The following is a 144,179-nucleotide window of genomic DNA, read 5'->3' on the forward strand; positions in this document are numbered from 1 at the left end:
GAAAGGTTCCGAGTGATTCAGGTATTTTCGGGGGTACCGGGGAGTTACGGGAATACGAGGAAGAAGTAATGGGCCTCATGGGCCTAGTGGTAGAAGTGAGGAGGCAGGGCGCGCGCCCCCCCTAGCCCAAACCGAATTGGACTAGGGGGCCGGCCCCCCTTTCCTCCTTTTCCTCCTTCTCCTTCCTTCTCCTTCTCCTCCTTCCTATCCTCCTCCAAGTAGGAGTAGGAAAGGGGAGTCCTACTCCTACTAGGAGGAGGACTCCTCCTCCTGGCGCGCCCATAGAGGGCCGGCCGGCCTCCCCCCTTGCTCCTTTATATACAAGGGCAGGGGGCACCTCTAGACACACAAGTTGATCAAGTTGATCGTCCCTTGGCCGTGTGCGGTGCCCCCTCCACCATAGTCCACCTCGATAATACTGTAGCGGTGCTTAGGCGAAGCCCTGCGTCGGTAGAACATCAACATCGTCACCACGCCGTCGTGCTGACGAAACTCTCCCTCAACACTCGGCTGGATCGGAGTTCGAGGCACGTCATCGGGTTGAACGTGTGCTGAACTCGGAGGTGCTGTGCGTTCGGTACTTGATCGGTCAGATCGTGAAGACGTACGACTACATCAACCGCGTTGTGCTAACGCTTCCGCTTTCGGTCTATGAGGGTACATGGATGATACGTCTGCAACGTATCTATAATTTTTGATTGCTCCATGCTATATTATCTACTGTTTTAGGCAATAATGGGCTTTATTATCCACTTTTATATTATTTTTGGGACTAACCTATTAACCAGAGGCCCAGCCCAGATTTGCTGTTTTATGCCTATTTCAGTGTTTTGAAGAAAAGGAATATCAGACGGAGTCGAAACGGAACGAAATCAACTGGAGAAGTTGTTTTTGGAAGGAAACACACCTGATGGACTTGGACCCCACGTCAGAAGATATGGGAGCTGCCCACGAGGGTGGGGGCGCGCCCACCCCCCTAGGGGGCGCCCCCCTATCTCGTGGGGCCCCCGTGGCTCCCCTGACGTACCTCCTGCACCCATATATACCTACGTGACCTAAAACTTCCGAAACGCAACATAGATCGGGAGTTCCGCCGCTAGAAGCCTCCGTAGCCACCAAAAACCAATCTAGACCCGTTCCAGCACCCTGCCGGAGGGGGAAATCCTTCTCCGGTGGCCATCTTCATCATACCGGTGCTCTCCATGACGAGGAGGGAGTAGTTCTCCCTCGGGGCTGAGGGTATGTACCAGTAGCTATGTGTTTGATCTCTCTCTCGTGTTCTTGAGATGATACGATCTTGATGTATCGCGAGCTTTTCTATTATATTTGGATCCTATGATGTTTTCTCCCCCTCTACTCTCTTGTAATGAATTGAGTTTCCCCTTTGAAGTTATCTTATCGGATTGAGTCTTTAAAGATTTGAGAACACTTGATGTATGTCTTGCCGTAGATATCTGTGGTGACAATGGGATATCACGTGATTCACTTGATGTATATTTTGGTGACCAACTTGCGAGTTTCGCCCATGAACCTATGCATAGGGGTTGGCACACGTTTTCGTCGTGATTCTCCAGTAGAACTTTGGGGCACTCTTTGAGGTCCTTTGTGTTGGTTGAATAGATGAATCTGAGATTGTGTGATGCATATCGTATAATCATGCCCACGGATACTTGAGGTGACATTGGAGTATCTAGGTGACATCAGGGTTTTGGTTGATTTGTATCTTAAGGTGTTATTCTAGTACGAACTCTAGGGCTGTTTGTGACACTTATAGGAATAGCCCAACAGATTGATTGGAAAGAATAACTTAGAGGTGGTTTTGTACCCTACCATAATCTCTTCGTTCGTTCTCCGCTATTAGTGACTTTGGAGTGACTCTTTGTTGCATGTTGAGGGATAGTTTTATGATCCAATTATGTTAGTATTGTTGAGAGGACTTACACTAGTGAAAGTATGAACCCTAGGCCTTATTTCCTATCATTGCAATACCGTTTATGCTCACTTTTATCATTCGTTACCTTGCTGTTTTTATAATTTCAGATTACAAATACCTTTATCTACTATCCATATACCACTTGTATCACCATCTCTTCGCCGAACTAGTGCACCTATACAATTTACCATTGTATTGGGTGTGTTGGGGACACAAGAGACTCTTTGTTATTTGGTTGCAGGGTTTCTTGAGAGAGACCATCTTCATCCTACGCCTCCTACGGATTGATAAACCTTAGGTCATCCATTTGAGGGAAATTTGCTACTGTCCTACAAACCTCTGCACTTGGAGGCCCAACAACGTCTACAAGAAGAAGGTTGTGTAGTAGACATCAGTGGACAACACTCTCCCCTCTCGTTGCTATGCATCACCATGATCTTGCGTGTGCGTAGGAATTTTTTTGAAATTACTATATTCCCCAACAGAAGACTGCATTCCTGAATGGATTTCTGGAAGAAGAGTTGTATATGATGCAACCTGAAGGTTTTATCGATCCAAAGGGTACTAACAAAGTGTGCAAGCTCTAGCGATGCATTTATGGACTGGTGCAAGTATCTCGGAGTTGGAATAAACGTTTTGATAGTGTGATCAAAGCATATGGTTTTATACAGACTTTTGGAGAAGCCTGTATTTACAAGAAAGTGAGTGGGAGCTCTGTAGCATTTCTAATATTATATGTGGATGACATATTATTGATTGGAAATGATATAGAATTTCTGGATAGCATAAAAGGATACTTGAATAAGAGTTTTTCAATGAAAGACCTCGGTGAAGCTTCTTACATATTGGGCATCAAGATCTATAGAGATAGATTAAGACGCTTAATTGGACTTTCACAAAGCACATACCTTGACAAAGTTTTGAAGAAGTTCAAAATGGACCAGGCAAAGAAAGGGTTCTTGCCTGTGTTACAAGGTGTGAAGTTGAGTAAGACTCAATGCCCGACCACTGTAGAAGATAGAGAGAAAGTGAAAGATGTTCCCTATGCTTCAGCCATAGGCTCTATCATGTATGCAATGCTGTGTACCAGACCTGATGTGTGCCTTGCTATTAGTTTAGTAGGGAGGTACCAAAGTAATCCAGGAGTGGATCACTGGACAGCGGTCAAGAACATCCTGAAATACCTGAAAAGGACTAAGGATATGTTTCTCGTTTATGGAGGTGACAAAGAGCTCGTTGTAAATGGTTACGTCGATGCAATCTTTGACACTGATCCGGACGATTCTAAATCGCAAACCGGATACGTGTTTATATTGAAGGGAGGAGCTGTCAGTTGGAGCAGTTCTAAACAGAGCGTCGTGGCGGGATCTACATGTGAAGCGGAGTACATTGCTGTTTCGGAAGCAGCGAATGAATGGGTCTGGATGAAGGAGTTCATATCCGATCTAGGTGTCATACCTAGTGCATCGGGTTCAATGAAAATCTTTTGTGACAATACTGGTGCAATTTCCTTGGCAAAGGAATCCAGATTTCACAAGAGAACGAAGCACATCAAGAGACGCTTCAACTCAATCCGGGATCAAGTCCAGGTGGGAGACATAGAAATTTGCAAGATACATACGGATCTGAATGTTGCAGGCCCGTTGACTAAGCCTCTTCCACGAGCAAAACATGATCAACACCAAGGCTCCATGTGTGTTAGAATCATTATTGTGTAATCTAGATTATTGACTCTAGTGCAAGTGGGAGACTGAAGGAAATATGCCCTAGAGGCAATACTAAAGTTACTATTTATTTCCTTATATCATGATAAATGTTTATTATTCATGCTAGAATTGTAGTAACCGGAAACATGATACATGTGTGAATACATAGACAAACAGAGTGTCACTAGTATGCCTCTACTTGACTAGCTCGTTAATCAAAGATGGTTAAGTTTCCTAACCATTAACATGGGTTGTCATTTGATTAACGGGATCACACCATTGGGAGAATGATGTGATTGACTTGACCCATTCCGTTAGCTTAGCACCCGATCGTTTAGTATGTTGCTATTGCTTTCTTCATGACTTATACATGTTCCTATGACTATGAGATTATGCAACTACCGTTTACCGGAGGAACACTTTGTGTGCTACCAAACGTCACAACGTAACCGGGTGATTATAAAGGTGCTCTTCAGGTGTCTCTGAAGGTACTTGTTGAGTTGGCGTATTTCGAGATTAGGATTTGTCACTCCGATTGTCGGAGAGGTATCTCTGGGCCCACTCGGTAATGCACATCACTATAAGCCTTGCAAGCATTATAACTAATGAGTTAGTTGCGGGATGATGTATTACAGAACAAGTAAAGAGACTTGCCGGTAACGAGATTGAACTAGGTATTGAGATACCGATGACCGAATCTCGGGCAAGTAACATACCGATAACAAAGGGAACAAAGCATAGTGTTATGCGGTTCGACCGATAAAAAGATATTCGTAGAATATGTAGGAGCCAATATGGGCATCCAGGTGCCGCTATTGGTTATTGACCAGAGAAGTGTCTCGGTCATGTCTACATAGTTCTCGAACCCGTAGGGTCCGCACGCTTAACGTTCGTTGACGATATAGTATTTATGAGTTATGTATGTTGGTAACCGAATGTTGTTCGGAGTTCTGGATAAGATCATGGACATGACGAGGAACTCCAGAATGGTCCGGAGATAAAGTTTGATATATGGGATAATAGTGTTTGGTCTCCGGAAGGGTTCCGGAATTCACTGGGAGGGGTTCCGGATGTTTCCCGAAATGTTTGGGTACGAGAACACTTTATTTGGACCAAAGGGGAAAGCCCACAAGGTTTTTGGAAAGCGCAAAAGAAAGTTTTGCGGAGTCCAGGGGCCAGACGCCAGGGTCCCTGGCGTCTTGGTCCAGATGCCGGGAACCCTGGCGTCTGGCCCTGGAGTCCGAGAAGGACTCTTACCTTTCGGGTGAAACCGACTTTGTGGAGGCTTTTACTCCAAGTTTTGATCCCAAGGCTCAACATATAAATAGAGGGGTAGGGCTAGCACCCAAAAGAGATTAAGAAACACCAAGTCGTGTGCCGGCTACCCCGTCCCTTCTAGATTATCCTACGTCATTCGGAGATTGTTCTACACCAACACCGTCACCACGCCGTCGTGCTGCCGGACTCATCTACTACTTCGCCCCTCTTGCTGCATCGAGAAGGCGAGGACGTCATCGAGCTGAACGTGTGCTGAACGCGGAGGTGCCGTACGTTCGGTACTTGATCGGGACGGATCGTGAAGGTGTACAACTACATAAACCGCGTTGATAAACGCTTCCGCTTACGGTCTACGAGGGTACGTAGACAACACTCTCCCCTCTCGTTGCTATGCATCACCATGATTATGCGTGTGCGTAGGAATTTTTTTGAAATTACTACGTTCCCTAACAGATGCTTTCCAAAGAAACCCTATAAGACGCACATTGCGTCAAGTTGTCGAGGATTCGCACAAGCTTCACGACCTAGCGACGAGATCTGGGCCGACCCGTTAATCATTTTTGTTGCTGTTTCTTTTTTGATTTTTTCCTTTCTGTTTCTTTTTTTGTTTTTCTCTCCTTTTGTTTCTTCCTTTTTTGTTTACTTCTTTTCCTTTTCATTTTTCTAAATATTTGTATTTTTTCATAAATTGTTTGCAAATTAATTATTTTTCATGTTTCCAATTTTTTTTCAAATTTTCAAATTTGTTTTGGAGTTTCAAACAATGTTCACGTGTGCGAAAAATGTTTCTGTTTCCAAAAAAATGTTCGCAAATTTCCAAAAATGTTCGTGTTTTCAATTTTATTTGGGATGTTTGAAAGCAAATAATGTGTTAAAAAAATGTGCGCTTTTCCAAAAGTTGTTCACGTTCTCAAATTTTGTTATTAGTTTCAGAAAATTTTCACGTTTTATAAAAATATTCATAAAAAGGTTAGAATATTTTCAAAATATGTTCACACAAATTATTTTTTCGCATTTTCATATGATATTCATATATTTTCTATTTTTTTTAAACATGAACAAAAACAGTTCAAGTTAAAAAAATAGTTCAAATTTCGGAAAATGTTTGTGTTTCCAAAAGATTGTTCACATGTTTAAATTTGTTCGCGAGATTTAAAAACTGTTCACTTTTGCCAAAAAAATCTATTTTGTTAAATTTGTTCACAAATTCAAATAATATTTGGAATTGTAAAAACTGTTCCTTTGAAAATATGTGCACAAATACAAAAAAATGTTCATATTTTCAAAATTTGTTCACAAATTCAAAAGATTGTTAGCTTTCTCAAATTTTTTTAATGAGTTTGAAAAATGTTCCTCTTTTAAAAAATCTTGTTTATTATTTGAAAAACCTGTTCACATTTTCAAATCTTTTTGAGAATTTCAAACCTTGTTTACAGAATCAATAAAATTCCTTTTTTTCAGAAAAAATGAGTTTTCAAAATTTTGTTCATGGATTTGAAAACTGCTGGTGTGTCTAAAACTATTCGTTTTTTGAAAAATGTTCATGTTCGAAATTTAAAAAATTTCTTATTTGCCGCTGCCTTTAGTTCTGATAGTCTCGCGATAGTACAGAGTCAAGATCCGGCATTAGCTCCCCTGGCTTTTTTTTGAGCAACTACTCCCCTGACTAGAAACGCTCGCAGAGGTTTTACTGTGCCTGCTCGCCGCAGCCTTCATCGTGCTCACCCTGTGCGTCGCGTCTCTGCTTGACGCAGAACGCGTCAAATAGGATGTCCCACTTTCCAATGCCGAATGCCTTTCTTAAAGAGGGTTTTTATCATTTATGCCACTGGTTGTGTCCTATTATTCAGTTTTGTTATTAGAAGTTACAACTACTAAAAATGCCATCAATTCGTGAGATACTTGCTCAAATATGCCATTAGATATCTCAAAAATGCCATCATTTTCGTTAAATGTTTGTTGAAAATGCCATTAGACATTGTGATTTTCACATCAAACCCGTTGACCATATTATATGACAAAAATAAACCTAGACCCACATGTCAGTTCTCTCTATTTCACAATGATAAGTGTGTCCCCATTTGTCAGGAGTAAGCAAGCGAATAATTTTATAGAAAAAAAAACGCTGTTGGGAACAAGTGGGCCTCATACTTAATTGTAGTGAGATAGCGAGAGAGCTGGCATGTTGGTTCATAGGTATTTGTGTTGTCATTATAACATGGCAAAAGAGATTTGAGATCACAATAATGGTGTCCGGTGGCATTTTTGAGCATGTCTTTAAGGAAGCAATGGCATTTTTAAGCGGTTGGAATTTCTAGTGGCACAACTGAATAGTGAGACACAACCGGTGGCATAAATAAATAATAAAAACCCTGTTAACAATGTATGAAGCCCATGAAACCGAAAAGCCAGCCAGAGGTGATGAAGGGTTGGGCTGGCTAGCTTATCCTTGATTCTTGCGTCGCCGGCTCTAGCAGGCTGCAACCCCATGTCGCGCCATTAGCCCATTCGGTTGTTTATAGATTAGATTTGAGGCCTGGATATCTATATCTATATTATTATATAGTGTATGAGTTTTGAATAGGAGTTGACCATCAATCCTAACCATTTATGTCCTAAATCCAACGGCTGAAAATAGTGGAATTCGCAGTGAACAGTGCATGGTTGTTGCATCCATCATGTTCTAGAATGAACCGCCTGATGCTTCTCAAAAAATGTGGCCCAAACTGATTCCTCTTGGGCCAGACATGTTGTAGCTTGAGGTTGGCAACGAGTTGAGCCCAAAAAAGTGGTTTCGAGGGAGAAACATAAAGTAAAGTTAAATTCATTTTTAATTATTTTCTTTATTAACAATTTTTGCGGGATTCTTTATTAACAAATTGTGGGGATTGCATATATTAATTCTGACTTTCTTTATAATAATTTATTTCAGTATCTATAAATCATGATTCTTTTTTTTCTTTGAATCAATCAGCAAGTCTATGTTTTCCCTACCAAAACTCACCCCATAAAGTTCAAACGTGCATGCTCATAAGGGTAGGGTGTGCGTGTGTGCGTTCATAGGGGGTGAGTGTATGCGTGTTTATATGAACGCTTGTGTCTGTACTGTGTTAAAAAAAAAGTTCAAACGTGCATTTACACATGCATACATACTAGTATACTAGTAGCTAGAGTTTCCTCCCCATCTCTCCCACCAACTGATGCGCCGCCTCCCAACCCTTGACCTGAGAGAGAGAGAGAGAGAGAGAGAGAGAGAGAGAGAGAGAATGAGAGAGAGATCCAAAGAAATTGCCAACGACACCAACGACAGCACCAACGACAGCACGGCCCAGGAGTTTACTAATACAGGCAGTCAGATGGTGGTTTCCTTATGGCCTGCTCACCCGCCGATCCCCTCCCGTCTGTCCGTGCACTGCAAGTGGATGCGTCCCGGCCATGTCTTCTTCCAGGAACCCAAGATCCTTTGCGCGGCGGACTGCTTCTTTGTCCTCCGCATCGCCATCGGCCGCAGCCCCCCACCCATAAACATCACACAGAAGGTGAGCGACTACTTCATCTACCAGTCAGCCAGCTCCACAGGTCCGTCGCTCAAGCTCCTCCCGCACCCTCACCCTCACTTGTTCACAGACAATGAGGTTGGCGTCCTCCCCCGCGGCAACGAATTTACGATCGCCGTGCTGTCTCAAACCTCATATTACAATTTCGTGCTCTACCTCTTCAAGTCCGAGGACTGGTATTGGACCTCCAAGAAGGTGCTAGTGGACTCGCCGCAGATACCCTTCCCCATGCCGCTCCCCCCTGACCATGTCCATGGCCACTTTCAGCATCTTACCAACTCGGTCATCACCATCGGGAGCAGGGGACTCGTTGGCTGGGTTGATCTCTGGCACGGAATACTGCTCTACGACGTGCTCCGTGACGACAACGACAAAGTCCGTCTTGTGCCGCTGCCGGTGAGGCTGGGAAGCCATGGCGGCAAGGCGCTTGCTTGCTGTCCAAAGCCTTACCGAAGCGTTGCTGTCCTGGGGGATTGCCTCCGGTGACCGTCTTCCTGGTAAAGACCCTGAAACCAGGGGCCCCAATATCAGAATTGATGACTGGACACTCACCACATATACCAACTGCGACATCACCGCCAATCCCAAGGATTGGAAAATCAACTTCACTGTCAAGGCATCTGCCATCCAAATTGACACAGCAATGAGGTCTGGATTGGTTCGCTGTGGAATGCTGCGTAAGACTGAGGCTGCAGAGAGAAACTTGCAAAATCTCTGGACATGTCAGCCTGTTCTCAGCCTGAATGATCAAGGTACCGTTGTTTACCTCATCACCAGGGTCAAATTCCGGCACCCTAAGGCATGGCTTCTTGCTGTTGACATGGCCAACGAGCAAGTACGAGCAATGGCTAAGATTGAAGCTGAAAGGAGCACCGCCTTGTCGCTCAACTATTTTCCTTGTAGGATCTCATCTCCAGCTACCTGCCTGGATGGGACGACTATGCCAGGTAATTATACTATAGCGTCAAATGCCATGTCCTGTGATTACTTGTATAAGCTGCAACCGCTAAGATATTTGTTTCTTTGCCAAATCTGCAAGACTTGCAATTGTTAACTACTGAGCCCAATGTGACAATGAATTTCCTTAGAATGCTAACCGAGGAGAATTAACATTGTAGTGATATTCTGTTGTGAAATCAACTATGTAGTGTTTTTGTCGGTCATGTCCTAAGTTCTGCCTCGCTTGAAGATTGTTGTAGTGCCTCAAGTGTATCATTATTCCAAGAAACCAATCAAACACTTGAGTTTATTTACCTACTGAACTTCACTCTCAATTACAAGTGGAGTACATGACAATTGTCCAGTGCCATGTCAGAACTGGTCAGAAACGATACTGCAGTAGTGAACATATGGTTGGGGTCCACCAGAGAACAAACCATTGGAATGAGATGCCACAAGAAGGTCATTCCCATGAAATTTCTGGCTTTGCGTTGCCATAATTTAGGGAACATTGGATCTCTTGATTTAACAGGGACGTGAATGGAGTGATGGTTAATTCTTTTTGCAGCGAGTCGAGTTAAATTTACTCTTTTTATTTGCATTGAAAGGAGTAAACGTTAATATTTAACAGTGAATAAAATGAAAATTAACTTGTGTTGATTCCTCCCCTAATTTGTATCTTGTTTTATTCTTAGCGTGTGATAATTAACATGAAGATTTTTCCCTGTTGCTGTTTGAAATGGTAGAAGATGCAACTACATTCTGTAGCATTTCTAATTTGATCTATTTATACTATTTGTCTTATCAAAGAGCTGATTTATTTACTCTTTGTTTCCATGAATGAAGTAACTCCTGGTACACTGATGCTTGGGGAACAAACTGCGGCTGATGGCGGGGAATGAACTGCGTCTACCAAATTTGGTGAAGGTTCAGGTTTATACTCCCTCCGTAAACTAATATAAGAGCGTTTAGATCACTATAGTAGTGATCTAAACACTCTTATATTAGTTTACAGAGGGAGTAATAGTTAATCTGAGTGTTTTACCGGGACACTTTGTATGCTCGCTCGTATGGGGTTGTAATAATGTCGAGGACATTCTTCTTTGCATGTGGTTATATCTTATTTTCCTGTACTCCTAATTTGAATCTGGTGGTATTGCATTTCCAATGTTATTTACATTATTGCATCATAAAATGTGCGTATACTTCATATAATATTTGATGAATACATTGCATTGCCAGTATTTGTTACTAGGAAGGATCGCGTAGTTGCTGCTTGCAGGCCTGGGCGATGTTGCCCACGTAAGCAAACCACATGAAAACTGGTGCCCCCACCTTATCCCCTCACATTGTATTGCTATCTTGTCCTCACATTTCTCTACTTTCCCAAGGCCAATGAGCCATGGGTCTCTTGATCTCCCCACCGCCACCACCATCTACCAAGCGGGCGTCGGCGATGTCGCGACGACAGGTTAGGGGCTAAAATTCTGTTGTTTGTTTCGTGGACATGCGAGTTTATGGGGGCAAAGGGAAACGGAATTAAGGACCTCAACTCTGGCTGATCTATTACCAGGGATGGGAGGGGCCAGGTAATTCAGCCGGTGATAGGGAATTGGTGCGTCCTCGACGTCTACATGCAGGGTCTTCGTTGTGAGATTGGCCTGCAGTGTGGCGAACGTTGTTGGGGCATGGATGAAGCTTTCCCACCCTACATGTCTTTCTCGTCTTACTAGTTTTTACTACTAGTCTTTTTGTTAAAAATTATACCTTCCGTTTGCTCGTCGTTCTAAACTGATGTCGTCAACACAAGCAGTCTAGTCGTGTGTACCGATGCAGTTTCAAAGGCAAGTCATTTACAAAAGGAATGGAAAAAGTCGAGTCGTACTCAACAGATTCCTCGAGCTCCAGCACGGGAAGGAAGGTACTCCCACCGCCCCGGTGCTCCAAACTCGGTAGCACATTTTAAAATGTTTGAAAATTCTAAAAAAAATCCAGCACATTGGCACAACATCAATGTCAAATTCAAATCAAAATTCAAAACATTGCTTGAGATACAAAAATGACAAAATGTAGATCAATGTGATAATGGCCCTAATCTAAAGCCCAACTTATGTTGTGTATTATTTACTGTCGAATTTGTTATTTTTGTATCTCAAGCAATGTTTTGAATTTTGATTTCATATTTTTTGACAACATACATTGATGTTGTGTCAATGTGTTTGATTTTTTTTCAGAATTTTTCGAGCATTTTAAAAGTGTGCTACCGAGTTTTGGAGCACCGGAAGTACCCTAAGGATGGAAGTACCAGATATTTCCCCGAAGATGGAGGCCTCGGTATTGAGGAGGGGAGGGAGGAGATCAAAGGGGAGAGAGCATGGCGTGCTTTGCCTCTCATGTGTGCGAGAGATGAGAAGATGTGGCTCCGTGTGTTTTGCTGCTGCCGCTGATTACTAAGCTACCCCTACACGCGTGTTTTTTTTTTGATGCTGATTGCACGTGCGCTTTTTCGCCCTGCTGCTGCTGAAATTGCTATAGCCGCAGCTTGCTAGCAGGTAGCAATATAACATTGTTATTTGAGTTGTTAATTGTTTTTGAGATAGCTATCCACTTATTCCAAGTGGTAGCAGTATAAAATTGTTAAGTGTAAACTGATGCTTTGTTGCTATTGCTTGCTGCTCTGAATTTTTGTTATGAACCGTATCAAACATTTTGAGCTTGAGATAGGTATTTGATAGGTATGGAACAAATTATAAAATGAGTGGGATATAGAGAGTGAGCATAAATAAAGAAAGGCGTACATGTCAAAACTAAAAAAAATGAGTCTAAAATAGTACGTAGATTTAATAAAAAAAATTCAAAATTAAAGGTTCAAATTAATAGTAGACCAAATTAAAACATAATTGAATTACATTTGTGAAGTTCTATTGAATTATTATATTTTGAACTAAGGCCAAAGACGTTTAGCTATCGAAGTGAACCAATTTAAATGGTTGAGTGATGTCACGAGATCGAAAACTATATTTGAGAATTATTCAATCAACCCGTAGCAACGCACGGGCGCATTTACTAATAGCAAATAAAGCAGAAAAAGTTGTAGGGGAAGAATGAGAAAACCTTTTGAGGAAGGCAAAAAAAGTGAAATTACCAAGAAAGGAAAACAAACGAAAATATGTACTGGGGACTCACGGTTTAACACACACGTTCTTAACATCAAACCTTTATCAAGACATGGCCTCACAAAGGCTATTTCTTGATAAGAATTTGACATTAAGCGTGGGGCAAAGGTGGTAGAGCCAAGGTTAGCAATCATGCTCTGCCCCTCGTCATGGCTCTCAGTACCGACCGAAGAACCGTAGAAGGAGGGGCATACGTATGGAGCTCTTTTGAGAGCATATATAGGGAAAGAAGACGGAACACATACTTCTTTCGTTTTTTTAGTCCGTATATAAGGTTTGGTCAAAGTCAAACTTTGTAGAGTTTGACTAACTTTATATTAAAAAAATAATAAAATATAAGCATTCATAATATGAATTCAATATTATCAGATGCACCATGAAAAATATGTTCATACTATATAGTTTTAGTATTGTAGATGTTCATATTTTTTTATATAAATTTGGTCAAACTTTGTGTAGTTTGAGTTTGACCAAATCTTATATGCGGAGTAAAAAGAAACGGAGGGAGTACTAGCCAGGCCTAAAACCGTCGTCTTGCCCCGCTCAGGTCTCTCGGAGCAACCGGACAGGCTAGGGAGGGTAGGTTGGAGGCATCAGAATGCATACCACCCAAGATGAACAAAGGCGTCCCGCTCCGCTCGGGTCTCTCAGAGTGATCAAAGAGGCCATCAAGGGGCAGGATGACGGTGTTTCGGCCGCGGGACAAGAAGCAAGAGGTGGGAAGCGAGACGATAAGGCAGACCTAGGTTTCGATGCGCGAGGGAGGGATGGGGAGGTAGAATATATAGGCCGACCATGTATGGGTTTGCGCTTGTCAGGGTTTCGATTCCTCCCCTTAATTTGTAGTATCTTGTTTTATTCTAGCACCATATCTTAGTGTGTGATAATTAACATGAAGATTTTTCCCTATTGCTGGTTGAAATGGTAGAAGATGCAACTACATTCCGTAACATTTCTAATTTGATTTATTTACTATTTGTCTTATCAAAGAGCTGATTTGTTTACTCTCTGTTTCCATGAATGAAGTAACTCACATTACACTGATGCTTGGGGAAGAAACCACGGTTGATGGTGGGGAATGAAGTGTGCGTACATAATTTGGTGAAGGTCAAGGTTTATAATAGTTGAGTGTTTTACCGGGACACTTTGTGATGTAGGGTGGAACCCTAATGGTCGATTTTTCATGATTTGGAGGGGATCCGCGAAGAACACGCGAGAGGAAACACTCAAATAGACAAGATCCAATCACACATATGATAAATTCACATACACAAGAAGAGGTGCAATGATCCAAATCCAACACAAGTAGGTGACAAAGGTAGCTAGTTTATACCAATCCTTGGAGGAGAGAGGTCTTGAATACTTGGAGGATCTTCCCTAGGAGGGGTCTTGAATCCACTTGGGGGATCTTCTCACATGGAGGTCTTGATCTCCATGGGAGTAGTGGGATAAGTGGATGAGCAAAGCTCTATCTCTAACTTGAGCTATCACAATGCTAACCTTAAAACGTAGGTGGAGGAGGAGTATATATAGTCCAGGGGGAGATACAGTTACATGGGCTTCGGCCCAAGTCACACATGTAGGCATGCTCTGGATGATCCAGGCTTCGGGGGTCCGGATGATTCGGGCGACCGTCCGAATCGTCCGAATGTGTCTTAGCAACTTCAGGTGGTCTGGATGTCCTGGTCATCGTCCGGACGTCTTGGTGGGTCCGGATGATCCGGGAGCAGGTCTGTAGACCTGGGATCCGGGCAAGGGTCCGGATGATCCGCCTTCGTCCAGAGGGCTACTGTAGTCTTCGTGCGCGGAGTCCGGATCATCCAGGAGAGGATCCGAATCGTATGACTGGGGGTCCGGATGATCCGGGCAAGTCCGACCTTGCTCCATGATACATCCATTTTGCATCATGCTTTTATATCGATATTTATTGCATTATTGGCTGTTATTACATATTATATCACAATACTTATGCCTTTTCTCTCTTATTTTATAAGGTTTACATGAAGAGGGGGAATGCATTCAGTTGGATTCTGGACTGGGAAAGGAGCAAATATTAGAGACCTATTCTGCACAACTCCATAAGTCCTGAAACTTCACGGAGAATATTTTTGGAATATATAAAAATATTGGGCGAAGAAAGTACCAGAGGGGGGCCACCAGCCAGCCACAAGGGTGGAGGGCGCGCCCTACCCCCTGGGCGCCCCCATCCTTGTGGGCCCCCTGGCAGGCCCCCGATGCCCATCTTCTGCTACATGGTGTGTTTTGACCTGAAAAAATCAGAAGGAAACTTTCGGGACGAAGCGCCGCTGTCTCGAGGCGGAACCTGGGCAGAACCAATCTAGGGCTCCGGCGGAGCTGTTCTGCCGGGGAAACTTCCCTCCCTGAGGGGGAAATCATCGCCATCATCATCACCAACGATCCTCTCATCGAGAGGGGGTCAATCTCCATCAACATCTTCACCAACACCATCTCCTCTCAAACCCTAGTTCATCTCTTGTATCCGATCTTTGTCTCAAAACCTCAGATTGGTACCTGTGGGTTGCTAGTAGTGTTGATTACTCCTTGTAGTTGATGCTAGTTGGTTTATTTGGTGGAAGATCATATGCTCAGATCCTTAATGATAATTATACTCCTTTGATCTTGATCATGAATATGCTTTGTGAGTAGTTACGTTTGTTCCTGAGGACATGGGAGAAGTCTTGTTATAAGTAATCATTTGAATTTGGTATTCGTTCGATATTTTGATGAGATGTATGTTGTCTTTCGTCTAGTGGTGTTATGTGAACGTCGACTACATGACACTTCACCATTGTTTGGGCCTAGGGGTAGGCATTGCAAAGTAATAAGTAGATGATGGGTTGCTAGAGTGACAGAAGCTTAAACCCTAGTTTATGTGTTGCTTCGTAAGGGGCTGATTTGGATCCATATGTTTCATGCTATGGTTAGATTTATCTTAATTCTTCTTTCATAGTTGTGGATGCTTGTGAGAGGGGTTAATCATAAGTGGGAGGCTTGTACAAGGAAGGGCAGCACCCAAGCACCGGTCCACCCACATATCAAATTATCAGAGTAACGAACGCGAATCATATGAGCATGATGAAAACTAACTTGACAACAATTCCCATGTGTCCTCGGGAGCGCTTTGCTTATATAAGAGTTCGTCTAGGCTTGTCCTTTTCTACAAAAAAGGATTGGGCCACCTTGCTGGACCTTTTTTACTTTTGTTACTTGTTACCCTTTACGAATTATCTTATCACACAACTATTTGTTACCGATAATTTCAGTGCTTGCAGAGAATACCTTGCTGAAAACCGCTTGTCATTTCCTTCTGCTCCTCATTGGGTTCGACACTCCTACTTATCGAAAGGACTACGATAGATCCCCTATACTTGTGGGTCATCACTCCATTTCTTATCTATCTTCGTGTTTGCTTTCCCTCCATCGACCGGACTTGCTCCTTAGCTTCTCCATGGCTAGTTCCTTGGTACTTATGGAAAGTGTCTTCTCTTGAGGTAGTATCCATGTCTCATGTGATTCGAAAGGGAGTTGAGAGAGGAGAGATTTCACCTCAGTCTCGAGAGCTCTTGCACGTGCAAGTGGTTGGGGAACATAGTAATAATTCAAAAATTTCCTACGTGTCACCAAGATCAATCTAGGAGATGCTAGCAACGAGAGAGAGGGAGTGCATCTTCATACCCTTGAAGATCGCTAAGTGGAAGCGTTACAAGAATGCGGTTGATGGAGTCGTACTCATGGCGATTCAAATTACGGAAGATTTCGCTAAGCGGAAGCGTTATAAGAACGCGGTTGATGGAGTCGTACTCGCAGCGATTCAAATCATGGAAGAACCGATCCAAGCGCCAAACGGACGGCACCTCCGCGTTCAACACACGTACAGCCCAGGGACGTCTCCTCATTCTTGATCTAGCAAGGGGAGAGGAGAAGTTGAGGGAGAGCTCCGGCAGCACGACGGCGTGGTGGTGGAGCTTGCGGTTCTCCGGCAGACCTTTGCTAAGCACTACGGAGGGGGAGGAGGAGTTGGAGGGGGAGGGCTGCGCCAGGTGAAGGGTCATGGCTTCCCTCTCTCTCCCTCACTATATATAGGGGGAAGGGGGAAGGGGGGAGGAGGAGGCGCCCTAGGGTTTCTCCTAGGGGGCGGCGGCCAAGGTAGATTGGATCTCCCTAGGGAAACCGTAGGGAGATTTGCCCCCCCCCCCCAAGCCAAGCCAGGTGGAGGCTTGCCTCCCAAGCCAGGTGGAGACGCCCCACCTCTCCAAGCAACGCGGGAAAGGGTGTGGGGGCGCACAACCCCTTAGTGGGCTGGTTTGCCCACTCCCCTTGTCCCATGAGGCCCTGCAACACTTGCCCCCCCCCCGAAACACCTTTTGGTCATGCTGGCCATAGCCCGGTACCCCCGGAACACTTCTGGACTCCAATACCCTTCGTACAATATATCGATCTTCACCTCCGGACCATTCCAGAGTTCCTCGTCACGTCCGAGATCTCATTCGGGACTCCGAACAACCATCGGTAACCACATACTATTCCCATTACAACTCTAGCGTCACCAAACCTTAAGTGTATAGACCCTACGGGTTTGGGAACCATGCAGACATGACCAAGACACCTCTCCGGCCAATAACCAATAGCGGGATATGGATACCCATATTGGCTCCCACATGTTCCACGATGATCTCATCGGATGAACCATGATGTTGGGGATTCAATCAATCCCGTATACAATTCCCTTTGTCCATCGGTATGTTACTTGCCCGAGATTCGATCGTCGATATCCCTATACCTTGTTCAATCTCGTTACGACAAGTCTCTTTACTCGTTCTGTAACACATGATACCATGGCTAACTCCTTAATCACATTGAGCTCATTATGGTGATGCATTACCGAGTGGGCCCAGAGATACCCACTACTAGGGAAAAGCCTAGAAGTAGCACGAGTTTTTAGCCTATCATTAGCGTGGGTAGCCGCACTACTGCTATGGCGCTACAAGTAAAGGTTAGCAGTAGCGTGTGCTGACACGCGCTACTGCTATATCTACTTAGTAGTAGCGCGTTAGAAACATGCGCTACTGGTAATTACTAGTAGCGCTTCCCACTGCCCACGCTACTGCTATTTACATTGACTCGCAGGTCATACAATAAATTAAGACACCTCCTATGGCTCTTGCCGGTTGTCATACTCATCGACATGCAAGTCGTGATTCCTATTACAAGAACATGATCAATCTCATACATCACATATATAATTCATCACATCCTTTTGGCCATATCACATCACATAGCATACCCTGCAAAAACATGTTAGACGTCCTCTAATTGTTGTTGCATGTTTTAGGTGGCTGCTATGGGTTTCTAGAAAGAACGTTTCTTACCTACGCAAAAGCCACAACGGTGATATGCCAACTGCTATTTACCCTTCATAAGGACATTCTTCATCGAATCCGATCCAACTAAAGTGGGAGAGACAGACACTCGCTAGCCACCTTATGAAACAAGTGCATGTCAGTCGGTGGAACCTGTCTCACATAAGCTTATGTGTAAGGTCGTTCCAGGCCGCTTCATCCCACAATGCTGCCGAATCAAGATAGGACGAGTAACGGTAAGAAAATTGAACAAATCATCGCCCACAACTACTTGTGTTCTACTCATGCATTGAATCTACGCATAGACCTAGCTCTGATGCCACTGTAGGGGAACACAGTAATAATTCAAAAATTTCCTATGTGTCACCAAGATCAATCTAGGAGATGCTAGCAATGAGAGAGAGGGAGAGCTCCGGCAGCCCGACGGCGTGGTGGTGGAGCTTTCGGTTCTCCGGCAGAGCTTCGTTAAGCACTACGGAGGAGGAGGAGGAGTTGGAGGGTGGAGGGCTGCGCCAGGTGAAGGATCACGACTGCCCTCTCTCTCCCTCACTATATATAGGTGGAAGGGGGAGGAGGAGGTGCCCTAGGGTTTCTGTTGGAAATATGCCCTAGAGGCAATAATAAAAGCATTATTATTATATTTCCTTGTTCATGATAATTGTCTTTATTCATGCTATAATTGTGTTATCCGGAAATCGTAATACATGTGTGAATAATAGACACCAACATGTCCCTAGTAAGCCTCTAGTTGACTAGCTCGTTAATCAACAGATAGTCATGGTTTCCTGACTATGGACATTGGATGTCATTGATAACGAGATCACATCATTAGGAGAATGATGTGATGGACAAGACCCAATCCTAAACATAGCACAAGATCGTATAGTTCGTTTGCTAGAGGGTTTTTCCAATGTCAAGTATCTTTTCCTTAGACCATGAGATCGTGTAACTCCCGGATACCGTAGGAGTGCTTTGGGTGTACCAAACGTCACAACGTAACTGGGTGACTATAAAGGTATACTACGGGTATCTCCGAAAGTGTCTGTTGGGTTGACACGGATCAAGACTGGGATTTGTCACTCCGTATGACGGAGAGGTATCACTGGGCCCACTCGGTAATGCATCATCATAATGAGCTCAAAGTGACCAAGTGTCTGGTCACGGGATCATGCATTACGGTACGAGTAAAGTGACTTGCCGGTAACGAGATTGAACGAGGTATTGGGATACCGACGATCGAATCTCGAGCAAGTAACATACCGATTGACAAAGGGAATTGTATACGGGGTTTGCTTGAATCCTCGACATCGTGGTTCATCCGATGAGATCATCGAGGAGCATGTGGGAGCCAACATGGGTATCCAGATCCCGCTGTTGGTTATTGACCGGAGAGTCGTCTCGGTCATGTCTACATGTCTCCCGAACCCGTAGGGTCTACACACTTAAGGTTCGGTGACGCTAGGGTTGTAGGGATATGTATATGCAGTAACCCGAATGTTGTTCGGAGTCCCGGATGAGATCCCGGACGTCACGAGGAGTTCCGGAATGGTCCGGAGGTAAAGAATTATATATAGGAAGTGCTATTTCGGCCATCGGGACAAGTTTCGGGGTCACCGGTATTGTACCGGGACCACCGGAAGGGTCCCGGGGGTCCACCGGGTGGGCCACCTGCCCGGGGGCCACATGGGCTGTAGGGGGTGCGCCTTGGCCTACATGGGCCAAGGCACCAGCCCCAAGAGGCCCATGCGCCTAGGGTTCAAAGAGGAAGAGTCCCAGAGGGGAAGGCACCTCCTAGGTGCCTTGGGGGAGAGATTCCTCCCTTGGCCGCCGCCCCCTAGGAGATTGGATCTCCTAGGGCGGCGCCCCCCTAGGCTCCCTATATATAGTGGGGAAGGAGGGCTCTCACCCACGCCTTTGGTGCCTCCTCTCCCTCTAACCACATCCTCCTCCTCCATAGCGCTTGGCGAAGCCCTGCCGGAGTACTGCAGCTCCATCACCACCACGCCGTCGTGCTGCTGCTGGAGCCATCTTCCTCAACCTCTCCTTCCCCCTTGCTGGATCAAGAAGAAGGAGACGTTACGCTGACCGTACGTGTGTTGAACACGGAGGTGCCGTCCGTTCGGCGCTAGGATCTCCGGTGATTTGGATCACGTCGAGTACGCCTTCCTCATCCCCGTTCTTTGAACGCTTCCGCGCGTGATCTACAAAGGTATGTAGATGCAATCCGATCACTCGTTGCTAGATGAACTCCTAGATGGATCTTGGTGGAACCGTAGGAAATTTTTTGTTTTCTGCAACGTTCCCCAACAGTGGCATCATGAGCTAGGTCTATGCGTAGTTCTCTTGCACGAGTAGAACACAAATTTGTTGTGGGTGTTGATGTTGTCAACTTTCTTGCCGCTACTAGTCTTATCTTGTTTCAACGATATTGTGGGATGAAGCGGCCTGGACCAACCTTACACGTACGGTTACGTGAGACCGGTTCCACCGACTAACATGCACAAGTTGCATAAGGTGGCTGGCGGGTGTCTGTCTCTCCCACTTTAGTTGGAGCGGATTCGATGAAAAGGGTCCTTATGAAGGGTAAATAGAAGTTGATAAATCACGTTGTGGCTTTCACGTAGGTAAGAAAACGTTCTTGCTAGAACCCTAATGCAGCCACGTAAAACATGCAAACAACAATTAGAGGACGTCTAACTTGTTTTTGCAGCTAGTGCTTTGTGATATGATATGGCCAAAGTTGTGATGAATGATGAATGATATATATGTGATGTATGAGATGTTCATGCTATTGTAATAGGAATCACGACTTGCATGTCGATGAGTATGACAACCGGCAGGAGCCATAGGAGTTGTCTTTATTTTTTGTATGGCCTGCGTGTCATTGAGAAACGCCATGTAAATTACTTTACTTTATTGCTAAACGCGTTAACCGTAGTAGTAGAAGTAATAGCTGGTGAGCAACTTCATGGAGACACGATGATGGAGATCATGATGATGGAGATCATGGTGTCATGCCGGTGACAAGATGATCATGGAGCCCCAAGATGGAGATCAAAGGAGCTATGTGATATTGGCCATATCATGTCACTATTATTATTTGATTGCATGTGATGTTTATCATGTTTTTGCATCTTGTTTTCTTAGAACGACAGTAGTAAATAAGATGATCCCTCATAATAATTTCAAGAAAGTGTCCCCCCTAACTATGCACCGTTGCGACAGTTCATTGTTTCGAAGCACCACGTGATGATCGGGTGTGATAGATTCTAACGTTCACATACAACGGGTGTAAGACAGATTTACACATGCAAACACTTAGGTTGACTTGACGAGCCTAGCATGTACAGACATGGCCTCGGAACACAGAAGACCGAAAGGTCGAGCATGAGTCGTATAGAAGATACGATCAACATGAAGATGTTCACCGATGTTGACTAGTCCGTCTCACGTGATGATCGGACACGGCCTAGTTAACTCGGATCATGTTATGCTTAGATTACAGGAGGGATGTCTATCTAAGTGGGAGTTCATTGATTAGATGAACTTAATTATCATGAACTTAGTCTAAAATACTTACAATATGTCTTGTAGATCAAATGGCGAATGTAGTCCTCAACTTCAACGCGTTCCTAGAGAAAACCAAGCTGAAAGACGATGGCAGCAACTACACGGACTGGGTCCGGAACCTGAGGATCATCCTCATAGCTGCCAAGAAAGATTATGTCCTACAAGCACCGCTAGGTGACGCACCTATTCTCCCTGCAGAACAAGACGTTATGAACGCTTGGCAGGCACGTACCGATGACTACTCCCTCGTTCAGTGCGGCATGCTTTACAGCTTAGAGCCGGGGCTCCAAAAGCGTTTTGAGAGACACGGAGCATATGAGATGTTCGAAGAGATGAAAATGGTTTTCCAAGCTCATGCCCGGGTCGAGAGATATCAAGTCTCTGACAAGTTCTTCAGCTATAAGATGGAGAAAAATAGTTCTGTCAGTGAGCACATACTCACTATGTCTGGGTTGCATAACCGCTTGACTCAGCTGGGAGTTAATCTTCCGGATGACGCGGTCATTGACAGAATCCTTCAGTCGCTTCCACCGAGCTACAAGAGCTTTGTGATGAACTTCAATATGCAGGGGATGGAAAAGACCATTCCTGAAGTATTTGCAATGCTGAAATCAACAGAGGTAGAAGTCAAGAAGGAACATCAAGTGTTGATGGTGAATAAAACCACTAAGTTTAAGAAAGGCAAGGGTAAGAAAACCTTCAAGAAAGACGGCAAGGGAGTTGCCGCGCCCGGCAAGCAAGCTACCGGGAAAAAGCCAAAGAATGGACCCAAGCCCGAGACTGAGTGCTTTTATTGCAAGGAAAGTGGTCACTGGAGGCGGAACTTCCCCAAATACTTAGCAGACAAGAAGGCCGGCAAAACGAAAGGTATATGTGATATACATGTAATTGATGTGTACCTTACCAGTACTCATAGTAGCTCCTGGGTATTTGATACCGGTGCAGTTGCTCACATTTGTAACTCAAAGCAGGAGCTGCGGAATAAGCGGAGACTGGCGAAGGACAAGGTGACGATGCGCGTCGGGAATGGTTCCAAGGTCGATGTGATCGCCGTCGGCACGCTACCTCTACATTTACCTACGGGATTAGTTTTGAACCTCAATAATTGTTATTTAGTACCAAGTTTGAGCATGAACATTGTATCAGGATCTCGTTTAATTCGAGATGGCTACTCATTTAAATCCGAGAATAATGGTTGTTCTATTTATATGAGAGATATGTTTTATGGTCATGCTCCGATGGTGAATGGTTTATTCTTAATGAATCTCGAGCGTAATGCTACACATGTTCATAGTGTGAGTACCAAAAGATGTAAGATTGATAATGATAGTCCCACATACTTGTGGCACTACCGTCTTGGTCACATAGGTGTCAAACGCATGAAGAAGCTCCATGCTGATGGACTTTTAGAGTCTCTTGATTACGAATCATTTGACACATGCGAACCATGCCTCATGGGTAAAATGACCAAGACTCTGTTCTCAGGAACAATGGAGCGAGCAACCAACTTATTGGAAATCATACATACTGATGTGTGCGGTCCAATGAGTGTTGAGGCTCGCGGTGGCTATCGTTATGTTCTCACCCTCACTGATGACTTGAGTAGATACGGGTATGTCTACTTAATGAAACACAAGTCTGAGACCTTTGAAAAGTTCAAGGAATTTCAGAGTGAGGTTGAGAATCAACGTGACAGGAAAATCAAGTTCCTGCGATCAGATCATGGAGGAGAATACTTGAGTCACGAGTTTGGCACACACTTAAGAAAATGTGGAATAGTTTCACAACTCATGCCGCCTAGAACACCTCAGCGTAATGGTGTGTCCGAACATCGTAATCGCACTCTATTAGATATGGTGCGATCTATGATGTCTCTTGCCAATTTACCGCTGTCTTTTTGGGGGTATGCTTTAGAGACTGCCGCATTCACTTTAAATAGGGCTCCGTCGAAATCCGTTGAGACGACACCGTATGAATTATGGTTTGGGAAGAAACCTAAGCTGTCGTTTCTGTAAGTTTGGGGATGCGATGCTTATGTCAAGAAACTTCAACCTGAAAAGCTCGAACCCAAGTCGGAAAAATGCGTCTTCATAGGATACCCTAAAGAAACTATTGGGTATACCTTCTACCTCAGATCCAAAGGCAAGATCTTTGTTGCCAAGAATGGATCCTTTCTAGAGAAGGAGTTTCTCTCGAAAGAAGTAAGTGGGAGGAAAGTAGAACTTGATGAAGTATTACCTCTTGAACCGGAAAATGGCGCAACTCAAGAAAATGTTCCTGAGGTGCCTGCACCGACTAGAGAGGAAGTTAATGATGATGATCATGAAACTTCAGATCAAGTTGCTACTGAACTTCGTAGGTCCACAAGGACACGTTCCGCACCAGAGTGGTACGGCAACCCTGTCTTGGAAATCATGTTGTTAGATAACGGTGAACCTTCGAACTATGAAGAAGCGATGGCGGGCCCGGATTCCGACAAATGGCTAGAAGCCATGAAATCCGAGATAGGATCCATGTATGAAAACGAAGTATGGACTTTGACTGACTTGCCCGTTGAGCGGCGAGCCATAGAAAATAAATGGATCTTTAAGAAGAAGACAGACGCGGATGGTAATGTGACCATCTATAAAGCTCGGCTTGTCGCTAAGGGTTATCGACAAGTTCAAGGGGTTGACTACGATGAGACTTTCTCACCGGTAGCGAAGCTAAAGTCCGTCCGAATCATGTTAGCAATTGCCGCATTCTATGATTATGAGATATGGAAAATGGACGTCAAAACGGCATTCCTTAATGGTTTCCTTAAGGAAGAATTGTATATGATGCAGCCGGAAGGTTTTGTCGATCCTAAGAATGCTAACAAGGTGTGCAAGCTCCAACGCTCGATTTATGGGCTGGTGCAAGCATCTCGGAGTTGGAACATTCGCTTTGATGAGATGATCAAAGCGTTTGGGTTTACGCAGACTTATGGAGAAGCCTGCGTTTACAAGAAAGTGAGTGGAAGCTCTGTAGCATTTCTCATATTGTATGTAGATGACATACTTTTGATGGGAAATGATATAGAACTTTTGGATAGCATTAAGGCCTACTTGAATAAGAGTTTTTCAATGAAGGACCTTGGAGAAGCTGCTTATATATTAGGCATCAAGATCTACAGAGATAGATCAAGACGCCTCATAGGTCTTTCACAAAGCACATACCTTGATAAGATATTGAAGAAGTTCAATATGGATCAGTCTAAGAAGGGGTTCTTGCCTGTGTTGCAAGGTGTGAAATTGAGCTCAGCTCGATGTCCGACCACGTCAGAAGATATAGAAGAGATGAGTGTCATCCCCTATGCCTCAGCCATAGGTTCTATTATGTATGCCATGCTGTGTACCAGACCTGATGTAAACCTTGCCGTAAGTTTGGTAGGAAGGTACCAAAGTAATCCCGGCAAGGAACACTGGACAGCGGTCAAGAATATCCTGAAGTACCTGAAAAGGACTAAGGAAATGTTTCTCGTCTATGGAGGTGACGAAGAGCTCGTCGTAAAGGGTTACGTCGACGCTAGCTTCGACACAGATCTGGATGACTCAAAGTCACAAACCGGATACGTGTATATTTTGAATGGTGGGGTAGTAAGCTGGTGCAGTTGCAAGCAGAGCGTCGTGGCGGGATCTACATGTGAAGCGGAGTACATGGCAGCCTCGGAGGCAGCACATGAAGCAATTTGGGTGAAGGAGTTCATCACCGACCTAGGAGTCATACCCAATACGTCGAGACCAATCAAACTCTTCTGTGACAACACTGGAGCTATTGCACTTGCAAAGGAGCCCAGGTTTCACAAGAAGACCAGGCACATCAAGCGTCGCTTCAACTCCATTCGTGAAAATGTTCAAAATGGAGACATAGATATTTGTAAAGTACATACGGACCTGAATGTAGCAGATCCGTTGACTAAACCTCTCCCTAGAGCAAAACATGAGCAACACCAGAATTCCATGGGTGTTCGATTCATCACAATGTAACTAGATTATTGACTCTAGTGCAAGTGGGAGACTGTTGGAAATATGCCCTAGAGGCAATAATAAAAGCATTATTATTATATTTCCTTGTTCATGATAATTGTCTTTATTCATGCTATAATTGTGTTATCCGGAAATCGTAATACATATGTGAATAATAGACACCAACATATCCCTAGTAAGCCTCTAGTTGACTAGCTTGTTAATCAACAGATAGTCATGGTTTCCTGACTATGGAAATTGGATGTCATTGATAACGAGATCACATCATTAGGAGAATGATGTGATGGACAAGACCCAATCCTAAACATAGCACAAGATCGTATAGTTCGTTTGCTAGAGTTTTCCAATGTCAAGTATCTTTTCCTTAGACCATGAGATCGTGTAACTCCCGGATACCGTAGGAGTGCTTTGGGTGTACCAAACGTCACAACGTAACTGGGTGACTATAAAGGTATACTACGGGTATCTCCGAAAGTGTCTGTTGGGTTGACATGGGTCAAGACTGGGATTTGTCACTCCGTATGACGGAGAGGTATCACTGGGCCCACTCGGTAATGCATCATCATAATGAGCTCAAAGTGACCAAGTGTCTGGTCACGGGATCATGCACTACGGTACGAGTAAAGTGACTTGCCGGTAACGAGACTGAACGAGGTATTGGGATACCGACGGTCGAATCTCGGGCAAGTAACATACCGATTGACAAAGGGAATTGTATACGGGGTTGCTTGAATCCTCGACATCGTGGTTCATCCGATGAGATCATCGAGGAGCATGTGGGAGCCAACATGGGTATCCAGATCCCGCTGTTGGTTATTGACCGGAGAGTCGTCTCGGTCATGTCTACATGTCTCCCGAACCCGTAGGGTCTACACACTTAAGGTTCGGTGACGCTAGGGTTGTAGGGATATGTATATGCAGTAACCCGAAAGTTGTTCGGAGTCCCGGATGAGATCCCGGACGTCACGAGGAGTTCCCAAATGGTTCGAAGGTAAAGAATTATATATAGGAAGTGCTATTTCGGCCATCGGGACAAGTTTCGGGGTCACCGGTATTGTACCGGGACCACCGGAATGGTCCCGGGGGTCCACCGGGTGGGGCCACCTGCCCCGGGGGGCCACATGGGCTGTAGGGGGTGCGCCTTGGCCTACATGGGCCAAGGGCACCAGCCCCAAGAGGCCCATGCGCCAAGAGAAAAAAAAGAGGAAGAATCCTCAAAGGGGAAGGCACCCCCTAGGTGCCTTGGGGATGAGGGATTCCTCCCTTGGCCGCCGCCCCCCTAGGAGATTGCATCTCCTAGGGCCGGCGCCCCCCTAGGCTCCCTATATATAGTGGGGGAAGGAGGGCCTCTCACCCCACGCCTTTGGTGCCTTCCTCTCCCTCTCCAACACATCCTCCTCCTCCATAGTGCTTGGCGAAGCCCTGCCGGAGTACTGCAGCTCCATCACCACCACGCCGTCGTGCTGCTGCTGGAGCCATCTTCCTCAACCTCTCCTTCCCCCTTGCTGGATCAAGAAGAAGGAGACGTTACGCTGACCGTACGTGTGTTGAACACGGAGGTGCCGTCCGTTCGGCGCTAGGATCTCCGGTGATTTGGATCACGTCGAGTACGCCTTCCTCATCCCCGTTCTTTGAACGCTTCCGCGCGTGATCTACAAAGGTATGTAGATGCAATCCGATCACTCGTTGCTAGATGAACTCCTAGATGGATCTTGGTGGAACCGTAGGAAATTTTTTGTTTTCTGCAACGTTCCCCAACAGTTTCCCCTAGGGGGCAGCGGCCAAGGAAGATTGGATCTCATCCGGGACTCCGAACAACCTTCGGTAACCACATACTATTCCCATTACAACTCTAGTATCACCGAACCTTAAGTGTGTAGACCCTACGGGTTCGGGAACCATGCACACATGACCAAGACACCTCTCCGGCCAATAACCAATAGCGGGATATGGATACCCATATTGGCTCCCACAAGTTCCACGATGATCTCATCGCATGAACCACGATGTTGGGGATTCAATCAATCCCGTATACAATTCCCTTTGTTCATCAGTATGTTACTTTCCCAAGATTTGATCGTCGGTATCCCTATACCTTGTTCAATCTCGTTATCGGCAAGTCTCTTTACTCGTTCCGTAACACATGATCCCGTGGCTAACTCCTTAGTCACATTGAGCTCATTATGATGATTGAGGGAGTCCTGGATATGGGGGTCTCCGGACAGCCGGACTATCTCCATTGGCCGGATTGTTAGACTATGAAGATACAAGATTGAAGACTTCGTCTCGTGTCCGGATGGGACTCTACTTGGAGTGGAAGGCAAGCTAGGCAATACGTATATGGATATCTCCTCCTTTGTAACCGACCTTGTGTAACCCTAACCCTCTCCGGTGTCTATATAATCCGAAGGGTTTTAGTCCGTAGGACAACAACCATAACATACAATCATACCATAGGCTAGCTTCTAGGGTTTAGCCTCTCTGATATCATGGTAGATCTACTCTTGTACTACCCATATCATCAATATTAATCAAGCAGGACGTAGGGTTTTACCTCCATCAAGAGGGCCCGAAGCTGGGTAAAACATCGTGTCCCCTGCCTCCTGTTACCATCCGGCCTAGACGCACAGATCGGGACCCCCTACCCGAGATCCGCCGGTTTTGACACCGACATTGGTGCTTTCATTGAGAGTTCCTCTGTGTCGTCGCCGTTAGGCTTGATGGCTCCTACTATCATCGATAGCGATGCAGTCCAGGGTGAGACTTTTCTCCCGGGACAGATCTTCATATTCGGCGGCTTTGCACTGCGGGTAATTCGCTTGGCCATCTGGAGCAGACTGAAAGCTATGCCCCTGGCCGTCAGGTCAGATTTGGAAGTTTGAACTACACGGCCGACATCCGCGGAGACTTGATCTTCGATGGATTCGAGCCATAGCCGGGCGCGCCGCACTGTCGCGATGGGTATAACCTAGCTCTGCCGCCGAACAATACCCCAGAGGCCACGCCTGCATCAGCTCTGACCCTTAGTTCGGAGCCAACTGCGCCAATCGAGGACGGGTGGTTAGACACCGCCTCAGGGGCTGCAGTCTCAATGGCGATCGAGCCGAACAACTGCCTAACCCTCTGCGCAGCCCGTGACTCCAAGGTGCCGGACTCTTTTCCGGACTCCGAACCATCCGTGCCCCTGCCAATCGAATCCGATTGAGCGCCGATCATGGAATTCACCGCCGTGGATATCTTTTAGCACTCGCCCTTCAGCGACATTCTGAATTCACTAAGGTCTCTCTCTTTGTCAGGAGAGCCCTGGCCGGATTATGGCCAACAGGATTGGGATGCGGACGACGAAGAAATGCGACACCCACCCACCACTCACTTAATAGCAACTGTCGATGACTCAACAGACATGCTCGACTTCGACTCCGAAGACATCGGCGGTATGGACGACGGTGCAGGAGGCGAAGAGGAACCACCGCCCACAGGGCGCTGGACGTCCACCTCATCATATGACGTATACATGGTGGACACACCAAAAGAAGATGACGACGAGGAACGGAAGGACGCACCGAAGGCTTGTTCCCTTGAGAAGCAGTCAAAGCGGCGGCGCAAGCGCCGCCCCAAATCCTGCCTCAGCCGAAATAACGATCATAAAGACCCAGCGTTGGAGCAGGGCGAACCACTGCCGGACTACGGCAATAAGGAGAATCAAACCGAACAAACTAATTCTGTCAAAGATATTAGTCCGGACGACATAACGCCGGATAGGCACCCGGAGCAGCATAATGCCCGTCAAAGGCTTGTTGCCACCGCGAGGAGTCTGAAAAAGCAGAAGCAAAGGCTCAAGGCTGCGCAGGACACACTCCAAATCAGATGGAGTAAAGTACTCAACACAGCAGCGAAGTACGGCGACAATCGCCCCACCAAGAGCTACCCAAAGCGGAAGTTGCTACCTGAATTCGATGAGGCCTCAGACCCCCCACAACCAAAAATCAAAACTGCCACCTGGTCGGATAGACGACCTCACGACCAACATCGAGCGGCAAACAATGCCACTCACAAGCCAATACGCGATACACGCGAGGGCTCGCACCAAAAGGACGGCGCAACCAGATCCATCTATGGACCACACAAGCGCGCCCCAGCATACGATGTAACACAACAAACATCCGAGCAACGCGGTACACCCAGATACAGGGGTGCCGCACACCCCCTATGTTTCACCGACGAGGTGCTGGACCATGAATTTCCGGAGGGATTCAAACTCGTAAACATAGAGGCATACGACGGAACAACAGACCCTGGGGTCTGGACTGAGGACTATATCCTCCATATCCATATGGCTCGAGGAGATGATCTCCACGCCATCAAGTACTTACCCCTCAAGCTCAAAGGGCCAGCTCGCCACTGGCTTAAAAGCCTCCCCGAAAACTCCATTGGAAGCTGGGAAGAGCTCGAAGACGCTTTTCGGGCAAATTTTCAAGGGACTTATGTCCGACCTCCAGACGCGGACGATTTGAGTCATATAACTCAACAGCCCGGAGAGTCAGCCCGAAAACTTTGGAACATGTTTCTTACTAAAAAGAACCAAATTGTCGACTGTCCGGACGCCAAAGCCTTGGAAGCTTTTAAGCATAGCGTCCGTGACGAATGGCTTGCCAGACACCTCGGCCAAGAAAAGCCGAGAACAATGGCAGCATTAACAAGCCTCATGACCCGCTTTTGCGCGGGTGAGGACAGCTGGCTAGCCAGATGCAGCACCAGCGACCCCAGTACATCTAAAGTTAGAGATGGAAACGGGAAATCACGGCGCAACAGCAATAACAAACGCCGGAATAAAGAAGACAGCACGAAGAGCACGACAGTAAACGCCAGATTCAAAAGCTCTCGGCCAGGTCAGCAAAAGCCGCCCTCTAAAGACACCGGAGACGAACTGTCCAGCCTAAACAAAATTCTGGACCAAATATGTCAGATCCATAGCACCCCTGGTAAACCCGCTAATCATACCCACAGAGAATGTTGGGTCTTCAAGCAGTCCGGCAAGCTCAACGCCGTACACAAGGGGTAGGATACACCAAGCGAAGACGAGGATGAGCCTCTCAAGCAAGACACTGGGGAACAAAAGAAATTTCCACCAGAAGTAAAAACAGTAAACGTGTTACACGTGATCAAAGGAAGAAACAAAATGGCACTCCCAGAAAAATATGCCCAAGGGCCTATCACCGCGGAGTCCTGCCACTGGTCGTCTCAACCGATCACTTTCGACCATCGTGATTACTCAGCAAGTATCCGGCGTGCAGGATGGGCTACCCTGGTATTAGACCCAATAATTGACGGATACCACTTCACACGAGTCCTGATGGACGGTGGCAGCAGTCTAAACCTGATATACCAGGACACAATCCGCGAAATGGGGATAGACCCAACAAAAATTTTCCAAAGCAATACTACCTTTAAAGGAGTAACGCCAGGCCCAGGGGCTCATCGCACGGGCTCCCTGCTACTAAAGGTTATATTCGGCTTCCCTGATAACTTCCGTAGCGAACATTTAACCTTCCACATTGCTCCGTTCCAAAGTGGCTATCAAGCACTACTCGGACGCGCAACTTTCGTTCGCTTTAGTGCAATACCGCACTACGCTTCCCTCACACTCAAGATGCCCGGCTCATGTGGCATCATTACAGTGAACGGAAGTACTAAGCGATCTTTGCGCGCCGAAGAGAGTGCGGCTGCCTTGGCAGCCGCACACAAAAAATGGTCTGACCAACTAAAGCATTTATCAGGTCGTCAAGACATCGGACACGGTTAGACAAGTTCGGCGCAGCTATATGTTATTCATACCGGATCAATGGTCGCACCCCTATTACAAATACAAGGGACTCAACGCGCGCAGACAAGTGGCAATTTTTACTCATCTTGAATTATACATGGTTTCTTTAAAAACTATCCTTTTGCATGACAACTTTTTCACCTAAGTTCCTCTATTTTACAGATGATCATCGTGCTACACCCGTCCAGGATACGGCACAACGGAGACACAGGCGCAGACGTGCATCAGGGACCCGCTCCAAGGATTCTTTTTAGATTAAGACCCTGCGTAAACCTTCTTTACTGTCTCTTGTTGATACATATCCACCGAATTCTCAGCACAGTTGAGAAGGATGCTGACGTCTTGGCATGTGGCCACGTCAGAATACTGCACGTACCTGGACACAAGGGGCTTCTTACAAAGGGCACTATTTAGGCCCGGTTTATACCATAAAGACTGAATACCTTAGGGAGTGTTTGTTGGGTTTCGTAGTAATTTCAATAATTTTCCTACACACACGCAAGATTATGTGATGCATAGCAACGAGAGGGGAGAGTGTTGTCTACGTACCTACGCAGACCGACCGCGGAAGCGTTGACACAATGTAGAGGAAGTAGTCGTACGTCTTCACGATCCGACTGATCAAGCACCGAAACTACGGCACCTCCGAGTTCGAGCACACGTTCAGCTCGATGACGATCCCCGGACTCCGATCCAGCAAAGTGTCGGGGAAGAGTTCCGTCAGCACGACGGTGTGGTGACGATCTTGATGTACTACAGCAGCAGGGCTTCGCCTAAACTCCGCTACAGTATTATCGAGGATTATGGTGGCTGGGTGCACCGCACACGGCTAAGGAATAGATCACGTGGATCAACTTGTTGTGTCTTTGGTGCTAGCCCTGCCCCTCTATTTATATGTTGAGCCCCGGGGTCGAAACTTGGAGCAAAAGCCTCCTCAAAGTCGGTTTTGCCCGAAAGGCAAGAGTCCCACTCGGACTCGAGGACCAAATGCCACAATCCTTGGCGTCTGGCCCAGACGCCATGGGCCTCGGCATCTGGCCTAGACGCCATGGGCCTCGGCATCTGGCCCAGGGCCAGACGCCAGGGTCTCCGGCGTTTGGCCCCCTGGCCTCCGCAAAACTCCTTTTGCACCGACCTAAAGCCTCATGGGCTTGACCCCTTGGCCTAACCATATCATCCAATATATGAATCTTTACGTCTCGACCATTTCGAGACTCCTCGTCATGTCCCCGATCTCATCCGGGACTCCGAACTCCTTTGGTACATCAAAACATGTAAACTCATAATATAACTGTCATCGTAACCTTAAGCGTGCGGACCCTACGGGTTCGAGAACAATGTAGACATGACCGAGACACGTCTCCGGTCAATAACCAATAGCGGAACCTGGATGTTTATATTGGCTCCCACATATTCTACGAAGATCTTTATCGGTCAAACCGCATAACAACATACGTTGTTCCCTTTGTTATCGGTATGTTACTTGCTCGAGATTCGATCATCGGTATCTCAATACCTAGTTCAGTCTTGTTGCCGGCAAGTCTCTTTACTCATTCTGTAATACATCATCCCGCAACTAACTCATTTAGTTGCAATGCTTGCAAGGCTTAAGTGATGTGCATTACCGAGAGGGCCCAGAGATACCTCTCCGACAATCGGAGTGACAAATCCTAATCTTGAAATACGCCAACCCAACATCTACCTTTGGAGACACCTGTAATGCTCCTTTATAATCACCCAGTTACGTTGTGATGTTTGGTAGCACCCAAAGTGTTCCTCCGGCAAACGGGAGTTGCATAATCTCATAGTCATAGGAACATGTATAAGTCATGAAGAAAGCAATAGCAACATACTAAATGATCGGGTGCTAAGCTAATGGAATGGGTCATGTCAATCAGATCATTCAACTAATGATGTGACCCCGTTAATCAAATAACAACTCATTGTTCATGGTTAGGAAACATAACCATCTTTAATTAACGAGCTAGTCCAGTAGTGGCATACTAGTGACACTTTGTTTGTCTATGTATTCACACATGTATTATGTTTCCGGTTAATACAATTCTAGCATGAATAATAAACATTTATCATGATTATAAGGAAATAAATAATAACTTTATTATTGCCTCTAGGGCATATTTCCTTGAGTCTCCCACTTGCACTAGAGTCAATAATCTAGTTCACATCGCCATGTGATTTATTAGCAATAGTTCACATCACCATGTGATTAACACCCATAGTCCACATCGATATGTGACCAACACCCAAAGGGTTTACTAGAGTCAGTAATCTAGTTCACATCGCTACGTGATTAACACCCAAAGAGCACTAAGGTGTGATCATGTTTTGCTTGTGAGATAATTTTAGTCACCGGGTCTGTTATATTCAGATCCGTAAGTATTTTGCAAATCTTTATGTCAACAATGCTCTGCACGGAGCTACTCTAGCTAATTGCTCCCACTTTCAATATGTATCTAGATTGAGACTTAGATTCATCTAGATTAGTGTCAAAACTTGCATCGGCATAACCCTTTACGACGAACCTTTTTTCACTTCCATAATCGAGAAATGTATCGTTATTCCACTAAGGATAATTTTGACCGCTGTCCAGTGATCTACTCCTAGATCACTATTGTACTCCCTTGCCAAACTCAGTGGTAGGGTATACAATAGATCTGGTACATAGCATGGCATACTTTACAGAACCTATGACCAAGGCATAGGGAATGACGTTCATTCTCTTTCTATCTTCTGCCGTGGTCGGGCTTTGAGTCTTACTCAACTTCACACCTTGTAACACAGGCAAGAAACTTTTTCTTTGGCTGTTCCATTTTGAACTACTTCAAAATCTTGTCAAGGTATGTACTCATTGAAAAACTTATCAAGCGTCTTGATCTATCTCTATAGATCTTGATACTCAATATGTAAGCAGCTTTACCGAGGTCTTTCTTTGAAAATCTCCTTTCAAACACTCCTTTATGCTTTGCAGAATAATTCTACATTATTTCCGATTAACAATATGTCATACACATATACTTATCAGAAATGCTGTAGTGCTCCCACTCACTTTCTTGTAAATACAGGCTTCACCGCAAGTCCGTATAAAACTATATGCTTTGATCAACTTATCAAAGCATATATTCCAACTCCGAGATGCTTGCACCAGTCCATAGATGGATCGCTAGAGCTTGCATATTTTGTTAGCACCTTTAGGATTGACAAAACCTTCTAGTTGCATCGTATACAACTCTTCTTTAGTAAATCCATTAAGGAATGCAGTTTTGTTTATCCATTTGCCAGATTTCATAAAATACAACAATTGCTAACATGATTCGGACAGACTTAAGCATAGATACGAGTGAGAAAATCTCATCGTAGTCAACACCTTGAACTTGTCGAAAACCTTTTGCGACAATTCTAGCTTTGTAGATAGTAACACTACTATCAGCGTCCGTCTTCCTCTTGAAGATCCATTTATTTTCTATGGCTTGCCGATCATCGGGCAAATCCATCAAAGTCCATACTTTGTTCTCATACATGGATCATATCTCAGATTTCATGGCCTCAAACCATTTCGCGGAATCTGGGCTCATCATCGCTTCCTCATAGTTCGCAAGTTCGTCATGGTAAAGTAACATGACCTCCAGAATAGGATAACCGTACCACTCTGGTGCGGATCTCACTCTGGTTTACCTACGAGATTCGATAGTAACTTGATCTGAAGTTACATGATCATCATCATTAGCTTCCTCACTAATTGGTGTAGTAGTCACAGGAACAGATTTCTGTGATGAACTACTTTCCAATAAGGGAGCAGGTACAATTACCTCATCAAGTTCTCTACTTTCCTCCCACTCACTTCTTTCGAGAGAAACTCCTTCTCCAGAAAGTTTCCGAACTCAGCAACAAAAGTCTTGCCTTCGGATCTGTGATAGAAGGTGTATCCAATAGTTTCCTTTGGATATCCTATGAAGATTTACTTCTCCGATTTGGGTTCGAGCTTATCATGTTGAAACTTTTTCACATAAGCATCGCAGTCCCAAACTTTAAGAAACGATAGCTTAGGTTTCTTGCCAAACCATAGTTCACACGGTGTTGTCTCAACGGATTTAGATGGTGCCCTATTTAACGTGAATGCAGTTGTCTCTAATGCATAACCCCAAAACGATAGTGGTAGATCGGCAAGAGACATCATAGATCGCACTATATCTAATAAAGTACGGTTATGACGTTCGGACACACCATTACACTATGATGTTCCAGGTGGCGTGAGTAGTGAAACTATTTCACATTGTTTTAATTGAAGGCCAAACTCGTATCTCAAATATTTTACCTCTGCGATCATATCGTAGAAACTTTTATTTTCTTGTCACGATGATTTTCCACTTCACTCTGAAAATTCTTTGAACTGTTCAAATGTTTCAGACTTATGTTTCATCAAGTAGATAACCCCATATCTGCTCAAATAATCTGTGAAGGTCAGAAAATAATGATACCTGCTGCAAGCCTTAATATTCATCGGACCACATACATCAGTATGTATGATTTCCAACAAATCTATTGCTTGCTTCATTGTTCCGGAGAACGGCGTTTTAGTCATCTTGCCCATAAGGCATGGTTCGCAAGCATCAAGTGATTCATAATCAAGTGATTCCAAAAGCCCATCAGCATGGAGTTTCTTCATGCGCTTTACACCAATATGACCTAAACGGCAGTGCCACAAATAAGTTGCACTATCATTATTAACTTTGCATCTTTTGGTTTCAATATTATGATTATGTGTATCACTACGATCGAGATCCAACGAACTATTTTCATTGGGTGTGTAACCATATAAGGTTTTATTCATGTAAACAGAACAACAATTTATTCTCTTACTTAAATGAATAACCGTATTACAATAAACATGATCAAATCATATTCATGCTCAACGTAAACACCAAATAACACTTATTCAGGTTCAACACTAATCCCGAAAGTATAGGGAGTGTGCGATGATGATCATATCAATCTTGAAACCACTTCCAACACACATCGTCACTTCACCCTTAACTAGTCTCTATTTATTCTGCAACTCCCGTTTCGAGTTACTAATCTTAGCAACTGAACTAGTATCAAATACTGAGGGGTTGCTATAAATACTAGTAAAGTACACATCAATAACATGTATATCAAATATACTTATGTTCACTTTGCCATCCTTATCCGCCAATCACTTGGGGTAGTTCTGCTTCCAGTGACCAGTCCCTTTGCAGTAGAAGCAGTTAGTCTCAGGCTTAGGACCAGACTTGGGCTTCTTCACTTGAGCAGCAACTTGCTTGCCGTTCTTCTTGAAGTTCCCCTTCTTCCCTCTGCCCTTTTCTTGAAACTAGTGGTCTTGTCTACCATCAACACTTGATGTTTTTCTCGATTTCTACCTTCATCAATTTCAGCATTACGAAGAGCTTGGGAATCGTTTCCGTTATCCCTTGCATATCATAGTTCATCACGAAGTTCTACTAACTTGGTGATGGTGACTAGAGAATTCTGTCAATCATTATCTTATCTGGAAGATTAACTCCCACTTGATTCAAGCGATTGTAGTACTCAGACAATCTGGGCACATGCTCACTAGTTGAGCGATTCTCCTCCATCTTTTAGCTATAGAACTTGTTGGAGACTTCATATCTCTCAACTCAGGTATTTGCTTGAAATATTAACTTCAACTCCTGGAACATCTCATATGCTCCATGACGTTCAAAACATCTTTGAAGTCCCGATTCTAAGCCATTAAGCATGGTGCACTAAACTATCAAGTAGTCATCATATTGAGCTAGCCAAACGTTCATAACGTCTGCATCTGCTCCTGCAATAGGTCCGTCACCTAGCGGTGCATCAAGGACATAATTCTTCTGTGCAGTAATGAGGATAAACCTCAGATCATGGATCCAATCCGCATCATTGCTACTAACATCTTTCAACACAATTTTTCTCTAGGAACATATCAAAATAAACACAGGGAAGCAATAACGCGAGCTATTGATCTACAACATAATTTGCAAAATACTACTAGGACTAAGTTCATGATAAATTTAAGTTCAATTAATCATATTACTTAAGAACTCCCACTTAGATAGACATCCCTCTAATCCTCTAAGTGATCACGTGATCCAAATCAACTAAACCATGTCCGATCATCACGTGAGATGGAGTAGTTTCATTGGTGAACATCACTATGTTGATCATATCTACTATATGATTCTCGCTCGACCTTTCGGTCTTCGTGTTCCGAGGCCATATCTGTATATGCTTGGCTTGTCAAGTATAACCTGAGTATTCCGCGTGTGCAACTATTTTGCACCCATTGTATTTGAACGTAGAACCTATCACACCCGATCATCACGTGGTGTCTCAGCACGAAGAACTTTCGCAACGGTGCATACTCAGGGAGAACACTTCTTGATAATTTAGTGAGAGATCATCTTATAATGCTACCGTCAATCAAAGCAAGATAAGATGCATAAAAGGATAAACATCACATGCAATCAATATAAGTGATATGATATGGCCATCATCATCTTGTGCTTGTGATCTCCATCTCCGAAGCACCGTCGTGATCACCATCATCACCGGCGTGACACCTTGATCTCCATCGTAGCATCGTTGTCGTCTCGCCAAGTTTGTGCTTCTACGACTATCGCTACCGCTTAGTGATAAAAGTAAAGCATTACATCGCGATTGCATTGCATACGATAAAATGACAACCATAAGGCTCCTGCCAGTTGCCGATAACTCGGTTAAAAAACATGATCATCTCATACAATAAAATTCAGCATCATGCCTTGACCATATCACATCACAATATGCCCTGCAAAAACAAGTTAGACGTCCTCTACTTTGTTGTTGCAAGTTTTACGTGGCTGCTACGGGCTTAAGCAAGAACCAATCTCACCTACGCATCAAAACCACAACGATAGTTTGTCAAATAGACTCCGTTTTAACCTTCGCAAGGACCGGGCGTAGCCACACTTGGTTCAACTAAAGTTGGAGAGACTGTCGCCCGCAAGCCACCTATGTGCAAAGCACGTCGGGGGAACCGGTCTCGCGTAAGCGTACGCGTAATGTTGGTCCGGGTCGTCTCGTCCAACAATGCCGCCGAACCAAAGTATGACATGCTGGTAGGCAGTATGACTTATATCGCCCACAATTCACTTGTGTTCTACTCGTGCATATAACATCAACATAAATAACCTAGGCTCTGATACCACTGTTGGGTTTCGTAGTAATTTCAAAAAATTTCCTACGCACACGCAAGATCATGTGATGCATAGCAACAAGAGGGGAGAGTGTTGTCTACGTACCCATGCAGACCGACTGCGGAAGCGTTGACACAACGTAGAGGAAGTAGTTGTACGTCTTCACAATCCAACCGATCAAGCACCGAAACTACGGCACCTCCGAGTTCGAGCACACGTTCAGCTTGATGACGATCCCCGGACTCCGATCTAGCAAAGTGTCGGGGAAGAGTTCCGTCAGCACGACGGCGTGGTGACGATCTTGATGTACTACAGCAGCAGGGCTTCGCCTAAACTCCGCTACAGTATTATCGAGGATTATGGTGGCTGGGGGCACCGCACACGGCTAAGGAATAGATCACGTGGATCAACTTGTTGTGCCTTTTGTGCTAGCCCTGCCCCTCTATTTATATGTTGAGCCCCGGGGTCGAAACTTGGAGCAAAAGCCTCCTCAAAGTCGGTTTTGCCCGAAAGGCAAGAGTCCCACTCGGACTCCAGGACCAAATGCCACAATCCTTGGCGTCTGGCCCAGACGCCATGGGCCTCGGCATCTGGCCCAGACGCCATGGGCCTCGGCGTCTGGCCCAGGGCCAGACGCCAGGGTCTCCGGCGTTTGGCCCCCTGGCCTCCGCAAAACTCCTTTTGCACCGACCTAAAGCCTCATGGACTTGACCCCTTGGCCTAACCATATCATCCAATATATGAATCTTTACGTCTCGACCATTTCGAGACTCCTCGTCATGTCCCCAATCTCATCCGGGACTCCGAACTCCTTCGGTACATCAAAACATGTAAACTCATAATATAACTGTCATCGTAACCTTAAGCGTGCGGACCCTACGGGTTCGAGAACAATGTAGACATGACCGAGACACGTCTCTGGTCTATAACCAATAGCGGGACCTGGATGCCCATATTGGCTCCTACATATTCTACGAAGATCTTTATCGGTCAGACTGCATAACAACATACGCTGTTCCCTTTGTCATCGGTATGTTACTTGCCCGAGATTTGATCGTCGGTATCCAATACCTAGTTCAATCTCGTTACCGGCAAGTCTCTTTACTCGTTCTGTAATACATCATCCCGCAACTAACTCATTTAGTTGCAATGCTTGCAAGGCTTAAGTGATGTGCATTACCGAGAGGGCCCAGAGATACCTCTCCGACAATCAGAGTGACAAATCCTAATCTCGAAATACGCCAACCCAACATCTACCTTTGGAGACACCTGTAATGCTCCTTTATAATCACCCAGTTAAGTTGTGACGTTTGGTAGCACCCAAAGTGTTCCTCCGGCAAACGGGAGTTGCATAATCTCATAGTCATAGGAACATGTATAAGTCATGAAGAAAGCAATAGCAACATACTAAACGATCGGGTGCTAAGCTAATGGAATGGGTCATGTCAATCAGATCATTCAACTAATGATGTGACCCCGTTAATCAAATAACAACTCACTGTTCATGGTTAGGAAACATAACCATCTTTGATTAACGAGCTAGTCCAGTAGAGGCATACTAGTGACACTTTGTTTGTCTATGTATTCACACATGTATTATGTTTCTGGTTAATACAAGTCTAGCATGAATAATAAACATTTATCATGATTATAAGGAAATAAATAACAACTTTATTATTGCCTCTAGGGCATATTTCCTTCAGTGTTCGGCGTCGCGAGTTTGGTCTTATATGCATCAGCTCCGAATCATTGTCTTTGGTCAAATGTTGGGTTTGCCCGGCTCCTGTGTTTTGGTGCCTTATGTTCCGCTTTACCGGCTAAGGTAGCACCAGGAGAACTACTGCGATTGTGCCCTTGTTCATCCAGACGAGCACCTCAGTAGAGAAAGCCAAAAACTGACTGTCATGATATAGCGTGAGACTGGTCAACCACTCGATGACCTATCGGAATGTTAGAATTCCTCCGCCTTAACGAAGGGCCGTTTTCCGGCCAGGCATGTACGCACCCCGCGATCGGGAGAGTATGGAGCCACCAGGGGCTATCTAGTAGCCCCACTGTCAAACTCCTATGGCTAAGTGAAAGTGTTAAAGCATTATAGTCCAGTTGCCTCGTTCGCTACGCTATCACCTCCTTAATAGGACCAAGACGTTGGGTTAAGTGTGAACACGCGTTTTTTGCGAGCACCTCCACATTATATGCATGGGGGTTGAAGCCAACGGCTACAATCTTTCAAGTTATACACATGTATACATAAATGGCCGCACAGGAGGCATCATACTACTTTCAGGCAAAAGTATAAACATAGCCTTATAAAAACTTCATAAAAGCATTGTGTTTACAATGAGAATACATATCACTCAAACATAATATTTTCGAGCACTGGGCCTCTATCAAACGAGCACCCTCGAGAACCGCCTCAAAATAATGCTCGGCAGCCACTCGACCTATGGCCGAACCCGCGCCGCAACAGTGGTAGCGTCCATCTCCACCCAGTATGCTTTAACACGGGCAAGGGCCACCCGCGAGCCTTCTATGCACGCCGACCTCTTCATCGCATTAATGCGCGGCACCGCACCAAGGAACTGCTACACTAAGCTAAAATAGCTGTTCGGCTTTGGCTTTTCCGGCCATAGCTGATCCACAACGGACCTCATGGCGAGTCCGGACAACCTATTCAGTTCGGCCCATTCGGCTAGCTGGTCAGTCAATGAAAGCGGACGCTCTGGAACGTGGAATTGCGACCAGAACAGCTTGTCCACTTCACGATCTATCTGACCTTGGAAGTACTTGGCCGCATCGGCAGCGCTCGCCGCCAAATCCATATACGCATCTGCCGAACTCCACAGCTGATCCAGAGGGGCATACCATGGATCAGCGAACTTCCTCCGTAACATGAAGGGTTTCCCAGCCGCAATATCCCCGGCTTCTCGCAGCTCCTCCTTCTTCGCTGTCATAGCAGAACGGGTGTCTTTGTCCGCCGCCGTGGCCTTCTCAAGGTCCGTTGCCTTCGCTCGGTTTTCTTTTTCAAGGACCCGACAATGGTCGGTAGTGTCTTTTAATTCTACGGCCATCTTGGCCATCTTCTCTTGGCTCTCGCAATGTGCGGCCTTCTCGGCTTTCAACTCTTCGGCCGCCTTCAAAGCAGCCGCATTACTAATCCTCACTTGTTCCTTGGCTCGGGCAAGTTCTGCCCGCAAGGTTTCCATGGTGGCAGCTCCATTTGCAGTCACAACATATTAAAGATACTGGCATCATGCTGCTCTTACTCTGTGGCGTTCACCAGATAATAACACTTACCCTGTGCCTCGTCAAGCCTCTTGTTAACAAGCTCGATGTCGGCGTCTGCCGCATCTAGTTGCCGTTTTAATTTGGCAAACTCACTAGTCCGGCTAGACACCGGAGCTTCCACCACCTGCACATAGGGGCAGTCTGGTTATTGCCTGGGATTATGATCCTCTGTTTGCCGCCGTTCTCGACGACAACCAGAGTCTCAGGGGCTACTATCTACACAGGGCACACCTAACATGTGCAGTACTATCACATATTATCTCACGTACCTCAAAGCCTGTTAGTAGACTCATAAAAGCTTCATGTAATCCGCTTTCGGCAAACGAGATTCTCTCCATCACCGTACTCATCAGCATATGGTGTTCTTCTGAGATGGCCACTCGCCCCACCAACTCCCTCAGAACGTCCGACCGCACAACAGACGGTGCCGGACTCTTTTGTCTGCTCTCTTCGGGAGCCGGACGCTGGGGACTTCGGGGGTCTATGGGATTATCTTCTGGCCTCACTGGATCCGGAGAGGCCCTCTGTGATGACACTTCGGGGTCACCCACTTCTTGAGCGGAGGAGTCTGGGGGAGGCGTTTCGCTCTCCATCATCTTTGGAAGAAGATCCCCCGAGGACGAGCTCAGCTGAGAGGGGCTAAGGCCCGAACTGCAAGATATATGCGGTGGTTATTTTCTCAGAAAAAAGATAGCATACCTTTACTTTAAAGTATTTTGGATCACTTACGACTCGTTGGAGGGCTTATCCCCCCACGGACTTTGAGCGGCAAAAGCACCCCCCGAGGTAGGACCCTCTATGGGAGACTTCTTCTCCCGTTTGGAGGCTTCGTCTTCCGGATCCTCGGAAGCAGTCCTTTTCCTCCCCTAGTTGTCCTCCTTCATGGAGACGCTCATTCCCTCGGTTGGAACGGGCAGTGATGGAGGCCCGCGTCCGCCCATATTATCCCCCCGGTATCTTCCTTCAAGGGCTCCGGGCACGGTGCGACCTCGAGCATCTTTTCCAATACCGGATTTTCCAAACCCTCGGGTAGGGGGGCCAAACACCGAATCATCTTCACCTTTGTTAGTCAGTCTTGGTCAAAAAGCAAACTCTCAGAGATAACTTCGTGACGAATAAAAGACAGTGTGTTCGGCCAGAGGATTTCTTACTTGTTCGGCGGCGCGGTTACTGCTCAGGCCCACGTCCTCGGTAATATCCGGACACTCTACTTGAGGTCCGAAGAATGACTTGTACATCTCCTCGTGTGTCAGGCCGAGGAAACTTTGAATGGCACGTGGTCCCTCTGGGTTAAACTCCCACAAGCGAAGGGGCCGGCGTTTGCAAGGCTGGACTTGACGAACCAGCATAACTTGTATTACCGCAACCAAATTAAAATCTCCCTCGAAGAGATCTCGGATGCGGCTTTGTAGTATAGGCACGTCCTTGGCTGGACCCCAACTCAGACCTCTGCTAATCCATGACATCAGTTGTGGTGGGGGGCCCGAGCGGAAAGCGGGGGCAGCCGCCCACTTGGCACTTCTGGGAGCTGTGACGTAAAACCACTCCCGCTGCCATAATTCGGGCACCTCTGGGAAGGAACCTTTCGGCCATGGAGCTCCTGCCATCTTGCCTATTGATGCACCTCCGCACGCTGCATGTTGCCCCTCGATCATCTTCGGCTTCACTTCAAAGGTCTTGAGCCACAAGCCGAAGTGAGGGGTAATGCGGAGGAAGGCCTCGCACACGACAATAAATGTCGAGATGTGGAGAAAGGAGTCCAGAGCTAGATCATGGAAATCTAGCCCGTAATAGAACATCAAACCCCTGACGAAGGGATCCAGAGTGAGGCCTAGACCTCGGAGGAAGTGGGAGACGAACACGATGTTCTCGTTGGGTTCAAGAGTAGGGATGATCTGCCCTCGAGTAGGCAGCCAATGCGAAACCTCGGCGGTCAGGTAGCTGGCCTCCCTCAACTTCTTAATGTCCTCTTCCGTAACGGAGGAGGGCATCCATCGGCCTTGAAGGCTAGATCTGGACATGATTGAAGATCCGGAGCACCTAAGCTGGGCTTTGGGTGTTAGAACTCGAGGCGGGGGAAGGGTTCGATTGAGCACGAGAGGGAAAAAGCGAAAACCTTGTCCCTTTATAAAGAGGGTGAATATCAAGCATCCTCTCCGTAGCCGTTTAGGACTTCCTATAATCTAGGAGTCCTAGACACGGTTGGGTTACCCACGACCGCATTAATGAGAATCCCGTAATTGGGGGAACACGATCTCCGCTTCGGCAAGACGTGTCAAGAAACCGCCTCGCGTTATGTGTGGAGCTGGTTGAAGAAAAACGGTTCGAATAATCGCCGAGCCATGACACAACGTCATGCTGCCAAAACGAGTCAGCAAATTGGATTTGCGAAAATATTATTCTCTCTACGGCGGTATGTGGAACTTATTTTGCAGGGTCAGACACTATCCTCGTATTCAAATTCTTCTGTGATGTATTCGGAGAAGGAACCCGCCTTGCAATGCTGAAGACAATACTGCGCGCCGGACTCATCGTCATTGAAGCCTGGTTCAGGGGCTACTGAGGGAGTCCTGGATAAGGGGGTCTCCGGACAGCCGGACTATCTCCATTGGCCGGACTGTTAGACTATGAAGATACAAGATTGAAGACTTCGTCTCGTGTCCGGATGGGACTCTACTTGGCGCGGAAGGCAAGCTAGGCAATACGTATATGGATATCTCCTCCTTTGTAACCGACCTTGTGTAACCCTAACCCTCTCCGGTGTCTATATAAACTGAAGGGTTTAGTCCATAGGACAACAACCATAACATACAATCATACCATAGGCTAGCTTCTAGGGTTTAGCCTCTCTGATCTCGTGGTAGATCTACTCTTGTACTACCCATATCATCAATATTAATCAAGCAGGACATAGGGTTTTACCTCCATCAAGAGGGCCCGAACCTGGGTAAAATATCGTGTCACCTGCCTCTTGTTACCATCCGGCCTAGACGCACAGTTCGGGACACTACTAGAAAAAGGGCTATAGATGGGATTGACACTAATGGCGCACCAGACAAGCGGTGCGCCATTAGTATATACTAATGGCGCACCACCTTCTGATACGCCATTAGAGCTCAAACTACTAATGGCGCACCTGGCCCAGGGTGCGCCATTAGTATCAAATTTTTTTTTGAACTAGTGCGCCTGTCCAAACATACTAATGGCGCATCCAGACACAGTGCGCCATTACTAGTTGTAACTAGTAATGGCGCACCTGTCGGAAAGTGCGCCACTAATGTTGTTTTTTTATTATATTTTTTATTCCTTTTTTTGCAAAACTAGTAATGGCGCACTGTTCGACCGTGCGCCATTAGTAGTTTAAACTAGTAATGGCGCACTGTGGAACAGTGTGCCATTAGTATGTTTTTTTTTGAAAAACTACTAATGGCGCACCACCAGAAGGTGCGCCATTAGTAACCTGGATTACTAATGGCGCATTTAGAGTTGGTGCGCCATTAGTAAGTGGGCAGCAACAAGATATTTTGGACAGCCTCTCCTACCCACACTCACTTTCTCCCCACATCATTCTCTCCACCTCCTCGTTGTCTCGGGTGCCTCCTCTTTTTCACCTCATTTCCACCATAGATTCATTCAATTTAAGTGGTTAAATTACCTTGTTTTGATAGGTAAGTAAGGGGGGAAGCTATATTTATGTTGTTCTCCCTACAACAATGTGCACATGCACTTTTTATGGCCTAGCTAGATCTATGTATGTTCGTGGTGTTGCATATGTTTGTGGTGTTGTATATGTGTTTGTGTTTGGAGGTGTACCGGTATTTGAAATGCGATAGTTGCCAATATTTTGCCGGAATGTTGATTCATTTCCGTTTCGGCAAGAATTTTGGCATTAAGCATTCTTTTTGGTCCTATTTTTAGGGAAAGTCATGCCAAATTTTTTCTTGGTTCTAAAATATCGTTTTGCTCTACCCCGCAGGCGACCATGGTCCGCACGATGACCGAAGGCATCGTGAATAGGTTTTTGAGGTCCGCGAAGGCCGAGATGCTTCAAAAGAACGAGACGGAGATAAGATGTTCGTGTCGAAGATGCAAGCTGAAGAGCCTTATTCCGGACCCGGAATCCGGCAGGTGAGGGACCACCTGCTCTTGCGTGGTTTCATGGATGGCTATCGGTGGCAAGGTGATGAAGATGACTACGAAGTCGTCCATGGGGGCCGGGCAAGAAATGAGGAAGGGCAGCAAGACAACCACCGCGGCTCGGGCGGGCGAGAAGACGAAGAATCCCCAGGAGATGATCACGACGGTGATGCTGTACACAGTCATCATGTAGAAGATGCAGGACATGATGATGAGGAAGATGCCGGAGCAGACGACGGGCATGATCATGAAGATGATGATGCCGGCGGAGCAGACGACGCTGGACCATCGATGGGCTGGGTGCAGGACCCTCATATTCAAGAGCTGCTTCTCAAGCAGACGGATAACGCAAGAGCTGCCGCCCGAGAGAAAGCCAAGATGGATCAACTTGAGTTAGACGCGGTTACTCCATTGTATGAAGGATGCAGGCCCGAGGATACCCGCCTGAAAGTAACGCTCATGGCTCTGGAGATGAAGGTAAAACACAAAATGACCGACGCATGCTTCGACGAGAACATGTCATTCTGGCACGAACGTCTTCCCAAGGGGAACAAGTGCCCGACCAGTTTGGAGGAGGCGAAGAAAATCGTGTGTCCTCTGGATTTACCGCACGTGAAATACCATGTGTGCATGAACAATTGCATCATTTATCGGGACGAGCACGCGGAGTCTACCATATGTCCGGTGTGCGGCGTCACTCGATACAAGAAGAGGAAGAAAGCTCCTCAAAAAGTGGTGTGGTACTTTCCGATCACTCCCCGTCTGCAGCGGTATTTCGCGGACCCTAAGGTAGCAAAGCTCCTGCGTTGGCACGCGGATAGGGAGGAGAAGAAGCGAGAAGATGACGCAAATGATCCGGAGATAGATAAAAAAGACAAGATGCTGAGTCACCCTAAGGATGTGAGCCAGTGGCAAGCGTTGAACTTCGAAGACCCAGAATTTGGGAACGATCCAAGGAACATCGTGCTGGGCGCGAGCACCGATGGAGTGAATCCGTTTGGCAGCCAAAGAAGCACACATAGCACCTGGCCTGTGTTTGTGTGGATGTACAACCTTCCCCCCTGGTTGTGCATGAAGAGGAAGTACATTCACATGAGTATGCTAATTGAAGGACCGAAACAACCAGGGAATGACATCAATCTGTATCTGGGGCTGCTGAAAGAGGAGCTTGACACGCTGTGGAAAACGCCAGCCAATACGTGGGACGCCGGAGAGAAAGAATATTTCCCTATGAGAGCCGCGCTGCTCACGACGGTGCACGACTATCTCGGTTATGGATATGTCGCGGGGCAGGTGGTCCACGGATTTTCTGGATGCGTCAGGTGCATGGATGACACAACGTATCGCCAGCTAGATAGAGATCCCGGGTCTTCGAAAACCGTGTTCATGGGACATCGAAGGTGGCTTCGCGACGATGACCCGTGGAGAAAACGCAAGGATCTGTTCGATGGTGAAACCGAACCCCGAGGACGCTCGCGTACGAGGAGCGGCGAGGAAATAGACGAGCTGTTGAAAAATTGGAAAGACTGCCCACTGCCGGGAAAGAAGCAAAAGGCGCCAGAGCCGGGAAAGAAGCAAAAGGTGCCAGAGCCGCTGCTGAAGGTATGGAAAACGAGGTCTGTTTTCTGGGACTTGCCGTACTGGAAGATCCACCGTGTGCCTCACAGCCTTGATGTCATGCATATCACGAAGAACGTGTGCGAGAGTCTGCTTGGTACCCTGCTCAACATGCTAGAGAGGACCAAAGATGGGCCGAAAGCAAGGGCAGACTTGAAATCAATGGGCATCAGGCAGGAGCTTCACGCTATATATGATGATGATGATGATGATGATGATGATGAGGCGAAGCAGGACACGGAAAGTCGTCGCAAAGGCAAAAAGGCCAAGAAGATCAGAAATGACTACCCTCCCGCGTGCTTCACTCTAAGTCAGGAGGAGATCGAGCAGTTTTTCACCTACCTCGTAGGAGTAAAACTTCCTTACGGTTACGCGGGGAAGATAAGCAGATACGTAGACCCAGCGAAGCTGAAGTTCAGTGGGATGAAGTCTCACAACTGTCACGTGCTGATGACGCAGATACTTCCAGTTGCAATCCGTGGGATCATGGACGCGCACGTCCGTGAAACCCTATTTGGACTATGCAAATTTTTCGACATCATCTCTCGGAAGTCTGTTGGCGTGAGGCAACTCAGAAGGCTACCGGAAGAGATCGTGGTGATACTATGCGAGCTTGAGATGTACTTCCCGACCGCATTCTTCGACGTTATGGTGCATCTGCTGGTCCATATCATGGACGATATCATCCAACTCAGGCCGACGTTCCTGCACAGCATGATGTCATTCGAAAGGATGAATGGTGTCATCAAAGGATACGTTCGCAACATGTCATGTCCAGAGGGAAGCATAGCCAGGGGCTTTCTGACCGAAGAGTGCATCTCCTACTGCACGAATTATTTAGGCATCGAGAACCCCGTTGGTCTGCCCGTCAACAGGCACCTCGGCAGGCTCGCTGGATGGGGTCACCGTGAGGGTCGCCGCGAAATACATGTCGACTTGGAGGGTCGACTCGCCGACTTTGAAAGAGCAAACCTAGTCGCGCTACAACACATAGACGTGGTCGATCCTTGGGTGGTAGAGCACAAAACCTTTATTAAGAAGACATACAATGACCGAGGCCAACAGAGGACGGACGGAGATATACTCAAAGAGCACAACTCATGTTTCACGCGTTGGTTCAAGCAGAAGCTTCTGTCGTACCCTTTACATGAGGATTCTTCCGCGGAAGAACAACTCATATTCGCCTTGTCACAGGGCGCCGAGCACAACCTGATGACCTATGAGGCATACGATATCAAAGGCTACACATTCTACACCGAGGCCAAGGACATGAAGAGCGATGGTTATCAGAACTCCGGGGTAACGATGGAATCCTACACCGGTAACGACAAGGACAGATACTATGGAAGGATCAAGGAGATTTGGGAGCTGAGCTACGCTGGAGAGAAGGTCCCGATGTTCCGTGTCAGATGGGCCAAGAGCGTCCTAAAAGAAGACCGGTATTTTACCACCATGGTTATACCTGAAGCCAAATCCAAGACCGCGGGCGCAAACGTCACCGCGAAAAATGAGCCATGGGTACTGGCTTCCCAAGTGGACCAATGCTTCTTCATTACCGACCCGTCAAAGCCCAGTCGTGTTGTCGTGAGGAGAGGCAAAAGGAATATCATCGGAATGGATGGAGTAGCCAATGAGCAAGACTTCGACAAGTACGGCGACCCGAGGATCGAACATGACGACGATGATGAAGTAGCAGCATACACCACAAGAAGAAGCAGGACCACCCTACCTAAAGGACGTCCGTTCCACAGAAGAACTCCATTTGCGAAAAAGAAGGGCAAGAAGATTGTGAACAGATAGCTAGCTAAGATCGATTGTATTTAAATCGTAGCCTTCATTTCTCGATTGTATTTCATGGGCACTTTTTGGACTATCATGAATATTTTTAAATTTCATGGACACTCGATCTTGATCCCCCTCCATCTCGATCTCTATCCCACCTCGCCAGATCCGGTCCCCCTCGCCGCCGAGCACCCCCCGGTCCACCGGCCGCCGCCGCCGACCCCCCGCACCCTCGATTCCCCTACTCAACCGCCGCCGCCGACCCCCCGCACCCCTCCCCTACTCAACCGCCGCCGTCGACCCCCCGCACCCCGAGGGGTGGTGCGCCATTAGTATTGTGCCGCCCCCATCCATATTTCCACCCCGGCCCAAACCTATCCCCTCTCTCTCCCTCGCCCTCGCCCTCGATCCCCTTCCCCTCTCCTCTCCCAACGCCGCTGCCCCGCCGCCTCGACGCCGCCCCGACGCCGCCTCGACCCCGACGCGACGTCTCCAACCACCGCCGCCTGAGGCCCCGACGTCGGCGCCGCTCTCCCCGTCGCCCCACCTCGTTGGACGCCATCGCCCCGCCGCCCTCGTCGCCGGCAGCCCGGACGCCGCCCCGTCCACACCACCGTCGCCGGAGCACCACCACCACGCGGACCTCGTCGCCTCCTCCCCTGCGTCGTCGTCGTCCCCGACATCCTCCCCGCGCCCCACTGCCCTATCCCTACGGCCCCAGTGAGCTCCCCCTCCTCCTCTCCCCCTCTCCCCCTCGCGCGCACATGAATGTATTGTATGGATGTGCTGTGCTGTGCATGCATGCAAGGCAGAACTGAATGGATCTTTTGTGGTCTTGTTCATACAGCAAATGTGAATTATCTAGGGATAGCATTACCATACAGTAATGAGTTTCTTGATGGCTGTTATTTCCAAAAAAAAAGAGATCCATGGGCACTAGCACCCTGGACATATTTTTATAGAAGAAGCCCACCCGAGTGAGGCATCAGAAATTCGTTCCAGACGGGATTCGGACTCTGGACGCAGGGTGCACCACTGTGAACCTTGGCACTAGGCTACTGCCTAGTTGTCAATTCGCTGTTATTTCTCAAAGTGATGATTTGGATCATGTCAATGTGTTCTGCTTTGCTTAAATTGGGCTGAAGATTCAGATAGATTTACTATGTCTAGTAGGGTTAATTATACGTGTGAGTTCTTCAGATATATTATATAGATGAGTTGACGATGCACCTTTTCACAAGCTATCGAGAGTTGTCACATGTCAGTCATGCTTCTACTGAATGCTACTAAAGAAGTAAACAACCTATAAATAGAAATTAAGAATGTACAGTTTGACCTGTTAGTTTCTCAAGTAATAACGGTTTAGAGTTTCATTGCCATGGGGTGCATGCCTATTTTGAATGGTACTGTAGTTGTATAGCAGAATTGGTTGCGCACAGCTTCTAGAATCTACATTAGTTTATATCATGATATGAACAATAGTAATCAACATATCCTAAAGGCGCCTATCTACCACATGGCTAGTGGCACATGTTCATATCTGGAAAGAGAACTAGAGTGGAAAACAGCACCACACATGCAAGGTAAAATTAGTAACATTAGCATACTGGACAGGCACACAATGCCATACATGGGAATTGAACTCATATCCTTAGGAAATGGTGTGAAACAGAATATTGCCATTTTAGTCATATCCTTAGGAAATGGTGTAGGTTGTTTCCTAAGTTATGCCTATCGACACAATAGTTGTTCTAATGGCGTAATGGGTGATTTGGGGATCTTTGCAAACCTGCCTCTGAACTGATTTTATTTGTTCATCATGCTTTTGTACTATTGGAGCTTCAGTTGGGTGGCTGCTGTGATATGGGGTTTTAGTTTTCTTGGAATTGGGGATTGATATTTGGATATACAGATAGGATTGCAAATGCTGTCAGTAGGACTGACTACAGATAGGCACTGTGATATGTGATTATTTTCCAGCTTCTTACCTAGGTGCTTCTGTATTGTGATTATTTTGTTTCGAGGGACTATAAAAATGCTTCCATTTATCAACAGAATTCCGGTTCTGTTTTGAAAGTTGGCGACACAGAAGATGCATCAGCGTCTTGCTGCCATGCTTAGTTTGATGTTGTGATGGAGGCCTTTTTTGCCTTGTCCACCCGAGAGGCCCTTGAGTTTGCTGGAATGTCGATTAACTTCCGTTCCGGCAAATTCGGGTACTCCATATGTCCTATTTTCAGCAAAGGTCATGCTGCAATTTTCCGTGAATTTTAGAATGACTTTGCTAAAAATAGGACATATGGGGTACTTGTGACTAATGCATGGGCCGGGTTATCTTAGTAGTTAATTAAGTAGGATCAAGTGCCCCGGCGTACTTGTGACTAATGCATGGCTTTTAGGGTGCCTCGGTGTCGATAAAAACTGAAATGATGAAAGCTTAGGCTTTTAGGGTGCCTCGGCGTCGAAAAACCCTCAATGATAAAAGCTTAGCTTTTAGGATGCCTCGGTGTCGACAAACCCTAAATGATGAGACCATGATCTTGTTCCTTGACAATAACCAACTTTTTGACCAAACTTTGTTCCTATTTAGAGAGAAACATGGCCAACAACGATGAGGACGGGGGTTCGGGCGTCAAGGCATTCTGGGAGCTGTCCCAGGAGATGGAGGAACAACCTCACTTGTATGAGGACGCCGCCTTCCCCACCGATCCTGAGACTACTGATGGTACCGCCGAGGATGACCCCACTGATGCTACCACTGATGGTGCCGCCGAGGATGCCACCACTGATGATGGCGGCGCACGCACAGATGGCAGCCAACCGAAGAGGCAACAGAAGGACCGGCGCCCGACCGTGCTCCACACCCTCAAGGAGGAAGTTACTGAAGTGGACTCCGACGGGAATCCAACGGCGCCTGAACGAATAGTCAAGGGGTACTCGCTTCAGCTCGGGTGCATTCTCCGGAGCACCGTCTCGATCAACACCGAGAACCTGAGGCATCCTGACCGAGGGAATCTACGCAACCTCCTCTTCACGAAGCTGCACGAACGATACAAGTTCCCCGCTGAATTTGAAAACAAAAGCCTCAAAGGGAGTAAAGTGAACAATGCTGCCCTCACGAAGATGAGCAAGGCCCTGTCTACTTGGAAAAGCAATGTGAAGAGAATGATCTAGAAAGGTGAGAGTTATGAGAAGATCAAGGAGAAAAATCCTTCGATCACCGAAGATGACTACAACGACTTCAAGATCAATTGCTCGAGCACCGCAAACTCCGAATCAAGTAAGTGGGGGAAAGAAATGCGGGAGCTGAACTTAGGGGAACACACACTCGGTCCCGGCGGTTACAGAGTGGCGGAGCCTATATGGGACAAGGAGGAGGCGGACCGTGCCGAGCAAGGCCTACCGCCCCTCTTCGATAAATACGGTGACAAGCAGACCAGGAACTTTGTCAGGGCCCGGTACAAGAAGGACCCGAAAACAAAGGAGCTTACCACGGATCCGAAGACCAGGGCGCTTGAGCTTGTTCTGGTAAGGAATACACCCCTGTGTAATTAGCTCCATATGGTTGCATTCTAATTAATGAAGCCAAATTTCTAAATGGTTCACATTCCTTCCGCAGGCGACTGAAAGCAGTAGCGCGGGGTCGACTAAGAGCAACCCTTGGGACACCACTCTAAATAGGGCGTTGAATGTAATGAAGAACAAGGATAAGCTCAGTAAGCCGACGTCAGCTGGTCGTGTGGCCAGCAAAGGCTTGTCGACAAAATGGTCGTCATACTATAACATTGGTGGGCGAAAGGAGAAAAAGACCAGCTCAGAAAGCTAGGCGCGCGAGGTTCAAGAACTCAGGGCACAGGTGGCGCGGATTCCGGAGATTGTCCAAGAGCAAGTGGAACAACAACTTGGAAGGACGATCACCGCCATTGTGCCTACCTTGATCCAGGGGATTAGTGCGTGGATTGCGGGCGGCCAACAGGGGCCGCCCCCGATTCCTAGCTTCACGGCCAGCAACTCGCAGAACGCGATGGCGGGGCCATTGGTGTCTCCGACGCCGGCACGGGAGCTTAATGCACCCGGGTGTACACCGGCCGGCACCTCTGCAGCAAGCGGCCCCTCCGTCAACTGCACGCCCGCCGTTGGCGGTGCCTCGACATTAGCCGAGCTCGACGCCATCATCACGGTAACTAATTAAGCCTCTCTCGGCCGAGGAATTCATCTCCTTGCCTTTGACTGGGCATCCCTGACGCCCTACATGTTTTCGCAGGGCGCCGCCGACGTTCCGTGCACTCTCCTGCACTTCGTGAACAATGAGTTGGTCGATGTCGCCAAGGGCAAAATCGTTCAACCGGGCAACCCCTTGTTCCACGGTACCCAGATGCCACCCAACTTGTTTAGGGTTCAACTGGTTCGGGTGCTGCCAGGCTGCGACGAGTTGTTACCTCCGATTCGACCCGTCGGGGCCGACGATGATGACGTGATGACCCTCAGCGCCTGCCTGAGCTGGCCCCTGCTTTGGCCGAAGAGCCAGATTCGTTTGGGGGCGGGGGACACCACCCCAAAGACAACACCGCCAGTCGTACTGGCGCCAAGTCGGCCCCATGGCAAGACCGCCGCAATGGTGCCGAACATCCCTATGCCACTGGATCCAAACATGCATATGGCACAGGATCAGAACGACGACGATGACGATACATTTGCCAACGTCGATCAGTACTTTGCCGATCATGGGTACGGTGGCGACTTCATGGGGCCTCCTTCTCAAGAACCCAACCCAACAAAAGATGTGCGCGATCTAGCTAGTACCGCGGAGAAGCCAAGTTGCAACAGGCGTCGTCTTTCGTTTAGCTCTCAGGAGACGCCTCCAGCTGCCGACTTCACCGAGCCTCAGATAGGCGAGGTGCGAAATATTATCAGCCCCAACACACTCAAGAAGGCGGTCTGTGAGCAGAACTCGGTCCCATTACAGGAGAAGAAGAAGGCACGCAAAAGAAAGACTAACAAGGGTGCGGGCCAGCCGGCACCGAGTACGATCCGGGCTCAGGACGGGCCACCTTCACCTGAGGATATCTCGAGGAGGGTGCATGTGGCGGGTAGGCCGATGCTACCGAGAAATATGCTCGATGCTGCAACCGGTGCTATGCGGAGTCTGCATGACAGTGTTCTTTCTTTGGAGAAGCGGCGTCTCGGAGAGAAGGATGTGGCATACCCGGTTTTCACGGCCAAGGTGCCAGAGGGCAAGGGCTTTGTGGATAACTCCATCGGGGGTACGATCGTCCTGCGGTTTGATGACATCCACGCTATGTTGAACCTTCATCCGCTGCACTACACCTTCGTTCGGCTATTTTCGCTGAGTATGGAGATGCGGATCATTCGCGACAAGACCCCGGATATCATGATAGTCGACCCCTTCTACATGCGTGCCAAGATCTTGGGCGGCGCTGGGGACCGGCAAGTCGCGACTTCTTACCTCGAAGGCGTCATTCTGGCAAACCAAGATAAGGATAACTTCCTCGTGCCTTACTTTCCCGAGTAAGTCCTCCCCTCAACCGCCCCGTAACATATGAATTCTTAGATTTCGATCATTTTTCTTTTAACATTCCGTGTTTTCTGCAGTGACACACATTGCACGCTCATCCTCCTAAGCCCCAAATATTCCATGGCCACGTATTTCGACCCGGACCGTCAGTCGAACGTAGACTACACAAATGTCAAGAAGGTTCTTGATGATGTTCTCCCCGGCTACGTCAAATCTGGAGGCACCTTCACCAGGCCTATTCGTAAGTACGGCAAGCACGTGTTCTCCCACAATACGATGTTCTGCTGCGTCAAGCAGCCGCCTGGCGGTCAGAAGGGTGCCTACTACGCCATCCATCACATGCGGGCGATCGTACGGGACCATCATCAACTTCTGCTACCGAGTAAACTCAAAGATTGGGCCGCGAGCGTGTCGGCAATCCAGGACGCGGACATCAGACAAGAATTCTTTCGCATCCAGTCGGAGTTTGCGGAAATCATCTATCAAGATGTCCTTCGTACCTCGGGGCAGTTCTACCTCAGAAATCAACCGTCCAACAGTGACATCGACACAATGCTACAAATGCAGGCTGACGACGACCGTTATTTCATGACTCCCACGATAGACGGCGGCTTCATCCACGCTCCGGTCCCTTGAGTCGAGTCGAAAGCAGTGATGCTGTGTCTAGTTCTGAAACATCGATTGGCTCATGTTGTAATTAAACTTTAATGAACTTGTAGTATGTCTCTTTGGTTTCGAGAGTCGTTCAACTTAGATGTAATCGATGCTATTAATGTCTTGCTTTTCTCTTCCGATCGTTCTGTTGCATACTTATATATTGCTTATGTATTGTCCGTGAATTGGTACTAACGTTTCATTTGGCTACTGCATAGCGATGCCGTCGTATGTCATGTACAAGGGTAAGGTTCCCGGAGTCTACGACGACTGGGAGGAGTGTCGGAGACAGGTTCACCGATTCAGCGGTAACAGTTACAAAGGGTACACCACTAGGGCCGAGGCCGAATCTAGATACGCCCGCTATCTAGCGGGAGAGGGGAGGGAGCGCTGGAGGAACCGGATGAAGACGAGTTTCATCGTGATGATGCTCATCGTGATGACCGCAACTCTCTTCTATGTGATGGTAGTTTAGATGATCGATATCGACTTGTAATGTGAAGACAAACTCCCTACTCGTGGTCTCGAGACTTGTAATATAATGTTCTATCTTTGTTCGGTCTTTTCAATTCGGAGACTAATATGATGAATTGTATTCGGAGACTAATATGATGAATTGTATTCAGAGACTAATCTTCTATTGTATTCGATGAATCTGTTGTTGATGTGTGCTGTCTATATTTTGTCCAATTATACATTTTGTAACCTGTGCAAAAAACAGAAAATAAAAAAATAAAAAAACCTAATATTCATACTAATGGCGCATCACATCACAGTGCGCCATTAGTATGCCAAAGGATACTAATGGCGCATCATTAAACAGTGCGCCATTAGTATGCCGAAGTTACTAATGGCGCATCTTGTTGTTGTGCGCCATTAGTATGCCAAAGCACCTGGGTATACATGGCCTCCTGGGAGGCATACTAATGGCGCATTGTTGTATATACTAATGGCGCATCTGAGGTGCGCCATTAGTAAAATATACTAATGGCGTGGCACTAATGGCGCACCACTAATGCGCCATTAATGGCCAAATTAGGTGCGCCATTAGTAGGCCTTTTCCTAGTAGTGGGACCCCCTACCCGAGATCCGCCGGTTTTGACACCGACAATGATGCATTACCGAGTGTGACCAGAGATACCTCTCCGTCATACGGAGTGACAAATACCAGTCTCGATTGGTGCCAACCCAACAGACACTTTCGGAGATACATGTAGTGCACCTTTATGGTCACCCAGTTACGTTGTGACATTTGATACACCCAAATCACTCCTACGGTATCCGGGAGTTGCACAATCTCATGGTCTAAGGAAAAGATACTTGACACTAGAAAAGTTCTAGCAAATGAACTACATGATCTTGTGCTGTGCTTAGGATTGGGTCTTGTCCACCACATCATTCTCCTAATGATGTGATCCCGTTATCAACGACATCCAATGTCCATGGTCAGGAAACCACAACCATCTATTGATCAATGAGCTAGTCAACTAGAGGCTCACTAGGGACATGTTGTGGTCTATGTATTCACACATGTATTACGGTTTCCGGTTAATACAATCATAGCATGAACAATAGACAATTATCATGAACAAGGAAATATAATAATAACCATTTTATTATTGCCTCTAGGGCATATATATTTCCAACACATGTGTCGTCGGTCCACTTGAAACTTGGGGAGACAAATGTAGGTCCATGGGGATGACCTTGGGATGCTCCGTATCATCTCTCCCCCGGGAAAGATCTGACTTTGGATCGAAATCCTCATCAGCATGGAAAGGAGATAGGTCCATGACGGTGAAGATGTCACTCACATTGCACTTGTCGCGTGGGATGTCAATCTTGTATGCGTTGTCGTTGTAGCGTGCTATCACCTTGAAGGGTCCATAAGCTCGTGGTAGTAGTTTGGACATGCGCTCATTGGGGAAGCGATCCTTGTGAAGGTGTATCCACACAAGATCTCCGGGGTTGAATACCATGGGTTGCCTGTTGATGTTGATCTTGGTCGTGAGACGGTGTACTTGGCACTCGATGGCGTGCCTTGTATCCTCATGCACCTTCTTGAGGTAGCTTGCTCTTGCGCTCGCGTCCATGCAGCTGGGCTCTTGGAGAGGTAGTGGTAGAATGTCTAATGGGAGATGACCTCGAAGGGGGACTTGCCGGTAGTAGAGTGTCATGTTCGATTGTCGGCGTACTCGGTGATGGGTAAACATTCCTCTGATTTCTACTATACAACTTGTTCTTGTAGACTCGTGTTGGGCCTCCAAGCACAGAGTTTTATAGGACAGTAGCAAATTTCCCTCAAGTGGATGACCTAAGGTTTATCAACCTGTGGGAGGCGTAGGATGAAGATGGTCTCTCTCAAATAACCCCACAACCAAATAACAAAGAGTCTCTAGTGTCTCCAACACACCAAATATAATGGTAATTTGTATAGGTCTGAGATGGTGATACAAGTGTAGTAATGATAGTAGATATTGATTTTTGTAATAGTAACAATAAAAAACAGCAAGGTAGCAAGTAACAAAAGTGAGCACAAATGGTATTACAATGCTTGAAAATGAGACCTAGGGTTCGTACTTTCGCTAGTGCAATCTCTCAACAATGCTAATACAATTGGATCATATAACCATCCCTCAACGTGCGATGAAGAATCACTCCAAAGTTTTTATCTAGCAGAGAGCATAAGATGACATTGTTTGTAGGGTACGAAACCACCTCAAAGTTATTCTTTTGCGATCGATCTATCCAAGAGTTCGTAGTAAAATAACACCAAGTTATCCTTTCCGACTGATCCATCTAAGAGTCCGTACTAAAATAACACCATATGATACACATCAACCAACTCTAATGTCACCTAGATACTCCAATTTCACCGCGAGTATCCGTGAGTTGATTATATGATATGCATCAAACAATTTCAGATTCAAAATACTCAATCCAACGCAAACAACCTCCAAGAGTGCCCCAAGATTTCTACCCGAGAAATAAGGACGAAAACGTGCATCAACCCCTATGCATAGATTACCCCAATGTCACCTCACAAATCCACGAGTTGAGTGCCAAAACACATATCAAGTGAAATAATATGATACCCCATTGTCACCATGAGTATTCATAGCAAGATATACATCAAGTGCTCTCAAATCCATAAAAGTATTTGATACGTCTCCAACGTATCTATAATTTTTTATTGTTCCATGCTGTTATATTATCATTCTTGGATGTTTTATAATCATTTTATTGTCATTTTATATCAATTTTTGGTACTAACCTATTGACATAGTGCCAAGTGCCACTTGTTGTTTTCTGCATGTTTTTTCAGATCACAGGAAATCAATACCAAACGGAGTCCAAACGCAACGAAACTTTTTGTGGATTTTTTTGGACCAGAAGACATCCAGTGGGCCGGAGAAGCGCCTGGGGAGGGGGGGGGTGCTCTGAGGGGAGCACAACCCACAAAGGAGCTCCTGGAGGCCCAGGCGCGCCCGGGTGGGTTGTGCCCACCTCGGGTGCCCCCGGAACCGACTCTTTGCTCTATAAATACCCCAATATTCCATAAACCCTAGGGGATTCGGCAAAAATCAATTCCAGCCACCGCAGAGTCCAGAACCACCAGATCCAATCTAGACACCATCACGGAGGGGTGCATCATGTCCATTGGTGCCTCCCCGATGATGCGTGAGTAGTTCTTTGTAGACCTTCGGGTCTGAAGTTAGTAGCTAGATGGCTTCCTATCTCTCGTTTGATTCTCAATACAATGGTCTCTTGGAGATCCATATGATGTAACTCTTTTTGCGGTGTGTTTGTTGGGATCGGATGAACTTTGAGTTTATGATCAGATCTATCTTTTTATCCATGAAAGTTATTTGAGTCTCCTTTTGATCTCTTATATGCATGATTGCTTATAGCCTCGTATTTCTTCTCCGATATTTGGGTTTTTTGGCCAACTTGATCTATTTATCTTGCAAAGGGAAGAGGTGCTTTGTAGTGTGTTCGATCTTACGATGCTTGATCCCAGTGATAGAAGGGGAACCAACACGTATGTATCATTGCTACTAAGGATAAAATGATGGGGTCTATTTCTACATAAATAGATCTTGTCTACATCATGTCATCGTTCTTATTGCATTACTCCATTTCTCCATGAACTTAATACACTAGATGCATGCTGGATAGCGGTCGACGTGTGGAGTAATAGTAGTAGATGCAGGCAGGAGTCGGTCTACTAATCTTGGATGTGATGCCTATATAATGATCATTGCCTGGATATCGTCATGATTATTTTAAGTTCTATCAATTGCCCAATAGTAATTTGTTTACCCACCGTTTGCTATTTTTCTCGAGAGAAGCCACTAGTGAAATCTACAGCCCCTGAGTCTCTTTCTCATATTATTTGCCTTTGCGATCTATTTTATTTGCTTCTATTTTCAAATCTATTAAACTAAAAATACAAAAATAACTTTCTGCACTTTATTTTATTTGGCGTTCGATCTATCAAATATCTACAACTCTCTCACGTTCGTTTGCCAATTTCTAGCACCGTTACCCGAAAGGGATTGACAACCCCTTTAACATGTGGGTTACGAGTATTTCTTATTTGTGCAGGTGCTGTTTACGTAGTGTTGCTTGGTTCTCCTAGTTGTTCGATAACCTTGGTCTCATCACTGAGGGAAATACCTACCGTTGCTATGCTGCATCATCCCTTCCTCTTTGGGGAAATACCGACATAGTTCTAGTAGAAATCAATATTCAATCCGATAACAACGAACTCTCAAAGGGAAAACTCAATTCATCACAACAAGATAGAGAGGGAGAAACACCATATGACCCGACTATATTAACAAAGCTCGTGATACATCAAGATCGTGCCAAATCAAGAACACAAGAGAGAGCGATTAAACACATAGATACTGGTACAAACCCTCAGCCCGAGGGTGGACTACTCCCTCCTCATCATGGTGGCTGCCGGGATGATGAAGATGGGCTCCGGTGATGACTTCCCCCTCCGACAGGGTACCGGAACAGGGTCTAGATTGTTTTTTCGTGGCTACATAGGCCTACGGCAGCGTAACTTCTGATCTAGGGTTATTTCTGGGGGTTTCTGTATTTATAGAATTTTTTGGCGTCGGTCTCACGCTAAGATGGGCCTCGAGGTGACCAGAACCCAGCAGGACGAGCCATGCCCCGCTGGCTCACCCAGGTGCCTCGTGGGGCCCTCGTGGCTCTTCTGGTCCTCCCACGAATCTTCTGCCCCTTTTCTTCCAAAAAAATTGTCAAAAAGTTTCGCTGCATTAGGAGAACTTTGATTTCTGCACAAAAAACACCACCACGGTAGTTCTATTGAAAACTTCATTAGTCCGGGTTAGTTCCATTCAAATCATACCAAAACCATACAAAATTGTTTTAAAGATGGCATGAATACTTCATAAATTATAGATACATTGGAGACGTATTAGCCTCCAATTCCTTGATGTTCTTCTTGATCAACACGCGGAGTAGAGTAGATAGCGTCTGGTTGATGACCTCCGTTTGGCCGTCGGTTTGTGGATGGTATGCCGATGAGAAGAGTAGGTTGATTCCGAGCTTGGCACATAGTGTCTTCGAGAAGTAGCTAAGGAACTTGACATCGCAGTCCGAAACAATAGTCTTTGGCACTCCATGTAGACGCAAGATTTCCCTGCAAAAGAGATTTGCAACATGTGAAGCATCGTCTATCTTGTTGCATGGAATAAAATGTACCATCTTAGAGAAATGGTCCACAACAACAAATACCGAATATTTTCCATTTTGTGTCCCAGGAAAACCGAGCACAAAGTCCATACTAATATCTTCCCATGGGCGATACAAAATAGGAAGTGGCATATAGAGACCATGGGATTGAGCTTTCGACTTAGAGGGTGCTTGGATCCAAGGGACTATTTTTAGTCTGACTAAAAATAGTCTCTTTTAGAGGCTAAAGTTCCAAGCACCCCTGACTAAAGAGAGGCTAGGACTAGTCTTGAGGCTAAAATTTTTTAGTCATAGGAAACCTACTAAAATATGTATTAGCCCTCTCTCTCCTCATTTAATTCCTCTCCTTTAACACATGCGAGTTCTCGATTGGAGGGTTTGGAGGATAATAAATGCTCAATAACTTGATTTTAGTCTCTTTAGTATTTGGATCCAAGCATGGGTGACGCTAGCAAGTTTTAGTCCCACTACTTTTAGTCATGGGACTAAAACGTATCCAAGCACCCTCTTAACTTTGCAGCATGTAGAGCACCAGTTGGTGTAGCGTGAGACGTCGCGAAACATCTTGGGCCAAAAGTAGTTCTTGGAGAGCGTAGCGAATGTCTTGTCGTGTCCAAAGTGTCCCATAAGTCTTCCACTGTGGTCCTCTTGCAAAAGCAACAAACGAAGAGAAGACACAGGGATACAAAGCTTGTTAGCTCGCATTAGATAACCATCCTTAATATAATATCGCTCCCAAGATGTATGTGTTAAGCATTTGGCATAAGGAATAAAAAATGAAGTATCATTCTCATACAAGTTTTTAATGTGCTCAAATCCATTGACATTCAATTCTAGTTGAGTTACGAGCATGCATTTGCGGGATAGAGCTTCCGCCACAACATTTTCCTTACCCTTGATGTACTTGATCACATAAGTAAATGACTCAATGAACTCACTCCATTTGGCATGTCATTTATTCAACTTAGTTTGACCCTTAAGATACTTAAGTGTGTCATGATCCATGCGAAGAAAAAATTCATGAGGTTGAAGATAATGCTCCCAAACATGCAAAACTCTCACCAAAGCATACAACTCTTTGTCATAAATGGGGTCGTTAAGTTGTGCGCCGGATTTTTTTTCGCTAAAATATGCAATGGGTCGCTTCTCTTGCATCATCACACCACCTATGCCATTACCACTAGCGCCTCAATGTACCTTAAAAGTTTTATCAAAATTGGATAATGCAAGCAAATGAGCACGTGTAAGCAAATTCTTAAGCTCATAAAATGTGGTAGCTTAGAGGGTCCCCAAACAAAGGACACATTCTTCTTACTCAAAGCATGTAATGGTGATGCAATAGTGCTAAAGTCCTTAACAAATCGATTATAGAAGCCGGCTAGGCCAAGGAAATGACACACCTATTACAAGTTGGTTGGTTGTGGCCAAGTTTTAATTGCATCAATTTTAGACTCATCAACATGAACACCCTTTAGAAGACATAACAAAGCCCAATAAAACAAGCTTATCACCACCAATTATGCATTTTCCATGTTAGCATAAAGTCGGTCGCTTCTAAGAACTTGCAAGACGTCCCTAAGATGGATGACATGATCTTTAAGAGATTTGCTAAACACAAGTATGTCATCAAAGTAGACCACAACACACATGCAAATGTATTTGGAAGAACTTAATGCATCACACGCATGAAAGTGCTAGGTGCTTCAGATAAGCCCATAGGCATGACTAACCATTCATACAAGCCAAATTTGGTCTTTGAAGCCATACTAACAGTGAGTTGATGGGAATGCGATATTGGGACATAGAGTTCCATATCCTAGTGCCATTGGACCCACCACACATAATTGGTTGGGGCTCAATATTATCTTTCGATATCTCCAAGGGGTAGTCAGAGTCGGGATTCGAAGTCAGATCAGTTTTCCTCAGACAGAATCGAGTTGTAAGATCGAGTCGTGGAATCGAGGATTCTACTAGATTTACTCAAATAAGATATTTTGTATGCACACAAGAAATTTATATGGGTTCTATAGAGTTTTGACACTAAATATGGAGCAAAGAAGGTACATATCAATGCTAGTTGTATTCCACTTCTTTTTATGGCTAACCTACCATCTAGCTCGCATGTATGGAACATATATGAGAGGGAAATATATAGAACATTTAAACCTTCAATGCACGAAATTTACTTATGTTCTTTTTAGAGTGCGTGAATAGTCGATCACTTGTCTATCTGACCTATAGTGCTAAACCTTGAAGGGTCTTGCTCTCCTTCTCCGATCAATCTTGAAGCATCCTCCTTTTCATGCCAACTAGCAGTGTGACCCGCGCATTTGCGCGGCTAGAATTAATCTATGTACATTTTTACATGTATTGGCAAAAATCTTGAAAAGAAAATTAGCTTTTATAAACATTAATTCTCCCTCACTTAATTCATCATATATTCAGTTTATCCGCTAATGCCAATGTCGTTTCCATAAACCTATGATATTTAGCATGACACAAATAATTAGTTATGTACTCAACATGATTTGCTGTTTCTACATTTATTGCTATTGTAAGGACATAGTCCTTATTGCCCTGTGATACTCTTATACATAACATGTTCTTCTTACCCATGTTGTATTTGAATTTGTACATGCATATACTATTTAGTTCTTCTCAGAGTAGCTCCTCTCGGCCTCACCAAGTCCTTTGAGCTCCAGGTATGACAATAATCCATCTGCGAAAAAAAGTATGACAATAATTCATGAATGCTCATGCTCGTCTATAATCTACTCACGTCCCCTCTTTGATCTGTTATCAAAACATTTTTATGTTGACACACATCAAGTATGGGTTATATGATTTATTTTGTGTGGATAGAAGCAACAAATGCTTTAGCATACCTTTTAGGGCGTTGATGTTTTTGCATCCGTCGCTATGTATTTGTTGTTAAGGAACAAAAATCACGATTTCCGCATAAAAGTATTCAAGATTTTAGAAATTTATGGATTTGCTATAGAAATCTATGAAAAAGCATATAGATAAATTTCATGTATTTCTCATTTGAAATTTCATGCATATAATATTAATTATTTAATCTCAAGACATACATATACAAATAATACGCTGACATCTGCTGCTTAGTCATTTCACACGGTGGAGTACACATGAAATAGCTTACTGATTGTAGTTCTTACTAAAAATTCATAACTATAAAGAGTCATATTTTTTGTACTCATAATGTGATATTAAAAAGATGTATTTTATTCATGACTTAGCTGTTAAGGATTTCAAATGGAGTTTGTTGGACAACAAAATATAATTTTAGATATTCATATACTTAAGGCATGTTCGTCCGAGATAAAAAATGCCTTTTTAATAATTTATTATTAAGAAAATATAAACATGTGTTCATTGTCCGAAATATATTCCGCTTAGATTACATACTCGTGGGGTAACGATTTTAGGTTTACTATCGGCCAATTTTAGTTACAACACTTATGTCGAAGTTACCGGGGATAAGTTTCGAGAGAAAATACAACACTTGATATGTTTCGATTATATATGAACATTTTAACTTAGCAATTTATTAACGTTTCGAGAGAAAACTTTTTATTAACATCATTTTAACTTAGTAACTTTGTAACTTAGTAACGTTTCGAGAGAAAACTTAGTAACTTAGTAACATTTCGAGAGGAAACTTTCTATTAACATCTCTCTCTCTCCCTCCTCATGCTAGTTCTTCTTTTGACAATAGAAAGGTGCTACTTTCCCGTACATGTACACGTGATTGATGAATCCTTATGGTGTACGTCTCATCTTTTTTTTTAACTTGCGGCACACATTGAATCTAAATTTGGCACAAATTTTCCTTTTTGTAATATAATAATGGGCCATGTTAGCAACGAAACTTTACGTGTTGTATGTTCCTTTTTTTGTAAAGGAGGATTACCCTGGCCTCTGCATCAAGCGATGCACACAGTGTGGAATATGTGTACATGTTAATTTTCTTCATAAGTTTTAGATTTTATTTAATCTCGTCCAGCAAAATCAAAATCGATGGACCATACATTTTGACCTATGTGGATAAACCGCAGTGACTTTTTTGTCTCTTGTTTTTTCGTTCCTAAATATAATTATTTTTAGATACTTCAATATGGACCACATACGGAACAAAATGAGTGAATCTACACTTCAAAATATGTCTATATGCATCCGTATGTAGTCTATATTGGAATCTCTAAAAAGACTTAAATTTAGGAACAGAGTGAGTAAAATTTATTTATCTGGTTTTTAATAAAATTCATCTTGTAAGAGCCATATACGAATTGGAGGGGCATGCAATTAAAAAATCAAAATGTACGTACAAATGTTTAGTGCTAAAAAATGATGATTGAGGAATATGATTGTTTAATCTCGCCTGAAGGTCTTTCCGTTTTAGTGAATTGGATAGTAGCCAGAGATCTCTCTAATAGTATCTCCAATAGCATGTGTATATTTGGATGTCTATATATTCATATAGATAATGGTCTAAAAAAATTCCCTCATATACACATTCAGTTTTGCATCAGAACGTCTATATACAGGGATCATGACAGGTGGGCCGTCTCTGGGGAGAGGAAGAAATCATGACTGCAGCTGAGTTTAGACAACGCCTTCACATTGTCCAGGCATGGACATTGTCGAGACCGATTTAGAGGATGTGTATATTTGGATGATCATATAGACAAGCTGTTGGACGCCTGTTTTGGGCTCACGTCGTGAAAAACGAGTATAGACATTCATATAGACAAGCTATTGGAGATGCTCTAACTAAAGAAAAATATAAATGGTACTCATATGTGTGTGTTTGTCTCTATATACATATGTATATGTGTCTGCCATGTAAAACCATAGACTTCTACATGTCTCTCTCCCTTCCACTCCACATTCATGGGGTGTGCCTTTCCGTCAATAAATTTCAAGGCACTTTACCTCAATGGTTCGTACTTAAACATCTATCATCTTCTCTGCTCGTCACATGTCCTATTTGCACTTTTTTTAGCTCTCGTAAATCAAGTTTTTTTATATGCTTCCACGCATATAGGTACTAATCTAATTTCCTATGTTGCTTCCCTTCGAAGGCAATGCAATTCCACTATACATTTATTGGAAACAACAAAAACTATCTCCTCTTACTCAATCTCGTGGGGTGGGCATATAACCCGAAAACCGAACAACCGAACTGATTTAACCTGAACCAAAGCCGAAGTGACCGAAACCGATCAGTTCGGTACTACGCTCGGTTAGCTATTATGAGAAACCGAATTTAGTTCGGTGATTTCGGTCTGCACAGTCAGGCAACCGAATTGACCGAAGCACCGAGGCCCACCACTAACTGGCTCGTGCGTCTTCCATAAACAGAAATGCTAGACATACATGCTTTTACAGGTTTCTACAGGCTCCTTCCAAACTTTCTAAACACATCCCCTGATTTCAACGGGAATGGGCCCGTGCCTCTACTAATGACCAATTAAAAACCGCCACAACACCCTGTAAACCCCTCATCCCGGTAACATCCTGTACGTGTAGCAAAGCTCTTCCATAAATTAGTTCCCTCTGTGTTGCCAGCCAACAAACAAAAAATCAATTGCATTGATGGGATGGCGCGTTAATGTGACTAGATGATACCCCGCGCGTTGCAGCGGGAACCGGTTGCAATATATTTAGATCATATTCGGTTAACTTGATCTTTACCACTCCGTATATCAAGAACTAACCTCACCAACGTGAAAGTTACATGTTATCTACAGAAGTTATATATAAAAGGGAGCTATTTCTGTTAGAAACTTGGAACCAATACAAATAACCACCACAATTAATTTGGAGTTACACTAACGATAAAATGACTATCTTTAAATCGCAACTATATATGACAGAAAATGTGGAATGTACCTAATAACCACAATCATATACTCCATCCGTCCCAAAATAAGTGCCGCTGATTTAGTAGTTCAACTAACTCTATATTAAATCATTTTGAGACTGAGGGAGTATATCCTATGGAGATATTATGACAAAACTAAGTGTAACATTTAAGTAAAACTTGTATTGATTGTGAAACATAAGGTATCCTAAAGCAACCAAAAAGCTGCACTCACTAAATAATCACTCTGAAAAAATAATTACCACCTTAGTTATGCTGTCTCACAAACAAATGATGGATGAGAGCTTCGTCACATTAGGCATGATGACTATCCATGGCCATCAGTATAAATTGCATCCGAAGTGCTTGGGCAAATCAGAAGTATTCCCTATGCATGGATAGGGGATAATCTTAAGTTAGTTGTGAAACCAACAGGAGATCAAGAAATTATAAGATGTGAACATTAAACAATATAAAGTGCTGACAGAATACAATCAATAAAATTCAAAGATGACCTCAGCTTCATCAACCAGTTCTTCTTGGATGAGCAACAACCCAGTGTATATTTTGGTCTCTTTTGACACATTCTGCAAGGAGTAAACGAGTGTAAGAAATTTGCCTAAGGGAGAATAGGGTTCATATTGCTAATAGATGAACCGAATGAAGAAAATAAAATCACATAGATAATAATTTATTATACCTTTTCCCAAAGGGCAGGATGTAACATGCATATTTTTTTATACAAATGCCTAATCAAGATCTCTTAGGGCAGCGAAAAAGAAGCAGATATACTACATGCAATAACTTACTTGGTCACATCAGCAAATCATTTTACGAATCAGTTAATAGGAATCTACTTATATCTGCGTCGCAAAGAAAATAGCAGGTAAAGTACTAACATATTTAAGATATGTAGATATTGAATTATGGTGCGTCTATTCTATATCAGTCATAAACTTTGCAAAGGCATATCAATTGATGGATAGAAGTTGCGGCGCTTACATACTAATAACCTGTTGGGAAGAACACTTGTATACTATCCTGTTCGATGGAGCAATTTAAAAACTTGTATGCTGTTAGAAACATCACTGTTCTAAATCAGAGAAAAGGACTCCTGTAGGGCGTTCATTTTTCCAGGCCAAAAAAAAAAATTCCAAGCCACGGCTGAGGCCCTGCCCAGCGTCGCACTAATCCGTTCCTTCCAAGATGGAAAGGAAACCGATTTAAAATTCAATGACTTGTTGACCCGGTGCACTCCAATATATCGAGCGTTCCTTCGAGGCAGGAAATAAACGTCTACCCCATGGTTGAGGCCCTGGCGCCCTTTCAGGAAGAAAAGAAGTCTAACTTCAGATTGGTTACTCACCAGCAGCCGGTCTGATTCTACAGGAACAGGCCGTCACCGACTTCCTCAGGGCGAAGGAGCGCCGGAGCTACCTCAGCCGGAATGTAACAGGCACAGAAGGGGAGGAACAGGGGACGTAGGGCACTGAACTGGCAAGGGGAACATACAGTAGAGTATCCGGGAGAGCCGCGGAGGCGAGAAGCACCGCCTGTCGTGCCGGAGGAGCGGCCTGACGGCCCTGACCGAGCGATCTACTTCCAGCCACCGCACCCTGTTGTATATCCAGGAAAAGAAAAGTCGTGTTCCTTTTTCTGGGAGAGGAGTCTGTGGGAGTGGGAATGGAAGTGGAAGTGTTGTGTTGTCTTTCCAATCGCTTTGTGGTTTCTTTAAGGAGGAATCCGTGGAAGTGGAAACGGAGAGACGGCAGCTGTACAGTCGGTTCTGTACATTGGTGACAGGACGCTAATGTATAGTCATTGATTGATTCTAAAAAAATGTAGTCATTGATTTGATGAGACCTGCGGAGGTGGGCTTGAGTGGGATTGCATGAGATGTGATGTGGCTGGATGTAATTGGATGTTGAGGTGTCTATGCTACATGTTGAGATAAATCAAATAATGAAGGTGAACTTCTTAAGTATATAAGATGAGTGGAAAACAGTGCCGTAGGCTGGCCGGCTGGTCCCCTGATTCTCGTCACATGTACAGGACGCCCGCCAGTTTTTTTTAGTGAACCTAGGTACTGTTTGTTGTTGCCTGTTGTCTCGCTCACCTCATGAGCATAACACGTGTTGTTATCTAGCCCAGCCGAGACAAACAAGTACAGCAGCTATTCCATCCCCATCCCGCCAACTGTTCAGCCTGTTCGGTGCAAAACCGAGTACCGAACCGATCGATCGGGGCATGAGAGGCTCGGTTTTGTTTATTGCTAGAGACCGATCGGTCCACGTTTTATAGGAACCGAGAAAATCAAAACACCGAAGCACCGAACCGTTCGGTCCGGGGGAACCGAACGCCCACCCCTCTCGTCACATCTTTTCATTTCTTATTGTATATGTAAAGAAACTGTGCGAATGAACAGTAGTCAATCACTATTGATGAATGGCGATGATGTACATATTTATATCTTTGAAAGGGACGGGTCGCACAGGCGCAACCCTTACAAGAGATGGATCGAAAGAACGCGTCCGTTACAATAGGACGTGACCCATCGGGAGAGAAACCGTACATCGGTTTTGCTAAGCAGGGATTTCCATTAATTAAACTAATTAATTAATCCTAACATTCCCCCTAATCTCTGCTTCAATTATTCTTGTAAACATCATCATCAACATCTTGATCATCATCATTACGATTAATCTCCTCCAAAAACCCTGTAGGAAAAATATGAGGAGATATGTACAATACGCCATCAAAAACTCCTTCCAAAAACCCAGTGGGAAAATAAGGAGAAACCGACATATCACAATGCCTGCATTACTATTGCCTCATTAAAAACCTCCCATAAGAAACCATTTAGGAAAACTTATAAAGGAAAAGAGTGCAATATTAAAGATCCAAGGATTACAAACGGATTATCATTCAGGGAGACACTCCCCCTGAACTTTGCAAATCCCGAAGCCGTTTCATACCAATTCCATTGATGTACTTCTCAAATAAAGAACTTGGTAATGACTTTATAAACAAATCGGCAAGATTGTCACATGACTTCGTTTGCAAAATATTTATCTCCCCAGTTTCCTGTAACTCATGGGGATAAAATAACTTAGGAGAAATATGCTTTGTAATATTACTCTTTATATAACCTGTTTGCATCTGTGTAATACATGCAGCGTTATCTTCATAGATAATAGTGGGTGATTCCAATGATCTAATCCCACTTGAACTTTCAATAAAGTTAATCATTCTGCGAAGCCATGCACATTCACATGATGCTTCAAACAAAGCAATAATTTCAGAATGATTCGTGGATGTAGCCACCAGTCATCACCCTTAGGTCTAAATGGGTCTTTATCTCTATCAAGAGATCTAACAACCATTGGTGTTTTCTATGGATATGCTTTATCCATATTAAATTTCTCAAGAATCTTTTGTTTTGGATAAAGCAGACTGATGACAAGTATTCCTGAAGGAAGATGTCAAGTGTAAGCCCAACAAAATTTAGTCTTACCCAGATCTTTCATCTCAAACTCCGTCTTTAAGATGATTACTTGCCTCATGTATTTCTTGTGTAGTCCCAATGATATTTAGATCATCCACATACACAGAAATAATGCAAAATCCATTCTTAGATTCTTAATAACACACATGGGCAATCACTGTTGTTTGAAGTAAACCCCCCTTCTGAAAGGAATATACTCAGTCGGTTATACACATTCTTCCCGACTGCTTTAAGCCATATAATGACTTCTGAAGCTTTACGCAATATATGTTGCGATTAGCTTTGATTCGGAAGCTTCATTCCTTCATGGAACTTTTCATATAAATAATCCGAATCAGTGACCCATATAAATATGCAGTCACACATCCATTCAGTTGGATAGACAAATTCATTTTCACTGCCAGTGATATTAATATCGGAACGGTTGTTCCACTCATAACAGGAGAATATTTTCATCATAATGTAATCGATGCCGGGTCTCTGCGTGAACCCCTGTGCTACAAGCCTCGCCTTATATCTCACCACCTCATTGTTCTCGTTCCTCTTACGAACGAAAACCCACTTTGCTCCGACAGGGAACACATGCTGAGGAGTGGGTATTACTGCAGTGAATACCCCTCTTTTTATGGGCGAGCGCAATTCGTCCTCAATTGCTGCCTTCCATTTGGACCAGTCTGAGCGCTTCATGCACTCCGCCATGGACTTAGGTTCTCGATCCAAATCAAGGCCTTCTGCAATTCTAGAGGCGAAATAAATGTCGACAACTATAGTCTTTCTATTTGTATGATTCTCCTGAATCAATATAATTAATGGATATCTCATCAATACCTTTTGATCCTTCATGATTTCCCTCAACAATTGGATCAAGGTCTTCCGATGTCCCAACACCAAAATTTGTGTGCACACTCGTGTTGGGTTCTGGATGTCCAACATCCTTCAGGTGTCCTTCAACCCTAGGTTGAATATCAACATCTTGTTGACTTGCATTTACTTTTTGAGGATTCCTCATTCCCCTTGGACGCTTCTGCAAAGCCTTGTCCTTTGTGTCCAGATTCCTCCCTCTCTTGGGTGGCTGAGTAGATCTATGGGTCACATCCACTCTCTCTGGCACATTCATAGCGGGAACATTTGATTTTGTGACACCTTTATAATCAGTAAATGCATCTGGCAGATTATTTGCAATATTTTGCAAATTTATAATCTTCTGAACCTCGAGTTCAGATTCATTCGTACGTGGATCTAAGGACTGGATGCCTTTCACATCCCAATCTATTTCACGGCATTCTTTGTGGTTATTCTCTCCCCCTAATGCCGGAAAATTGTCCTCATCAAAAATGCAATCAGCATACCGGGCTGTAAACAAATCCCCTGTCAGGGGTTCCAGGTACTTAATGATTGACGGAGAATTGTACCCCACATAGATCCCCATTCGTCTATGAGGGCCCATTGATGTACGCTGCGGTGGTGAGATCGGTACATATACCGCGCAACCGAATTGCCGCAGATGGGAAATACTTGGCTGGTTTCCACGTACTAACTGCAATGGGGAGACCGTATGATATGCAGTTGGTCGAATTTGTATCAGTTCTGCAGCATGTAAAACTGCATGACCCCAACATGAAGTTGGAAGATTACTATTCTGCAGGAGCGGTCTTGCTATCAACTTGATCCTCTTGATAAGTGATTCCGCAAGACCATTCTGGGTATGTACATAAGGTACTGAGTGCTCCACAGAAATGCCCAAAGCTAGGCAGTAATCATTAAATGCTCGAGAACTGAATTCCGCGGCATTATCCATTCTGATGGTTTTTATCCTATGCTCAGGATGATTTGCTCTCAATTTAATGATCTGAGCAATTAGCTTTGCAAAGGCATGGTTCCTTGTTGATAGTAGACACACATTTGACCATCTCGTTGATGCATCAATTAGGACCATGAAATATCTGAATGGTCCAGATAACGGTTGTATTGGACCACAAATGTCTCCTTGAATGCGTTCAAGGAAATTGAGTGGCTCATCCTTTAATTTCACATAAGATGGCCTTGTGATCAATTTTCCAGTTGCACATGCTGTGCATACAAAATCCGATGATTTTGGGAACTTTCTATCCGTTATATTGTGTCCAACAGAACCATCAATAATTTTTCGCATCATCCCAATAGCAGGATGACCCAGGCGACCATGCCAAATCTTGAACTTATCAAGATTCTGAAAAACTATCTTGTACGCCAAATGCGTCTCTGGTTTAATGTATGTATAATACAATCCAGAAGATAGAGAAGGCAAATTCTCAAGGACTTCCTTTCGAAATCCCTTTTGCTGAGTTATGAGTAGGCATTCCGCCCCACTCTCATCATAAGTTTCCACATGGAAACCATTTTTGCGGATATCCTTAAAACTCAGCAAGGTACGAGTAGAATCTGGATACAGTAGAGCATCCGGGATTACCAATTTAGTACCCATAGGGAGTGTAATTGTAGCTTGACCAGAACCAACAATTACCGTGTCTCGACCAGCAATTGTCATGACACTTCCATTACTCTTCTTGAGTGTTTGGAAATACTTCATCTCCCTAAGTATTGTGTTAGTAGATGCACTATCCACTAAACACATTTCCTCCTCCATTGTATTATTCCTTGAAGTTCTATAGAGTAAAAGAACAAAGTTCAGTATATAATCAAACTCTTATAGAATCAGTACATACATTACAAACTATATATGTCTTGTACTTATTACAAGCCCTATGTCACACGACATAGCAAACACATTATGTCTAAGGACATAAGTTATTTTACAACACATGTAATATGTCTAATAACATCATTACAATACTTAGACAAATGAGACTAAATCTGGTCTCCATATATGTCAGTAGAACCAAATTCCACTAGCATGTCATCGACATCTAGTATTGGGTCTTCCACTTGCTGATTCTGCTCCTGGTTGTCCATGTTCAGAGAATCATCTCGAGAACCATCAACCGTAGGGGTGCCATCTTCATTTCCAGTGAAGTGTGCTTCATACTGGTTCCCCTGAGCCTTCTTGCCCTTTCCAAGTGACTGTTGGTACAATTCCACCAAATGCTTTGAAGTGTCACACTTCTTTGCAATATGTTCCTTACAACCACACCTGAAGCAACCAGTGTTGCTAGCCCTTTCATTCTTCTTGAAAGAACCTTTTCCCTTTTGGACGCCATACTTATTCTGCTTCTCATTACGCTTCCACTTTCCATTGAATGTCCTACGGTTCTTTTTGGAACCATTGAACTTTTGAGTATTCTTAGAGTTGAAGTGTGATTCAGGCAGAGGCATCGTTCCTGTTGGACGAGCCAAATTGTTCTTCTCAAGAAGCTCATTGTGCTTCTCTGCCTGAAGCAGTGAGTAAATCAACTCGGAATACTTCTTATACTTTTGCTGACGATACTGTTCAGCAAGTATCCTCATAGAAGGATGGAAAGTAGAAAGCGTCTTTTCAATAAGATCAGCATCAGAAACTGCACTATTACAGAATCTCAACTTGGAGTTGATCTTATGAACAGCAGAATTGTATGCAGCTACAGACTTAAAGTCTTGGAATCGGACTAGTGCCCATTCCCGTTGCGCTTCAGGCAACATCACCGCCCTTTGTTGATCATACCTCTCCTTTAAGGAGTTCCAGAGTGTCAGAGGGCTCTCCTCCATCAGATACTCTGTCTTTAGGTCAGGGTGAAGATGATGTCGAATGAAGTGCAACGCTGAATACCTTATTATGTCTGTTACGGATGCAGTCCCTTGGGCAGGAGTGGTTATAGCGGAATTGAGTCCCTTGGCCGTCAAATTGATTTTGACATCCATTGCCCATGTCAAATAGTTAGAACCATCAACGGCAAGTTCAGCAAACTCTTTTTTAGATATGTCAGCCATATCCTGCATGCAATCATCATGCTTATTAATTTACTCTCATAGCAAATTAATTGTGTTGTAAATAAAACAATGTATGTATATTGATCAACATATAGCAATTGCCAAATTGCCGGAACATATACGTTGACATACATTGTACTTGTACAATACAGTAATACACACTAATTACTGAACAATACAATATAGTAATTTACACAAATTACTAAATAACTAGTCACAACTTCAAACTACTAGTTAAAGAACTAAACAGGAAAAGAAAAACAAAAGAAAAAAAAGGTCCTGGGTCGCATACAGGGAGACCCAAACCAGTACCACAGCTCACTGCTACAGTACTGCTACAGTACTGTAGTTTTTTTTTCATTTTTTTCTTCTTTTCCGGCTCAGAACGGGGCGAAGCCCGTCTAGCCTTTCGGCCCAACTGGCCCGGCGCCGCTTTAGACGTTGGATAAAATGGATCGGCGGTTAGGGTTTTCCTACCGCCCCGATCCCCATTCCACGCGGCGCCTTTCTCCCCCGTTCCAGCCGCCGCGCCGGACGCGCACTCACCGGCGAGCCGCCGGCGGTGAAGGGGTGAAGCCCTCTTCCTCGTCCGACGAGGGGATGTAGTCAGGGATGTCCACCCCATTCTGGGGTCCGTTGGCGAGGCCGAGCGACGCCGGGTTCCAGGCGCCCTGACGGCATCCAGGGCGACGGTCGACGGCGGCGACGGAGCGCCCGAAGAGAAGACGGCGGCTCGCGCCGGTGTCGGGCGGACCCGCGCCGCCGCTCGTGCCAGCGACGTCCGTGGCGGGCATCCCTCTTGCCCCAAAGAGGAAGAAGCTCTGTTCGCCTGGACGAGCAGAGGAGCGACCGAACGCCCATGGGGCGCTACTTGTCCCCGCGGTGGCCATCTCAGGCCCTCGACCGGCGCTGCCACTTGCTCCGGCAGTGGTGACCGTGCCCGTGGTGGCCATGGCGCGTCCTGGAGTCGGGATGAAGACGAGGCCATCGCCCCTGGCGCTGGCAACGCGCGTCGGAGCCGGGCTGTAGCCACGTGCAGGTACGTCGTGGACGATCTCCTGCTCCTCCTCCTCTGCCGACGTTGGTGACGGTTGACGTGTGCCACTGGAGCGAGCGGGGCACGGGCCATATCCGTGCACACGGCACCACCGTGGTGCGGATGGAGCGGCAACTGGAGGCTCTTGCACGCCCATCCCAGCGTTCTGCGATGGTGGAGCATTCAGTCCGGCAACTGGCCCTGGGTCCAGCCCCTGACGGTTGTCAACCGGCGTGGCCAGGCGGCGGTTCTCTAGCGTGGCGCGACGGCGTCGTCCAGCGCCCGCGTGATGGCGGCGTCCTCCAGCGAAGTTCTGGCGGCGGTTAATGCCAAGGCCAGAAACTGCTAGTGGTGCCCCCCATCGATGGCGGACGAACCGGCGGTGCTGCTCAGCAAGGAAATGGCGGCGACCTTCTTCCCAGAGAAGACCAAGGAGAAGATAGGCGAGGGACGACATCCTCACCGTTCCAAGTCCTTCTCCGGCGAGTTCCTGTGTGTGGCCTGTCGCTCTCGCTAGTGAGAACTGCTGATAACGTGTAAAGAAACTGTGCGAACGAACAGTAGTCAATCACTATTGATGGATGTCGATGATGTACATATTTATATCCCTGGAAGGGACGGGTCGCACAGGCGCGACCCTTACAAGAGATGGATCGAAAGAACGCGTCCGTTACAATAGGACGTGACCCATCGGGAGAGAAACCGTACATTGGTTTTGCTAAGCAGGGATTTCCATTAATTAAACTAATTAATTAATCCTAACAGTATCCACTTTCATCAACTTATATTACTTTTGCATACCTTAAATGGCCAATTATGTGCATGCCGTGATTTTTTTGTACGGTATTGTAGCCACAACAGAATTATGCTTTCTAAATTCATGCATGTTATCATGCTTGCCTTGTACGTCATTTTGTATATCAATGTATTCTTTTATTGTTTAAAAGTGTATCATTTATTTGTATGTACTGACAGGCAAGAAATCTCCGGTGAACTTTAACTAATGCGTGTCATCTTTGTGGCTATTCTGTTTGTGTTGATGAGCTCCACAATAACATACTAAGTTCTGTAAAATGGAAATTAAATTTCTATTTTTAATACATTATTCCTCAATACCGTGTTTCTATAATAACAAAAGAACTATTAACATACTAAGTTATTATTAAAATCTCATGTACAATCATAGCCGTGCTATTTATAGACCTAATATATTTTTAACACACACTTTATTTTGGAGTTAGTAATTAATATATAATATACTTTGAAAGGTCCATGAGGTACATGAAAAGGGGTTTGGATGATGGCATACTATTTTGCTACAACTAAACAAACGGCTTAGATAACTTAGTAGGATCGGATGTAGTCCATAGCATAGTCGGGATTGTACAGTTTTGTATAGGATTCTAGGATTTGGATCACGACCCAACATGGATTCTACCTGATTCGGATTCATAGTGGGATTTGGATCAACATGCTTCCGTAGGGTCGTGAAGTCGTAGGATTCGAGCAGTCGAATCGGGATTCTGACTACCTTGATCAAACATTTTTTCCTAATATTTTAGTTTCAGAGAAATCTGGACACCAATATCACTGGATACATCGATCAGATCCCTACTATGTCAGATCATAGACAAAGTTTGTGTTCTTGCTAGGTGTGATAGCCATCACATGAGGGTCTTCAAAACAGACCTCGTGGCTACATACACCAACCATTATCTCTAAGATAATGTTGCTTGTGTTGCCCGGATGAAGACATGCTGCATAATAAGCAATATGACTATATTGCCCCTCTTGCTAGTCAAATCATGCGACAACTTTCCTGATTTGTTCACCAAGCCTCTACCAACTTCTACATTCCAGAAATATGTTCATGAAAATGGTATGTGATAGCTTAGAATTGGCAAGAATCAGGGTGAGTATCTTCCTGAATTGTTCAGGTTCAAAGCATCATATTATATCTTTTTCCCCTTCATAAGTTTGCTTTTATAGGTTCTCATCAAGGTTTTTAATGAGGTAATATCAACACAAGATCATATGTCATACTTTCTGTTTTCCCCACCGGGGGTTTTAGAAAAGTATATATGACATATTTATCGTCCTCTAAATTCTATGAGTTTCTCATATTTAGTTAAAAGAGACAATAACCATTATATGTTGCATCATTTTCTCCTTATTTTCCCCATAGGTTTTGGAGGAGACTTTTTGAAGATGATGATTTTACATGGACAATTGTAAATTAAGGGGGGGGGGTGTTGAAGATTAATTAACATGTGTTAATTATGGGGGGAATCTCCCCTTGTACCAACCGCAGGGCATTTGGCAACTGTTGTGTCGTTCCTGCCATCTCTCCCGAACAAATGCCTATTCAATGCATCCTTTCTGCCTATATAAATACCTACAATCATCTAATGAAAGGACACTGATTCATTTTACATCTCTCTAAATTGTTCTCTGTCGATCTCTATCTCAATAACATCAAAACAACCAACATGTACACGCAAATTAAACACCACCGTGTAAGAGCATCTACAACCGCCAACACCAAATATGGCCCCTCAAACGCCCATAGACATGTCGAGACACGTCCGTGAGTAGTGACTGTGCAGCTTTCAAATTTTCTTCTCTACATCCGAATACTTCATACTTCAAACCTTAAATCCTTATAAAACATGAAAAAAATGTAAATACTACTTAGATAAAAAACCTAGCTTACAGAACTTGTCGTTGTCGGAGATGTCCACGATCTCTGTGCCAGGCTCTGGGTACATGGCTGGCAGCTGCAATTGCAGCTCCTTCGACTCCACGGCGGCCTTCGTCTTCATCTCGGTGAAAAGCTCGTCGATCTCCGCATGTTCCTGCCGGATGAAATGGCAGTTGGCCTCCACACAGGTTGGATGGACTCCAAAATAGTGGTCTATTCCGCCATCTTCGGTGCTTGGGCAACCTCGAACTCCGCCATGATGATGTCCGCAACCGGCTCTGGCTACTCTTCCGACTCCCCCACGTCCTTCTCCTCTGGATCCGCGCCCTCCATGGGCTCTGACTACTGCTCCGCCTTGTGCTATTGCCCCCTAATGATTGTTTCCCCTTCCACTTCCACCTCCTCCTCTATCTTCGGCGAGTCCGGAGCCAGCCGGCTGCGGTCTAGGTGACGCACCTAGCTCGGATCTCCTTCAGCAGCTAGAGGCGGTGCTCTAGTGTCAGCATAGCATGCATGCTCATCCTCTGCTGGGTCATGGTTGTCGCGGACGGTGAGCAAAGAGGGAGAGAAGTGGTTTCGGCTTAGGCTGGCGGTGCAGAGATGGAGGAAGCGGATGTGGCTAGGGCAAGGGTTGGGAGTCGCCATCTGAGTTAAATAGCCAGACTTTGCCCCTCGGGCGCGAGCCGAACTGGCACCACATAACATTCACACCCTTTCAGAGAAGACACCCTTCAGACCATTGGGTTTTCGAGCGATTTTGTGTGGGAACCGATCATCAGTCCAACCTGCCGGACGCGCCCAGGCCGCCCCATATCCGCTCTAGATTCGGCTAGATATGACGAGTAACATTTAGCCCGGGCTTTTGAGGCCGGTTTGAGGCATCCGGGTGGGTCGGGCTTTTTGACCGGTCAGTGCCCGGACGTTTGAAACCGGTTTAAGGTGTCTGGCCGTAGATGCTCTAATGGCAACTCCAACGATTTGACCTTTTAGTCCGCTTAGGTGGACATGAGGACAGGCGTCCGACCCTCGTCCGCTCTTTCCTGACCACAGGGGGCTAAGGCCTAGATTTTTTTTCTTTCAAAAAGGAGGTTCGAACCCTGAGCCTCTCCATTATGATGATGCACACACCTATTGTCCTTAAACATAGTGTAAAATTAAAACAATCATAGCTGAATCATTGCAAAGAGATGAATAAAACAATCATCACTTAAAAAACGGATCTGCCGATAATCATTTCAGCCAGTACTCGGCGCTAGGCTGAAGAGACGCTAATGAATGGGTAGGTCATCATCCCACCATACACAACTTCTGCAGCAGTCGGGAGGCTGCCCATGCCAAAGTGCGCCAATCAATGCTAGCACGAGCCCTGGCTTCCTCCATGTAAGCAGAGGCAGATGACGCCACCAAGCTTGATGACTATGCAGGGCCGCCGGTGCGCCCCTGCCCATCAACGACGAATACCTCTGCTGGCGTAGGCTTAAGCAATCTTCACCATGTTTGGACACCTACCTCCTCTCACGACGACATCTTGCCTGACAAAGAGCACCGCTAGAACTATGATGTGTAAGGCCCTTCCCACTACTCCAAGGTGTACCGGTGTTAAAGGTCTGACATAAGCAAAAAAATGATGTAACAAAGCAATTAAAGAGGAGAGAGATAATTATGGTGACCCCAAGAGAAACAATGCTAAACATGTGGACCTATATAATATGGCTACCAACCAATGCATGAAGAATTTTAGGTATTAAACAATTAAATGAGGGAAGCTTAGCTACAAAAACTAACCACATATGCATTGTGGGGACTAATTGTCGTGGTTCTAACACTACAAAAAAAGACACATCCGTGACATTTTGGGCCGAACGAATTTTTTTTCTGTCATACATATGACACTTTTATGACGCTAATTGTGACAAAAACCGGTATCATCATAGATGTGGTGGGCTCCTACTTCTATGACAAAAAATCATGACAGAAAATGGGCTTTTCGTCCTAGGCGGGCCGGAGATGCAGCTGCTTGACATTCTTTGGGCCGTCCATGACGGAAAAAACCATGGTAGAAGCGAGGGCGAGGAAAATTTCGGGGAGTTCCCGGTTACGGTGGGAGGTCGGGGGCCGAGCGATGCACGTTTCTCTTGTACACGTACGCGCATGTGTGTGAGGCGTTGGCTCTAACTAAACCCGAGCGAGGCATTGGGCTCTAACTGAACCCGAGCAATTGCACTGCAGGCTACGCGTTACTGAACCCGAGCGATCGATCGATGGCTGTTAACTGAACCCGATCGAGCGATTCCTTTGCTACTGCTACTAACTAAAGCCGATCGATGCTGCCTCTGGATGAACAGTGAGCGTTGCGGGGGGGGGGGGGGGATGAACAGTTCCCGATGGGGGTGGATGAACAGGACCCCGTGGTGTTGCCTCTGGAAGAACAGGACCCCGATCGATCGAGCCGGTCGGGGCTGGATGAACAGGACCCCGTGGAGGGCTGGATGAACAGGACCACCCTGTGGAGGGCTGGATGAACAGTAGACGGTGGAGGGCAGGATGAACAGTAGCCCGTGGAGGGGTGGTTGAACAGGAGCCCGTGGAGAGGGCTGGTTGAACAGTAGCCGGTGGAGTAGCGCGCGGTGGAGGGTGGATGAACAGGAGCCCGTGGATGAACAGTCGCAGGTGGAGGCTGGAGGAGGTCGACGGTGGATGAACAGTAGCTCGTGGAGGCTAGAGGGGGTCGACGGTGGAGATGAACAGTATCCCGTGGATTCCGTTTTGCGGTACGCCACACCCCTCCCGATGAACAGGACCCCCGTTTCGACCGTAGGAGGTCCGTTTCATCTGTTTTGTGGTACGCCACACCCCTCCCGATGAACAGGACTCCCGTTTTGACCGTAGGAGGTCCGTTTCCTCTGTTTTGCGGTACGCCAGACCCCTCCCGATCAACAAGACCCCATTCCGAATGTAGGAGGTCCGTTTCCTCCGTTGTGCGGTACGCTAGGCCTCGTTTCCATCGCTTGTTCCGTCCAAGCCCTCCCGATGAACACGACCGCGCATTCCGTCGTGACCCAGCCGGTTGGCTCCCATGCGTTCCGTTGCCTCCCGATGAACACGACGCATTCCGTTGCCTCCCGATGAACACGACGCATTCCGTTGCCTCCCCATGAACATGACGCATTTCGTTGCCTCCCCATGAACACGACGACGACGCTGTTTCTCCATTCCGACCCAGCCATGTCAACGAGCCCTCGCCGTACGTATGCGCGAGTAGGCGTTCGAGACCCCGCCCGTATGTACACATACATGGCTGTATTTTCTTTCTTGCAACCTGGCCGCCTCTACTACGACACGTGAGCGCCTCTACATCCACCAGTATATATGTACGTACACGTTCACGATCAGAATGACAACGCTACGTACACTTCGACCAGGTGGGTCCCGACTGTCAGGCACTTCCTTGCGTGCGAAGATGTAGCTGGTGGGTCCCAGCAGTCAGGGGGGCGAAATACGGTGGCCCGTCCAGTGGGTCCCCGCTGTCAGGTGGAGGAATAATTATTTTGCACGTAATAAGGAGGCACTTCCTTGCTGCGGCCGTGGACCTAGCTGCCAGTGTCTCCACGTACAGTCCATGTCCGATGGAAGCCGTTCCTCCATGTTGACCACGCCGCGCCGAGAGCACCAGGGCGGTGGACGACGGCGAGGCCTAGGAAGGGGACAACGCGGAGCCGGGGAAGACGCGGCAGTGTATCCCATGCGTAGAGGAGTATGAGGGCACTGGTTCGCTGCGGTGTGAGGCTGCCATCGCCGCAGAGTAATAGGGGGTGTGGGTGAGTAGAGGGATGGCCTGGCTAGCGGTGGGAGTAGTAGGGTGCGGTGAGGCCTCCGCCGCATCGCATCCGGCCACGAGAGGCAGGAGCCCGAGGCACGACCGGCGCTGGGTTGGGCGGCTGGAGCAAGAAGACCAGAGGTTGAAGAAGCACTATGGCCGATGGATGGACATCGTACGGTCACTGGAGCAAGAATCATGCATATTGACTAAGTTGACAAAGCCCTTCGTCCCCGTCAACTTAGTAGGCCCACAAGTCAGCCTGCCACTATACTGGGTCCCAGCTAACAGGGGGAGTATTCATTTTTTTTGTGCGTAATAAGGAGGCACTTCCTTGCGTGCGAAGATATAGCTGGTGGGTCCGAGCTGTCAGCGGCGGTAACGTTTTTTCGCGAAATACAGAGGCCATTTCGGTGGGTCCCTGATGTCAGGTGGAGGAATCATTATTTTGCGCGTAATAAGGAGGCATTTCCTTGCGTGCGGCCGTGGACCCAGCTGTCGGCCTCTCCACGTACAGTCCACTTCATTTGCAAGTCGGTCGTTGACCACGTTGACCAAGCCGCGCCGAGAGCACCAAGGCTGTGGACGACAACAAGGCCTAGGAAGGGAACGACACGGAGGCAGGGAAGACTCGGCAGTTGTTTCCCACGCGGAGGGGAGTACGACTGTATGAGGGTTTACTGGTTCGTCTTCCGTCACCGGAGAATAACAACATGTGTGGGTGAGTAGAGGGATGGCTAGGCCAGCGATGGGAGTACGGTGGGGCGGTGAGGCCTGCGAGGCAGCACATCCGGCCGCGGGGAGGAGGGAGTAGGCAGTCCCGCCAGAGCTTGTTTGAGTGGCTGGAGCAGGAAGAGTAGAGATTGAAGAAGCACGACGGCCGTTGGATGGACATCCAACAGTCACTGCTTGTGCGTCAACCTTTTTTTAGGAAAGCCTCAAATCTGTGGAAAATAGCAGACAACACATCTGCCATTATTTCTAATAATTTTCAGCCATTTGCTAATTCTTAAGGTTTTTTTGGAGCCCATATTCTTTTTGTTAGCATTACATCCCAAATTGTGGCCACGTTTAAAAAATTATACGAAAATTTGCATATTTTGGTGTGGTCCAAACTGTTTTTAATCCCGAAATTTCGACTCACATTCAAACTGATTTTAAAAATAAATGTATATCAATATAAAATCCAACAAATTCTCCATGCATAAAAATTAATGTAATTTAAAATCTTGAAATGAAAAAAAGATATGTGAAACTAATTGCCGGTTTGATGTGTTTTAAAAATGTACATCCCATTTCTCATTACTGATGGGCCATTTTCTCGGCCAGCCGAATGAAAGCTCTTCTCGTCTTGAAAGATTTGCAGCCCAACAGGCCTGACAAAGCGACTTACTTGGCAAATCACAAAAAAACTGGGCTGTGGCCGTGGACCCAGCTGTCAGCCTCTCCACGTATAGTACTCTTCCGATGGAAGTCGTTCCTTGACTACGTTGACCACGCCGCGCGGAGAGCACCACGGCGGTGGACGACGGCGAGGCCTAGGAAGGGGACGACGCGGAGCCGGGGAAGACGTGGCAGTGGAAGCCCGCGCAAAGAGGAGTACGAGGGTTCACTGGTTCGGCTGCGGTGTGAGGCTACCGTCGCCGCAGGGCCTGGCCAGCGGTGGAAATAGTAGGGGGTGGGGAGGCCTCCGCGGCACCACAGCCGGCCACAGGAGGCAGGAGCATGCGGCACGACCGGCGCTGCTTTGGGCAGCAAGAAAACCAGAGGTTGAAGAAGCACTACGGCCGTTGGATGGACATCGTACGGTCACTGGAGCTAGAATCGTTCATATTGACTAAGTTGACAAAGCCCTCCGTCCCCGTCAACTTTGTTGGCCCACAAGTCATCCTCCCACTATGGTGGGTCCCAACTAGTAGGGGGGTATTCATTTTTTGTGCGTAATAAGGAGGCACTTCCTTGCGTGCGAAGATATAGCTGGTCAGTCCGACATGTCAGTGGGGGGAAGGTTTTTTCGCGAAATACAGAGGCCCTTCCGGTGGGTCCCAGCTGTCAGGTGGAGGAATCATTATTTTGCACGTACAGTCCATGGCCAATGGATGTCGTTCGTTGACCAAGTTGACCAGGCCGCGCCACCTTGGCGGTGGACGACGGCGAGGCCTAGGAAGGGAATGGCACGGAGCCGGGGAAGACTCGGCAATGGTTGCCCACGCGGTGGGGAGTATGATGGTTTACTGGTCCGGCTGCAGTCACCGGAAAATAACAGGAGGTGTGGGTGATTAGAGGAATGGCCTGGTCAGCAATGAAGTAGGGTGGGGCGGTGCGGCCTGTGCGGCAGCACAGCCGGCCACGGGAGGCGGGAGCAAGCAGTCCCACCGGAGCTGGTTTTGGCGGCTGGAGCAAGAAGATCAGATATTGAAGAAGCAGCACGGTCGTTGGATTAACATCCAACGGTCACTACTGCTACAATCGTTTGTGGACTAAGTTGACAAAGCCAAAGTACACGCCAACTTAGTAGACCCACAAGTCAGCCTCCAAATCTGTCCCAAACAGCATACAGCCTGAAATTTCTAGTCAGATTCAAATTAATTTTAAATCTAAATATACCTTAATTTAAATTCAACGAAATTTTACCCGCACAAAAACAATGAAATTTAAAATATCAAAATCCGAAAGAAAACAGTATTTTGGAACTAATTGTCTGTTTGCTGTATTTTTTCATTTGACAGCCCATTTATTAATACTTATAGCCCATTTCTTATTACTTATAGCCCATTTTCTGGGAAAAATGCATCCCTCCTCGTCTTGAAAGATTTCCGGCCCAGCAGGGCGTAGAAAAGCAAGTAGGCCTACGTTGGTTATTCTTCAGAAAACAAAATAGCTGGCTAGCCATTTTCAGAAAGGAAAAAAACAAACTAGGCTGGTCATGTGCTAAACATATGAAATAAATGCCTGGGCTAGACGGGCCACAGGTCCCGCACAACCCAGTTGATACCCTTCTCCGCCCCGAAAAAACAAAATTACTGCGCGCGCTGCTGGGTCCCTACTGTCATCCTCACCATGTATAATCATCTCCTTATTCCTCTCGGTTGTTGACCATGTTGACAACACCGGAGGGCGGCGCCGCGGCGAGCGAACCAAGGAGGAGGACGATGGTGAGGCCTCGGACGGGAACGAACAGGAGCCGGGGCAGATCACAGCCAGCCATGCGAGGCGGGAGCAGGCGGTCCCGCCGGCGCTGGTTTGGCTTTGGTGGCTCAAGGAAGAAGAGACTGAAGAAACACGACAGAAGTTGAATGTCAATCCAACGGTCAATGTTGGCACAATCATTTGTTGACTAAGTGGACACCAAGTAGCATACTTTTTTATATATAGGAAGAAAACTGCGAGGAAAATGCGTTCGTCTGCCGTCCTCCTCACAGGGAACGTTCGCCACATAAGTGACTAGCACCCTTGGTTTTCAACCGAGAGGTCTTGGGTTCGAGTCCCAAGAACTCTCAGTTTTGTCCTCCTTCCTTCCTCGCAAAAAAGGGAAAGAAAATCAAAGACTTGGGAAGGCGTACAGAACAAGCTAGTGTACCAGTAAAGAGACGTTGCCGAGTTTTAGAAAAAAGAAAGACGTGCTCCTGTAGCTGGTTGGAATCCAAACCTAGACTATGACTATATATGGTGCTATGCTACTCTGCAAGTAATGAAACTGACATATCGAACATTCGCTTCTCCTCTTCTCTACTTACTCTGCCTAGCATCAGAAGCTCTGGCCGCAGCAACCATGTCCATTGGCTGCTCATCCACCTGCTCTTCAGCAGGCAACAACCAGATATGCGCCAAGTCGCAACCCGTACCATTGCATGTGGGTCTCATCACACCCTCACCGACACGCGCACCGTAGCCGATTGCTCATCGCAACCCGCTGCCGTTGGTGTGGTGCCACTGCTGCAAATCACGCAGAGTCATCCGTCGCGTCTCAACCACAATCCACAACCCTGGCCGAGTCTTCTACAAATGCCCGAATCATGGGGTAATAATATGTTTAAGTGTTGTTCTGCTGCTTTCAGTTGCTGATTTTTTAATAGTTTGGTGGATGATCTACCAATTTGATTCATGCAGAAAAGGGAAGATTCGTGTGATTTGTATTTCTGGGAAGTTGCTGATGTGGGGGAATGCAACTACGCTGATTATTTGGTTAGCCGAGGAATCCCAATACCAGTAGGTTGGGGTGTTGGACAAGTAACTGAAGAAACGACAGAAGAGGAAGATGCAGAGCAGAAGGTTAAAGATGCAGTTCCTCTGACCATGGCCAAGCAACAGCTGCTGAACGGCCTTGACAGCAATGAGGAGATGAAAGAGCTTGTGAAGATAATGGGCAAAATCGATGTGCTCTGTAGGATGATTGTCTCTTTATTTGCAGTGTATGTAGCACTTGTGATATATTCAGTGGCTACGACATGAGCACTTTGCTGAAACTAGTAATGAATGAAACCTGTGTAGCAGGCTGGGCGTAGTGTTGTGAACATCTAATGATTTCTATTAACGGAAATCAGGGGGTTTCCCCTTTTGCTCATATAAATAAATAAATAGCAGAGGCTCTGTCGGGTCAGCTTTGTTCTCATTCGAAGACGTCGAGCAAATTGCAGTCCAACAACAAACTATGTCATCAAATTCAAGTTTCACAGCCAAATATGAGTACAACTAAACAACAATGTCATCATGTTTTAGTTGTCATACAATCACCAAACACAAATCAGCATACATAACAAGTGATGTTCTCACAGCAAAATACTAAACAACATGTTCATCAGGTTTCAGTTGTCATAGCAAACACAATTTCACATAGTAGATAAAAAACGTCTTCTAACAGGCAAATACGACAAAAGCAATGTAATCGTCATCCGCAGCAGCAGCGTCAACATCTTCGCCATGTGTATCAGTCTGAATCGTAATTCCACACGGTGTCATCTTCTTCTTCGTCCTCAACGTCCTCGAACGTTGGCTTCTTCTTGATCAACTCTTGTATGTCCATAGCACGACAGGCAATCTTTTCGCCGGCGTCATTGACGTGATGGTTCTCAAAGATATTAGGAATATCTGTGTTATCTTGTACAGCAGGAGTAGTGTAAGCATCATCTTGTTGTGCAACTTCATTAAACGAATTCCTCTGCTCAAACCTTTGCAATACTCTCCAGTCATTGCTACGTGCAAATGTGTCTTCCAAGAAAAATATCTGTGTTGCTTGATTTGCCAAAATAAAAGGCTCGTTGGTCTGGTACGCCGCCTTGACATTGATGGATTTGAAATAATCATCAGCTCTGGGTTTTGCGATCCTGGAAAACAGGTTATACCAATGACAGCACAACAGAACCACACACCCATGATCCTCGAAACTGGAGATATGCTGCAACTGAATAATGTCTGTTATGTTAGCATACATTTCAGTTATCTCTTTGTCACACGTATCCGTGCTCATGATGGCACTGTTTTGTGTCTTCCTGCCTTTGTCTCGTGCAAGGGTGTTGTAGTGCACATCTCCAACTATGCAAGATTCATAATGTCTTACCCGAGTATCAAGACCCATTGCCAGTGAGTAAAGGGCATCATCAAGTGCCTGCCCATCCTCCCGCATCTTCTTAACCTATGGTTAGAAAATAGACAAGCTGATCATCTTATGTACTCAATATATTAAAAAAACTGACAGTGCACTTCAAAAGCTTACATGGTTCTTGAACCATTTCGCAAATCCCGCCATAACTAGTTTGTCGATGTTTCTTGGATTTTGCAGCAGTAACTCCTCTTTGTAGATGCTGCACAACATAGTGATCGCATCAAACATCTAAATATATAAGAATGTGCTACAAGTTTAGTAGATTACGATGTATAAGCTGCAGTACTGCACTTACTTGATATAAGGTAGTATCTCAAGACAGTTATTCAACACATACCAAACCATTTTGTCCAAATCTTTAGGTTTGTCCTCTTGTCGACTCTTCCCTGTAACTCGAACAGAATAATCGAAAACATTGATCCCGGGATTGTCTTCACCCACCTCTTTGCTAAGCTGATCAGCTATTTCAATGTATTTTGAGCAGAATGTCAACGCTTCTGTAGCAATGTAGGCCTTTTCAATGGAACCCTCGGGTCTAGCTCTGTTCATAACATAGCCCTTGAAAGTGCCTAGCCGCCTTTCAATAGGGTACATCCAGCCATACTATACAGGACCTCTAAGTAGTGCCTCATCAGGTAGATGAACATCCAAATGCACCATCACATCAAAGAAGGCTGGAGGATATATCTTCTCAAGGTCGCATAGGATAGTTGGTATCTTGTCTCTAAGACGCTCCAAAGCATCTATCCTAATATTCCTACTGCAGAGTTCCCTGAAGAATTGTCCCAACTCTGCAACTGCTCTGTATAAGTCAAGGCGACCCAATCCTCTAAGGATAACAGGTAAAACCCTTTGAAGTAGGACGTGGCAGTCATGAGTTTTCAACCCTTGTACCTTGTTTCCATCTGCACTGACTCTCCTTTCAGGGTTGGAAGCAAATCCATGTGGGAATCTCACACGTGATAGGACCTCGCAGAATTCTTTTCTTTTTACCTTGTCCAAGACGTACACAACTGGTGCCATATCCCATGGTTTACCTTCATCTTGCACCTGCAAATCCTTTCTGATACCCAGGTGTGTCAAATCAATCCTAGATTTTAAGGTATCTTTCATCTTGCCTTCAATATTAAGAAGTGTGCCGATAATGCTGTCACATATATTTTTCTCGATGTGCATCACATCAAGATTATGCCGCAGATCCAAATCTTTCCAATACTCCAAGTCCCACAAAGTGGACCTGCGGGTAAACAATAATCTCTCTTCTACCCTGCCACGCTTCCTTTTCCCTCTACCATTACCAGGATGGTTTCCTGGTGTAATATGTCTGACCTTCTCTAATTCCACTTGCAACTCATCGGTGGTGAGCCTCTTTGGCGCATCACGGTTTTCATGCTTTGCATTGAACACATGTCTTCGGTATTTTCTAGGATGTGGCTTGTCCTTGGCAAGGAAACGTCGGTGTCCAATGTAACAGATCTTGCTAAGTATTGCGTATGACAGCGGATCCCTGTCACAGCGAACACATGCATTGTAACCATGTGTCGTTCGCCCTGACATAGTGCCCAAAGCCGGATAATCATGGATGCACCAAATTATAATAGCACGCAGAAAGAAATCAGCTGGTGGGATGTTATATAGGTCTCGAGTGAGAACACCCTTCCATAGCTGTTGAAGTTCCTCCACAAGAGGATCCATGAAGAAATCAAAATCCTTTCCAGGACTTTTTGGACCTGGGATGAGCAAGGCCATCATGTGGTTTGATTCTTTGGTGCAGACATTTGGAGGCATGTTGTAAGGGATAACAAGAACTGGCCACATGCTATATGTGGCGCTCTGGTGGCCAAATGGGTTAAATCCATCTGAAGCTAAGCCAGGTCTAATGTTTCTCGGGTCAGCAGCAAACTCTTTGTGTTTATCATTGAAGCTTTTCCACTCACTACCATGAGATGGATGGCTCATTACATTCTGATCTCTGTACTCCTGGTTCCTAGAATGCCACAGTACATCATCTCTTGTTTTAGCATCATGAAACAACCTCTGCAATCTTGGTGTAATTGGAAAATGTCTCAGAACATTATGAGGAATCCTCTTCACAGCATTGCCATCTTTCCATCTTGATGATTTGCATTTCAGGCATTCACTTAAGTTGGCATAATCCTTCCGAAACAGAACACAATTATTCTTACAAACATGGATCATATCATATCCAATTCCAACTACATGAAGGAAATTCTTCATTTTACTGTAGGTGTGTGGCAGCTCAGACGCATTTGGGAAAGATTCGTGGAAAGCAGCCAACATCGCATCGAATGATTTGTTGGTCATCCGCTCAGATGTCTTCACCTGAAGAAAGGTGACCATAGCTGAGAATACTGACAGCTTATTTCCTGGGGTGACAACAACGTTGCATTGTTCCAACATGCGGGCCCACCGTTTTTCTTCTGCAGGTGAAAGTTCACGGAATGCACGAGCATTTCTTAGCATTGTTTCAATCTTGGTCAAACTCACTGGCTCCGCCGCCACCACCTCCTCCTCCTCTTCCACCTGAGCATCAGGCAGATCAAGATGGTGATCTGCTGCTTCCACGTAGTCAATAACATTGACGTTCACAGCTTCACCCTGATGAACCCACCTAGTATATGTGACCGACATCCCATACAAGTGTAGATGATTTTGCCCAGTTGACTGGGGTCTTGTAACCGAATTCATACAACTGCTACATGGGCAGAGCACATCTGATTTCGGACCACCGTACTCAGCTCTGATAAAGTTCATGAAGTTTTCAACCCCCTCGACATATGCAGTGGAGAATCTTCGAGCAGAAGTTATCAAAGTCCTGTCCATCTATTAGACATACAAATTAGTTCTTCTACTAGATATTATAGGAAAAACATATATGCTTTTTTATGAAGTCCAGAAAAAAATACCTAGGTCGATGTCTAAAGCCATGGCAAGATATTTGGACGAGCAGATCTAAGTAACGAAATATATGTAAAGCTAATTCAGCAAACAAATTTGAGTGCCAAATTATGGCAGGCTATTTCAGCAGTCAATGAGGCCAAGCACATAGCCATCGAACTATCGAAGGCCATCGCAGCAACAAAGATCGAGTATAAAACGATGTAGAGCTATTTCAGCTAATAGATTGGCTACTAGACCATGGCAATCTACGTCACAATAAATATATGGCAGGATATTTTAGCAACTAATCGGCCTTGGTATGCCATCTCAGCTAAGCAGATTGAGTGCAGAACAGGGCAAGGAAGCTTCTTAAGCAGAGCATATTGACAGTAAACTACTTCGGCAAATAGTGAGATTAACAACGTCTATCAGCTAACATTCAGCGCTACACCGACATGAACGGGACCTCAGTCTAGAATGCGCATACCGTGGGAGAAGCTGACCGCCGTGCGTCTCCACACGAACGTCGCCAGCGGTGGCGGCGCTGACCGCCGTGCGCCTCCAGAAGAACGTAGCCAAAGGTGGCGGCACGGCTAGAGGACGGCAGTCTATGAGAGCATACTGTGGGAGCGATAGGATCGCCGAACTGCGGAGCCGACATATCAGCGCGGCGGGGAGGGTGGCTTTGGCAGAGCGAATGGAGTGGAGGGGGACACGGGGGAGGGGGGTTTGGGGAATATTATTGGCTAGTTGGCCGAAGGGCGGTTGAATCGGATTTTGGGGGGAATTTTTGGGTGTGGGGGGGGGAGGATTTTTGCGCGGTGGGCGGGGGGAGTTTGGCGCATGGTCGTTTTCTCCAAGTGCAGTCCCATGTGTCAGTGAAGAGGCAAGATGAAGCGCGCTCCGTTTGCGTGAGCCGTGTGCAGGACCGAACGTGTGTGGGGTGCAGTGCGACCGCGACAGGAGTGATGTGAGTGTACCACATTTTTTCCTTTTAAACTAGGTGCTTCGCCCCCTCAAAAAAAATCTGTTGCTTCGCGTGATCCATCGATAGTACTACTAGTAATCCGGTAATCCCGACTAAAACGGCGCGGCCGGGTATTTTCCCGCGCGATATGCTAGGAGGTTGGCTTAGTTGGGTTTTTAGGACGAGTAATGCTACACCTACTTAATCCCAGTTACGTAATTAATGTAATGTGAAATGTGTGAGCTGTTGATTGTAGATTGGGGGGAGGGAGGGGCCCACCACCATGAAAATCAGGGGAGGAGAGAGAGAGGCAATTTACGTTAACCCTTTCGTAGGTTCTCGTAGATGTAGAAAGATGTGGCCGATCCTGCAATATAGGCCGTCCGATCTATATCTAACGGATAGGAAGGAAACTATGACAATTTACCCGTACTCCTCTCCACATTTGCAGATAAGGCTTTCACTCATTCATCCTTTTCTCCCACAAGATCTTGATCTTCCGTGCAACGCACGGGCATCTTGCTAGTACTCCTAAAATATGTATATTATTGTGAAAGTTCATATACACCGACCGAGATTAATGCAAACACGGCATATTTTCATTACATTTCGAACTTTTATAGGACAAAAAATTAAAAGAAACCCGACCCTAAACCTATTCTATGGTGGCGACCGACGTCCTCCATCTGTGATCTCCATGTACGGGGGTGGGGTTCAAGACCCGTGAAGTGAAGGTGTGGTCTCCGGCGAGGAAAAGTAGAACACGGGAGACGGACCGGCTAGTTGGCACACCATGCCCTGCCGCCTCCCATGCCCTACTCATCCTCGGAGGAGTCCCTGACCTCGGCGGTGCCGGACATTGGACGGTGGCACGTAGGACGCATGGCTGACGGTGCTCCCGTCATCGGCCGCCAGCGTGGCCACCGCTTGTGCGGCGACTTGAGCGAGGGCGGCGACCTCCAGCTCCATCCCCGAAGACAAGCTCTCCCGCAGAGCGTTCGCGCTTGCGGTCATGGCGGATGTGGTTCCAGGTAGGAGGACGATGCACTATGGTGTGGAGGTTAGCTGGGCATTGCCGCTTTAAGTAGTGCATTTCGGTGAGGCCAAGCGTCCGGGTGCGTCATTAAGTCGCCGGAGTTGGTTCCGCGGGCACCGAGCCTCTTAATGACGACATACGAACGGACGACATGAATGCGGGCAGCTGGCGCCGGCTGGGAACGCACCGCGCGACGGCGCGAGGGACGAGGGTTTTGGTGTGCCAGGGTAGTCAGCTATGGTCGTGGCAACGTTGGAGATGCCCTTTGCTCACATGCGATCCCCGCATGTCATTGAAAAAGCAAGACGACCCGGCATGGTCTCAGGTCCAGAGGATGCAGTTGGCCGCGCTACACCACTCCGCGGACGCGTCGCGGCGCCCCGTGCATCCTCGACGAGCCGGGTGTTGGGGTGTGTTTGGATTGTGGCCAAAGTGCACCTTGCCAAAATTTTGGTCATGACCAAAAGATTGGTCTTTGTTTGGATGGTTGCCATTTTTTTTGCATGCCAATGAACTCTAGCCAACTCTAGTTCATTTTTCTTGACAATGTCGGCCAAATCATGGGCAACCAATACCTCAACCGAAATTTTGGTCATGACCCAAAGATTGGTCTTTGTTTGGATGGTTGCCATTTCTTTGGCATGCCAATGAACTCTAGCCAACTCAAGTTCATTTTTCTTGCCAATGTTGGCCAAATCATGGGCAACCAATACCTCAACCAAAATTTTGGCTACCCAATGCTTTGATGTGGCAACCTTGGGCACAAACCAAACATACCGTTGGTCGTGCCACAGCACTAACGCCACCCTTGGCAAACTGAAACTGACCGTGTCTAGCGATGATATGAGCGTGTCGCTCACCGCGGTCGCCGTGTCTAGAGGTGGTACTGGAGCTGCGCCCCGTTGTTGGCCCCAACGACCCACATGAACGGTTGTCGGTGGTGAGGAGGTCGTGGGCCAGCTCCTCCATTGCACTAGTCTGCGCTACGTCGTCCCGACGGGTGTGCCCCACATGTCTGTTTCCCTGTTTTCCTGGCCATATTCGAGCGTCAGTGCTCCGCGTTGCGCATTAGGCCTTTCACTATGTAGGCCAAGCGAGACAACTTATTGTTTATTTGAGCCATTCAAGTATAATCATGTGGCGTTTGCTTATTTCTCATTCCTCTCCAACCCTCTTCTCCATCGATCATGTCGCCCTCCAGTCGAGTCCATCCTCCCGCATGCCTCATTTGAACATTCCGCCGAGTATCATTCGCATGTACCCACCCTAGTCCTCTTTCAATAGATCTCGGACCCCGAGATGAAATCAAGAGGGAACGAGTGGGGGCACGTGATACCTAAGGCGGATTCAAAATTTTGAACCGGTGATCATAGCATCCGCAAATCATATATAAAGGGTATTCAATGTTCGTTTCGTTTTTGAACGTACAGTATACTCCCTCCTATCCTTTCTAGTTTACATATAAGTTATATGTGTAGTCAAAGTATATCTACTTTGATCAAAAAGGTATCAACATTCAACAACGCCCAATCAATATTGTTAGATTCGTACGTACTCCTAGATTTGTACTCGAGATGGTTTCCAATTTGACTATTGACAAGATTAATAGTACATGAGATGTATAATGTGAAAATTATATCATTGGAAACTCCTTTCACATACAAATTTGATCGTATGCTTTGTGTAAGTTGCATGTCATATATTATTACTCTAACATTTGGTCAAAGTTAGCCTCAAAAAATGCATTAGACCCTGTATGCTTTGTGTAAGTTGCATGTCATATATTATTACTATAACATTTGTGTAAGTTGCATGTCATATATTATTACTCTAACATTTGGTCAAAGTAGTATAGTGGAAGTGGATCCTCTGACGTAGGTATCCCTGCCTTACCCTCCTTTTCGGTCACTTACTGGCGGACCCCATGGTTGCTAGGCCCCGCATGTCAGTTACTCAATGGGTTCGGCCACGTCAGGGGATCCTCATCCGTAGTATACTCCCTCTGTTTTTATTTACTCCGCATAAGACAGAGGGAGTGGTGGTATAATAAATGACGCAGGCGGGGGAGGGGGAGGGACGTCGGTTTGCTCTCAACTGCGGTCTCACAAGCGAGCGAAAACGCAAGACGAAGCGCGTTCCATTCGGTGAGCGACATGGAGGGTCCAGCGTGCTGGGCTGCAATGTGAACGCGACAAGAGCGATGTATAGTCAAAACCGATTGACCGGTCGTCGCCGGAACCACTATTCACACCAGAATCTTCGCTGCTCGGCCTACGCCAGCCACTTCCCTAAGACCACGCCAAATCTCCAGCCCATTCCCCCACCTTTCGATCCCCTAGCCCGCATCAAGCGTCCCCTAGTTCGCCGGAAAGCCATGGTGCGCTGCAAGATCACTTACTACAAGATGCTGACGCCTGAGCGGCGCGCAGAAATCATGGCGGCGGTCAGCGCCACAGACCTTCGTTCCCAAGCTCGCTTTGCGGCGGGCCAATTCCCGAGTTCTCTAGAGCCAAGCTACGAGAAGGAAGCCGATCCAATGTTCATGGGGGAGGTCGCGGCGCAGAAGGCCCCCGATGGGCATGAGACGATGGACGTCGACTTCGTGCCGGCGTCCGAGTCCCCCATGGTGCAGGCGGACCAGCGGTTCGACATGGCGATACTAAAGGAGGACCGGGAGGCAGAGGCTCAACTTGACGCGGAGCGCGCGCATGCCGCTGCCATCGAGGCTCTCCTGCAGGCGGAACCGGATGTCGTGGATGTGAACCGGGCGGCGGAGGCTCAACATGAGGCAGAGCGCGCGGATGCCGCTGCCATCGAGGCCCTCCTGCAGGCGGAACCGGACGTCCTGGACTTGAACCGGGCGGCAGAGGCTTGACTCAACGCAGAGCGCGCGGATGCCGCTCTCATCGACGCCCTCCTGCAAGCGGAACCGGACGTCCTGGACTTGAACCGGGTGGCGGAGGCTCGACTCGACGCAGAGCGCGCGGATGCCGCTGCCATCGAGGCCCTCTTGCAGGCGGAACCAGACGTCCTTGACTTGAACCGGGCTGTGCTCTCGTCCGTGCAGAGCGCCCGCATGCTCCGCTTGAACGAGTAGCTGGAGGCCGAGGACAACCACGGTGCGGAGACACACGTCGGCAGCGGCGGCTGGTTCACGCCGGCAGCCAAAGACAATGAGGTCGTCTCTTTCCGCGAGCAGTGATAGTTCTTCTTTATGTTGTTGTTTTTATGGATCTTTTGCTGTGTAAAAATATATATTTGTTATGCAAGTCGCCTGACTTGGGTCAGTCTACCATTTCAGGCGGTTGGATGAATATCCTACGTCTCCTAACCCTTCTTTCCTTCTTCCTCACCTCTTCTTCTTCCCCAACAGACCACCACACGGGCCGTACAGATACTCCCCAACATGCGGTTGGTTAAACATACTCTATGAACGAAAATTATGTGTCAGCGATAGGATGGCTGAGTTTGGTGTGTTCACATGCGACAGCATGTGTCAGTGAGGGTGCGTTCCCTTGGTTGGGTTTGCGGCGTGCAGGAGCGACTGTGTGAGGGTGTGGTGCGACCGCGGCGTGCAGGATCGACCGTGTGAGGGTGCGGTGCGACCGCGATAGCCGTGCGCAAGTGTACCTCCTTCTCATTTTGAAAACTTTAGGCAAGCTTGGCAAAAATGTGTGGCGAAGTTTGGCAATGCAAGGCCTAGACCCAAACAGGATAAGTACGTACGTACTAGGAGTACTAGTGTTAAAAAAGAAAGGCTGGGTTTTCCTTCGCGGGATTTAATCGATACAAATCCTCGTTTCACGTGTCAATTAATGCGTATTTTTTTCTCCAAAGACCAAAGAGATAACCATCTCACTCCTCATCGCTTGATTAATGCAGCGCCATGCAAACCAACCTTCTCACTTCCTCATGCATGCACGGGATATTAATGTCTTTGGTTGCTAACCCCATAAATTTTGCCTCGATTAGTGTTAGTGGGCCTTTGCAAATTGGAATTTTGATATACTGGCCTTGTGTACAAAAAAATGGAGGTAGTAACTATATTTGACTTCCTTCCTCATTGCGGTGACGTCGACGATATTTTTTTGGTGGTTTGGCGAAGTGCGTTCGACGGAGAACACCATTGAGGGAGACCACGGTAAGTCATTCGCAAGTGCCGCCTGCAAGCCGAGACAACCGCCTTATTTGCATCCAGGAAATCCTTTACTAGTACTACTAGGAGTAACTATTGCGGTGAGATGGCTTCTCGAAGAAGACAATGGAGAAGTGGAGTCAGCGAAGAGTGAAATGATGGTTGCTTCTTCGTGCTTTTGTGATTTGACGCCTCACTGCTTTGTGATTTGTGATAGAAGGGACAGGGGAGTAGACTCTATGCTCTATACTGTACTACATTCGTCCAAGCATGGGAGAAAGAGGAGAGACATTGTATTTTTCTATTCCTTCAATCAATCAATCAGGGAGCTTCGGTTCCATCTTTTTGGCTTTGTCAACACCGTCCATAATGGTTCCCATGATGCCAAAAGCTATTTTCACATTTGGCTACACATTGTGGATGCCCTTAACTGTACCACTTGGTTTTGCTCCTGTGTGCTATCTATACAAATCTCAATTATTTTGATCTAAAAAAATTATAGAATCGAGATTAGTAAAAAGGAGGTGATTTTGCCGCGCGGATGGCGGGGAGGTTTCTTATTTGAGAAATGCTACATCCACGTAATGGTTTATGCAAAGTTATGAACTGATGTGATGTGGGACTATTTGATTGGATTAAAGGAGAGGATTAGGCCCACCCCACCTGAAAATCAGGGGGCCATATATAAATTAGATGGAAAGTATACGTAGCAGCTACGTAGCCCTTTCTAAGTCTAGGATTAGGCTTCTTATTTTCGGAAGACGTTGTCCTGGCGGTTTGCTAACATGCGGTCCCACGTGTCAGTGCTTTACCAAGCCGATCCACGTCCCACATGAGGCAGAACAACGACAGAAGCAACACGTGGTTAAGTTGAAGAAGATGAGGGAGAAGCGGATTCAACAACGAGTGAAATGATGGTTGCTTCGTCCCTCCAACTTAACTGCGGGAAAGGTGCAGCTTTGTGACTTGACGCCTCATTGCTCATTACTATGCCGACGCCATGACTGGGGTGCTTCACCCCGGCTGCTCTCCATTGTATTCCGGTATGGCACGTGGACCCGGTAACTTGATGCCCCACATGTCGGCGAAAGGGACTAGAAGATTTATGAAAGCGAGTGCTCCACTCTTACGACGGAGGAGTAGACGACATGATGGCCCAATGAACTGTCACTTGTACTGTATAGTACTATACTTTTGCTATTTCGCACGATCCATCGATACAAACCCGATTAAACAGGAAAGGACAGGATTTTTCCCGTGCGGTAGATGATACTGGCCATACATTTCAAAGGCAATTTTAATGTATGCAAACCAAATAATTATAAGTAACAATATGATATCTAGTAAAACTAAAAACACATATAATTTATTGTGTTAGAGTGTAGTAGTAGTGCTGTATTGCATAGTTGTTAGATGTAACATGCGAGAACGTGTAGAGATGTAGTTTTGGAGGGCCTACAGAGAGAAAAGCGTAATACGGTCACCGAACTTCAGAATAAGCTGATTACGGTCACTATATACGTTTTGCGGTGATTATACGGTCACTTGCTCATAGCTCAGCATCGGATTGCACTCTGTTGACCGGCCAGATAGTCTGCATGGCGCCATGTTGACTAGTTAAATTGACCATGTTCGTTGTGGGTCCCACCTGTGAGTTCGCATAGGCAAAAGGTCAGATAAACACAAATTTATGCAGGCGCGACAAGGCTCCAACCCGTGCGCGGGAATCACCTGGTTGTGTATGTGTCTGTCAGGGTCTGATGTGTGCGCATGCACATGTTGGTTGAGCACTTGAGCGTGAGAGTGTGTGTTGGTCGTGTAGTGTACTGGTGTGTGCATGCATGCGTGCGTGTGTGCGTGTGAGTGTTGCGTGCATGCATGTGAGTGTTGCGTGCGTGCATGGCTGCGTGTGTACGTGTCAGTGTTGCGTGCGTGCGTGGGTGCGTGTGTTGCGTGGATGCAGTTCATGTGCATGCGTGCATGTGTGTGTATAATCACCACACCAGCTCCTGTGTGTTAAAACAGACGGCTCAACATACCAATACAAGGCCATCTTGTCCGCTGTGCCCGCGGTCATGACTTCGAACCACCGTCCAAATATTTTTTTGTCATTTGTTTTCATTCTTACTAGCAAGATGCCCGTGCGTTGCATGTAACATCAAGATGCATTTGTATGACTTGTTTATCTTGTGAGAGAAAAGGATGAACGAGGGAAGGCCTTATTTGCAAATGTGGAGAGGTGTGTGGGTACCTTTTTGCAAAATTGCCATAGTTTCTTTCCTATCCGTCAGATATAAATCGGACGGCCTATATTGGAGGATGGCAGGCACACCATCATGACCAACTCTATTTTTTATAAGAGTGTATTTTATGTATTTTGTAAGAGTGTAGATGTAGAGTAGATACAATTCGACAGGTGGGCACGATGGTAGTGAGATAATGTGATGCAACACTAGAGGTGCCACCTAGAGCGTTTAACTGGTCAACTAGTCATGTCATGAGCAAATACAGAGTTGTACGGTGAGCCCGTGACTGCATAATAACCACTAAACGTAAATGGTGACCGTAATGAGTGGATTCTGAAGTCCAATGTACGTATCGTGCTTTCGTTTCAAATACAATGATCGTCATTGCATATATCGCGAGAGAAAGATGAAACATGCGTGAATTTTCTGGGGGCTTACTTTTAGAGGACCTGGAGATAGTTTTGTGTGCATACGTGAAAGGGGCGTACAGGGGGGGGGGTATGCGATGGAGAGAGAGATGCTCTTCGTTTCTCTTTATTATGACTAACTTTGTATATAGTATAAAAATATACAAATTCACAGTGCCGAATAAATATCATTGTGGGCACCATGCAATGCATATTAGCGTTCGTACTCCTCCATATAACTTTGTAATGTTGTATATATGTAGAAACTCTAAAATATTTTTTTGGCCACACTTTATTCAAAAGGAATGTTGTATGCGAAATAAATGTGAAGAGAGGGCTTTTTAGATCAATGGGGTACGTGATGTAACATGTGTGAATGTGTAGTTGATGCATTTGGCGGGGCCTAGAGAGGTATGTGTGTGTATTACGTATTCGAGAGAGGCATGGATAGAGGGGCCGACGGGGGGGGCGTGGGAGAGATAGCACAAGAAATGAGAGTGGTCTAGAGAGAGAGACGAATATGACGTCATGACTAGATATTCCATTCCCTTGAGTGTGTATATGCAAGGGGGAGGGAATAGAGGCACCAGGAGAAATTTTCTGTGTGTGTGGTGTTTGTGTTGGTATGTGTGGGTTTGTGAAGATAATGAGACGTGGGGGCAGAGGGTGTGTCACCGCATGAGGTCCGGTGGGTCGAGGTGAGGCCCTTCATTCTGTTCCGTCCTGCGCCACATTGGTCGGCGCGTGACGCATTTAGGAAGACCCATGGATGACTAGTCGTACAAGACAAAGATAGCAGAATTGTGAAGGACTCTGTGTCCACTGACAAAGCCGGCTAGGATTTGTAACCCTAGGTTCTCGGACTAAGGTAACCCCTTTATCTCTGATATTACTATTCATCCAACCTAACTTTAAGGGGCATCCTACAGAATGCTCTGCTAGAATCATACTCGTCGATTAGGAAGAGAGGTGTGAGACAATGCGTGAGAGACAGGCGTAAAGATAATGTGCGTACATGAGACACGTAGGCAGGTCCATGTATATAGAAAGGGTCGATGAGGATTGTCCGTGTGTATGTTTGCGAGAGGAAGAGTGCTTGTGATAAAGGTTAGTGAAAACAGTTGTAAATGGTTACGAGAGGGAGGGAGGGTTATATCTAGAGCATGTGTGCGAGAAAGACACCTCGGGAGAGAGTGTGTGAGCATGTGTGAGAGACCACCGATGGAGAGTGAAACTACACGTAAAAGACTGCTCTACGCATTGATTAAAGATATAAATTGTATCCAAATATTAGGATGGGATCATGATATTTGCAATTCGCGTAAGGAGCGGTCATTGATCCATCAGACATCTAGATTCTATCGAATTTGAGCATGTCTATGTTATTATTCGACACAATTGATCCACATAGTTAGTATTTTGAACTCCAGACAATGCATCGCTTTAGCAATCGAATATAAACGTGAGAATAGTTCATGTTGTGTGTGTAAAGCACATTATACATATGAAAGTTACACAATGGACATTATAAATAGCTACTACCTATGAACTAGCATACATTTGAAGTCAACTTAAGGTGGTTTAAAAAAATTGAATTCAACGTGAAGTCCATTCAATTATTTGAATTTGATATCATGGCATTTGTAAACCATACCTAAATTATGGGGGCACCAATCTTTTCTCTGATTTTGTACATAATAGCATATGTAGTCGTGTACAAAATAGATTCAAATTTAGCTCCTCCATTCCAAAATAATCATAGTTATAGGATTTTCAAGTGTCAAAATTTCAAAAAGAAGCGGATAATTTAATGAGGTTTTCAAACATACAAGGTCAAATATAACGTTGTATATTTAGGTCAATCCTCATAGTTCAAGAGTACTCTAAACGTGAATGCTTGTGTTTCAAAATTTCAAACGAAGCGCCAAAAGAGCCTCTACTCGCCCGAAACCGCGTGAGACCAATGTTTGGTAGTACAAGGAAATTAATTTTCTAATAACTCCGACCCGTGAAACCTACCGGCCCAACGTCCAAAGGTCTAAACCAGGGTAGGTTTGTAGCTTCATCTAGACACCACGCAACCGCATCCGAAAAACAGTCATACTCAATGGCCGCCTAAGCACACATGCGCACGGCTGAAATTGCTCCCGCCCACTATTTGGGAAACCTGGGATTACCATCCTACCCCCGACCCGCAGTAGGTCCGAAATTTAAGAGGGGGCAAAGTTTGTACTTTCCCCAAATTTCAAACAAGCGCGTCCCATCTTCTATTCAAAAAAGCCAAAAAAAGCGCGTCCCAGACCGAAACATGGTTCCCGCCACCCGTATGATTCCCCATTCGTACTCCGTGGGCGCCCAAACTACCTCTCCACCAGCCGCGAAACCCCGACGTCCTCCGTCCGCCACCCCATCCCCACCCATCAACCGCCGCCCTCCTCCATCACGCCGGAGCCGATCCCCCGATGTTGTCGTCCACCGCAACCTCAACGCCCTCCATGACTAGTAGTTGAAGCCGAGGCCGAGCCGTCCGTACCCAAGCCAGTTCAACCACGCCGTCCTGCGCCTCACCGCTACCGCTCCAACTTCGCCACCCTCCATCGCACTGGAGTTGTTCATGCTACGCCGCACTTTGCCGCCTCGGATCTGCTTCCCCTCCGCCGTGATACGACCACGACAACACAGTCAACAATTTGTCCATGGGTTCGTCCAAGCCTGCTTGCACCCTCCAGAACATTGGTTTCCCCGGTAAATAAGAAAATCGGCGCGAATTGTGGAGGTGACCACACCGGCAACCGAAAAAGGTACTCCTCTTCCCTTATTCGTGCAAATCTTACGTCTCTGATTGCACGGTATTCATCCCATAGAAGACACTAGTTGACTGCTTCTTCTTGATACTAGATGTTCCTAGTAACTCGCGATGCACAAGGTTTCTCCACATATACTATTTCACCTTAGCTAGAGGTCCGTCGCCCCCCTGAATTTCAATTTTTGGCCACTTGATTCCTAATTAACGGAAGCATTCCCTGGTGTAATGGGCGCTAGTACGCCTATTACGCCGGGGAAGCAGCGCCTTGGTGTTTATCTTAGGGGCGTGTGTGGCCTAGAGCTACTGGCGCCCGATCTGGAGGTCGGCCGGGATTAAAGGGATGGCCTGGGGCGCTGCCAAGCACTGCGGTGGTGTGAGGTCGATGGGAGGGCGGGGCAACGGAGGCAGGGGTCTTGGCCGGTGGTCACTGTCGGTTCGAGAAAGATCGTCAACAGTGACTGGCGGGAGGTAGACGAAGGCCATCTGCCTGTTCCTTATAGATCGGACGGTTCATTAAAAAAATCGACTGACCTATTTATTTTCAGTCGACTGTTATCTTAGATATGACCACATGTGGTGGTGTGCTGGAGGAGTACCTGCATTTCCTGTGCTCATATATTACAAAATCCATACAGAGTAGAATCTAATTTTGTTTTCCATGCAATGTTGTAGAGCTATCATATGTCTTCTGACATTTATTTTTCAGCCACCTGCTATCTGCTACTTTTACAGTGCACTAGTTCTGCGCACACTTCACCCTTACTCTCACTGTTGTGTTTTTATGCAAGGGTATTTCAGACTCTGCTACCATGAGAGAAGCCAAAAAGAAAAGAGAGAAGTCGCTCCAGTTTGGTGTGCGGCTAGGAAAGACACGTTTCAACGCTTTAAAGGGTGTAGTGCCAGCAGATGGAGACGGGGAACATAGCTCTGGAGTTCATGACCTCGCTCGCAATGAGCCACCATCCCAGGTGCTTGCTTTAACTTCGCGGTGTCATATGTGGTTGCATGTTCCATATGGTGTCTAGCTTGTATTCGGAAGGCCGAAGTCGGTAAGATAAGGAAAGATTTTTTTACATGAACCACCATCCCATGAGCACCAGAAGACAAATAGCTAGTCAGGGCACTGGCCGAGCCAGTGACAAGCCCAGCAAAGATAGGCATCACCTGGAAGCCAACTAAAAAGCTGCGATGGTGGCGAAGTAGCCCGCCTCCCACCAGGCTCTCAGGTCCTAGATGATCATGGTCACCACTCCAGCCGGATGTCTAGATTGTATTGCTTCCAATTTGGTTAAATTGCATCTGCTTAGCTTACACATTATACCTTTGAATATGACATGCCTTTCTGGTTTTGGTACATACTAGTACATCTGTGTATTAACCATGTTCTTACATCAAACTAATGTTCTTGTGTATCCCTCATCAATCACTTATGACAAGGCAGGCAGGCAAGGGGGCTACTCCTCATTTAAAGAATGCAGCGTCAGCCTCCCGACATGATTCTCAAGAAACAGAAATGCTAGATGAAGATAGTGAACGTAGCTCTGTAGTTGATTACAACATTTCCCCTACACTAGCATCGCAGGTGCTTGCTCTAACTTGGCAGCGTGATATGTGGTTGCATGTTGCATATGGTGTCTAGATTGTAATTCGTCCAATCTGGTTAAACAGCATGTGCTAGTCTGCTTAGCTTATACATTATACCTGTTAATGTGATATGCCTTCCTGTATTTAGTACATAGTACATCTGTCTATTAAGCATGTCCTTACATAAAACTATTGTTTTTTTGTATCCCGCATCAATCAACATGATGAGACACCTTTAGTATATGCAATGGGATATTAGTTGCATCTTTCATATGATTTATAGCATGCGCTGCTTCTAATTTATTGAAATTCCATTTATGATGGGACGCTTTTAACTTGGCAGAGTCATATTGGTTGCATCTTTCATGTGGTGTCTAGCTTGCATTGCTTCTTATTTGCTGGAATGGTTTCTGCTTAGTTTACACAAACAGTTGTGAACATGCCATGCCATCCTGTTTTTCGTACATATTCCATCCCGGTATCATGTGTTTGCCTTACATCAAAGTAGTGATTGTCAGTATCATGCATGAATGAGTTCTGAAGAGAGAATTTTATTGCTTTTTCTTGTCGGTTTTACTTGACAATTCAAAATCAATAAAGCGGAAGGAAGTTAGCAAGGCAGCGGATAAAGGTGCTCCTTCCGAACGGAGGGCCTCTACAGTTTCTACTCCTCCACACCCCCAAGATGATTTCCAAGACAACACATGCATAGACACTCAACAAAGCTGTGTTTATGATGAGCACGTCTCCCCTAGTGCAGCATCACCGGTGCTCCCTCTAACTTGGCACTGTTATATGTGGTTGCATGTTATGTGTGATGTCTAGCTTGTATTGCTTCTAATTTTGTTGAATTCCCTCTGCTTACTTTACACATTATACTTGAATAAGACACGTGTTCCTATTTCTAGAACATACAATATCTGTCTATCACACCATGTTCTTACATCAAATTACTACTGTTGTGTAACCTGCAACAATCACTTATCATAAGACACGTTTGACTTCGGAGTGTGATATAGGTTACATCTCACATTCTTTTCTAGCTTGTATTACTAATTTGTTGAAATGGTACTTATGACGAGACAATTTTAACTTGGTAGAGTGATATTCGTTGCATCTTTCATATGGTGTCTAGCTTTCATTGCTTCTAATTTGTTGAAATGTCTTCTCCTTAGTTTACACATCATAAGCTGTGAATATGCAATGCTGTGAATATGCAATGACACTAATGACGAGAGACCTCTAACATGGTAGTGTGATGTTGTTTGCATCTTGCATATGATTTATTTCTTGTACTGCTTCACATTTGTTTAAACGCCATTTATGATGAGACACTGTTAACTTGGCAGAGCGATATTTGTAGCATCTTTCATATGGTGTCTACCTTCCATTGCATTGCTTCTAATTTGGTGAAATGTCTTATTCTTAGTTTACACATCATAGTTCTGGTTATCTCTTCCGTCCTGTTTTTCATACATATTACATCCTCCTATCATGTGGTTGTCTAACATCAAAGTTCAGTTCGTCTGCATCATGCATCAATTTGTTCTGAAGAACTAAATTGTTATTCGTTTTTCTTGTCGGCTTGACTTAACATGGCACAGAGAAAGAGGAAGAAACACAGAATGGTAGGGAAAGAGAAGCGGATGAATCCTCCAGATTCTGTTGGTACTGATGGTGAAATAGAAGGTCAAAGTCCAGCAGAAAATTCTACAAACACGGCATCCCATGCTACACGAGTTGCAAAAAAGACAAACAGAAACAAATAGATGCCACCAAACAAGCAGAGACAGCCCTAGTTCTTGCAACACCTACCATAGTACTACCAGCTGCATGACGTACTCATGCGTCAACTGAGCTAGCAGCACGTTCCCAAGCTCCCTTGCCACCTGACACTACTTCCCAAGCACTCTTGACACAAGACAAGTTGGCAATATCAGATGAACCTTGTGAGCTTCAACAACAAGAAGGTAGTTGCTGGAGTGAAGTTACAGTTGCATGCTTCTTTATATGTAGTCTCATAGTTTGATGTACACTAACACTTCCTATGTTTGTTGTTGGACTAGCACCTAGGTGCAAGAGGAAACAAACATCAGGGATAATGCTTGATAGGTTAACTAAATCTAGAGGAGGAAGAATGGAGATCCGTTTTGAGGCCGGTTTAAAAAGGCCACATGATGCTATAGAGTCAGCCAAGTTAGTATTAGAGGTAGCGGATGCTGTTAGGTGTCATGTACGTATCCTCCCAACATGGATTCGGTACAGGAATGACATAGACGAAACCCAGTTCAACATCTTCCTCGACCATTTATCTGTAAGTATGGTTATGTATGGAAACTAGTAATATCGTCTTGCTCTGTCCAATACTTTCTAGGTTGCTGATAATGAGACTCCCATAATTTTCAACAGATGAGGTTCAAGTTGGATAGCCAAGATGATGCAACCAGGCAAGCTTGCACCCATGTTTTCAAGTCTGCTCTGCGAGAGTATCGATATAACTTGAGGAAAACTCACTTTGAAGGCAAGGCTAACAGTGAACTTGCCCAAACATCTCTAGTGGAAAATATATCTGATGAAGACTAGAGAGGCCTCGTTAAACACTGGTCCGATCCGAAGTATCAGGTACATTATATATATGTCATCAGATCACATGTTGAAGTTCTATTTACACATGTGCCACTGTGACGCCCGGATAATTAAGCTACAGTAAACCTCTGCTAATGGTGCCACGTCACCTCGGTTACTGTTGATAAACTCGAGTTGGTTCAAGCCGATTCAAATTCAAATTCAAAATCAGGCAAACAATAAAGGTTTTCAAACGTTAGAATTTAAAATGATCATCATGTGGCAAATAATCCGTAACTTATTTTGGGTGTTGGAACCAACCTTTTTCAAAATGTTTAAGTGCCTAAACTAAATAAAAACAGGGGCTAAAACAATTATTAAATACTTTTCAATAATAAACAAATGTAAAACTAATTTATTTAGTGCCAAATTAATTATGACAGTAGCCTAACTAATAATGCTAATTTAGGGGCTGAGTTGATATATTATAAAAAAAACTGCATATAAAGTAAAACTAAAAGAAACAGGAAAATAGAAAAAAAAGGAAAAGGTCAAACAAAAAAAAACATAAAAATAGAAACACCCCCCCCACGCTGGGCCGAGCGGCCCAGCTGGCCTCCGCACCGGCCGGCCCACCAGGCCCAGCCGGCCCTCCTCTCTGGCCTACAAGGCCACCTCCCCGAACCCTAACCCCCACCCGATCCCCACTCTCCCCCACTCGCACCACTCCTCTCCCCCCCTCGCTGGATCTGGATCAGGATCCCGATCCCCTCGCCCCGACGCCCGTCGCCGGACCCCCACCCCCGCCGGGCACGCCCTGCTCCTCCCCTGAGCTCGCCTCTCCCTCCCCTGCTCCCACCTCCGTCGCCACTCCCGCACCAGAACCCTCCCCCACCGACGCCTCGCCAAGCCCGACGCCTCCCGTCGTCATCGTCGGCACCAGGCGCCGCCTCGCGTGCGCTGCCCCGCCGCCGAGCTCCGTCGCCGGATCTGCACCAGCCCGCCGCCCGTCTCCGGCTCACCTCCCCTCTCGCTCCTCTTCCCCGACCTGATCTGGATCGGGAAGGGGCAACGAGCCCGACGCCGCCCTACCTCTGAAGCCGCTAGACCTCGCCGCCACCTCGCCCCGTAGTCACCCCGCCTCCCTGACGCCGCGTCGCCGGACCGCCCGTCTTCGTCCTCCTCCACGACCAGCCTCCTCACGCCTCGTCGCCCCCTCTCCCCATCAACGCTGGTGAGGCCCCGGGCCTCTGCCCTTCTCTGCCTCGCCCCTCGCTCTCGGTCACCGCATGTTAGACCGCCCACGCGTGCGCCTGCGGTGGAGCACGCGCTCACCGCGCCCTCTGCGCCGTCCTCGCCGTCCGCCGCATCCGCCGTGGCCCGCTCCCTTCCATGGCCGGCGTCGTGCCCCGCCATGGCTGCCGGCAAGGCACCGCCCGGGTCCAGGCGACCCGGCGCCCGCAACCGCGCCCGTTCGGGCGACAACCATCGCCCCGGCGCCCAAAACCCGTTAAGGCCCCCTGTGCCTATGACAGGGGGGCCCACGACCAGAACGTTTTTAACAAAAAAAAGAAAAATAAATAATAAATATAATAATTAAAATGTTAATTAATTAATTAGAGAATTAATTAAATCGGATTAGATTAACCTAATCATTTAGCTAAAGCTAATTAGCCCTATTTAATTACTATGAGCCTATGACATATGGGCCCCATGCCCCCAAAAAAAGAATTATAATAATTAATTAATTAGGATAATTAATTAATTTAATTAATTCTGTTTAGTTAACCTAAACCTAATTAGGCTAATTAATTCTGATAATGAGATAACAGTCAATGACCGACGGGCCCCACCCACCAGTTGACTGGTCAACGGTCAGAGTTGACCGCTGACATCATGCTGACATCATGCTGATGTCATAATTGTATTTCCTAAATTAATTAATTCTGTTAGTCCTAAAAATGATTTAAATCTTTAATAATTAATAGAAAATAAACCGTAGCTCAGATGGAAAAACTTTGTACATGAAAGTTGCTCAGAACGACGAGACGAATTCGGATACGCAGCCCGTTCGCCCGCCACGCGTCCCTAGCATAGTGAACCTGCAACATTTCACCTCCGGTTCATCTGTCCGAAAACGCGAAAACACCGGGGATACTTTCCCGGATGTTATCCCCCTTCACCGGTATCACCTAATACCGCGTTAGGGCACCTCTAACGTCGTTACTTGTCATGTCATGCATCACTATGCATATGCTTGCTTATATATTTATTGTTTCTCCCCCCTCTTCTCTCGATAGACACCGAGACCGACGCCGCTGCTACCCAGTACGACTACGGAGTTGACGCCCCTCTCTCTTGCCAGAGCAACCAGGCAAGCCCCCCCTTTGATCACCAGATATCGCCTACTCTTCTCTATACTGCTTGCATTAGAGTAGTGTAGCATGTTACTGCTTCCCGTTAATCCTATACTGATGCATAGCCTGTCCTTGCTACTACTGTTGTTACCTTTACCTGCAATCCTAATGCTTAGTATAGGATGCTAGTTTATCATCAGTGGCCCTACATCCTTGTCCGTCTGCCATGCTATACTATCGGGCCGTGATCACTCGGGAGTTGATCACGGGTATATACTATATACTTTATACATGATACATGTGGTGACTAAAGACGGGTCGGCTTGAGGAGCACCCGCGAGTGGATCTTTGAGGCGGAGCGACAGGGCAGGTTCCGACCACCTAGGAGAGAGTGGGCCTGGCCCTGGTCGGTGTTCGCGGATACCTTAACACGCTTTAACGAGATCTGGTATTTGATCTGAGTCTGGCCTTTGTCTATTACGCAACTAACCATCTACGCGGAGTATAATGGGTATCCGGCGTCGTTGATCAGCCGAAGCCTTCGTGACGTCAGCGACTGAGGGCGCGCGCCGGATTGGACTGTAAGTGCCACTAGGCTAGGTCTGCTTTCGGCCGCGTTCGGCAACGTGCAGTGTGCTAAGGCGATGGGCCCAGGACCCCTGTGCGCTTAGTTTAGGACCGGCGTGCTGACCTCTCTGTTGTCTAGGTGGGGCTGCGACGTGTTGATCTTCCGAGGCCGGGCATGACCCAGGAAAGTGTGTCCGGCCAAATGGGATCGAGCGTGTTGGGGTATGTGGTGCACCCCTGCAGGGAAGTTAATCTATTCGAATAGCCGTGATCTTCGGTAACAGGACGACTTGGAGTTGTACCTTGACCTTATGACAACTAGAACCGGATACTTAATAAAACACACCCTTCCAAGTGCCAGATACAACCGGTGGTCGCTCTCTCACAGGGCGACGAGGGGAGGATCATCGGTTAGGATTATGCTATACGATGCTGCTTGGAGGACTTCAGTCTACTTCCTTCTACATGCTGCAAGACGGAGGCTGCCAGAAGCGTAGTCTTCGAAAGGACTAGCTATCCCCCTCTTATTCCGGCTTTCTGCAGTCCAGCCCACATATAATAGCCTTATTCCAGTTGATACCAATGCATACATATGTAGTGTAGCTCCTTGCTTGCGAGTACTTTGGATGAGTACTCACGGTTGCTTTCTCCCCCTTTTTCCCCCTTTCCTTTCTTCCTGGTTGTCGCAACCAGATGTTGGAGCCCAGGAGCCAGACGCCACCGTCGACGACGACTCCTACTACACCGGAGGTGCCTACTACTACGTGATGCCCGCTAACGACGACCAGGAGTAGTTAGGAGGATCCCAGGCAGGAGGCCTGCGCCTCTTTCGATCTGTATCCCAGTTTGTGCTAGCCTTCTTATGGCAAACTTGTTTAACTTATGTCTGTACTCAGATATTGATGCTTCCGCTGACTCGTCTATGATCAAGCTCTTGTATTCGAGCCCTCGAGGCCCCTGGCTTGTAATATGATGCTTGTATGACTTATTTTATTTGTAGAGTTGTGTTGTGATATCTTCCCGTGAGTCCTTGATCTTGATCGTACACATTTGCGTGCATGATTAGTGTACGGTCAAATCGGGGGCGTCACAGCCACACAAATCTATCTTCTTGTGGGTGAACTGTTCAAAGAACAAGGCCAACTATACGAAAGTGAAATTCCAACAGACGACAGGATCTCGTAGCTATATTGCACACTACAAGGCTCTTGTAATTAGCTGCTGTTTCACTCTTTTCGTTGTACCATAATATCATATCTATATTGACTTGTTCCAAATGCAGAGGAAAGCCCGCAAGGACCAAAAAGTACCTGAACCAAATGCTGTGGAAATCTTCAAGTACTGTCACACTAGCAAGAAGAAGGGCATGACTACACCAGTCAAAGCCACTGTTGTAAGTCCTTAATCCTCATGCCTTTTAACTACTACTTACTCTGACTTGTGCCTTGAACTGCAGGGTTTGCAGCCAATGTCTATTACTCTTTTCAATTTTATACACAGTTGTCTTAGCGTATCATTGCACCTTACAAGGTTTAAAAGAGAGGAGTGATGTTCCTTTGATCTTGACCCGTAATCTAGTTCCGTGCTGGACTTGCCCACACAATGTTACAATTGCCTGTTTGTCTGTTCTCAATCGTTTTTTGATATGAATGACATCATACTATGCTTACCGTATTATAAACTTCGTCTCTTTATCCTTAGACCTCAATACAATGTGAAGAAATAGACAATACATTAGCGATGGTACATGGCCATATGTTTGGAACCTGGTTTTATTATGTACTTTGCAATAAAATACAACTAATATTTTACATGGGTTCACCAGAATAAGTACTGTATATAGACCAAAGCTATTTTGTTTGGTTTTGCTGCCTCCTTAATATCTTCTGTTCTGGTACTACTAATGTAAAACCTCAACTTTTCAGCGAGCTATGGAAAAAATGGTGGAACTGCCACCTTCTGAAGGTGGCGAGGCAATTATAACCGCAATGTCAGCTCTTGCTGCAGTGGGTCAGTACCTATCCACTAAAAGTGCAAAAAGCACGTTCCTGCGTAATACAGTGTTGGTTGTTAATTCAATATCTTCCAACCTGCCTCATGATCAAGATATGCAAGCTCAAAGCAATGTTGTATCTGCGCTCCAGACACAAGTCCATTCCCTAACAGAGACCCTTTGTGAAACAAGGAGAAACATTGCTCAATGTCGTCAAGATATGCATGGTATTGAAACCAGACTATCAAACATTTGCTATGTTGTTTATGAGCCTAGGGGAAATGAAGGCGAGGGTTATGGTGCTCCATCGGACAATACAACATGAAAACGTAACAATCAGGTCAAATGAATTGAGCTTCTGAACTTGTGGTGGTGCATTTATCTGCTAGACTGTTAAGTTTTATGCCAACCTTCCTTTTGTTATATAGTTGTAATTTGTTTTGGTGCTATACAAAATTTATTCTTAACATGCAGCCACCGCCTGAAGAAAATAGCAAGCCATTTTTGTATAGTGTAGGGTGTTCCCTATATTTGCACTGGTGGCGATCTTTGATGCCGAGTGGATGTAATCTGTGCAATCGCCTTAATAGCCTAGCGCTAGTTTCGACCTTATTTATTTCCTAGTCTTCTTCTTCCCTGGTTTGCTAGTGGCCGCAACTACCATGGGCCATATACGGACCGTAGGATCCATGGGTCTCCTACGGGCCGTCGATAAATGGGCCTGTAATCGGTGGGCCTCGGGCCGTCGGATAAATGGGTCTACATGGGCCATAATCGGGCGTAATTGGTATCGGCCCAGCACGGTAACAGGCCGTAGGACAGCAAAGGCTTAATTCTGTCACAGGCATAACGGGTCGTTAATGGGCCAGAATATAGGACGGGTTGGAAACGGCGCAACGGGTTAATAGGCAAGAAACGGGCCGACTCTTGCCATGGCCCATTAGGGTAACAGGCTAGTAACGGGCCGACTCTTGCCATGGGCCGAATTTGGCCCATTAGTGGAATAGGCCAGTAACGGGAAAACTCTTGCCATGGGCCGAAATTGGCCCATTAGGGGAACAGGCCAGTAACGGGCCGAAAGTAATCAAGGGCCGAAAAGGAGCCCAAGAACGTATGGGCCGTCAATAGGCCGAAAGCTAACACGGGCTGGAAATGGCCCATGTAAATCACGGGCCGTTAATGGGTATAAAGAAAATTACTGTTCATTATGGGCTAGAGTCACTGTGGGCCTGTAATGGGCCGAAAGATACGAAGGCCTCATATGGGCCGAAAGACGTCATGGGCCATACATGGGCCGAAAGTGAAATGGGATGGTATTATATTCGACGGCCCACATGACATTGTTTGGACGATTTCCTTTAGGTCCTAATGGGCCATGAGTTAACGGGCCGTAAAATGGGCTATTTGCGAAGAGACCGTTAACAGGCTTTTCATGGGCCAGCCCGTTAACTTTTGACCAAGTCAAACGGGCCGACTTTGTAAGCTAAATGGGCCACTGTTGGGCCGTGCCACATGTCGACATATCATAGGCGCCTATCTGACTCACTGACGAGCTGACACGTGTTTCGTCTGGCCAATAAGAATTTTACACGTGGAAATTTCCCATTGGTCAGGGCTGTTAACAGGTTATCGGATCCAAAACCCGACCCGATAGCTTAACGACGTTCCGTTACGGTGGATGCCACGTGTCGGTCACCCTTGATGAAAGCACTTCTGTGACGCATGATTTATCTTCATGGAAGTGGACACTTCCGTGATGATAATTTTGGTAATGTCATGGAACACTTCTACGATAGCACAGGTATGACTATCTTGATTGTGTCATAAATTTGTCATGGATGTACATGCATGACAAAAAAGCGACCTACTGTGACAAACACGTATCATCACGGAAGTGTATTTTTTTTGTAGTGTAAGTCTGACAGTAGAAAGGGGGTACGTAGGAGGAGGCAAGATCCTAGCTACGATGAGGTTGTGCACACAAGATTTACGAGTCCAGGCCCTTCTCGGAGGAAGTAACAGCCCTACGTCTCTGTGCCCTGAGGCGGTCGACTGGATTATGCGTGAAGTTACAGGGGGTGCGAATCCTTGTGGCAGAGGAGGGGGTGTCTTATATAGAGTGCGCCAGGACCCCAGCCGTCCCACGTTAAAAAGGGATCAATGTACATTAAGGTGAGGCGTTATTGGTAATGCCAGCAATAATGGCATATAAATGATCATTAACACTACGGAGTGAACAGCTGACCATTGCCATCCCGAGTGACTTTAGATCTTCTGTACTCCGAGTGGTTTCTTTTTCGGTCGAGTGATGATATACTGGTCGAATGGAATTGGATTATCCGAGTGGAGTTGTTGGTCCAGTGAGTTGTACTCTGAGGTGATTCCAGTCGGTGAAAACTGTTCTGCCTTGAATTCCGTTGTTCTTAGGGTAGTGACCTTGGGGAGGGCATCTAGGTCAGGCCTATTGCCCTATCCTAAGTACATTTCCTCGTCATTAGCCCCTAAATGGATCGAGGTCCGAGGGTAGAAGAGGTTGAAGATGGTTCCGACTCAGTTTTCATGCTTCAGGGGCATCGTACCTGTGTTGCTGAACCACGCTGAACCTTCAACTTTATTTTCAATCGCCTTGATCCATTCAGAATTTTGTCGAGTGAATTTATCCTGGAATGCTTCGAGTGTTGGAGTAGAACGAGATCTTCGGCGTGACTAATTGCACTGCCATTCCTGGATCTCATGGGATTCGAAATCTGGGGAAGTGCGCGGGACAAAGAGCACCGCAGTAATCGGGACAGATTAGGCAGGGGCGCCTTGATTTCCGCACCACCTTTTTCGCCAAGTACCGAGCATGCGGCTGTTGCGGGAGTTGTCAGGATCCCTCGGGCCCGCACGCCAGTCACTCCAAAACGTGTGGATAAAAAGCTTTGCGGCCGGTGTGCCTGCACAACGCATCCCATTCTCCTTCTCCTTCCTCTGTTTCTTCATCTCGTCCTCCGCCACTCTTGACACCTCTGCACCACCCGCGAGCAGCCCACAACGACGGGGAAGGACAAGATGGCGGCTCTAGAGTGCGCCAAGAAGGCGACGGTGACGGCGCCGGGAAGCCGAAGGGCAAGAAGACGAGTCAGGGGGGGGATCTTCCTCTGGGTCTAGCCTGCCGCCCAGCTAGATCCAGAGCGTCTGGATTCACTCCACGATTCAGCTGGAGGACGTGGAGGATCTCGCGTCAGGGGGTTTGATTTCCCATGGATCTTGGAGGCTTCCTGGCAATGAGACCGAACCGCAGCCGCAGGAGGGTGAGTGCGTCCTCCTTGTGACTCACGTTGACCGTGGATTCTCTCTGCCTCCCCATCCTTCCTTTTAGGATTTTCTGAACTTCTTTGGAGCCCAACTTCATCATTTTTCCCTCAACACCATCATGTAGCTCGCCGCGTTCATTTCTATGTGTGAAAATTTCTTGGGCTGTCGACCGCACTAGGGTCTCTTCAAACACATCTTCACTTGTCGCTCTCAATCCATGAAAAAAGCTAATCCGAATGATGAGAAGACCCATGTGATCCACATGTGTGGAGGCCTAGGTATCCAGATGAGAAGTAAAAGTGCTTTTCCAGCTGTGATCCTTCCCGAGTCAGTTAGAGGGTGGCACTCGACCTGGTTCTACTACAAGGACCAACCGACTCCTGGTCAGTCGGCCGGTCTCCCTCCCTTCTCCATGGAGCGAGTCCAACAGTCCACTTCTTTGAAAGTAACTCCAGCAGAGAGAGCAGAGGTGAACATGCTGATGGAGCGAGTGCTCCAACTAGTTCGGGACGGCGTGACTGGTATGGACTTGCTGGAAGTGTTTCTCAGTCAACAGGTCTAGCCACTCCAGGCCCGCGATCATCCTATGTGGATGTACTCGGGCATTGAGGACACCACTCGGATCCACCCAGAGGAGGTCACCGAAGAGACGGTGGAGCTGTGGTTGCAAGGCATCACTGGGAACAAAGATAACCCCCGGGGGTCTAGAAGAGTTCAACCATTCCACGCTGGTCATGAACCTGAAAAGGTCCGTCTTTTACTGTCGAGTGCTTCACTATCGAGTGCTTCTTCCTTCTGATTTGTAACTGTCTTTGTGCCTGACTGATGTCTATGTTATCCTTTTCCTTGTAGGTTTACATTGACATGTATTCAATGCCCAATGGAGAGCAGGACCAGGAGGGAGAGGCGAGTGTGGGCGAAAGTGGCGATTGGAGATCTGATGACGACGACGAGGAGGAGAGTGAGGATTCAAGCGATGGCGAGGAGGTCGACTCTCCGCCTCGGACTGAAAGACGCTCCAAGCAGACCCATGACCCCGCGGGCATCCGCGGCAAGGCAATTGCGCAGACCTCGAAGCGCACTCGGACTTCCTCTCCCGTCCCGACTTAAAAGGTGCCGAAGCAACCCAAGATAGTGGCTCCTAAGCCTCGGAAGACTCTGCCCAAGATCAAGATCGACGTCCCTATCGCCTTTGGGTAAGTGTTTTGTTTTCTCCTTTTATGCAAGGACTTCTTAAGCAGACATCGACTCGCTTTCTTGCTTGACCAAGTGAGTTCGGGAACTTGCAGTGCTGCTACTTTTGGGACCTTAGTGGACATTTACAAGAATGAGGGTGATGTGGAGATGGAAGATGCGGCCACCTCCAGAGCAGGTGTGACCCTGCCATCTTGCCTCCACTTTGTCAATTTATTTGTAGGTCGACTGATATATTATGGTCAATTCTTTTGCAGCGCTGCAACATGTGATTGAACTTCTAGATGATGATGAAGAAGCACCTCTGAGGCCTATGGGAAGGAGAGGCAGGAACTTGGGTAGGAAAGTGTCGACCGGCAAGACGGCTCAAACGAAAATAGTGCCCGAACCAGTGATCCAGCAGACTGGAGACCTCAATTGGGCCTCTATCACCTTTGCCGAACCTGTGCCGACTGAACATCCACCAGCATCGACTGCCCAAGATCCTGCTTCATCTGTTCAACTCCATACATCAGACCCTCAGATTGCTGCAAATTTTCCACCGTCTCCGCTGTTCGTCACCCATCATGTCCCAGAGGACCAGGCGAGCACTGCTAAAGAAGCTATACGCCAAGCAGGCCTGATGATGGAGCGGATGAAGATGGTGCATGAGACCAGCCAAGCTGCCTATGACGCTAGTGCAGCTCTCCAAGCCAACGTCTAGGTTAGTTGATTTCCGAATGATCCTCTAACTTGATACTTGAGAACTGCTGCTTTCTTATTCGCAAGATGTCCGTGGATCATCATTTTCACACTTTTTCAAACTTCATGTGCATCTGTTCACCCATTGGGTGCATTCTTTTATTTTACAATCTTCTTCATTTGAGTCGGTGTCGAGTGAACTTTCGAATTAGTGGGGGCTCGCAAAGTGCACCCACTGGGTGTAGTCCCCAAGACCGTCGTCGAATGTTTGATTCGGCGGGGGTCTTAGATCGTTGCTGATAATAAATCCACTCAGTCTCGAACTGATCCCGTCGAGTGAACTCTTAAACCAGTGGGGGCACGCCAAGTGCACCCACTTGGTGTAGTCCCCGAGACCACGGTCGCATGCGGGCAGTCGGCGGTGGTCTGAAACCCAATATTGCTGTTGCAGTTATCTCTTTTTTTGGGCGACTGGACTGATCAAGTGGAGTACCGAACCAAACTAGTGGGGGCACGCCAAGTGCACCCACTGGGTGTAGTCCCTGAGACTACTGTTGAATGCTTGATTCTGAAGTAGTCTTAGAACTCTTTTTGTCATAATCTTGAATTTGTACTTCATCACTCGGGAGAAAATAATCTTTGATTCTTTCAACTGATATATCTTATTTACTGGCTTCATAAATCCTGTGAGCTCATATCCCAATTTGTCGAATTCGAGAGGAAGCAGATCCAGCTCAATCTTGACTTGGACTTGGCCATGCAGAACTTGCAGAAGGCCAAGGACGAAACAACTGGTATGGAAGGTAAAAACTTGCCGACTGTGAGATTGGACTGTTACCCGAGTCATCTTCCCGTTCTTCTTTCTGAACCGAGTGTTGTTTATTATTTTTTAGAGAAAATGAGGCAGGCTCTGGCACAGAAGGATCTTGATCTTGCAGCGGCGTAGAAGTAAGCCCAAGAAAAAATAACACTCACCGACAAGAAGCTGGCTTCAGTCGGGGCATTAGAAGAAGACAACGCCAAGCTGAAGACTGCTCTTGCCGAAGCTAACAAGGAAGTGACACGTCTGGAGATGGACAAGGTAGCCCTGAACGACAAGATTGAAGATCTCTCTCGGAAGAGAAATGAGCTGGAGGCTTAATTGGGAGACTCGCCAAAAAGTTATTCCTCATGCTTGAAGGTATTTCCTCCTGGTCGACTGGTTTCTCTTGTCAGTTGTTGATTCCTCGGATGGTTCTTTGACTCATCATTTTGCTGTGCTGTGCAGAGTTTTGCCAGAACTTTGAAGAAGAGACTAGATGGATCGAGACGAACTTGGATCCCATCAACTCTCCCGTTCAGGACAAAGCTGCCATGAACGTGCTCCGACTAGAATCTCATCTTGCCAGCGTCGTGGATTATCTAGCTTGACTAAAGGTGGCGGTTTCCCAAGTCGACACAACGCTCTGGCCGAAGGAGAGGTTCCAGAATGACCTCAAGTCTCTAATGACTCGACTCAATGAGATCCCTGGCCGAGTGCAAGCATGGAAGAAGTCTTCTGCCCGATGTGGTGCTGATGTGGCCTTGTGCCTGGTTCGTGTCTACTGCAAGGAGGCCAAGGAAGAGAAGCTGGCAGTGCTCAAGGTTGCTAACACCAAACATCGCCAGTTCCAGTTCTTCATGGAGACCTTCATTGAAGTAGCCACTCGCATCGCGGATGGAATTGACTTGGACGAGTTCGTCAAGCCAGCTAGTCCTCCTCCAGAGGAGTGAACAAACTTTTAATCTTTAATTCAATTTGCCTCGGAATGCCGAGTGGTTTTGTAACTCTTAAAACTCCTTCGGGACGGATGCCCGAGCACTTTTATCTGCGGTTCACCTTGCTAGATTTATCTGAACTTTGTTTTTCTTTGAATATGTTTGTCTTCACCTTTGCTGCTTTTGAATCTCTTGACTCTGAGTGAAACTTGATTCTCCAGTCGGAATTGTCACTGACTCTATGATGCAGCTCTGTCGAGTTGGTCAGGGACAAGGACACTTGGTGTCGTCCATGACCTGCACTTCATCGTCCTTGCAGATCGGAATGGAGCGGACGTTATACTTGTGTCGCAGCTCCGTCCAGTGGGTCATGGACAAGAGCACTAGGTGCTGTGCACGACCTGCACCTCGTCGTCCTTGCAGATCAGGATGGAGCAGACGTTGTACTTGTGACGCAGCTCCATCCAGTGGGTCATGGACAAGAGCACTAGGTGTTGTGCACGACCTGCACCTCGTCGTCCTTGCGGATCAGGATGGAGTGGATATTGTACTTATGGCGCAGCTCCGTCGAGTGGGTCATGGACAAGAGCACTAGGTGTTGTGCATGACGTGCACCTCATCGTCCATGCAGATATGGATGGTTTTTTACTTAGGCGAGTGCGAGACTGTAGCTAAGCCCCTGAGTGGGAGGATTGCTCTCCACTCGGTAGGATTTTAGAAACTTAGGCGAGTTCGTGACTGCATCTAAGCCTCCGAATGGGGGGATTGCGCTCCACTCGGTAGGGATTTTTAAACTTAGGCGAGTACGGGACTGCAGCTAAGCCTCCGAATGGGAGGATTGCTCTCCACTCGGTAGGATTTTAGAAACTTAGGGGAGTTTGTGACTGCAGCTAAGCCTCCGAGTGGGAGGATTGCTCTCCACTCGGTAGGATTTTAGAAACTTAGGCGAGTACGGGACTGTAGCTAAGCCCCCGAGTGGGAGGATTGCTCTCCACTCGGTAGGATTTTTTAAACTTAGGTGAGTATGGGACTGAAGCTAAGCCTCCGAGTGGGAGGATTGCTCTCCACTCGGTAGGATTTTAGAAATGTAGGTGAGTACGGGACTTCAGCTAAGCCCCCGAGTGGGAGGATTGCTCTCCACTCGGTAGGATTTTTTAAACTTAGGCGAGTACGGGAGTGCAGCTAAGCCCCCGAGTGGGAGGATTGCTCTCCACTCTGTAGGATTTTTTAAACTTAGGCGAGTACGGGACTACAGCTAAGCCCCCGAGGGGGAGGATTGCTCTCCACTCGGTAGGATTTTTAAAACTTAGGCGAGTACGGGACTGCAGCTAAGCCCCGAGTGGGAGGATTTCTCTCCACTCAGTAGGATTTTTTAAACTTAGGCGAGTACGGGACTGCAGCTAAGCCACGAGTGGGAGGATTGCTCTCCACTCGGTAGGATTTTTAGAAACTTAGGAGAATCAGGTTCGTGGCTAAGCCACCCACTGGGGGATTTGAACACACTACTTGACATGATAACAATCATTAAGGCAGCACAAAAATCTTGTTTTTGATAAGCAAAATGAACGATTCTTATTACAACTTGCCGACCTGAGTGCTTAAGTGTTAAAAGGGCGGAGCCGATCCGCGTTCCAAGCGCGTGGCTCATCTTTCTTGTGTTCCACATTATAAAGGTGATGAGCTCCGTTGTGGAGCACCTTGGTGATGATGAAGGGACCTTCCCAAGCAGGAGCAAGCTTGTGAGGTCGTTGCTGATCCACTCAGAGCACTAGGTCTCCTTCCTGAAATACTCGACCTCTCATGTTTCTGGCATGGAATCAACAGGGGTCTTGCTGACAAATGGTCCACCGGATCAAAGCCATCTCTCTCTCTCTCTCTCTCTCTCTCTCTCTTCTTCCAGGAGGTCAACAACATCTTGCCGTGCTTGCTCAGCTTCAGCTTCTGAGAGAAGTTCCACTCAAGGCGCGTTGTGAAGCAAGTCGCTTGGCAGCACGGCTTCAACCCCATAGACCATGAAGAAGGGAGTCCGACCAGTCGACCGGTTTGGTGTTGTTCTCAACCCCCAAAGGACGGAAGGCAACTCATCTACCCAAGCACCTGCTGCATGCTTGAGGTCACGCATCAACCGGGGTTCCAGCCCTTGGAGGATCAAACTATTTGCTCTCTCTGCCTATCCATTCGATTACGGATGCGCGACAGATGCATAGTCGACTCGAGTACCCTGGGATGCGCAGAATGCTCTAAACTCATCAGAATCAAAGTTGGAGCCATTATCCGTGATAATACTCTGAGGGACTCCATATCTGAGCGTCATCTCTCTGATGAAACTGATGGCAATGCTTGAATCGAGACTCTTGATAGGCTTGGCTTCGATCCACTTAGTGAACTTGTTGACTGCTACAACCAAATGAATGAAACCACTTCTGCCGGTCCTCAGGGGTCCAACCATATCCAGTCCCCAAACAGCAAATGTCCAGACGAGTGGAATGGTCTTCAAGGCTGAAGCAGGCTTGTGAGACATGTTGGAGTAGAACTGGCAACACTTACACTTGTTGACTATTTCCTTTGCCATTTCATTTGCACGTGGCCAGTAAAAACCTTCTCGGTATGCTTTGGCCACGATTGTCCGAGAGGACGCATGGTGACCACAGGTTCCCGAGTGGATATCATTGAGAATCATTTGACCTTCTTCTGGTGTAATGCATCGTTGGGCAACTCCGGTAACACTCTCTCTGTACAGTCGTCCACCTATTACTGTGAAGGCTTTGGATCTACGGACGATCTGACGGGCCTCATCCTCATCCTCTGGAAGCTCTTTTCTGAGTATGTATGCAACATATGGTATCGTCCAATGAGGGGTGATGACCGAAACCTCCATGATTAGGTCGACCATGGCTAGAATTTCAACCTCAGTCGAGTCGGTGGAACTTTTCGGTTGCGGGGGCTCTTCTGTGAAAGGATCCTCTTGATCTGATGGAGTGTGGAGATGTTCCAAAAACACATTGCTGGGAATAGAGTCGCGCTTGGAGCCTATCTTCGCCAGATCATCAACTGCTTGATTCTTGACTCAGGGTATGTGGTGGAGCTTTAACCCCTCGAACTTCTTTTCCAGCTTCCTCACTGCATTGCAATAGCCAGTCATAGCTGGGCTCCTGATATCCCATTCCTTCATCACTTGATTGACCACCAAATCTGAGTCGCCGTAAACCATCAGGCAGCGGATGCCGACTGAAATGATCATACACAATCCGTACAGAAGTGCCTCATATTCAGCCTCATTGTTGGAGGAATCAAAGTGAATTTGGAGAACATAACTGAGTTTGTCGCCTCGCGGGGATACCAGAACCACCCTAGCACCAGAACCATTCAGCATCTTGGACCCATCAAAGAACATAGTCCAATGTTCCGAGTGAATTTGATTTGGCTGTTGTTGCTCACTCCACTTGGCGAGAAAATCTGCTATTGCTTGGGACTTCATTGCTTTCTTTGCCTCAAACTTTATATCAAACGGAAGGAGTTCAATTGCCCACTTCGCCACTCTTATCCAGTTGCATCTCTGTTGTTTAGAATTTCTGATAATGGAGCATTACTGACAACTGAAACCGAGTGATCTGAGAAGTAATGTGCAACTTTCTTTGCCGTCAGATAAATTCCATAGACCAACTTCTGATAATGAGGATATCTTGTTGGGTTCTACGGTAGGGTGCGTCGAGTGCAAACTAAAATTTTCCTACACGCAGAACAACCAGGAACATGCTACGGGAATGGATCACAGTTCGTTACCACTAGACGTGCAGTACCGTGCAGCTGAAGAAGAGTTGGTGCAGCGCGTCCACGTGGATCGTCTCCTCCTCGTGTGATCTCCCTCGAACAGCCGGTCGCCGGATCCTTCGTACAAGTTCGCCAGAGCGGCGTAGGTGCACCGCCTCTAACAGTATCCGTGCATGCAGGAGGAATGTCGTGCGGCGGACTGCTAGGTCCGATCACACAACCGGCGGCGAGTGGAAGTGTCTATTCGCAACACATGCAAACCTTAGTGATAGCGCCAAAACGATCAATTGCATGAGTGTGCGGCACATCCACTTTATATAGGCGTCTGTCGTGGGCACAACACTTGGGCCTCACACGGACCCTAAAGCCCATAAGTCTACTCGGCCACAATCCGAATACAGATCGGATCACATCCGACAAGTGTCCTCGGATCCGACCTCGTAGGTTCCTTCCCATAAGCGCGCGACCCCTTAGGTTCAAGCCGTCTTGGTCGCAGTTCGGATCACCTCCGAACTGCACAGTTGGTAGCGGCCCCTAGCAAGGCATGCCAAACACCAAGCAGGCTATGAAGCTGGTTAGGCGAACCTGTACATCATACTTCCACTCCTTTGGCCACACGATATATGTTGTCTGGCTCAAGGCGAGTCTGTTATCCTTGTGTTAGCCCGACCTTTTCTCGTTCCAGTGATGCCAACCACAAACCAGATTATCTCATAATCCTTGTCGCATGGCCATGCTTATCCTGGTCGGATCACACGAGGGGCCCAGAGTATATCTCTCCTGATCGGAGGGGCAAATCCTATCTTGCTCGACCATGTCTCGCAGCTTGGGTCTGGACAAGCCCGAAACCTACCTTTATAACTACCCAGTCACGGAGTAGTGTTTGGTTGGCCCAAAGCAAGTCTGTCACCATCCCGAGCACATGCGCCAGCTCAGGTCTTAGGGCATAGAACGTATGTTGTACTAGAGACTCACAGATGACATATCGCTGCGTCTCATAGTTGGGTCTGTCTAACTCGGAGCTTATCTCGACTCGGATCCAACTATGTCGAATACGACCAGATCCTTCCAAGTCCATATTATCCGGTTAGCATCCAATGCTCCATGGCTAGCGAGACCAAGCCATCGACCGTGTCATATGCTAGTCTAGTCAAGGGATCTGCAACATTTGCATCCGTGTTAATTTTGCATAACTCAACATCACCATTCTTTACGATCTTTTGTATCAGGTGATATTTCCGGTCTATGTGTCTGGTCTTGTGGTAATCCCTCGGCTCCTTGGCTTGTGCGATGGCACCCGAATTATCACAATAAAGGTCCAATGGTTTTACCAAGGCCGGGAAATTACCAAGACATCCAGAAAGTTCTGGATCCAAACACCTTCCTTTGTAGCTTCACAAGCCACAATGTATTCGGCTTCTGTGGTAGAATCGGCCACCGTATCTTGCTTGGAACTCATCCAGCTCACTACTCCTCCGTTCATGACATACACGAATCCGGACTGTGATCGACAATCATCTCTGTCGGTTTGGAAACTAGCATCGGCATAACCCCTTACGGCGAGCTTTTCCTCACCTCCATAAACTAGGAACATCTCTTTAGTCCTTTTCAGGTACTTCAAAATAGTCTTTACCGCTGCCCAGTGACTCTCACCTGGGTTGGCATGGTATCTACTTATTAGGCTTATTGCAAAAGCAACATCAGGCCGTGTACATATCATGGCATACATGATGGATCCAATTGCCGAGGAATACGGAATCCTACTCATCCTGCTTCGCTCATCAGATGTCGAAGGACTCTGAGTGTCGCTTAGCCTTATACCATGTGAGACAGGCAAGAACCCTTTATTGGCCTCATTCATGTTGAACCGCTTCAACACTTTATCTATGTACATGCTTTGGCTCAAGCCGAGCAGCCTCCTCGATCTATCTCTATAGATCTTGATGCCTAAAATGTAAACTGCCTCACCAAGGTCCTTCATGGAAAACTTGCCATTCAATGATTCCTTGACCGAGTTCAGCATCGAAATATCATTTCCGATCAGTAGTATGTCATCCACATATAAGATCAAAAACACAATCGAGCTCCCACTTAACTGCTTGTATAAAAAAGCGTCCTCATCGCTTTTGATGAAACCAAGACCAGTGACGACCTCATCAAAAAAATGTTCCAACTCCGGGATGCTTGCATCAACCCATAAATGGATCTCTTGAGCTTGCATACTTTAGAGGTGCTAGTCGAATCGACAAAACCCTCGGGCTGTATAATATACACGTCCTCGGTTAAATTTCCGTGAAGGAAAGCCATTTTGACATCCATCTGCCATATCTCGTAATCGAAATATGCAGCTATAGCTAGTATGGTCCTCACCAACTTAAGCTTCGCTACCGGCGAGTAAGTCTCGTCGTAGTCAATTCCTTGAACTTGTCCATAACCTTTAGCGACAAGCTGAGCTTTGTGGATCTGAACATTTCCATCCACATCAATTTTCTTCTTAAAGACCCATTTGCAGCCAATGGCCCTTACGCGTGGCGGCAGATCAACCAAGTACCAGACTTGATTTTCATCCATGGAATTTAACTCGGATCTCATGGCCTCTAGCCATGCCTCGGAATCCGGGCTCACCATCGCCTTCCGCATACTTGGCCGCCTCGTCGCTTTCTAGCAACAATACATCACGCACTTTGCGCAATCTTTCCAACCTCCATGGTTTTGGTGCCGCTTACACTACGGGTTCCCTGACTGACTCCGGTATGATCTCATCACCCGTTGAGCCGTCCCCGAATGGTGCTCGAATTTCTTCGAGTTGGACATCCTCCCACTAGCCTCCCGACTGAGAAACTCTTTCTTAAGGAAAACCCCGTTCCGAGCAACAAACACTTTGTTCTCTTCCCGGTTGTAGAAGCTATATCCCAAGGTTTCACTCGGATATCCCACGAATATGCATTTATCCGACTTGGGTGTAAGCTTGTCTGACATAAGTCGCTTGACAAATGCTTCACAACCCCAATTCTTTAGAAAAGACAAACTAGGAGTCTTCCCGGTCCACATCTCATGTGGTGTCTTATCTACGGATTTTGATCGTACCCTGTTAAGTGTGGAAGCTGCAATTTCTAGAGCGTATACCCAGAATGACAAGGGTAAATCCAATTTGCTCATCATAGATCGAACCATGTCCAACAAGGTACAATTCATCCGTTACGATACGCCATTTATCTGTGGCGTACCCGGAGGTGTGAGTTGAGGTACTATACCTTGGCTTTTCAGATGATCATCAAACTCCTGGCTCATGTACTCACCTCCATGATCAGATCGTAGAAGTTTTATACTCTTGCCGAGCTGATTCTCTACCTTGTTCTGAAACTCTTTGAACTTTTCAAAAGTTTCCGACTTGTGCCTCATCAAATAGATATATCCATATCTACTCAAGTTGTTGGTAAAAGTCACGAAGTACTGATAGCCACCTCTCGCAGTTGTGCTCATTGGACCACACACATCACTACGTATAAGTTCCAATAGCTCGGACGCCCTCTTGCAACTCTTTGCAAAAGGAGACTTAGTCATCTTGCCAAGCAAGCATGATTCACATGTCTCGAATGCCTCGAAGTCGGACGAAGTTAGGAGCCCATCATCATGGAGCTTCTTCATGTGTTTCAGACTAATGTGTCCAAGTCGGCAATGCCAGAAGTATGTCAGATTTATCTCATTAGGCTTATGCCTCTTGACATTCACGTTATAGACCGGTTCCCGTTCTAGATTTAATATAAATAGCCCATCAACAATGGGTGCATAGCCGTGGAACATCCCATTGAAATAAATCAACCAACCATTGTCCTTTAAATTGAATTCATAACCCTGACTCACCAAGCATGAGGCAGAAATAATGTTCCGACTAAGTGCAGGAATGTAATAACAATTATTCAATTCCATAATAAATCCAGAAGGAAGCTGGAGGTGCATCGTGCCGACCTCCAACGCAGCAACTCTTGCTTTGTTGCCGACCCTGATGTCAATCTCCCCTTGTGCCACACGCCTAGTTCTTACCAGCCCCTGCATTGAGTTGCAAATATGAACAACCGATCCAGTATCAAATACCAAAGAGCTACTAGGTATGTCAGCAAGGTAAATGTCTATAACATATGCAACAAGTGTACCTTTGCCTGAAGCAGCATTCCTGGCCTTCTTGCCATGCTTTGCAAGCCACTTGCTACCATTCCTCTTCCAGTGACCAGTATCCTTGCAATGATAGCAAATGGTCTTCGAGTCTGGTCCAGACTTCGGCGCATCGACGGAGGTTACCGTCTCCGTGCCCTTTGCCTTAGCCTTTTTCTTGGACCAACTCTTCTTGAACTTAGCCAATTTATGCACCATCAACACTTGATGTGTGCCTTTCTTAATATCCTGCCCTGCCACTTTGAGCATCCCATGCAATTCAGTGAGCTTCTTATCCATGCCATGCATATGATAGTTCGAGATGAACCTCCCGTAGCTGGGCGGAAGAGAACCCAGAACTGCATCAGTAGCCAGCTCATCCAAGAGCGGGAATCCCAAATGATCCAAAGCTTGCACATATCCGATCATCTTGATCACAGGTGGGCTCAATGGACCACCTTCCTTCAGCTTGCAATCCATCAAGGATCTCTAGACGTTGAACCTTTCGGTCCTAGACTGTGTCTGAAACATGCTCTTGAGACTCTCAATCATATCGTAAGCCTCAACATTTCCAAAATGCTGTTGCAAATCGGGCTCCATACAAGCCAGCATCAGACAACTGATCTCCGTTGATTCATCAATGAGTTTCTGGTAGGCATTCTTAGCTATGGCACTAGCATTATCGGTAGGTTCCTCTGGAAGTGGATCCTCTAGAACATGTTCCTTTTTATCATGCTTGAGAACAATTCTCAGATTTCTATACTAGGTGGTAAAGTTTGTTCCATTCAGTTTATCCTTTTATAGAATTGATTTCAATGCAATGTTGGGTTGAGCAGGTGGCGCCATTGATCTACAACAGAAAATATGCAATCAGTAAGCAATGTGTTTATGTAGAGTAATTCAATCCTTAAATATAAATACTCCCACTGAAGTTGGCATCCCTCTGCAAACTCTCAGTGATTCAGGATCCGACTAGCACATGCGACTAGTGAGCTTTAGCATCACTGCTAGACAACATGCCTATCCGGTAAGCAACTACTTGCTAATCATATCTCTATACGACTCCTGTATGTCGGGAAGGTATCTCATACCCTGGCCCCCAACCTTCTTTACCACAAGGCCCAAAACCGTTTTGATAGCCCTGTTAAGTTAACCTGATGCAGTGCATGTCCATGCCCGACACGAACCCTTCAGTTCAAGGACACCTAGCAGCACCCCAATTTTATGAGCCCACTACTAGACGTACTTGACGTGCGAAGGTGCAACATCGGGAATGGAAAATTTCTTGATATTAACGAGGGATGTTTCTATCATTCTAACATGGATAGAAAACAAGAAGCATAACAATCATAAATAAAACATATATTGTGAAATAGTATGGTTCTTCATGGCAGTTCTTCCAGGCCGGCTCTGACTCCGATGACCATCTAGGAACTCCATCTTGTTTGTCACGCCGGGACGCCAAGCTACCAACCTGATCTCTATAATCTAACTACTACAGCTAGTAATGAATTTTACATAGAGTCACAAGTCTACACACAGGTCGTTATACAATATAATGCCAACACTTTGGCTCCTGCCGGCTGACAAACATGGCATGCAGGCCATGTATAAATTACACACATGCATCACATACACATGAGCCATACTATTCACATCAAACCTGCAAAACAAAGTTACTCACATTCTACCAGTTTGAGTCATCGTGTACGAAATACAAGGCACTACACACACGTTTTCGGAAATCACAGATCACATCTGAACTCCGATCATGCCGAATTTTCTGATCTGACCGATCTTATTGATCACCGCGAGCCCGATTCAAATTTCGTTTCACTGTTAACCCCGATGGAGGATACCGATTGGTAGGGGTAGGTTGTGTCATGACCTCATCGATTCCGGTCATCAGAAAACATAGCCACATCGATCCCCATGTGCAGTTGATCTCATCAACCATGCACATAGCCGATCTCTTCAATGACAACAGATCTCATCTGTCGCCTCCACATATCTAATATGCATATGATCCGAATTCAAATCCTATAGCAGAGGCTCTGATACCATCGTTGGGTTCTACAGTAGGGTGCGTCGACTGCAAATGAAAATTTTCCTACGCGCAGAACAACCAGGAACATGCTACGGGAATGATCACATTTCGTTACCACTAGACGCACAGTGCCATGCAGTGGAAGAAGAGTTGGTGCAGCGCGTCCGCGTGGATCGTCTCCTCCTCGTCTAATCTCCCTCGAACAGCTGGTCACCGGATCCCTCGTACAAGTTCGCCAGAGCGGCGCAGGTGCACCGCCTCTAACGGTTTCCGGGCGTGCAGGAGGAACGTCATGCGGCGGACTGCTAGGTCCGATCACACAACCGGCGGCGAGTGGAGGTGTCTATTCGCAACACATGCAAACACTAGTTACAATGCTGAAGCGATAAATCGCATGAGTGTGCGGCACATCCACTTTATATAGGCGTCCGTCATGGGCTCAACACTTTGGCCTCGCACAGACCCTAAAGCCCATAAGTCTACTCGGCCACAATCCGAATACAGCTCGGATCACATCCGACCAATGTCCTCGGATCCGACCACGTAGGTTCCTTCCCTTAAGCGCGCGACCCCTTAGGTTCAAGCTGGCTTGGTCGCAGTTCGGATCACCTTCGAACTGCACGGTTGGTTGCGGCCCCTAGCAAGGCATGAAAAACACCAAGCAGGCTATGAAGCTGGTTAGGCGAACATGTACATCATACTTCCATTCCTTTTGCCACACAACATATTTTGTCGGGCTCAAGGAAAGTCTGTCATCCTTGTGTTAGCCCGACCTCTTTCTCGTTCCAGTGATGCCGACCACAAACCAGATTATCTCATAATACTTGTCGCATGGCCATGCTTATCCTGGTCGGGTCACACGAGGGGCCCAGATTATATCTCTCCTGATCGGAGGGGCAAATCCCATCTTGCTCGACCATGTGTCGCAGCATGGGTCTGGACAAGCCCGAAACCTACCTTTGTAACTACCCAGTCACGGAGTAGCATTTGGTTGGCCCAAAGCAAGTCTGTCACCATCCCTAGCACATGCGCCAGCTCAGGTCTTAGAGCATAGAACGTATGTTGTACTAGAGACTCACAGATGACATATCGCTGCGTCTCATCGTTGGGTCTGTCCAACTCGGACTTTATCTCGACTCGGATCCGACTACATCGAATCGGACCAGATCCTTCCAAGTCCATACTATCCGGTTAGCACATCCAATGCTCCATGGCTAGTGAGACCAAGCCATCGACCGTGTCATATGCTAGTCTAGTTGGCTGCGCGTCCACACAACCCTTTCGACTAGGGACCTTTTAAGACGTTCATCATACAATGCATAGTCCCACAAACAAGTCACGTACTTGCTGATACACATCATTGATAATGTCCAAGAACTATCTTTATTCATGAACACATAGGAAATATCATCATACATGATTACCTCTAGGGCATTTCTCCAACATATCTCTGCTTGGACGGGGTTAAGACTTCAGAAATATAATGCACTGGGCGCTGAACTTTGAAGGCTTTGCCTTCTTCTTCCCACTCGACCGTGAGCACTGTACTGACAACTTGTCCAGTGGCTACGATATAAAGCAGTAAAGGCTCTTTGCTGATTGGAGCAGAAAGCACCGACTGGGTGGAAAGCAGGGTTTTGAGCTCTGCAAACGCTGCATCAGCTTTAGGAGTGCACTCGAACTTTTATACTTCTTCATCAGTCAGTAAAGAGGCAATGCCTTTTCACCGAGACGAGAAATGAATCGGCTCAATGTGGCCAGGCAACCAGTAAGCTTCTAGACATCATGCACACACATAAGGCGTTTCATTTGGAGAATTGCACCAACTTTTTCTTGGTTTGCATCGATCCCTCGTTCGGAAACGAGAAAACTGAGTAACTTTCCTCCTGGGACTCTGAATGTGCATTTTGATGGATTAAGATTGATATCATACCTTCTTAGATTGGCAAAGGTTTCGGTGAGGTCAGTCAGTAGATCGGAACCTTTACGTGACTTGACCATGATGTCATCCATGTATGCTTCCACATTCCGACTGATTTGAGTGAGCAGACACTTCTGAATCATGCGCATGAATGTGGCGCCAGCATTCTTGAGACCAAAGGGCATGGTAACGTAGCAAAAGCACCCGAATGGGGTGATAAAAGCTGTTTTGATTTCATCAGGACCATATAGTCGGATCTGATGGTACCCAGAATAAGCGTCCAGAAAGGACAAATGCTCGCATCCCGCAATCAAGTCAACAATTTGATCGATGCGTGGCAGAGGGAAATGATCTTTGGGCATGCCCGATTGATATGCTTGAAATCGATGCACATGCGGAGTGAATCGTCTTTTTTGGGGACCATGGCAACATTAGCGAGCCACTCAGAGTGGTATATCTCATGGATGAACTCAGCTGCTAGAAGCCGAGCCACCTCCTCACCAATTGCCTTCCTCTTCTCCATGACAGACCGACGGAGATGCTCTTTGACAGGTTTTGCTTTTGGGTCGACTCGCAAACGGTGCTCAGCCAGTCCCCTGGGTACACCTGGCATGTCAGAAGGCTTCCATGCAAAGATGCCCCAGTTCTCAGGGAGGAACTGGATGAGCGCTTCTTCCTATTTGCTGTCGAGTGTTGTTGAGATATGAGTCGGAGTAGCATTAGAATCGGTCGGGTGAACATGAACTTGTTTCGTTTCACCAGATGACTAAAATGAAGATTCTGAAGCGGGCTTCTTGGCATGCAGCAAATCACTCAGATCTGTGTTTTCTGGTACTCTTGCATTTCCACTGCGGCCATCTGTTCATCGGCAATCTTTGAGCCCTTCTGGAAATATTCCTTCACTCTCTGCTGATTACCAGTGATCGTAATCACACCTTTGGGCCCAGGCATCTTCAGCTTGAGGTATACGTAACATGGCCGAGCCATGAAGCGAGCATACACAGGCCTGCCCAAAATAGCATGATAAGCACTGTGAAAATCTACAACCTCAAGTGTCAACTTTTCCTTGCGATAGTTCTTCGAATCGCCAAAAACCATGTCAAGAGTGATCTGGCCGAGTGAATCGGCTTTTTTACCATGAATGGCACCGTGGAAGCGCATATTGCTTTCACTGAGTTTGGACATCGGGATGCCCATCTCTCGGAGCATCTCAGCATACAGAATGTTCAAACCACTGCCACCATCCATCAGGACCTTGGTCAATTGGGTGCCTCCGATGACCGGGTCGACCACCAACGCTTTCCACCATGGGGTAGCAACACGTGCCGGGTGATCTGACTGGTCGAATGTAATGGGAGTCTTTGACCACTTCAAATATGTTGGCGTTGCCGGAGCAACCATGTTCACTTCTCTGTTAATGACTTTCAATCGACTTTTGCTCTTAACATCAGTGAAAATCACCAAAGTGGCATTGATGTTGGGGAAACCATCATCATCCTCTTTGTCTTCGTCCTTATCAGACTCTTTCTCTTTCTCCTTGGACTGGCCCTCTCGGAAATGCTGGATAAGGAGTCGACATTGTCGAGTGGTATGCTTGGGATAAATCAGGTTTCCCTCTTCATCCACTTTGGTGTGTATATGACATAGCAGATCTAACACATCATTTCCTGTGTAATCCTTCACCTTTTTGGGGACCCATGGTCCTTTAGGTTTTCCCTTGATTTTTCCCTGAGTCACTGCTGCGGCTTCACCAGGAGCAGCGGGTTCGGCCTTGCGCTTCTGTTTCCGATTGGAATTACCTCCTCCGGCATCTTGTACGACTGGTTTGCTCTTGCCACTGCGGAGTCGGTCTTCTTCTTCATCGTTAGCATACCGAGTGGCTATTTCCATCATTCGGGTCAGAGTCATATCTCCTGTCCGACCGAATTTCAGGTTCAACTCTCGGTACCGAACGCCCTCCTTGAAGGCGCAAACTTCTTGGTGCGGCGACATGTTTTCCACTGTGTGATGCAAAGTGGTCCACCTCTGGATGTAATTTCTCAACGTATCATTCGGCTTCTGAACACAATGCTGCAACTCCGTCAGCCCTGCAGGCCGCTTGCAAGTGCCTTCAAATGTTGTAACAAACACTCGGGCCAACTCTTCCCAACTGAATATGCTGCCAGGGGCCAACTGATTCAACCAAGCTCTGGCCGACCCTTCCAACATCAAACGAAGGTGCTTCATGGCTACCTCATCATTACCGCCGCCAATCTTTACTGCCACTCGGTAATCCTCTAGCCAAGTGTCAGGTTTGGATTCACCGGTTAACTTACTTACCCCAGTTGCCAACCTGAAGTTGGGAGGGATTTCTGCGGCTCTGATGGCACTGCTGAAACAATCAGGTCCTGATACATGCACTCAACTGCTCGTTGGTCGATTTCTGTCTTGTCCTTCTCGGTGAGCTCTATTCCGGTCGACCAAACCTTGTACCAAAATCGATCTTGCATCAAATCCAGGTTCTTTAGGGTCGACTGGATGTCCTTACTCGTCACCATATGGACGCCTGTCATCGGGTCCCCGGGGTGCATATGATCCGCCCCTCGGAGGGGGCGTGGACACTCGACGGCGGTCCTCACGGCCCAACCGATGATCATATTGCTCATGGTTCCGACCCATATACTGCTCTTGACGGTGTCCCCGGCCCTCACACCGCGGAGGCGATCTTGGGCTGTGGGCCGATTGGACAGTGTCCGCAACCACAGATCTGCTATGGATCCTGTTGGGCGACTGGGAAACTGCTATGTTCTGCTCTCCAGCCGCACGGAGTAGCGCTCGAATCTACATCAAACCTCTTCCAGCCTCAGACTGGGATGGCTGGATTGACTCTGCTATGGGGCTGTAGCGGTAAGATTCTGAATTGGGGTACGGTATACCTGATGCTCGGGGGAAACAATTGCCGCTGTCGACTGGATTCAGGGACCAGCCGTCGAGCGCGATCATCGAGTGAACGCTGAAGATTCTCCAAACGCGCGTGCTCAGCCAATGTGGCCAGGCGCGCAGTCTCCAAAGGCCAAGCCTAGGAGGTTTCCCCAATGATGGGAGTGGGGAGTGCCTCCGTATTGCGACAATGCAGCTCCTCTCGCTGCTATCAACTAAGGGCTTGAGGACGATATTCTTCGTGAACAAGTGAGGGATCACCACCGCCATCGCCGCCGTCGCTCTGTCATAAACCTGGCGGGCTACATGGTGTGTCGACCATCAGGACTTCTGCCGTAGGGTCGCTACTGTCACACTCGGACAGGGTCTCAACAGAGCCAGTCGACAGGTCGAACAGCCCATAGAGAGATTCGTTGGGCTCGATTGCCGCCACTTGAGGGGTGGCCGACCGGCGAGCCACCGCATGCTTGATCCATCGCTGAAGCCGCGATCGACCAGATTGCTTGCGGCGTCGAGCAGCAAAGAGTGAAGACGTTGCAGGAGCTGACCGATACTAAGTCGACGGCTGCTGCGGGAGCACACCCGAAATTGGGTTGCTCCGCAGACAGGGAGCGCCTCGACATCGAGGGGAGCTTCTTGAAGCCAAGTGAAGTCATCGGCGACGAAGACGAGCACGCCAAGATGGATCTCACGGCCTTCACCCAAACCTCCGCCGGAAACCATGATGATGGAACTCGGAAAAATCGCAACCTCACCGGAAGTCGCTAAGACACCTGCCCCACGATGGGTGCCAACTGTCATGGTTCTAAGTCTGATAGTAGAGAGGGGGGTACGTAGGAGGAGGCAAGATCCTAGCTACGATGAGGTTGTGCACGCAAGATTTACGAGTTCAGGCCCTTCTCGGAGGAAGTAACAACCCTACGTCTTGGTGATATGAGGCGGTCGACTGGATTATGTGTGAAGTTGCAGGGGGTGCGAACCCTTGTGCCAGAGGAGGGGGGTGGCTTATATAGAGTGCACCAGGACCCCAGCCATTCCATGTTACACAGGGTTCAATGTACATTAAGGTGAGGCATTACTGGTAACGCCAGCAATAAAGGCATATAAATGATCATTCACACTACGGAGTGAATGCTTGGACGTTGCCATCCTGAGTGACTTTAGATCTTCTGTACTCCGAGTGGTTTCTTGTTCGGTCGAGTGATGATATACTGGTCGAATGAAATTGGGTTATCCGAGTGGAGTTGTTGGTCGAGTGAGTTGCACTCTGAGGTGATTCCAGTTAGTGAAAACTGTTGTGCCTTGAATGCCATTAATCTTAGGGTAGTGACCTTGGGGAGGGTGTCTAGGTCAGGCCTATTACCCTACCCTAGGTACATGTCCTCGTCACTAATTGTTAAAGTATTAAATGCACTTAGCACCACATCTAAGAACCAATTTGAAGAGTCCTAATATTGCCGCGCCCTTTCGACCCTCGATTAAATCTAGCTTCACTTGGGTTGAGTTGTTCACACGTCAACTGCACTGCATAACATCGAGTTGTTGTTGTTGTTGTTGTTGTTGTTGTTGTTGCTGTTGTTGTTGCTATTGTTGTTGCTGTTGTTGTTGTTGTTGTTGTTGTTGTTGTTGTTGTTGTTGTTGTTGTTGTTGTTGTTGTTGTTGTTGACTTCCTGCACCGTTCATCCATTTTGGAAACGATCACCTCACCTCCTATTCATCTAGACTGGGAGGTAGTTAAACTAATTAATTCATGTGTGATCTTCATGTTAGTTAAACTAATTCATTTGGGGTTTGCATGTTTTTTTAGTTAAAAAAGATACGGGTTCCAATCTACACTTCTTTCATTAAGAACATTATCAGTCCAAAGGTTAACAATATTATCTGCCACCGAAGCAAAGGCAGCTCTCATTTTGGAGTTTCTTATATAATGGAAGAGCACCTCCGACCTCAAAAAATGTAGGGTTGCATCTGCTCTCATTTCGGGTTAGGATCCAGGTTTATGGAGTGATGCATATTGTTGTTGTTGTTGTTGTTGTTGTTGTTGTTGTTGTTGTCGTCGTTGTTGTTGTCGTTGTTGTTGTTGTCGTCATCGTTGTTGTTGTTGTCATTGTCGTTGTTGTTGTCATTGTTGTCGTTATCGTTGTTGTTGTTGTCGTTGTTGTTGTTGTTGTTGTTGTTGTTGTTGTTGTTGTTGTTGTTGTTGTTGTCGTCGTCGTTTTTGTTGTTGTCGTCGTTGTTGTTGTTGTCGTCGTTGTTGTTGTTGTGGTCATTGTTGTTGTTGTCGTTGTTGTTGTTGTTGTTGTTGTCGTTGTTGTTGTCGTTGTTGTCGTTGTCGTTGTTGTTGTTGTTTTTGTTTTTGTTGTTGTCGTTGTTGTTGTTGTTGTCGTCGTCGTCGTCGTCGTCGTCGTTCGTCGTCGTCGTCGTTGTTGTTGTTGTTGTTGTTGTTGTTGTTGTTGTTGTTGTTGTTGTTGTTGTCATCGTTGTTGTTGTTGTCGTCGTTGTTGTCGTCGTCGTCGTGTTGTCGTTGTTGTTGTTGTTGTTGTTGTTGTTGTTGTTATTGTTGTTGTTGTTGATGTCTTTTTGCCCCGGCCATGTATTTTGGAAAACGCATCACCTAATTAATTCATGTGTAATCTGCATGTCAGTTAAACTAATTCATGTATGGGTTGCATGTTTTCAGTTGAAAAAAAGGCATGGGTTCCATTCTACAGTTCTTTCATTAATAACATCATTAGTCCAAAGATAAAAACAGGTCCATATAAGAGCAGGTGCAACCGAAGCCTTGCACAGGGCGCCTAAAATTCCGGGGCCCCAAATTTTCTTTACACTGCTAGTACTAAAAATGAAGGGATTGAAGAATGTGTAGCCGTTAAATAGGATTTTTTTATGATCAGCCGATAAATTTGAAGTAGTACAGATGCATCAAATGCCCTGTGATTTATTTTGCTTTGACTCATTTTCAATCGCCTCAGCCGCAAATCGATGTAAATTACATCCCTGAAAATTAACTCATCAACTCCTGTCTCTTATCTTCAATCTCCTTAACAATTTCATTATTTTCCAGATGAGAGTTATTTTTTTAGGGCAGCTGAGAGTCAGTTGTGCATTGATGGCAAGGAACTGCAGGTTCGTTTGTTTTTCTTTACAGATCCTTCAATAATCCTTCCCTTTGGAGTTGCTGTTGGAAATGCCCTAAGTAGCTCATAATAGTTCCCTTCTATCATGACGTAACTCGTTGGGGGAAATTATATAATATCAATGATTAATAAAACATCATAATTAGCATTCTTTTACAGGAATAATTAGCTTCTCTTACAGCCCCTTAGTGCGCTGGTTTGCCCCCTCCCCTTGGCCCATGAGGCCCTGCAACACAAGTCGGGGCTCCCGAAACACCTTTCGGTCAAGCTGGCCATAGCCTGGTACCCCCGGAACACTTCCGGACTCTAATACCCTTCGTCGAATATATCGATCTTCACCTCCGGACCATTCCGGAACTCCTCGTGACATCCGGGATCTCATCCGGGACTCTGAACTACCTTCAGTAACCACATACTATTCCTGTTACAACTCTAGCGTCACCGAACCTTAAGTATGTAGACCCTACGGGTTCGGGAACCATGCAGACATGACCGAGACACCTCTTCGGCCAATAACCAATAGCGGGATCTGGATACCCATATTGGCTCCCACATGTTCCATGATGATCTCATTGGATGAACCACGATGTCGGGGATTCAATCAATCCAGTATACAATTCCCTTTGTCTATCGGTTTGTTACTTGCCTGAGATTCGATCGTCGGTATCCCTATACCTTGTTCAATCTCGTTACCGGCAAGTCTCTTTACTTGTTCTGTAATGCATGATCCCGTGGCTAACTCATTAGTCACACTGAGCTCATTATGATGATGCATTACTGAGTGGTCCCAGAGATACCTCTCCGTCACACAGATTGACAAATCCCAGTCCCGATTCGTGCCAACTCAACAGACACTTTCGGAGATACCTGTAGTGCACCTTTATATTCACCCAGTTACGTTGTGACGTTTGATACACCCAAAGCATTCCTATGGTATCCAGGAGTTGCACAATCTCATGGTCTAAGGAAACGATACTTTACATTAGAAAAGCTCTAGCAAACAAACTACATGATCTTGTGCTATGCTTAGGATTGGGCCTTGTCCATCACATCATTCTCCTAATGATGTGATCCCGTTATCAACGACATCCAATGTCCATGATTAGGAAACCATAACCATCTATTGATCAACGAGCTAGTCAACTAGAGGCTTACTAGGGACATGTTGTGGTCTATGTATTCACACATGTATTACGGTTTCCGGTTAATACAATTATAGCATGAACAATAGACAATTATCATGAACAAGGAAATATAATAATAACCATTTTATTATTGCCTCTAGGGCATATTTCCAACAGTCTCCCCCTTGCACTAGAGTAAATAATCTAGTTCACATCGCCATGTGATCAAACCTCATAGTTCACATCGCCATGTGACTAACACCCAAAGAGTTTACTAGAGTCAATAATCTAGTTCACATCGCCATGTGATTAACACCCAAGAGTTTACTAGAGCCAATAATCTAGTTCACATCACCATGTGATTAACACTCAACGAGTTCTAGGGTTTGATCATGTTATGCTTATGAGAGAGGTTTTAGTCAACGGGTCTGCAACATTCAGATCCATGTGTACTTCGCAAATCTCTATGTCATATTGTAGATGTTGCTAGCATGCTCCACTTGGAGCTATTACAAATGGTTTCTCCACTATACGTATCTAGTTTGCTACTCATAGTCATCCGGATGGGTGTTAAAGCTTGCATCGACGTAACCCTTTACGCAAAACTCTTTATCACCTCCATAACCGAGAAACATTTCCTTATTCCTCTAAGGACAATTTTGACCACTGTCCAGTGATCCATTCTTGGATCACTCTCGTACCCCCTTGCCAGACATGTGGCAAGGCACATATCAGGTGTGGTACACAGCATGGCATATCGTATAGAGCCTATGGGTAAGGCATAGGGGACGACCTTCGTCCTTTCTCTTTCTTCTGCCATGGTCGAGCTTTGAGTCTTACTCAACTTCACACCTTACAACTCACGCAACAACTCCTTCTTTGACTGATACATTTTGAACTTCAAAATCATGTCAAGGTATGCACTTTGTGAAAGTCTTATCAGGCGTCTTGATCTATCTTTATAGATCTTGATGCCCAATATGTAAGCAGTTTTACCCAGGTCTTCCTTTGAAGAAAAACTCCATTCAAACAACCCTGTATGCTTTCCAGAAATTCTATATCATTTCCGATCAACAATATGTCATCCACATATACTTATTAGAAATGTTGTAGTTCTCCCACTCACTTTCTTGCAAATACAAGTTTCTTGCAAACATTGTATAAACCCAGATGCTTTGATCACCTCATCAAAGCATATGTTCCAACTCCGAGATGCTTGCTCCAGTCCATAGAAGGATCGCTGGAGTTTGCATACCTTTTAGCATTCTCAGGACAGACAAAACCTTCTGGTTGTATCACATACAGCCTTTCCTCACGGAAACCGTCAAGGAAACTTTGTTTTGACATCCATCTGCTAGATTTCGTAAATGAAAATGCAGCAACTGCTAACATAATTCTAATTGACTTTAGCATCGCTATGATAGAGAAAGTCTCATCATAGTCAGCTCCTTGAACTTGTCGGAAACTTCTTTGAGACAAGTCGAGCTGCATAAATGGTGACATTACCATCAGCATCTGTCTTCTTCTTAAAGATCCATTTATTCTCAATGGCTTGCCGATCATCGGGCAAGTCCACCAAAGTCCATACTTCGTTTTCATACATGGATCCTATCTCGGATTTCATGGCTTCAAGCCATTTGTTGGAATCCGGGCCCACCATCGCTTCTTCATAGGTCATAGGTTCATCGTTGTCCAACAACATGACCTTCAAGACAGGGTTACCACTCAGAAGTTGTACACACCCTTCTCGACCTACCAGGTTCGATAGTAACTTGATCTGAAGCTCCATGATCATCATCATTAGATTTATCTTCAACTGACGTAGGTGCCACAGAAACATCTTTCTGTGCCATGCTACTATCTGGTTGAATTAAAGGTTCAAAAACCTCATCAAGTTCTATCTCCCCCCACTCAATTCTTTCAAAAGAAACTCTTTCTTGAGAAAGGACCTGTTCATAGTGAAAAACACTTTGCCCTCATATTTGAGATAGAAGGTATACCCAATCGTCTTGTTTGGGTATAATATGAAGACACAATTTTTTGCTTTGGGTTCGAGCTTTTCTGGCCGAAGCCTATCGACATAAGCATCGTAGCCCCAAACCTTAATAAACAACAACTTAGGTTTCTTGCCAAACCATAGTTCATACGGTGTCATCTCCACAGACTTAGATGGTGCCCTATTTATTGTGAATGTAATTGTCTCTAATGCATAACCCCAAAATGATAGCAGTTGATCGGTAAGAGACATCATAGATCACACCATATCCAATAGAGTGCGATTACGATGTTCGGACACACCATTATGCTATGGTGTTCCAGGTGGCGTCAACTGTGAAACGATTCCACCTTGTCTTAAGTGATTGCCAAACTAATAACTCAGATACTCTCCCCTTGATCATATCGTAGGAACTTGATCTTCTTGTTACGATGATTCTCAACTTCACCCTGAAATTGCTTGAACTTTTCAAACGTTTCAGACTTATGCTTCATTAAGTAAACATAGCCATATCTACTCAATTCATCGGTGAAGGTGAGAAAATAACAATATCCATCGCGCGCGTCAACACTCATCAGACCGCACACATCAGCATGTATGATTTCCAACAAGTCACTTGCCCGTTCCATTGTTAGAAAGAAAACGGGGTTTTAGTCATCTTGCCAATGAGGCATGGTTCGCATGTGTCAAGTGATTCAAAATCAAATGACTTCAAAAGTCCATCGGCATGGAGGTTCTGCATGCGCTTTACACCAATATCACCTAAGCGGCAGTGCCACAAGAAAGTGGTACTATCATTATCAACTCTACATCTTTTGGCATCAATGTTATGGACATGTGTATCACTACGATCGAGATTCAATAAATCATTCACATTGGGTGCATGACCATAGAAGGTATTATTCATGTAAATAGAATAACCATTATTCTCTGACTTAAATGAATAACCGTATTGCAATAAACATGATCTAATCATGTTTATGCTCAACATAGACACCAATGCAAACAACATTTATCTGGGTTCAACACTAATATCGAAGGTAGAGGGAGCATGCGATGGTGATCATATCATCCTTGGAAACACTTCCAACACGCATCGTCACCTCGCCCTTAGCTAGTATCCATTTATTCCGTAGCTTTTGTTTCGAGTTACCAATATTAGCAACTGAACCGGTATCTAATACCCATGTGCTACTAGGAGTACTAGTAAGGTACATATCAGTAACACATATATCAAATATACTTTTGTTGAAGTCGAAAGCCTTCTTATCGACTAAGTATTTGAGGTAGTTCCGCTTCCAGTGACCATTCCCCTAATAGAAGCACTTCGTCTCGGGTTTGCGTTCTTGTGTTTCTTCACTGGAGCGGCAACTGGCTTGCCATTCATGAAGTTTCCCTTGCCCTTGTTTGAAACCAGTGGTCTTGTTAAACATCAACACTTTGATGCTCCTTCTTGATTTCTACCTTTACGACCTTAAGCACGACGAATAGCTCCGAGATCATCTCCTCTTGCATGTTATAGTTCATCACGAAACTCTAGTAGCTTGGTGATAGTGACTGGAGAACTTTGTCAATCACTCTCTTATCTGGAAGATTAACTCCCACTTGATTCAAGCGATTGAAGTACCCAAGCATTCTAAGCACATGCTCACTGGCTGAGCTATTCTCCCCATCTTGTAATCAAAGATCTTGTTCGAGGTCTCAAATCTCTCAACATGGGCATGATCCTGAAATACCAATTTCAGCCCTTGGAACATCTCATATGTTCCATGGCGTTCAAAATGCTTTTGGAGCCCCGACTCTAAGCCGTAAAGCATGGCACACTAAACTATCAGGTAGTCATCAGAACATGTCTACCAGATGTTCACAACATCCACAGACGACGCTAGAGGGGATGGCACACCGAGCGGTGCATCAAGGACAGAATCCTTCTGTGTAGCAGTGAGGAAAATTCTCAGACTACGGCCCTAGTCCACACAATTGCTTACATTATCTTTCAACTTAGTCTTTCTCTAGGAACATATTAAAACAAGGAGCTAAAGCGCGAGCTATTAATCCACAACATAATTTGCAAAGACAATTTAGACTATGTTCCTGATAATTATGTTCATCTAATCAAATTATTAATGAACTACCACTTAGATAGAGATCCCTCTATTCATCTAAGTGATACATGATCCGAATTGATTAGGCCGTGTCCGATCATCACGTGAGATGGACTAGTCATCAACGGTGAACATCTGCATGTTGATCGCATCTACTATACGACTCATGTTCGACCTTTCGGTCTCTTGTGTTCCGAGGCCATGTCTGTACATGCTAGGATCGTCAAGTCAACCTAAGTGTTTCGCATGTGTAAATCTGGCTTACATCCGTTGTATGCGAACGTTAGAATCTATCACACCCGATCATCACGTGGTGCTTCGAAACAACGATCCTTTGCAATGGTGCACAATTAGGGGAAACACTTCCTTGAAATTTTGTGAGGGATCATCTTATTTATGCTACCGTCGTTAGAAGCAAATAAGATGCAAACATGATAAACATCACATGCAAATCATAAAGTGACATGATATGGCCAATATCATCTTGCGCCTTTTGAACTCCATCTTCGAGGCGTGACATGATCACCTTCGTCACTGGCATGACACCATGATCTCCATCATCATGTCTTCATGAAGTTGTCTCGCCATCTATTACTTCCACAACTATGGCTAACGATTAGCAATAAAGTGAAGTAATTACATGGCATTTTTCATTGACACGCAGGTCATACAATAAATTAAGACAACTCCTATGGCTCCTACCGGTTGTGATACTCATCGACTGAAGGAAATATGCCCTAGAGGCAATAATAAAGTTATTATTTATTTCCTTATATCATGGTAAATGTTTATTATTCATGCTAGAATTGTATTAACCGAAAACATAATACATGTGTGAATACATAGACAAACAGTATGTCACTTGTATGCCTCTACTTGACTAGCTCATTGAATCAAAGATGGTTAAGTTTCCTAGCCACAGACATGAGTTGTCATTTGATTAACGGGGTCACATCATTAGAGAATGATGTGATTGACTTGACCCATTCCGTTAGCTTAGCACTTGATCGTTTAGTTTGTTGCTATTGCTTTCTTCATGACCTATACATGTTCCTGTGACTATGAGATTATGCAACTCCCGTTTACCAGAGGAACACTTTGTGTGCTACCAAACATCACAACGTAACTAGATGATTGTAAAGGTGCTCTACAGGTGTCTCCGAATGTACTTGTTGGGTTGGCGTATTTCGAGATTAGGATTTGTCACTCCGATTGTCGGAGAGGTATCTCTGGGCCCACTCGGTAATGCACATCACTATAAGCCTTGCAAGCATTGCAACTAATGCGTTAGTTGCGGGATGATGTGTTACGGAATGAGTAAAGAAACTTGCCGGTACTGAGATTGAACTAGGTATTGAGATACCGACGATCGAATCTTGGGCAAGTAACATACCGATGACAAAGGGAACAATGTATGTTGTTATGCGGTTTGACCGATAAAGATCTTCATAGAATATGTAGGAGCCAATATGAGCATCCAGGTTCCGCTATTGGTTATTGACCGGAGACGTGTCTCGGTCATGTCTACATAGTTCTCGAACCCGTAGGGTCCGCACGCCTAAAGTTCAATGACGGTTATATTATGAGTTTATGTGTTTTGATCTACCGAAGGAGTTCGGAGTCCCGGATGAGATTGGGGACATGACGAGGAGTCTCGAAATGGTCGAGACATAGAGATCGATATATTGGACGACTATATTCGGACATCGGAAAGGTTCCAAGTGATTCGGGTATTTTCGGGAGTACCGGGGAGTTAGGGGAATTCGTATTGGGCCTTAATGGGCCATACGAGAAAGGAGAGAAAGGCCTCGAAGGGTGGCCACACCCCTCCCTATGGGCTGGTCCGAATTGGACTAGGGAGGGGGGGGCCTTCCTTCCTTCTCCTTTTCCCTTCCCTTTCCTTCCCTCCTACTCCTAATACTTGGAAGGGCTCCTAGTTCTACTAGGAAAGGGGGAATCCTACTCCTGGTGGGAGTAGGACTCCCCTAGGGCGCGCCATAGAGAGGTCCGGCCCTCCCCCTCGTCCACTCCTTTATATACGGGGGCAGGGGGCACCCCAAAGACATAAGTTGATCCACGTGATCGTTTTCTTAACCGTGTGCGGTGCCCCCTTCCACCATACTCCTCGATAATATTATAGCGGTGCTTAGGGGAAGCCCTGCGATGGTAGAACATCAAGATCGTCACCACGCCGTCGTGCTGATGGAACTCTTCCCCGACACTTTGCTGGATCGGAGTCCGGGGATCGTCATCGAGCTGAACGTGTGCTAAAACTCGGAGGTGTCGTAGTTTCGGTGCTTGATCGGTCGGGTCGTGAAGACATACGACTACATCAACCGCATTGTCATAACGCTTCCGCTGTCGGTCTACGAGGGTACATAGATCACACTCTCCCCTCTCGTTGCTATGAATCACCATGATCTTGTGTGTGCGTAGGAATTTTTTTGAAATTACTACGTTACCCAACAGTGGCATCTGAGCCAGGTTTTATGCGTTGATGTAATATGCACGAGTAGAACACAAGTGAGTTTTGGGCGATATAAGTCATACTACTTACCAGCATGTCACACTTTGGTTTGGCGGTATTGTTGGATGAAGCGGCCCGGACCGACATTACGCGTACGCTTACGCGAGACTGGTTCTCCCGACGTGCTTTGCACATAGGTGGCTGGCAGGTGTCAGTTTCTCCAACTTTAGTTGAACCGAGTGTGGCTACGCCCGGTCCTTGCG

Source organism: Triticum urartu, chromosome 5 (genome assembly GCF_003073215.2).
Source record: "Triticum urartu cultivar G1812 chromosome 5, Tu2.1, whole genome shotgun sequence".
Taxonomy (NCBI): Eukaryota; Viridiplantae; Streptophyta; class Magnoliopsida; order Poales; family Poaceae; genus Triticum; species Triticum urartu.